Source organism: Malus domestica, chromosome 13 (assembly GCF_042453785.1).
Source record: "Malus domestica chromosome 13, GDT2T_hap1".
Lineage (NCBI taxonomy): Eukaryota > Viridiplantae > Streptophyta > Magnoliopsida > Rosales > Rosaceae > Malus > Malus domestica.
The window spans coordinates 24924467-25059108 of record NC_091673.1 but is presented as its reverse complement, the minus strand read 5'-3'; the positions used below and the strand labels follow the sequence as shown (position 1 = coordinate 25059108).

General features: G+C 37.7%; 7 protein-coding genes, 1 long non-coding RNA gene and 1 pseudogene across 31 annotated transcripts; 5 read left to right on the top strand and 4 right to left on the bottom strand.

Moving 5' to 3' along the window:
* The first annotated feature begins 18680 nt into the window (after positions 1–18680).
* On the top strand, positions 18681–19884 carry LOC139190894 (uncharacterized). Its single transcript, XM_070811384.1, has 2 exons — positions 18681–19106; positions 19366–19884. The coding sequence occupies exons 1-2, from the start codon at positions 18681–18683 to the stop codon at positions 19882–19884; spliced, it is 945 nt and encodes a 314-aa protein (XP_070667485.1).
* Positions 19885–38275: 18391 nt separating this feature from the next.
* On the top strand, positions 38276–40776 carry LOC103453776 (uncharacterized). Its single transcript, XM_008393351.4, has 2 exons — positions 38276–38696; positions 40585–40776. Exon 1 carries the CDS (start codon positions 38410–38412, stop codon positions 38677–38679), a length of 270 nt encoding a protein of 89 aa, XP_008391573.3. The 5' UTR covers positions 38276–38409; the 3' UTR covers positions 38680–38696; positions 40585–40776.
* A 6557-nt stretch (positions 40777–47333) lies between these two features.
* LOC139190321 (uncharacterized) lies at positions 47334–49092 on the bottom strand. The gene is made up of 2 exons (XM_070810350.1): positions 48689–49092; positions 47334–48151 (listed from the first exon to the last, which is right to left on the bottom strand). The coding sequence occupies exons 1-2, from the start codon at positions 48968–48970 to the stop codon at positions 47417–47419; spliced, it is 1017 nt and encodes a 338-aa protein (XP_070666451.1). The 5' UTR covers positions 48971–49092; the 3' UTR covers positions 47334–47416.
* Positions 49093–54165: 5073 nt separating this feature from the next.
* LOC139190588 (uncharacterized) lies at positions 54166–57103 on the top strand. The gene is made up of 5 exons (XR_011574908.1): positions 54166–54355; positions 54436–54543; positions 54645–54733; positions 55528–55590; positions 56281–57103. It is a non-coding gene; the product is annotated as an uncharacterized lncRNA (long non-coding RNA).
* A 10618-nt stretch (positions 57104–67721) lies between these two features.
* HD2 (pathogenesis-related homeodomain protein) lies at positions 67722–73069 on the top strand. Of its 6 annotated transcripts, none has more exons than XM_017336648.3 (12): positions 67722–68066; positions 68378–68872; positions 69329–69494; positions 69746–69869; positions 69973–70085; positions 70194–70466; positions 71080–71313; positions 71462–71551; positions 71785–71835; positions 72097–72369; positions 72500–72571; positions 72743–73069. In XM_017336648.3, the coding sequence occupies exons 2-12, from the start codon at positions 68379–68381 to the stop codon at positions 73022–73024; spliced, it is 2172 nt and encodes a 723-aa protein (XP_017192137.3). In that variant the 5' UTR covers positions 67722–68066; position 68378; the 3' UTR covers positions 73025–73069. The 6 variants fall into 6 exon arrangements, with proteins under 6 accessions (XP_017192137.3, XP_017192138.3, XP_028947861.2 ...); XM_017336649.3 differs by having other exon boundaries at positions 72484–72571; XM_029092028.2 differs by having other exon boundaries at positions 71462–71617.
* A 1063-nt stretch (positions 73070–74132) lies between these two features.
* Positions 74133–83857, bottom strand: LOC103453773 (uncharacterized). 2 transcript variants are annotated; one of them, XM_029092035.2, is made up of 8 exons: positions 83583–83857; positions 78040–78186; positions 76857–77920; positions 76348–76408; positions 76145–76251; positions 75212–75302; positions 74678–74725; positions 74133–74331 (listed from the first exon to the last, which is right to left on the bottom strand). In XM_029092035.2, the coding sequence occupies exons 3-8, from the start codon at positions 77918–77920 to the stop codon at positions 74227–74229; spliced, it is 1476 nt and encodes a 491-aa protein (XP_028947868.1). In that variant the 5' UTR covers positions 78040–78186; positions 83583–83857; the 3' UTR covers positions 74133–74226. The 2 variants fall into 2 exon arrangements, with proteins under 2 accessions (XP_028947868.1, XP_028947865.1); XM_029092032.2 differs by having other exon boundaries at positions 75212–75305; positions 83583–83812.
* Positions 83858–85849: 1992 nt separating this feature from the next.
* On the bottom strand, positions 85850–104118 carry LOC103453808 (tRNA-specific adenosine deaminase TAD2-like). Of its 18 annotated transcripts, none has more exons than XR_011574428.1 (9): positions 103932–104115; positions 101532–101597; positions 89255–89292; positions 88778–88844; positions 87658–87817; positions 87330–87426; positions 86386–86626; positions 86209–86294; positions 85850–86056 (listed from the first exon to the last, which is right to left on the bottom strand). XR_011574428.1 is itself a non-coding variant. In XM_029091258.2 (9 exons), exons 2-8 carry the CDS (start codon positions 101595–101597, stop codon positions 86251–86253), a joined length of 576 nt encoding a protein of 191 aa, XP_028947091.2. In that variant the 5' UTR covers positions 103932–104118; the 3' UTR covers positions 85850–86056; positions 86209–86250. The 18 variants fall into 18 exon arrangements, 8 of the variants coding, with proteins under 8 accessions (XP_028947091.2, XP_070666429.1, XP_028947087.2 ...); XR_011574423.1 differs by lacking the exon at positions 103932–104115 and adding an exon at positions 101941–102144; XR_011574427.1 differs by lacking the exon at positions 103932–104115 and adding an exon at positions 101893–102013.
* A 6778-nt stretch (positions 104119–110896) lies between these two features.
* Positions 110897–115923, bottom strand: LOC103424192 (nucleotide-sugar uncharacterized transporter 1-like). Its single transcript, XM_008362279.4, has 7 exons — positions 115460–115923; positions 114247–114398; positions 113938–114143; positions 113741–113834; positions 112888–113054; positions 112628–112798; positions 110897–111457 (listed from the first exon to the last, which is right to left on the bottom strand). The coding sequence occupies exons 1-7, from the start codon at positions 115530–115532 to the stop codon at positions 111184–111186; spliced, it is 1137 nt and encodes a 378-aa protein (XP_008360501.3). The 5' UTR covers positions 115533–115923; the 3' UTR covers positions 110897–111183.
* Positions 115924–118370: 2447 nt separating this feature from the next.
* Positions 118371–118874, top strand: LOC108171049 (uncharacterized; annotated as a pseudogene).
* The last annotated feature ends 15768 nt before the right edge of the window (positions 118875–134642 follow it).

Below are 134642 nucleotides of genomic sequence, written 5' to 3'. Positions count from 1 at the left end.
CTAATCACCACTCTTTTCTTATTCTTCTTTACTCACGCTGATCATGTTCTCAGAGTCCTCAACCCTCAACAACATCTCGTAAACTCTTGATAGACAGTACAATAGATAGTGGTCGCCAAAGAACGTCACTTCTTCTTATTATCCAGCCTAAAACAACATAACACTTCAACCAACTTAGCAACAATATCCAAATGGAAACGAGGCAAGTCTAAAAACTTTCTATAATACTCATTTGCCGTCATCTTCCTTGTTTCACCTTTGCAAACTCTTACTTACTACCATCATAATATACCGGAGGAATAAATCTTTTCTTTAACAATTCCTTAAATAATTCTCAATCAGCTATTTCCTCCGGTGACAACGAATAATACTCCTATTTCCACCAGGATACAAATTTATAACCCACAACCAGGTAGTCGTCTCGACCCACCTATTAGAAGGAAGATTCTTTTGACTTGCATAACCCAAAACGTCTTTTCCAAGTGAGTAAGCCAACACTCTGCTCCCTCAGGTTCATAATTTCCATAAAGTGATTCAAATTCAACTTATAACCAGTCTCAAAGGGTTTCTTAGATAATAGACTGGATTATATTAGCAATAGTTTCCCCCCCTAAGCTACTATATCCGGGAAACTAAACTCATCCCAACTACGTGGCTCGCTATGAGGCGGTAAAGTTCTGACAGAAGACACTAGGAAATTCTAAAGATGTCCAAGATTGAAACCTAGGCTCTGATACCAACTGACACACCCCGTCCCGAATGATGGTATGTTGGCCGTCACATGAGAGTGACGTAACCATTTACACAGTTCGGAAGCTTTTAAAATACAATTATTAAAATGGAAACCCCCGAGGGTGAGTCCTACTTTTGTGAATTCTGTCAGAATACCGTTGGATTCCTCGTGGCCACCAAAACTCTGCTATCAAGAACCTGGAGGGGCGAAAAACAAAATTGAGTGGGTCAGTAAAACCAAGCTTTTCAAAAACATTTCGCCAAACATAATTCTAACCCCTCACTGTAAAACCTGTATACTTTTCCCAGAAAATAGTATAATAATATAATACTTTTCATAAATCTCGAATCATCAATTTTTCTTTAAAACCCGAAAGTATGCCATGTTTTAATTTCGAAAACAAAATAAATGATGCATCAATGTAACAGGTGAAAAGTTGAATTAACCGGAGACCCTGCAGTTGGTCCTGTACGGTTAATTCCATAGCTCAACATCCAATCCAACCGGAGTCACCTCGATGACCTGTACGGCACTACACTGCAGATAAGTCGGAACTACCTGAAGTAGTCTGTACGACATGGATGGTGTAATAATACGCTCTAGTGCTTCTCTCATCAATCATCTGTGCACATAATCTAAGGTCACCCACTAGTCGGAATCACATCTAGTAATCTATACGACTAGCATGTCGGAACCCTCACTTGGTCTGTACGACATCCACCTACTTGGATCCAAGACGAGCGTGCGGTGTGGTGAATAATATAAGCACTAACACCATGATTGCAGGTTATGAGCTATCCACAATATACACATCAACAATGCACATGAATAATATAAAACTCATCTGATACTTACCTGTGCGTCCACAACACCAATTCACATATATATATGCATCATATATCAATTCATGCTTTTCATATACTTCTATGCATGGTATTTCAAATCATACTTTTCATATAAATCTATCCATGGCATTTTAAATCATACTTTCATTTAAATTCAATTTCTGGGAAAACTCGATAGTATATAGGTAAATACAAAAAATACTGCCCACTCACCTGGAGTTCACCCTACAACTCCCTAGCACAACACATCAAGGCGTCATGACGATCGCCGCCTAGAACAATAATCAAATCCAACCTCAGAAATCATATCGATAGAATATAACTTATATAAAACACATCACTACGCAGTTCGATCCGAAAGATCTGCAACTCAAATTTTAAATCCATAACTTCCAGAGGTCCACAATATATCTCTAGGACAACATCCTGAAATTTCATTACCATCCAACGGTCAGATCTCCGTCAATTTCCAAAACTAAGTGACGGTTAACATTTTATTTTATGAACTTACAACTCCAATTCCGGAAGATCCGTAAATCGGATTCCCAATCCGTAAGTTCCTATAATCCTCAAATATTACGTATTACAACGTATCAAAGTTTGGTGATGATCCAACGGTCGGATCATCAATTCACATTTTTACCTAAATACGAAAACTATAAAACGTTATTTAAACACCTAACCAACAATCCTTAATAACTTCTCATACGGTGCTCAATTTGGGTATATAAATATACCACATTGACCTACTCGACGTCACAGACGTCGACAAATTTTTAAAATAATTTTTTACTGTGGCACGTGCCCCCACGCGCCCAGGAAGGCACGGGTCCACGCGCACCTTCTTCCTCGCGAGTTCGCCGGACTGGTTTTTCCGGTGGCCGGAAAACTGGGGAATTTTCAAATGCTTCGTTCTCCTTCGTTTCTCAACCATTTTCTTCGTATAATATATCAATTTAAAGCCCTCAACATGTAGAATCACAATATACTACGTTTAAGCTTCAAAAACAACTAAATCTCACCGGAAAAATCCAAGCAAAACCGGCCAAACTTAACCCTCGTGATCCCGACGTCCAAATCCTTCCAACGAAGCACTCCGAGCTTCCTTGGGACCTCACTAAGCTCACTATGAGGTTGGATTGTCCTAAAAATCAACCAACAAAAAGTTCATGAATAGTGCCAAACTCGGACCTCGAGTTTTCAACGTGAAAATGAAGGATTCCTTACCTGAAAATGGTGTCTTTGAGTTCGTAGAGTCTTTACGAGCACAATGGTGCCCTTGGCACCTTCGATCCGTGAAGTTTCAGGGTTTTGTGGTGAGGTCCGTACAATTTGAGAGGGGGAGAGTGAGAAACTGAGAGAGTAGTGAGGGAGGAGAGAGAGAAGGCACGGGGGAAGGAGGGAGGTCTTGAGCGTGTGTGTGGTCCAACCACAACCATACATGCCAAATGTAATCCCTACCCACACAAAATACAATCCTAATTTAATCCAAACTTATAAAATTAATCCAAATAACGTCACACCCACGTACCTTAATACCCGCTAAGGGTAAATTCATCTTTTCACGTCCTCGATGAATAAAATCTCGGGACGGGCTGTGACATATAGGGTCGAGGAGTGTATCTGTAAAAAATCATCAAAATCGGAGCTAAAATAACTGTTAAATTGTGATTTTTTGTTTATAATCGTCGAAAACTTTTGTTCCATTATGTAATCTTTGAATGTTTGTTTTTTACGGTTTTTACGTATGCGATCTTGGAATGTGTACAAATAAGTTTGACAGTTGGATCGTTGAAAAAAGTTTTGTAGAATGCATATTGCGTCAAAACGATAGATTAAACAAACACTTGGAGTTAATATTATAATTTTATTAAGTATAAAATAAGTTTTTGTGGTATCCACTAGTGTAAATACTTTAAATTAAAGATCAAATTTATTCATTACATTCTTATACGGTCGAGGAGTGTATCTGTAAAAAAATCATCAAAATCGGAGTTAAAATAACCGTTAAATTGTGATTTTTCGTTTATAACCGTCGAAAACTTTTGTTCCGTTACGTAATCTCTGAATATTTATTTTTTACGATTTTTTATGTATGCAATCTCGAAATGTTTACAAATAAGTTTGATGGTTGGATCGTTAAAAAAAGTTTCGTAGAATGCATATTGCGTCAAAATAGTAGATTAAACAAACACTTAAAGTTAATATTATACTTCAATTAAGTATAAAAAAAGTTTTTGTGGTATCCACTGGTGTAAATACTTTAAATTAAAGATCAGATTTATTCATTATATTCTTATAGGGTCGAGAAGTGTATCTGTAAAAAATCATCCAAATCGGAGTTCAAATAACCGTTAAATTGTGATTTTTCGTTTATAACCGTCGAAAACTTTTGTTCCGTTACGTAATCTCTGAATGTTTGTTTTTTATGATTTTTTACGTATGCGATCTCGGAATGTGTACAAATAAGTTTGACGGTTGGATCGTTGAAAAACGTTTTGTAGAATGCATATTGCGTCAAAACAGTAGATTAAACAAACACTTAGAGTTAATATTATATTTCTATTAAGTATAAAATAAGTTTTTGTGGTATCCACTAGTGTAATACTTTAAATTAAAGATCAAATTTATTCATTACATTCTTATAGGTCGAGGAGTCTATCTGTAAAAAATCATCAAAATCGGAGATAAAATAACCGTTAAATTGTGATTTTTCGTTTATAACCGTAAAAAACTTTGGTTCCATTACGTAATCTCTGAATGTTTGTTTTTTACGATTTTTTATGTATGCAATCTCGAAATGTGTACAAATAAGTTTGATGGTTGGATCGTTGAAAAAAGTTTCGTATAATGCATATTGCGTCAAAATGGTAGATTAAACAAACACTTAGAGTTAATATTATACTTCTATTAAGTATAAAATAAGTTTTTGTGGTATCCACTAGTGTAAATACTTTAAATTAAAGATCAAACTTATTCATTACATTCTTATAGGGTCGATGAGTGTATTTGTAAAAAAATCATCAAAATCGGAGCTAAAATAACCATTAAATTGTGATTTTTCGTTTATAACCGTCGATAACTTTTGTTCCGTTACGTAATCTTTGAATGTTTGTTTTTTACGATTTTTTACGTATGCAATCTTGGAATGTGTACAAATAAGTTTGACGGTTGGATCGATGAAAAAAGTTTTTGGACCGCCAGCAATAGATAATTTTGTAGTAGTGAAACCTTAAATTTATTTAACCGTCGATTGTCATTTACGTTTTATTCTTCTTATTGAATTTCATTTTTAAAATTTTATTTTTTGAAAACATGATCATCTGGCGGATGTAAGAAGATAATATCACGTTTCGATATTTACGGTTAACTGAAATATGAGTCAATGTCATATAATTTGTAGAAACTTTATAAACATCAAGCAATATTTTCACTAACCGTAAAACTCTAAATATAATATCAATGATCCAAACCGTTCATCTACCTGCACCCTCTAATAGATCATGTTTTCAAAAAAGAAAATCTAAAAAAACAAAATTTGATGAGAACAATGAAGCATAAATGTAAACAACAATCAACGGTTAAATTTTGATATATGATTTATATGATTATAGTGGCAAATTTCAAAGTTAAGCTCTTCATGAAAGTTATAAAGCTTGTCATTATGAGTGTTTATATATTTTTTTCTATATTGTTTTACACTTCTACATTAATTAAAAAACTATTAAAGACTTTAGGTAAGCGAAAATATACTTAAAACAAAATTGCGTTTTTATGTTTTGGATGTGATAATATGGAATGTATATACTTATTTAGTATTATGTTTTTCATTTGATTATTTATTGGTTTAAAATATATTTTCCTTAACGGGTAACGGGTCGGGTCATATTACTTGTTAATATTATCGGGTCGATTTCGGGTCGGGTCATTTTACCCGTTTATTTTAACGGGTGTTACACGACACAACCCGTTAAGATATCGGGTATGACATGAAAACGACACGAACACGGAAAACACTACACGAATGCTAGGTCTAACTTATTACCCTATTTTCTTATATTAGTATCCTTTGTGGATATGACTTGGTTTTATAAATGTGTTTTCTGTTAAAATGTGATTTTATAATTGGCCATCGATCTATTTTTATTAAATGTGATTTGATTCATGGATTGGAAATATTTTTGAAAAAGTGATTCGAAGTGCATATTGAAATGTTTATGAATTGTGTTATAAATATACATTTGAAATGTTGAGAAATGCGAGGGCTAGTAGGGGACCGTTACCCTAGTGTCACGGGGTTAGGTGACACCAAGTCAGCACCATGTAGCAGTGGTACATGGATGGTCCTGCTTGGTTAATCTGCGATGCGGGACCATATTATTTATGGATCGCGCTTGGATAATCCGCGATGGGCGATCCTTATAGCCATGTATACTTAGGAGTGATCATGCTTGATTAATCCACGATAGGTGATCACTACCTAACAGTTTTGTAGGTGTGACTCTGCTTGGTTAATCCGCAATAAGGGGTCATTACCTACTTGGTTATCTTGACCCTGCTTGGTTAATTTGCGATGGGGGGTCACTAGTGGTCCTGCTTGGTTAATCCATAAGGGGGGACCATATTATTTATGTATGGGTGACTCCTTCAGAGTTTTCAGCGACATGATTATGATTTCATAAAGCATGATTCTATATTCGATGTTTATAGATTGTGATCGGTGGCTTGTTTTTATTGGATATCACATACTTGTATTATTGTCACTCACCCGAGCTTCGCAGCTTATCCGAGTGTGTGATTTGCCCAGTATGCCATCTCCTTGATGTAGGCATGATTGTACATATGATAGGTCTGGGGTGATTATGAGAAGCAACTTGGTATTTTAGTTATGTTGAGTGGTCCGAAATCCTTGCTCTTGCTCAATTCCATAAGGTTAGTCTAGAACCATAGATTCAAATGAATGAGAATTATCCCTAATAGACGTTGTGAATATAAATTAGAATTACCATGTTTATTACTCATAATCCAAGTAGGGAATTATATAGAGTTCCTTAGTTAAATTCGTGGAATGATAAGTTATCGCATTGATTGATTAACGTAAATAAATGCTACGATCATGCATTTTTTATTAATAAATTGATTAATTGACAGGATTGCGGAATGACTTTGGATATGGATGTTATTATTATGATTATTTTAGTTGATCAATGTGGCTTGAGAAGAATATTGTGCTTTGTCATTGGTTCTTTGACATATCACATGGTATGCATTGTGAGATATTGTTGAGACATAGCAATTTATGTGATGGATGTTTAAGTGTAGTAAAATGACGAACTACGAATGGCTTGATCTCTATTGAGGATACGTAGGCAGTCTAACGGGAGGTTAGACGCAACCATAAAGTGTTAAAAAAAAATTACTACACAAGTGAAGGCATGGGATGTGCTTGATACATATCTCGGAGGCGGGTATGTTAGATATATGGTTATTTGATGATGTCACATGTTGATCCTGGACGTATGTGTGAACACGGAAAATTCTTGAAACGAAAGAGACAAGAACAACGTGCACAAACAAATATTTGGTGTTGATTGGTGGGTGATTGTTGATCCAAAGGGCCGTTGGGGCTTGATCTTAGGATGAACGAAGAACGAAGAACGAAGAGAGCTTTCTTGATTCTTCGGGAACCTGGATGCTTGAGAGCTTCGGAGTTTCAGGGCTTCAGAGCTTCAAGAATTTTGCATAATGATTTTGGTCTTCCAAAATGAATGAAATGGGCTTGTATTTATAGAATTTTCCAAGGCCTAATTTTGAATATAATATCCCAGATGAAATAAGTCGTTTCTGCCAGGTGTTGACACGTGTCCTATTTGATGACTTTTCCAACTCATTTCAATTTTCGTTGAGTCACACGCTACGTGTAAAATTTATGTAATACATGAGCGTTGACACTTTGATTTATCGGTCAACATTTATTTACCGAAATTTCGATGTCTACAGTATGTCAGGATCGGGGCGTGACACTAATGCTATAAGGGAAATACATGCCCAAATAACAGAAGGAAAATCAAAACAAGGAAGTACATTCCAACCAAAAGAAGGAAGCAAATTCCAAACAAAGAAAAAATATATGATGTTTTTCCACAAAATTCAGCAAAGAAAAGAAAAGGAAACAAAAAATAAGGAAATGGCATCAAATTTCCAAAAAAACAAAGGAAAGAACCCCTCCTTGCCGTGGAAAACAAAAGGGGAAAGGAAAGAATCCCTCCTTACCGTAGAAAACAAAAGGGGAAAGGAAAAACACCCTCTTTTCCGTGGGAAAAAGAAAGGGAAAGGAAAAAAATATGCATATCATACTTAACCAAGGACAAGCATTAAATCTTTCCAAAACCTTGAAGGAAATCATTAAAGCTCTCCAAAATCTTGAAGGAAATCATCAAGGCTTTCTAAAACCTTGAGGGAAATCACCAAAGCTTTCCAACATTTTGAAGGAAATTGAAAGAGGTTCCTACCTAAGAAAGGAAAAACTTTTTTTTTCCTACAACCACAAGGAAAAAAAAATTCAAAATACACCAAATGTATTTTGTCAAAATTATGGAAAAATCAATACGCACAGTAAGTATGTGCCGATTTATTCATTTCGATAATTTCTTTCAAGGTTAAGCCTTAACAGCCCTTGAAGAAAATTTTAATTTCTTTCAAGATCAAGCCTCTACGGCCCTTGAAGAAAATTTTCATTTCATTCAAAACCAAGCCTCAATGACCCTTGAAGAAATGTTTCATCCAAGAATACGCCTCAACAGCCCTTGACGAAATTCATCATTTCAATTCAAGAAATACACCTCAACAGCCCTTGACGTAATTCATCATTTCAATTCAAGAAATACACTTCTACGACCCTTTAAAAAAGAAATTTTCATTTCATTCAAGATCAAGCCTTTACGGCTCTTAAAGAAGCAAACTAATTCAAGATCAAGTCTCGACGACCCTTGAGTTAGCACATTCATATTGCAGGACTTCAAAACACATATCTTGCATGTGACAAGCACATGTGTACAACGAGCCTTGAAGTGGGGGCATTTGTAGACATGTAAATTTCGTTGCATACAAATGATGCATCATAAAGCTCAACGTGGCATATGACTCATCACAAATGGACAAGTCATTAATGACATGTGGCACAAATTAAGCAAAGGAAGTGTAAAATACTCCCAAAATTTGGCAAAAGGGAAAAAATTCCCCTTAAAATCCATAAGGGGCCCAAAATCTCTCAAAACTAGGAAGAAAGCCAAAGCATCTTCACAAAATAAGCAATAATTGAAGATTGCTCACAATTAGGCAACAAGGCCTATAAATTTCGGCCAATATGAGGAAGGTGGTAGAAATTAAGACATAAAATATGCCTAAATTCTTCCATGGATGAATCAAGACACAAATCAAGGCCAGATCCATCCAAAAGCATGGCTTTTGAACTCTATAAATAAAAGGACCTAAGCAATGTTCTAAAATGCAGTCTGGGCGGCCGCCTAGGCGCAAGGCGTCGAGCCGCCGCCTCGATTATTTCAAAAATGTTCAGTAAATCGGCAAGGGTGCTAGGCGGGCTAGGCGCCGAGCTAAGCGGCCTCCGCGGTGGTTTTGTTAAAATATTATACTTTCACCGAAACGAGGGTGACGACATAAAATTTGAAAAGAGCAACCAAGAGAGCGTGAGAGAGACCTGTAGAAGGAATCAGCATAACAGTGCAATTGCAGAAAAAAAACGAGAACTTTGACCTAGAAGCTTCAGATTTCTTCATCGGAGAGGATTTCTTCGCTGTGCTTGAGAAATTTGACAAGACTCATGATTAGATTTTGGAAAATTATACAGAGTAAGAAGATGGGGAATCTGGCAGAGCAAATCAAAGAAGAATGGAAGGGAGAGGAAACAAGAAACCCCAAAATAAAAGCCTTGTCGATTTCCAAGGCTTCAACCACTCTCGGGGAAGATAATAATGACTCCTCTATCTCATATGGATTTCCATCATTATTAAACAAATATATTATATATTATTATCTTCTTCTTTTTTTCAAATTATGTCTTAAAATTCTTACATTACCTATATATATATTTTTTTTTAATTTTTTTTATTTTATAGTTTATGATGGAATCATATATATTTTAAGTATAAATAGATACTTATTTACATGAAATATAATAAATTTAATTAAATCTGCCTAGTCTACCTAGGCGCCCGCCTAGACCCCGCCTAGTCGCCTAGGCGCTAGGCCATAACCCGCCGCCCGACTAGCACCTAGTGCCTAGCGTCTTTTAAAACCTTGGACCCAAGACACACAAAGGGGTCGAAAATTACACATTGAGAAGAACCTCTGGACAAATCTTTGAAGACTAATATGCTACCAAAGCTCTCTTCAAAGAACACGTAACCAAAGCCGAAGCTTTCTGTCGACCAAAGCCGAAGCACTCCCTTAAAGAATCAACAAGCACTCGTTCCGATTCCTTCAAGAATTTGTTGCAAGCTTAAAACTTGTAACGACGTTCGGTTCAAGATCAAGTCACCAAAGCCCTTGAATCAACGAAATCCTGCATCAACATCACCCTTTGCTGCAGCTTTGAGGTGAAGACCATCCAAGCATCGTTTCAAGCTCAAAACTTGAAGCAATCGTTCAATCGTTCATCCAAGTTCAAGTCATCGCGACCCTTGGATCAACAACATACGCATCTACATCCAATTTGAAGATTGAATGAGGGGAAAATTGAAAACAGAGATTGTAACCCTACAAAATCTACTTCGTACACGTGTTCTTGTTTCATTCGTTATGTTTGTACCATACTTAGGGCCTCCGTATTTAGACCTCGTATAAATACTCGGGGGACTTAAATGTAATTATGTAATAAATGAAGGGGCAAATATGTAATAAGTGAGGAGCCCTTATTCTATAAAAGGACCTCTCACTCTCCTCATTAGGGGAGGCCAATTCTTAGGCCATGGGAAGAGCTTTCTCACCCTCAGAAGCTCTCACCCTCTCATCCTCAATCCTCTCAGAGAAATATAATATCAGTGTGGACGTAACCCAAACATTAGGGTGAACCACGATACATCTTGTGTTCTTTACTTTCTTGCAGATTCACAGTTGGATTTACGTTGTTCCAAGACCTCTGGTTTTGTGCATCAACATTTGGCGCCGTCTGTAGGAATCGACACGAAAAACTATGTCGGTTTTCTTTCATTTTTTCACCTCCACCGTGAATTTGCAAAACCCGTTTCAAATCTCCAAACATCACTCAACACAACTCAAGAAAACCTTAACTCATCGTTGTTTATTTTGCAATAAGCTTCTCTGCTGCTTCAATCTCTGCCGTCCATCACGACATCATCACGGTAATAAACACCAAAACCCAACTTGTGGAGCTCAAAAAACCATCCTTTACCATTTTCTAGCAAATGGGTTATTTTCTGTAACAAATGAGTGAGAAACACAATAATATTACGAAGGACATGAAGCAAGGTATTGTCTTCCAATGGGTTTCTCTACTCTCCATTTTCGCTCTCGTTTCCTTGTCTTAGACTCAGTCCTTCGACTACGGCGAAGCTATCTCTCTCTTTTCTCAGCATACAAACACAGAGGGATGGAGGGAGATCATGATCCAAACTTCCTGCAAGCTTAACTCAGCTCGTCAATAGAGATGAACCTGCTTCCATCCTTGTCGAAAAATGAAAAGGCCGACAACAGATTCTCCTCCCTCTCTAGCTTGTTTAAGTGCACGTCGCCGCCAGAAACTAGCCGTAGTCAATCGTCCCGCTGTTGTCAATGTCAGCCGCCTCCATGAGATCCTTGATCTCTGACTCCATTAACAAGTTCGGTCCTTATCGTCTGTTCCACAAAACGCAGCCGAAAGCTCGAAAGAATGACTCGAAGAGTTGAAGCCTAGTGCTATGGTGCGGGTTGTGGGAGATGATACTGGTGTAAAAGATGCACGTGGTGATGATGTGTCAGAGGCTGTTCACGTGGAAAACGAAGCGGTTCAGGCGCCGGTCTAGGAAAGTCCCTATAAGTATGACTTCGGTGTGTGGGAGAAGACTATACATGGAAAACGCCATGGCTGCTATCTTCTATGGAACTCACTTCTATGGCATTTTCGATAGCCATGGCTGCTCTCATGTGGCCTTAGAGTGAAGCGTTGCTTGCGGCATTGTTGACTGGTCAGCAGATGAACAGAGAAACGGACCGTAAGCTGAAAGCTTACTGCCTTGCATTCGATGATGAACTCGGTAAGCTTTCCCGGTAACCTTTAACAGCAACCTTCCCCAGAGCTTGGGGAGGAACTCGAAGCCCGGATGGGTAGATGTCTCACACCATCCTAGTAAGACGATAGCGAGGAGGACGAAGTGAATGACCTTTGCATCCAAGCAACACCACCGTACTATGAAGAACGGTAGGATTCGTGGCTGCAGTGATGGATGTTATTATTTGCTTTTTCCCTTTGATCTTTCGGCGTGCAGGGACTTCAGTTGTGGATTTCTCATGTGTTTTTAGCACCTGGACCTGGACCTAATTTTAGATCTTGCCAAGAAGAAGACTTTTACAGAGGTTACCTACCATCCACCTATGGAAACACCAGAAGGCTGTCAGGTACTTGATTGGAAAAGCATTAAAGGGAAGAAGATAAAAAGAATAAAAAAAAACAAAAGATACCTGGCAAAGCACCATGTAAAGGGAGAGATTTTGCATTTACGAGGCTTTGCTCTGAGATAGCACATGGGAAACAAAAACAAAAGCAACAAAGGTGCAGAGTAAAGGCAAAAGCAATCAAGTGAGCTGCGGGAAACAAAAGCAAAAGCAAGGAATAAACACCCACACTGTAAAAGCAAGGAATAAACACTCCACCATAATGATGAGATTTACTTTTATTGTTTTTGAATGATGTGATTTATTTTTCTTATATTTCGTAGATATCTGTATAACCCCACCAGAAAGTAATAAAAAAAATAAAAACGGCAAGGCCAAAATAATGGGTTCGAATGTTATGTGGAGGGCGAAGGCCCATATGCCCAAAAGAACCAGGCCCTCTATTATCACCAACCAGGTGGTCAAAAGTATATCCAGTACTCCAAAATTATACATTAGCATCACTCATGTCAATCATACATAAGCATTCATGAGCATCACTCATGTCAATCATACATAAACATTCATGACCATCACTCATGTCAACATTCATGAGCATCACTCATGTCAAACAACTTCGAAAGCTTTATTTACAGAGCTCCAGCTTCAAAAGCTTCGTTTACAAAGCTCCAGCTTCAAAAGCTTCACTTGCAAAGCTTCACCTACAAAGCTTCAGTGCAGGGTATACAAATACTGCCTCCAAACAACCGCCACTTTGGCCCATATATGGATTCAATTTGAAGTCTCCAGCCAACATACTCTATTGACCGAAGACTGGGGGGACTACACTATGTACCATATATTAGGTCTCAACTGGGCCTCATGAAAAATACTTGGGGGACTTAGCCCATTATTTGTGTACTGAGGAACGAGCCCTTATTTTATAAAAGGGACTCCCTCACTTTCATTAGAGAGCACCCATTATTCATGTACTGAGGAGCGAGCCTTTATTTTATAAAAAGGACTCCCTCACCATCATTAAAGAGCATCACCGCCAGCTAAGCAACCGCCTCGTCGTGAGCATCACTCTTAGTCCATCACTTATGTATTGAGGAGCGAGCCCTTATTCTATAAAAAAAGACTCCATCACCATCATTAGAGAGCATCGTCGCCAGCTGAGCAACTGCCTCGCCACGAGCATCAACTTTGGCCCATCACCTATGTATTGAGGAGCGAGCCCTTATTCTATAAAAGGGACTCCTTCACCTTCAACGCCACAAGCCGAGCCAACCAAGGCAACATAAGCCACAAGCCGAGCAGCCTCACAACATGTGCTACTTCTAGTTGATCATCATTTCAGATTGAGTACCACCCCATATCAAGTATCAGTTCAAGATGACATCTAGTTACTTCGGCCCACACATGGATTGAATTTCAAGTCTTCAACCAAAAAACTCTCTTAACTGAAGACTTGAGGGACTACTGTTTGTACCATACTTAGGGCCTCCGTATTTAAACCTCGTATAAATACTCAGGAGACTCAAATGTACTTATGTAATAAATGAAGGGGCAAATATGTAATAAGTGAGAAGCCCTTATTCTATCAAAGGGACTCCATCACCATCATTAGAGAGCATCGCCGCCAGCTGAGCAACCGCCTCGCCACAAGCCCTTATTTTATAAAAGGGACTCCCTCACCTTCAACGCCACAAGCCGAGCCAACCAAGGCAACATAAGCTACATGCCGAGCAGCCTCGCAACATGTGCTACTTCTAGTTGAGCATCATTTCAGATTGAGTATCGCCTCATATCGAGTATCAGTTCAAGACGACATCTAGTTACTTCGGCCGACACATGGACTGAATTTCAAGTCTCCAGCCAAAAGACTCTCTTGACTGAAGACTTAGGGGACTACTGTTTGTACCATACTTAGGGCCTCCATATTTAGACCTCGTATAAATACTCGAGGGACTCAAATGTAATTATGTAATAAATGAAGGAGCAGATATGTAATAAGTGAGGAGCCCTTATTCTATAAAAGGACCCCTCACTCTCCTCATTAAGGGAGGCCAATTCATAGGCCATGGGAAGAGCTCTCTCACCCCCTCATCATTATTAGAGAGCATCGCCACCAGCTGAGCAACCGCCTCGCCGCGAGCATCAACTCTAGCCCATCACTTATGTATTGAGGAGCGAGCCCTTATTCTATAAAAGGGACTTCCTCGCCTTCAACACCACAAGCCAAGTCAACCAAGGCAACATAAGCCACAAGTCGAGCAGCCTCGCAACATGTGCTACTTCTAGTTGAGCATCATTTTAAATTAAGTACCGCCTCATATCGAGTATCAGTTCAAGACAACATCTAGTTACTTCGGCCTACACATGGACTGAATTTCAAGTATCCACCCAAAAGACTGTTTTGACTGAAGACTTTGGGGACTACTGTTTGTACCATACTTAGGGTCTCCGTATTTAGACCTCATATAAATACTCGGGGGACTCAAATGTAATTATGTAATAAATGAAGGGGCAAATATGTATTGAGGAACGAGCCCTTATTCTATAAAAAGGACTCCCCTCAACATCATTAGAGAGCATCGCCGCCAGCTGAGCAACCGCCTCGCCTTGAGCATCAACTCTAGCCCATCACTTATGTATTGAGGAGCGAGCCCTTATTCTATAAAAGGGACTTCCTCACCTTCAACGCCACAAGCCAAGCCAACCAAGGCAACATAAGCCACAAGCCGAGCAACCTCGCAACATGTGCTACTCCTAGTTAAGCATCATTTCAGATTGAGTACTGCCTCATATCGAGTATCAGTTTAAAATGACATCTAGTTATTTCGGCCCACACATGGACTGAATTTCAAGTCTCCAGCCAAAAGACTCTCTTAACTGAAGACTTGAGGGATTACTGTTTGTACCATACTTAGTGCCTCTGTATTTAGACCTCGTATAAATACTCGGGGGACTTAAATGTAATTATGTAACAAATGAAGGGGCAAATATGTAATAAGTGAAGAGACCTTATTCTATAAAAGAACCCCTCACTCTCCTTATTCGGGGAGGCCAATTCTTAGGCCATGGGAAAAGCTCTCTCACCCTCAGAAGCTCTCACCCTCTCATCCTCAATCCTCAAAGAAATACAATATCAGTGTGGACGTAGCCCAAACATTGGGGTGAACCACGATACATCTTGTGTTCTTCACTTTCTTGCAAATTCACGGTTGGATTTACGTTGTTCCAAGACCTCAGGTTTTGTGCATCAACATTTGGCGCCGTCTGTGGGAATCGACACGAAAAACTATGTCGGTTCTCTTTCATTTTTTCACCTCCACCGTGAATCTGCAAAACCCGTTTCAAATCTCCAAACACCACTCAACACAACTCAAGAAAACCTCAACTCATCGTTGTTTATTTCGCAATGAGCTTCTCTGCTACTTCAATCTCTGCCGTCTATTTTGCAAGTTGTGCCTTATAGATCATCCTTACAAAATATTAGCCAAATCGGAAATATATAAGACTTCTAATTGAGTTCAAATAAATGAACGAATGCTTTGTTATATAAGTAATAATGAAATTTGATCTTGATAATTAAAAAGGTAAATGGTTTCGGATTGAATTGAATTTTTGTAAGGATGATCTATGAATCGAGACTAACAAAATAGACAGTTCGGACTGTTGAAATTTGATGTAGAGTGAGCCCACACTTAATCCCTATTTTTTTCAAAACATGGAGACTCCTTTGCATAAAACACCCGTATTATGTAAATTGTCTTCCTATAAATCGAGGGACTAGTCCATAAAGTTTTATTTTAAATAAAAGTAGCGGTTCTGATTAAAAAAAAAAAAATAGAAGTAGCAGATGGGTTAATTGCGAGAATAGAAAATGGCCTTCTGCTTTGGAAAGTACTGAAGTACCCATAATTGTTTAAGGCTTGGTGAGGAAAGGGTGGTGTTTCTCGTCATTTGGATTAATTTAGTACACAGTATAGAGATTTTCCTCCACTTGGAATCAGGTTCTGATAAATTGGCAAATGCCAAGTACATAGGCTGGTTTAGAGTGTGGAAAGGGAGGACAGGCTGGAAACATATGTTGAATCACAACCTACACCTAACCACTTCAAAATCTTATAAGAGTATCTTGTTGGATAAATATCAACAATCAATGATAAATTTATATATGTTAATAAATAATAAATGCGAATAAATAATTTAACAGAGTATAAATAAAATGAAATAATATTAGCAGACAAACTAAAGATCGATGCTTGCGTACCGCAATGCTCTTGAAACAGATATTTCATCCCTACTTAGTGCTTGTAGTTCTACGAACATTTGCTTCACCAAGATTCAACAATCTAAGTCAAAATTCCAACACCAGAAAATTTGACTTCTAGCGAATTTTCTTTGTGATTCTCTCAGTAAGGATGTTTGGGATTGTAGAAGAATTTTATTTTTTTGTGTACTAGATGACATGCAGATGGATGTATATATAATAGGCTTTTACCTGTTCGCAATAGGTATGAGAATGGGATGCGTTTGTTGGGAGACATCTTCTCAGAGGGGTGCTTTGCTCTCTAGCGTTCTTTCATCACTTCAAACTTCATCTGAAAAGAAGAGTATGTTGATATTAAAAATAATTAATTAAATAAATACGAAATTAATTAAAAATAATTAATTAAAAATTTTAATTATTAAAGCATGAGCCCAAGAGTCCAAGGCCCATCTTTTGATAATTAATTAGTACACTCCAAAGTCCAACCCTAAGGTTGAGTCCAATTTTATTTTCCATTGTCCATCACATCAATCACTTTTTATAAAGGATAAAGCCTTGTAATGTGAGATAACTTATAATTGCTCAATAGTGCATGTCTAATGCGCTTTGATTATATCCATTACATGTTTCTCTCTAGTAATTTATCAAATTTGTGCTTTATCATGTATAACTGGTCAAATAGGTTTTATATCTAATTTGTTTTAATTTTTTACTGATGTTATATTAATGTTCATGTGCAAGACTAAGAGAATGTTGCAAGACAATTAAAGGGTGAGGCACAAGACAATAAATTGGTGATTAACTCTATGTCGGTTACCAAAAAGAAATGAAGAAAGGAGAAGGCAAAGAAAAAGAAAAATAAATGGCCAACCATTACCATTTCAATATGACATTAAGGCTTATCAATTCAGAGGGTTATGAGTATTGGCATTAACATATTAATAATGGGTTGATGAATGACCATTATTCAAGAAGAATATGAATGGAGGTTGGCTGCGGCACCAGCTTATATAATCTCCATTTGATTGTTTTCAAAATGAGCTCTTTCATAATTTTATATTTTTTTTTCTATTTAGTTTATGGAGAACTAATCTCCTAGCTAAGGCTAGGGGGGAACCTATATTACGAGTATGTAGTTTTATTATTTCTATTCTATTTCGGAGTTTTAATGTCAATTTTACATTGTGAATTTTCAACGAAATTTCTTATTTATTCTATTTTTGGATTGATGAATGTCGGTTATGATTCATAGGTTTAATCATGTTTTTCCTATAGTTTTGTTTCACATTCATGCTTTTAGTGAATTGAATAAATTAGTAGATTGGTACAATTTCGACGGAGTAATTTTTTAATATTTTGTTGCCATAGGTACGAATTATATTTGGGATTATTTCTATAAGAAATTGAATGGGCGTTTTGTTTTGAATATCTACAACAAAAATCACTTTTCAAGAAGTTTTATATGAGGAAAACTTAATTGCTATATTTTCCGGTTGAGATTACTTGTTGTTGGTATCTCAGTTGAGTTATAAAAAGGAATTGAAATAGTGAAATTGCATAGTTGTATGCGGGTGGAACCCTGATGCTTTAGTATTTTTAATTGTTGAACTTTTTCTTCTATAAGTTACATCTCATTCGATAATGTTCTTTGTTTCAGTTTTGATAATTTTGCATTCTTTTTCAACGCGCTTTGAGGAATACGACACTCGGACTTCAAGTTTATACTGCTACGCGACACCTGCACTTGGGTTTAGCAAGCAAATTTTTGGTGCCGTTACTAAGGGTGCGATTTGGCGAGGAGCGCATAATTTTTCCCCATCCGGTACACTCTTTCCATTTATTTCTATTTTTTTGGTTGTTGTTTGCGTTTTAGTTTTATTTGTATTTTTATTTTATTTTATTCTTTCTTCTTTCTTAAATTTTCATGCGATATCTTGATCATCGAGGCAAATTTGCTAAGTGTCCAAAAACTAAAATTGAAACTTTGTTTGGAGATCTTTTTGATAATGATAGTGAGTCTATCAACATGGTTGACCGTGCAGTTATTGAAGGCGAGGGAAACCCTCCCCCCAGAACATTGAAAGACTATTTGCATCCAACTCGTGTTGCATCTCCTTCATGCATTGTTTTTCCTGCTAATATGCCAAATCATGAACTTAAATATGCCAAATTATGAACTTAAATAAAGAGTCAACTTTAGAAATTAACTAACTCTATGTCGATTAATGAAAACGGAAGATTTCCTGCAAACACTCAAGCTAATCCTAAAGTGGTTAATTTAATTGATACTAAATTTGAGCATGCTAAGTCTGTAATTACTCTTAGGAACGGTAAAATAATTGATACGACACCTTTACTTGAGGAGGTTGAGAAAACTAAAAGTAATGATAAACTTGACAAGCTCAAAGAATTTGAAAATTACAAGGAATATCATGTGCCTATACCTTTTCCGAAAGCTTTACAACCCTTAAAAAAAGCTATTTATAACTCTGATATTCTTGAGCTTTTTAAGCAAGTAAAGATAAATATTCCTTTGTTAGATGCTATTAAGCAGGTTCCTGCTTATGCTAAATTTTTGAAAGACTTGTGTGCTTATAAAAGAAAGCATAACGTGAAGAAAACTGCGTTTTTAGCTGCCCATGTGAGTGCTGTATTGCAAAATAAAATTCCACCAAAATATAAAGATCCTGGAAGTCCTACTTTGTCTTGTGTCATTGGAAATAATTTTATTGATCGTGCTTTGCTTGACTTAGCCGACCCCACTTAGTGGGAAAAGGCTTTGTTGTTGTTGTTGTTGTTGTGCTTTGCTTGACTTAGGCGCTAGTGTGAACTTACTACCTTATTCAGTGTATTTGCAGCTAGGTCTTGGTGAATTAAAGCAAACATAGGTAACATTGCAGTTGGCTGATCGTTCTATTAAAACTCCGAGAGGGGTTATTGAGGATGTGTTAGTCCAAGTAGACAAGTTTTACTATCCTATTGATTTTATTGTTTTGGATATTGCACCTGTTCTGGACTCTAAAAATCACTTTCCTGTAATTTTAGGACGTCCCTTCTTAGCTACATGTGATGCTAACATAAGTTGCAGGAGTTTGATAATGAAACTTTGTTTTGGAAATATGACATTGGAGGTTAACATTTTTAATGTTTTCAGGCAATCACATGGAGATGATGAATGTGAGGTTGTAAATTTCATTTCGACTGCAATGCATGGACAGTTTGAGAGGAGTCGAATTGAGGATGATTTAGAAATTTTTCTTTTGAATCATGATGCACAAAATGATACTAAAATAACTGAAATTGTTGATGTCTTTGATTCTTGTCAAGTACAAGAAGTGAATAGATGGAGACCTAAGTTTGAGGAGCTTCCACTGCTATCAAAAGTCAAACCATCTAGTGTGGAGGTGCCCAAATTATAGCTCAAGACGTTATCAATAGGTCTTAAGCATGCATTTTTAGGGCTAGATGACACTTTCCCTGTGGTAATATCTTCCGAACTCAACTATTTGCATGAAGGTAAGTTAATTAAGGTTTTGACTGCCCATAAATTTGCCATTGGATGGACTCTTGCTGATATAAAAGGAATTAGTCCTCTTGTATTCACACACAAAATATTTTTGGAAGATGGTGCTAAACCATCTCGGGACCCATAACGTAGGTTGAATCCTAACATGAAAGAAGTTGTCAAAACAAAGGTTTTAAAATTGTGGGCTGTGGGTATCATTTACCCAATTTACGATAGTCAGTGGGTGAGTCCTACTCAAGTTGTTCCGAAAAAGTCTGGTCTAACTGTAGTTAAAAATGATAAAAATGAATTGGTTCCTACTAGAGTCATTTCTAGTTGGTGTATGTGTATTGACTATAGAAAACTTAATCTTGTGACTCGAAAGGATCATTTTCCTTTGCCTTTTATAGACCAGACTTTAGAGCGGGTGGCTAGGCATGCATTTTATTGCTTTTTGGATTATTATTCAGGTTATTATGAAATTGAAATTGCCATTGACGATCAAGATAAAACTACATTTACATGTCTTTTTGGTACTTTTGCTTTTCGTAGAATGTCGTTTGGATTGTGTAATGCTCTCGCTACATTTCAAAGATGCATGCTTAGTATTTTTAGTGACATGGTGGAGCAATTTCTTTAAGTTTTTATGGATGATATATCTGTGTTGGTGATTCTTTTGATGATTGTTTGAATAACTTGGAAATTTTTTTAACTCATTGCCAAGAAAAGAACCTTGTTTTGAATTGGGAAAAATGTCATTTTATGGTTTCACCTGGAATTGTTCTTGGCCACACTATTTCGTTTCATGGAATTGAGGTTGATAGATCTAAAATTGAATTGATTGCTAAATTGCCTATTCCAAAGACCATCAAAGATATTAGATCCTTTTTAGGTCATGTTGGCTTTTATAGGAGATTTATCAAGAATTTTAGTTCGATATCTAGACCATTATGTAATCTCTTATTAAAAGATTCTGCTTTTGAATGGACCGATGCATGTCAAATTGCTTTTGATAAATTAATTGGCATGTTAACTTCTGCACCTATCATGCAACCACCTTATTGGATTTTGCCTTTTGAATCATGTGTGATGTGAGTGATTATGCAATTGGGGATGTGTTGGGGCAACGAAGGGATAAGAAACTGTATGTCATTTACTATGCAAGTAGAACTTTGAATGGTGCTCAAATGAATTATTCAACAACTGAAAAAAGAACTTCTTGCTGTAGTATTTGCTTTGGACAAATTTCGGGCTTATCTTGTTGGTTCTCCTATTATTGTTTATACTGACCATGTAGCCCTCAAATACCTTCTTACTAAGAAGGATGCAAAAGCTCATTTGATCAGATGGATTCTCTTACTCCAAGAATTTGACATCACAATCAAAGACAAAAAGGGGGTAGAGAATGTGGTGGCGGATCATTTGTCCAGATTGGTTTTTGATGATTATTCTGAACTAACACCCATTAATGATATTTTCCTGATGAGCAATTATTTTCTCTTTCGGAATTACCTTGGTTTGCTAACATACTTAATTTTCTTGCTACAAGTGAAATTCTGATTCATTGGAGTGTGCAGGATAGAAAGAAGTTTCTAATGGATGTACGTAATTTTGTTTGGGATGATCCATATCTATCTAAATATTGCCCTAATCAAATAATTAGGAGATGTGTGCCTGATCATGAAATCAATGCCATAATTTCTTTTTGTCACAATGAGGCATGTGGTGGTCATTTTTCTATTAAAAAGACTGCTACAAAAATTTTGCAATGAGGATTTTATTGGTCTACTCTTTTCAAAGATACTAATGCTTTCTGTTGAACTTGTGATTGTTGTCAAAAGTTGGGTGCCATAACTCGTAGAAATATGATGCCTAAGAATCCAATTTTAGTCATTGAGCCGTTTGATTGTTGGGGTATTGATTTTATGGGTCCGTTTCCTGTTTCCTTCGGAAATCTATATATTTTAGTAGGTGTTGACTATGTTTCAAAATGGGTCGAGGCCGTTCCATGTCGGAAAAATGATCACACAACTGTTTTGCGTTTTTTAAAAGAAAATATTTTTTCCTGATTTGGAACATCTTGAGCTATTATTAGTGATGGGGGTAAACATTTTTGTAATAAACCATTTGAAGCTTTGATGAAAAAATATGGTATTACTCACAAAGTGGCTACCTCTTATCACCCCCAAACAAGTGGCCAAGTTGAGCTTGCCAATCGGGAGATAAAACAAATTTTAGAAAAAACAGTTAGCCCAAATCGCAAAGATTGGTCTATCCGACTAACTGATGCATTACAGGCTTATCATACAGCTTTTAAAACCCCGCTTGGTATGTCTCCCTATAGACTAGTTTATGGGAAACCTTGTCACTTGCATGTGGAACTGGAACACAAAGCCTATTGGGCTATTAAGATGTTCAATTTTAACTTGGATGCTGTGGTTTGAATAGAAAACTTCAATTGAATGAATTGGCAGAAATTAGGAATGAGGCTTATGAAAGTTCTAAAATTTACAAGGAACGAATGAAAGTTTTCCATGATAGAAATATTTTGAGAAAAACTTTTAAGCCCTTGCAGAAAGTACTCTTGTACAATTCGAGATTGCATTTGTTTCCTGGTAAACTTCGTTCTAGATGGATAGGTCCTTATGTGGTGAAAAGAGTTTTTCCTTTTGGAGCTGTGGAGGTCGAGGATCCAACGAATGGTAATGTATTTAAAGTTAATGGTCAACGTCTTCAGCCCTTTTTGGAAAGTATTGCCTTGCAGGATGAGACCATTTGTTTGGAGGATCCTATTTATCAAGAATGATTTCTTTACTCTAGCCCATATTTTCTTTAACGAAAAGCCCACGGTACTGTTTACTTGAATGAAAAACCACATTTTTACACTAAAAAGTCAAATCTAGTACTATTCACTTTACCCTTTATTTTGTCCTTATCATTAAAACTCAAAGTTTTCAAGCCCTTTTCATTACTTTTCCTTTTATTTTTTTTGTTTCGTTTGTTTTGTTTCTTTTTCAGTTTATCAACGTGTCGTCGACAAGTTGTTGGAAGAATTTCGAAGCCTTCTTAGACCTTCAGGTGTATTCTTTCCTTAATCTTTTTCTCAATTTAAATTGCGTGTCTTTCTTGCTTATTATTCTTATGAATATTAACATTGAGGACAATGTCAGTTTTAAGTTGGGGGGAGTAGAAGTATATTTTACTTGCTTTTGACGACATGTCGAGTTGTTTTTCATTTCATTTTTATTTTATGTAATTTTCATCCCTTTTATTTAAAAAGAAAAAAGTCCAATAAAAAAAATTGCATTTCATACATGGTAATTAAGGAAATAGTGAGCATGTTTTAATAGTGATGCTTAATTCTCTTATTAGTTCTCTACCTTTTCGATTATTCTTGGAAAAGCAATGCACATAGCGATTTTGATGTGAAACTAATGCATGATTTAAAGATTAATATGTGAATCTAGTGATCTTGTGTAGCCTTGTGAGTTTTTTAGCCTATATGATTGAAACATTATACATCAATCACTTTTTATTCTTGTGCGTATGATCTTGCAATCACATGTATCCCTACAACTTGCTTTAAACCTATCGAACATATTTCAATTCATGTGATAACTTGAAAATGAATAAGGCATTTAGGATATCCACCATGGCCAAACAAGCCAGTGTCCCTGATACATTATCCCTTGGATAACCATTTGAGCCTAAATAAGCATGTTTTTTTCATGACCCATGTTCTCCTTACCCATAAAGCTTAAAAACTATATCTTACCTCAATCTAGAGAGGTTTGTAGAGCGCAAAAATCTTCAAAGGAAAGAAGTATATGTGTTTGGTATCTAAGCTAGCTCTTGTTTATACTATTTTTTTCACCAAAAAAAAAATCTTGCTGAAATGAAGTCTGAGGCCCAACACAATGCAATTTGGTCTCTAATAGTGAAAAGTGTTATTATGTTCAAGATATTGGTGGAGCCACAGAGGATTCAAGTGACTTTGCAGTCAATTATTTTCATCATGTGTTCTACTAATTTTCATAGGCTCTTTGTTTTCCCATTCCTTTTTCTTCTTTTTAACCTTAACCACAAGCCCCATTACAACCTTACTAAAGACCTTTGATTCAAGTAGTCACATGATATTGATAGCGAGTAGGTGGACAAGCAAGCATATGGCGGCATGTTTTTATGAGATCACTTGAGTGAGACACATTAACACAGAAATATTAAGTGCATAAGTGTAAATCCTATGAGAGACTCACTTGTTTTCATATTGAGATTTAAAGAAGCTTAGGATCACATTGTTATGGCTCTTTCACACACAACACTCCAAGGATATTTGAGAAATTATTGCTAATATTAGAATATTGTGGATTCGCTTGCTTTATGCTTATTAAGGTTCTCGATTATTATGTACACTTGAATAAAATGCTTTGAGGGTTATGTAGGGGAAACTGATTTTTTCCATGTGACTTTTTGTTTTTGGTTTGGTGATAGAGCATGTTTTCAGTAGCTTGAATTGCTAGAGACTAGCAATAAGCTAGTTGGGGGGTGTGATAATTGCTCAAAAGTGCATGTCTAATGCGCTTTGATTATACCCGCTACATGTTTTTCTCTAGTAATTTATCAAATTTGTGCTTTATCATGTATAACTAGTCAAACAGGTTTTATATCTAATTTGTTTTAATTTTGTTACTGATGTTATATTAATGTTCACGTGCAAGACTAAGAGAATGTTGCAAGGCAATTAAAGGGTGAGGCACAAGACAATAAATTGGTGATTAACTCTACGTCGGTTACCGAAAAGAAATGAAGAAATGAGAAGGCAAAGAAAAAGAAAAAGAAACGGCCAGCCATTACCATTTCAATATGGCATTAAGGTTTATCAATGACCATTATTCAGAGGGTTATGAGGATTGGCATTAACATATTAATAATGGGTTGATGAATGACCATTATTCAAGAAGAATATGAATGGAGGTTGGCTGCGGCACCAGCTTATATAATCTCCATTTAATTGTTTTCAAAAGGGGCTCTTTCATAATTTTAGATTTTTCTTTTTCTATTTAGTTTATGGAGAACTAATCTCCCTAGCTAAGGCTAGGGGGGGAACCTATATTACGAGTATGTAGCTTTATTATTTCGATTCTATTTCGGAGTTTTAATGTCAATTTTACATTATGGATTTTCAACGGAATTTCTTATTTATTCTATTTTCGGATTGATGAATGTTGGTTATGATTCATAGGTTTAATCATGTTTTTCCTATAGTTTTGTTTCACATTCCTGCTTTTAGTGAATTGAATAAATTAGTCGATTGGTACGATTTCGACAGAGTAATTTTTTAATATTTTGTTGCCGTAGGTACAAATTATATTTGGGATTATTTCTATAAGAAATTGAATGGGCATTTTGTTTTGAATATCTACAACGAAAATCACTTTTCAAGAAGTTTTATATGAGGAAAACTTAATTGTTATATTTTCCGGTTGAGATTACTTGTTGTTGGTATCTCAGTTGAGTTATAAAAAGGAATCAAAATAGTGAAATTGCATAGTTGTATGCAGGTGGAACCCTGATGATGCTTTAGTATTTTTAATTGTTGAACTTTTTCTTCTATAAGTTACATCTCATTCGATATTGTTCTTGGTTTCAGTTTTGATAATTCTGCATTCTTTTTCAACGCTCTTTGAGGAATACGACACTCGGACTTCGAGTTTATACTGCTATGCGACACCTGCACTTGGGTTTAGCAAGCAATAACCTTTTGGTAGTGACCAATGTGGGACAATGAAATTTCTACTCAAAATTTACAACATATCTTCAATAGAAGATCATAATATAAGATAATAATTTGTTTAAAATGAGTTCATTGTCACTTGACACTTCAGTCTAATTCTACACTGTCATGGCACCTCACATGACCTTATACATACGTAGAATGAGTTCACCGTCATATGGAACCTCACATACCCAAAATATGCTACACTTACCATTTTTTTATATCACATTTGTACCACCTCTCTAATAGAGATAGGGTTCACCAACACATGTGGTCTCATTTTTATTAGAGAGATGATACAAATAGGGTATGAAAAATGTGGTAAGTATAGCATTTTTTCTATGTATAAGGTCATGTGGAGAAAAAAAAATGATATTGCATTATTGAATCAGAATGTCACGACGACAATAAATTTATTTTATGTAAGTCATTCTCTTAAAATGGGATCTCAAAAGGAATCTTAGAGTTCCTAAAAAAAGATTTACCGGGATAGAAGTGTTTATTGTTTATATATAACTGTGTCATTAAAAGCTATGCACTTAAAAAAATATGTAATGGAGAGAATGTAATTTAAAGTTATATTTCTCATACTCATATTCTATATAATTATGACAAAGATTGCAAATCTGACATTGACAATCTGCAAGATCAGAACATATACCTCTCGTTCGGAAGAATGATTGGTTATTCGCTAAACACAATCAAATGATGGTTATTATATGAAAGTTTTACTTGGGTGTCAATTAATAAAATATATTGTTGTAATAATGCAATGAGTCCTCAAACTTGAGACATCACAATTATTTTATAGATACGTTTTTTATCATTTGATTATGCATCATGACCCTAGAGTTTGTTCTGTGCACTATTAGTGTCATTGATATATTCATAGATGAAAGTGAATGTACAATAAAGAATTTCTACCTTTAGTAATATAGGAAAATACTCTAAAATATGATTCGAGAATCTCAGCTCATAGTATAAAATAGGATGATAATTTTTACACACTTCTTATTATCTTCCACACACATTTTTCAAAATTTTAATATTTGTCTGCTCTTATTCAAGGCCCACCTCTAAGATAAAACAAAAAGGATAAAAGAGAAAACAAATATAAAAAAAAATTCATGATGTCTTACCAAGCGCCACTCATGGCTTGCGGAAAGCGCTAAGGAAGGAAGAATTGCATGAAGGTTTTAGTTTATAATCAATTAGTAAGAGTTCTAATTCTTCACTACCTTTCTAACTATCACCTTGGATCGCACATTGATAAGCTTAAGTTTTGGGAAAGCAAAAAAAGATTAAGTTAAATTAATTTAAAATAATTAAAGCCTAAACTCAAGTTAAATTAATTTAAAATAATTAAAGCCTAAACTCAATTAAGATTGATTAAGTTTGTTAAGTAATTACATAGTTCTTCATTTGTAAGTGAGAGGTCTTAGGTTCAATTGTCGCCAAAAGCGAATTTAAATCACATTATTGCTAGCCCATTGTGAGGATAAGTCACCCCATTCTCCTTAGTGTAGATAATATCGTTTGTTAAAAAAAAAAAAAGTAATTACAGGGTTAATTACACATACACCCCCCTGAGGTTTTTCTGTATTCACAAAACCTACTCGCACATCACAACATCCTTTGACATTTTAAAATCATTTCACAAAACCCTCATTTTACGGTTCTGTTGGTTTTATGCTGACATCAATATAAAATAATCTTAAAATGGCAAAATTAATTTTTTTGTAGCCAAACACCCCCACTTCACCAATCTCTTACATTGAATAAACTAGTCTGTTTCACTCTGTACTCTTTTCTTTGATCTGACTCTGGAGTTAATCACCCAATATTGAATTTGAATGGTGAGCAAGCTTCAAGCATTAAAGTAATATAAAACCAAAATAAAACTTGGCATGTCTGATTTAAAAACAATCCAACATTTTCATAACATATTGCAACAATTCAAAATAAAACTTAACATGACAGATATAGGAAAATGTAAAACGAAACATAATATTTCCCATATTATACCCAAAATCCAAACCAAAAGCCAAAACCCAGCTATAGCAACTTGTTGAAAATGATTAATTGCCAACAACTTGGTTTGTTGCAATGGCTTGACTTTTAATCTCTTGACATGGTTCTAGAGACCAACATTCCTTCAATTTGGAACCAACCTTCATTTTGGATTGTGAAACCGAACTTTAATCTGGAGAATCACCAGGAGCCACTTCACAAGGATATTCTTGATGGGGTTGCTAATTCTTTTTTTAATCTGGAGCAAAAATTGATAAAAGTTTACTTTTCAAAACAAACAAGCATAAAGGGAAAAATACGCTTGTGTTTTCAGGTCTTCGTTCCCCAATATGTGTTTTCACACTGCAGACTATGTTCCCACAAGTGAGTTGTTTTTTGCAGTGAAAAAAATATCATTAGGGTTTTTTTTATATGATAGCAATCGTCTAACCAAAACTTGTAGCCAAACACTATTTTGACGCATTAAGATTTTTTTTGTATTTTCACTTCTTCTGGTAGGATTGTTAGGGTTTTTTTAAGTCATGGAGGGAGGTTTGTGAAATGATTTTAATACATCAGGATGTTTGTGATATATTGAAAGCCTGAAGGGGTTTTATGAAACCACAAAAATCTCAGGGGGTGTATGTGCAATTAATCCATTAATTACACAAGAATAAGATGCTAGAATGGGCCTTAAATTGTTTGTGACTAGGGATAGGTTTGATTTCAGTCGGTTTAGTTTTTCTCCAACACTGAAAATCAAACCGAAATTTCAGTTCAGTTTTCTTCAGTTATTTTTTTGTTTGAGTTCGGTTTTTTTTTTTTTTTTATCTTTTTTATTTGTAAATCAAGTTCATCAAAAATTTTGCTGCAAACGTAGAATTTTGAGCATCATTACAATTGGTCAAATCCCAATACCACATAAGGCCATCTCTAACCGAAGGCTGGCCAGAGGGCTCGTTTTAGCCCTCTGGTCCTCCAAGATATTAATATTTTAATGAACAGTACATTACCATATTGCTTCCATCTCCAACCGAGGGTCAAAAGGCCATAGGGCTTGTTTTAGCTCTGTCACAAAAAACCGTCTCCAACCGAGAGCCAAAAGGCCAAAGGGCCAAACATAATTTATTATTTAAATTTAAAAACTATAACAACTTAAATTTAAAAACTACAACAACTTAAATTTAAAAACTACAACATCTTTGGGCCAAAAGAAGCATGAAGTAGGCGTCTAAATTTTATGTTGTTAAATGTTTTTAAAAAATGTTGTTTAAGTTTCATGTTGCTAAATGTTTTTTATATGTTGTATAATTTTTATGTTGGTTAATGTTGCTTCATATACTTAATTTAATTTAATGTTGTATAATTGCTTAGGAAGTTATAGGAAAAAAATAGAATTTAAAAAAAATATGAAACAAATTTTCTAAAGTAGAAGTTATAGGAAAAAAAAATAGAATTTAAAAATAGAAGTTATAGGAAGTTACAGAAAAAAAAAATTTGTAAAAAATAAAAATAAAATAAAAAATAAAAAAATTCAAAAATAACGGCTAGCTGACATCAACTAGCCGTTGTATGTGAAATTTTGGCCTACCATTCCTGTCCAATATAACCAATAGGAATAAGTACAATGTTGTCGAATATAACCAACATGAATGGTGAAAAATCTGGCCCGACCAGGGGCTGGCTAGCTGTCTCATTTGGGCCAGCCGGTTGGCCCTTTTTTGTCCAGTGGGGCCCACGAGCCCTTTGGCCTAGCCCTCGATTGGAGACAATTTTCAAGCTATTTTCGACCCTCTGAACCCTTTGGTTGGAGATGGTCTATCATATCTAAAAAGAACTTACCATTTTGTAGAAATGATGGCCCACAAAACCAATTATTTTTAAAACAATTGGGGAAAATGAAAATTTGAAATTCACACAGAAGCGGAGTAGATATGGTGGATGTGGAGAGAGTTGCAGAGGTGAATAGACGAGAAATTGGGTTTGGAAAAAGGGTTGAGATGATGGAGGAAAGGGATGTGCCAAGAGCTAAGAGATTGGGACAGAGAAGGAGATAGAGTCAAGGAGGAGGAAAATCTAGGATACTCATAAATAGTTTACTTATTCAATAATGGCAACACAAAATCTGTTGTCAAGATTGCTTGAAGTAAACACTCTTTCTTAACACATTGAAGAAACATAAATCAATTCACAAATCTTGCGAAGAAGATGAAAAGTTTTAGAAGAAAAGCTATGAATCTCAAAGAATTTTTATTCCTCTCTGCAATTCTGTTTTCACCATTACAAAATACATGGAGAGAAAAACCCTTTTAACCCCTTCTAATACAATGACTTAGAGAGGAAGCTACCAATCACATGTGCACAGCACATGACATTTGCAATTCTATCTAATACCATATGCACATCACATGTCATTTACAGTCATATCCAATACCCCCCCCCCCTCAATCTTAAGATTGAAACAATGCCTCAGGAAATCAGGTCCATGCGAGCCCTTTATGAGTACATCTACGATTTGATCTTTAGTACACGAATACTAAACTGACAAATATCTTTTTTGCACCCTTTCACGAACAAAATGAAAGTCAGTTTCTAAGTGTTTGATCCTAGAATGCTGGACAGAATTCATGCTAAGAGCAATCGCAGATTGATTGTCACAATAAAGGATTGGAGGTGAATACATAAACACATGTAAATCTTTAAGAAGTAACCTGATCCAAGCAATATATGCGGTTGTATGAGCCAATGCACGATATTCAGCCTCTGTTGAACTCCTAGAAACTGAAGACTGCTTATTTAATTGCCAAGAGATTGGATTGTCCCTCCCCAAAAAAAAAAACCACATAACCAGTGATAAAACGCCTAGTGTTTAAATCAGCAACCCAATCAGAATCACTATAAGCATTCAAATGTAAAGATCCACCAAAAATGTATGTCAATCCATAGTAAACTGTACCTTGCAAATATCGCAGGATTCTTTTAACCATGGCAAGATGGACATCAGTTGGAGCACTCATGCTTTGGCACATTATATTAACTGCAAAAGTGATATTTGGATGAGCAAAAGTGAGATACTATAAACCTCTTGCCAAGCTTCGATACAGTATTTGATTAGACAACAAGGAACCATCACTGGTTAGAACCTAGTTATGGGGTTTACAAGGTGTTGAACAGCTTTTACAATCATCCATACCAACCTTATGAATATGATCTTTAGCATATTTCCCTTGGTTGATAAACAAATATCCATTAGACTTGTAAGTAATCTGAACACCAGAAAAATAAGCTAACTTTCCCATATCCTTCAAATCAAATGCCTCACTAAGATTAGTAATCACAGATTGCACCAACTCAGAATTTGATCCTGTGATTATGATGTCATCAACATATAGAAGTAAAATGATAACATGACTACCATTTGTCTTCACAAATAAACTGGAATCCAATAGAGAAGCTTGAAAACCAATAGCTTGGAGATAACCAGGAGCTTGTCTTAGACCATACAATGATTTCACAAGTTTACAAACATGTGTAGAGAACTTAGAATCAACAAACCCCTGAGGTTGTTTCATATAGACCTCTTCTTGTAATTCCCCATGTAAAAAATATTTTAACATCTAATTGTCTAAGATCCCATTTGTATGTGACAACTAATGCTAAAATTAATCTCATTGTAGTGTGTCGGACCATAGGACTAAAAATCTTGGTATAATCAAGGCCTTGTTCTTGGTTAACCCCTATGCTACCAACCAGGCCTTAAATATAGAAATAGAGCCATCACTATTTCTCTTAAGTTTGTACTCCCATTTACTCCCTATAACATTCTTATCTCCATAATTAGGGACTAGAATCCAAGTACCTTGAGATTGAAGAGCATCAAACTCCTCTTGCATTGCCAACTGTCATTAGGGAATTTGTGAAGCATCTTTAATATCAGCAATGAACGTAAAACCCCCCTTAAAAATGAGCATCATCTTCAAGATTTAATGAGTGAACTTTAGGAAATAAAGCAGTGAGAGCAGAATAATCCTTTCGAGTAATAGTGCCTATTCTCAGTCGAGTTTGAATGCCTTGTGAAGAAACTAAACTTATAACTGAGCTTAGTTGGAGGACATGCAACAGGGAATTGGGGTCGGAAAGAGTAGCATTTGTTTTGGAGTCAAAATCATGACTAGCAGGTGAAGATGTACTTGTACTAGGAATAGATGCAGACTGGTGTTGATTAGCTAAAGAACTTGAAGACAAACTGTGAGAAGCATTAGTATTAGTAAACACCTCATAGCTTTCTGTAGAATTTGGTAAGTGCACCACCACAGGTTTAATAAGAATAGAAGAAGATGATGGAACTAAATTGGGAGAACTAACCATATCCACATAAGGAAAAGAACTCTCATCATGCAAAACATGTCGAGAAATGAGAATCTTTCCTGTTAACAAATTGTAGCACAGAGAACCTTTATATCCATGTGAATACCCCAAAAAAATACATTGGACAGATCGAGATTGCAATTTGTTAACATTATAAGGTCGAAGATAAGGATATATGGCTGAACCAAAGACCTTTAAAGTAGACAGTACAAGTTTCTTGCCATACAATTGTTCTAATGGATAAGTCATTTGCAAAACTCTACAAGGCATTCTATTAATAAAAAATGCAGCATAAGCAACTGCATAATACCAAAACTTGTGTGGCAATTTAGCTACTAACAGAAAAGTAATAGGTATTTCAAGCAAATGGTAATGCTCTCTCTCAGCCATGCCATTTTGCTAAGGAGTGTACAAACAAGAAACATAATGCAATATTACATTCTTCTCCAAATAGTCCTTAAATGAAGCATTCAAAAACTCCCCACCACCATCAGATTGAAACACCTTGATCTTAGCATTAAATTGGTTTTCAACATATGCACAAAATTTAACAAAAGCATCGAAAACATCTGATTTATTGATTAGAGGAAAAATCCATACAAACCTAGTGGCTTCATCTAGAAAAGAAACATAGTATCGATAACTTCTAATAGAAAGAACCAGAGAAGGTCCCCAAACATCACTATGTATCTTATAAAATGGGATATCTATCCTATTAATCCTTTTTGAAAAAGGTAATATACTCATCTTTCCACAGATACAATGTGAACAAACTTGAACATGAATCTGGACTACAAACTATATCAGAATCTTAAAGCATAGCAACAAGTATCTCATTTGATGGATGACCCAAACGTTAATGCCACAAAGACTTTGTCATAGTATGTCCCAAAAAAGTAGAAGAAATAGCACATGAACTGAACAATGTAGGAAACACATGTACGGGAATTCTGAATAACTCTTCTTTGCTACACTTTCCGTGGTGGAGGATTGCCCTTGTTGCCTTGTCCTACACAAAGAATTGAACATCATCACAAATGAACCAGCTATGATTATCCTTGCAAAGCTGTTTAACTGATAAAAGATTGACAGTAAGCATTGGCACATGTAAAATATTTTTAAGATGTAAAACGTGAGACTGAGTATGCAAAGTAGTATTGCCAATGTGTTTGACTTCCAAACCTTCACCATTACCAACAATTATCTTCTCATTTCCTTCATATGGAGTAGCCTGAGTGAGAACATTAACATCAGGGTTTATGTGATGACGTGCACCTGTGTCAATGATCCATAAGTCACCATTTACAACTTTAGTAGAACTTTGTGCATTCATAGTGGACAAATTAAAAGGATGAACTTGAGGTGCACTCAGAGGGAATTGAGTAAATGACACTGGAGATTGAAATTGAGGTACAGAGGAATACACAGGTACTTCATTCTGAGGAGTAAACCCTGGATATGCAGAATTAGCAGTCAAAGAAGGAGGTGGTTGATTTCCTTGATAAGCATAGTTTGCTCTATGTCTGCAATTGAGTGAAATATGGCCTCTTTTTCCACAAATCTGACACTTCTAAACAACATGACCATTTCCAGTATCATTTCTATAGAGACAGGTAACAACAATATGACCATTTTGAGAACAAATCTGACACTGGAATCTGCTCATATCTATTACAAGTATTATTAAACCAAGATTGCCAAAGACTACCAGACCTTGAATTATTGAACCGAGGTTTGTAGCCACCATTACCCCTTGGTCGAAAATTGTTAGTATGATAAAATCTCCCTCCATTATTACCATTAGCACTAGATGAAAAAGCATTAGTACCATTAGACTGATAACTAGGATAACCACCATTATTATGTGAAGAACTAGTGCCATTAGAACCATAACCAAAATTAGATGATCCTTGAGAAGAGGAACCAGAGTTGCTCGAAAATGGAGAGGATCCACTAGTGTCAGAAGTACGAGTGGAAGAATTTGTATTGGCATACATAACAGCCATGCTTTGGACCAAAGATTATACCCTGTACTCAATAGTCTTCTCAGCACCAATCAACTGTGCTCGAAACTCTTTCAAGGTAATTGGGGTATCTCTAGCTAAAATGACAGTAGGAATCATATCATATTCAGGAGGTAGACCATTGAGAGTAGCAATGAAAAGATCATTATCAGATACCTTTTCCCTTGCATCCTGCAATTGATCCTTAATTCCTTTCAACCGTAACAAATACTTATCAATAGTATTCCCTGGTTTTTGTAAAGTGTAAAGCTCAGCCTTCAAGTGATTTACAATTGCACTAGAAACAGATAGATAACAATCTTGCAAAGCTATCCAGGCTTCTCTTGAAGTTTTGCATCCAACAACATGTTCTATAACACCATCACTCAAAGTTGCAATTAAAAGACTCAACAATGCCATATCAGTTTTAATCCATGCCTTATAGGCATCACTAATCTCGGTTGTAACACCCATCTCAGGAGTAAGAACAAATTTGGGAGGACATACCGATTCATTAGTGAAATGACCAAACAAGTCATATCTACGTAAATCAAACATAAACTAGAAATTCCACTTTATGAAATTCTCATCAGTGAGCTTAATAGTAAGCATACCCAACAAGCTTTCAATCTTCACCGAATTTGACATGATTATAAGCAACAACAATCTTGAATACCCAGCAAGAGAAACAAATGCACGATATTGACAATCTTATGTCGACAAGAAAAACCCAGATGACAAATTTCAAGAAACCCCAATTTCAATCGATATATTCTTCAGAAATTATCAAGAAAGAAAGAAACTCAAATATGGCATCGACCTTAGAAAATCAAGAACTTCAAGAATTAACTAATTCATCAACATAATCGGCATTGGCCTTCAGATTCACAACACAGTTACGAGAAAACATTTAACACATTTGGCATCGGCCTTGAGGCAATTCATCAACAAATTCTTCACATAATATTCTTGTATGGCATCAGCCTTCGAAATTCCCCAAAAAAATTCCAACTTCAGCAACTAATTAGATATTTAGAATAGAGATATCATCTTAGTAGCAATCGGACCAACAGAAAAAAAAAAAAAAAAAAAAAACTAGGAGCACCGCGTGAGCGAGACTGGCTATTGATACCATCTTAACACATTGAAGAAATAGAAATCAATTCACAAATCTTGCAAAGAAGATGAAAAGTTTTAGAAGAAAAGCTATTAATCTCAAAGAATTTATATTCCTCTCTCTGCAATTCTATTTTCACCATTACAAAATACATGGAGAGAAAAGCCCTTTTAACCCCTTCTAGTACAATGACTTAGAGAGGAAGCTACCAATCACATGTGCACAACACATGACATTTAGAGCAACTCCACCGTGCTCTTTAGCCCGATGGACTGGCCAATCCACCAACCCAATAGCCAGAGCTGCAAGCTCCAGCCTATGCGGGCGTGTGGATGAAAGGGGGCCCGAGCAAGAGGCCCGACTCCAATCGGTGGCCCGAGAGCCTGAGGGCCAAGTGATGCAAGGCTGACGTCAGGGTGACGTCAGCTCATCCCCATCCGCTTTCTGCTTCTTCTTCCTCCTCACCTTCGATTTGCAGACGTCCCAGACCTCCACCTTACCATCCTCAACTTTCAAACTCATTTCTCACAAACCCTAAAACAATCAAATCCAGATACCATCAAACACTCAAACCCACCACCTTCCCACCCCAGCAAAACCATCCAGAACCGCCTCTATCCGTCGTTGACACAACCCATACGAAAAACCCACCAAAATCCCTGAAATTTCCGAACTTTACAAAAACCCAACTGAATTTAGAGGAAAAAAGGACGACCCAGCTAAGAAAACAGCTAGATCACGTGGAAAGCAGATCAAATTCGACAAACCCTTTTGCTATTTTATTTGTTGGGATTGTTGCCTTTCTGTTTTTTTTTTCTTTTTCTGAAAATTTAGACTAACAGGTTTTTCTTGTTGACTTGATGGATTAATGTTAAAGCTTGAAACTTTCACACTTCCCATTTGAATTAATGTAAAAATTGGTAAAAGATCGATTGTTTCCGCATTTTTCTGCTAATTGTTGCCAGTTCTTGCTGAATTAACGTGTTAAGATTGAAAGTTTGAAGTTTTTTGGATCTTTGGATCGAAAGCTTGAAGCTTTTTGCATGTTCAGATGAAAAGCTTGAAGCTTTTTGCATGTTTAGAGGGAAAGTTTGAAAGATCAAAGCTTTTTGCTGACATATGTTGAATATCTCTGGTTGCTAATTTCAGTCCGTAAACAAAATTAAAGGACTTTCATAATTTGGTTGCTCCATTTTTTGTGCAGGTTCAAAATCCGTGGTTAATTTTGAAAATGTAAGCGAAGGGGACTCCTTGGATAGGCCATTCTTCCAACCCAAACAAGAAAATGAGGATGAGGATTATTACGGTAGTTACCTTCATCAACGATTAAAAATCTTATCCGAAATTACAAAAAAAATTATTTTTATTATTTTATTAAAAAATACTAATATTTTATTGCCTATTGTCATGGCTATTTAGTGTAAGGATGGAAATGCAAAAGGTAGTTATTATTCATTAAGGACGGTTATTGTTCACTGGGTGGATTCAATAGTGAATAGCCCTAGGGGGCCTTTGCAACGCTGAAGTTGCTCTTACAATCCTATCTAATACCATGTGCACAACACATGTCATTTACAGTCATATCCAATACTCTCAACCTGGAGGGAAGGGGTTCCGTGCAACTGAAACTGAAACCGAAACTGAACCAACCAATTTCGGTTCGATTTTTTGGCTTCGGTTTAGTTTTTGGTTCCATTTTTTTGGTTTTTGATTTTTTAAAACCCACTTATTCGCAACTTGAAATGAAAAGCCCAAATAGACCAATGACAAGGCAAAGAGACACTCCCAGCAATTTTTGAGGAGAACCAGGAAAAGAGTTGGGCAACTTTCGGGTTTTAAAAGACCCGGTTGTGATATATGTTACGATTTTAACACCAATCGTTGAAATTGATCTAACACTAAAAAAAAAAAAAAAAAAAAAAAAAAGTGCAAATAATGTGTGGACAATGGACATACATGTTCACTGGAGAAGTTCTCTTGTTTGTTTAAGTTTCTTTTTTAATTTTTTTAATACAACTATATTAGTTTTTGAGGCAAATTATATACAAGTCCATTTTATAAATCCGTCCTGAATAAAGTTCAATGCATACATAATTGATAATTGAAGTCGAATAACTAGGCACACAACCATGTCAATTATTTTTGTGTCTCCAAAACTTATCACTTGAGCGTATGAGCCCCAAGACATCTTTTGTGCTTTGTAAAGTTCCATACTCCCTATTCAGGGTGGTTATTTTATTGAAATTTTGTTGATTGTTATGTGCTTGACACACAAGTTGTTGCTTTCAATTATGAGTGTGTTCAAGTGTGTTGGGTTCTAACAAGTAACACTACTAACACAGGCAGACCGAGGGAAGAAGGTGGTGCGAACACCCGAGTCGGTGTTAACACTGAAACCCACCTTACTAATGAACCACAACAAATTGTGGTCAAATGTTATTGCAGACTAAATTTGGAAAAAATCGATGAAGGATGGAGTGAAGTCAGAGAGAAAGAAGCAGAAAACAACACAAATTAATGATGGATGAAGGATGTGAAGATGGAGGAAGAACATGGTATAGAAAACATGTAATAGTTAATCTAAGGATATAGAGTGGGTTCAATGACATGTAAGTTGGAAAGATCAAGTAAATCGAAAAACGAGAATAGTGGGAAAACAATAGCACGAAGAAAGGAAGGGGAAAACAAAAAAAAGGAAGCAGCTGCTACAGACCCTGATCAAAGTTAAGGTTGACGGTTGAATGAAAATTTGAAAAGAAAAAAAAAGGGACAACCTCACACAAACAATGAGAATCTCTCTTTCTCAATGGGAGAGAAGGACTCTCACCGACTGGGGAAAGAAAGTAAGGTTTTGACACAATATCTATTAAGGCTTTTGCTCACACACACATTTTTTCACATGTGAACGGTTGATGTTTAACGAATTTCAATTAGTTAAATTTGAATCGTTTACTCATGGGAAAAAAGCCCAGTGTTTTGGGCCCAAACCCAAATAAATGGTACGTTATCATACAAAACTCTTTCCTTTCTGAGTCTCCATCACGGGCTACCTCTCTCCTCCCCCCCCCCCCCTCCTCTAAATCCCATCATTTCTTCTCTCGAGTCTTCCTCGATTTCTAGGGTTAGGGTTTTCCAATTCTCTCTCTGTCGAGTGCATCACCACAAATGGCGATGAGGAGATTCTACAACGAGATCAAGGGGTTGAAGGTGAAGGAATTGCCCGACCACATTAAGCCGATGCTGTCCGTCGATTACGCCAAGAAGGCTGTGCAGAGAGGCTTGGACAACTACCACGCCAAGTACATCCAGACCAGCTCCGTCGATCCTCTCCTCCATGTCTGCTTCGGAGGCATGATCTTCTCCTACCTCGTCGCTCTTCCCGAGGAGCGCCGCCACCTCGAGCACGCCAAGCACGCCAAGGAGCATGGCCATTGACCTCGATCATACAAATGGTATATTCCTAATATTTTTTTAATTTTTATTCAATTTTTGGATTGTTTTTCTTCTTAATTGTATGGGTAAAGGATTCGTTTGTTAAAAAATCGATAAATGTGGTTTTTTTTTTTTTTTCAATTGGGTCATTATAAATTTTCTGATTACAGATGCAGTTTATGTTCCTTATTTATTTGTGGTTCAAAATGGGTTAACCGGGTGATATTTATTTTATTTTGGGTTGTTGTGTGAGACCATTTCAATGTAGATATTTTCGGTCAGTGGATGCTTCAATTTTGTATCCTTTCCTAAGTATTTGTTGATTTGATGTTGGGTTCTACTTGCTTGTCTAATCTAAAGGTGTTGAAGATGGTGTAGTAATTTTGTAGATTTGATTAGATGGGAACCTGAAGAGGGTGTAGTAATCTAAATATTGTGTGAGGGATTTGATTTGAAAAGTGTAGAAATCTAACTATTTTAAACAATGTTTCACCTTTGTTTGCTTGAAGATGGGATCTTGATTTTCTGTAGACCGTTTGTTTTGTGTGTATTTTGCTGCATTTATTTGCATTGGTAAAAAGGAACAATCGTTGCGGAGAAATACTTTTCCGCCTGTATGTTATAGGCTATGTTTGGGTCAGGGATTTCCAAGTCCCAAGGAATTGAAGTTGAGTTATTAAGAAATTGATCACAAAATGTTAGATAGGAGGGATTATAAAAGCCCTCCAGGACCATTACAAAAGCATGTGAGAGGATTTGCAAATCCCTACTTGGAAGGTGTCATTGGCAAATCCCTTGAACCAACCTCCCCCCCACCTCCCCCCTCCCCCTTCTTCTCTCTCTTCCTCTCCTTTTGTGATCCATTCCATACTAACTTGGTCTCAATACCTTGGAACTTGGCAGTCCTCACTCAAACATAGCCTATACTCCTTATATTCAACCTAGTGTCTTATTTTCCTGCATTAGAGCCTGATTTAGTTTTGAACTGATTGGTTTAATTTGGGTCAGAGCTGTTAAGCTATTCCACATATCCCTATAAGACTTCAATGTATTCCTTACCGATTGATCTTCTGTTCACTTTGCATATAGTTCTAGGCTGGATTGAGTTTCAACCCCTTTTTAATGTATTTCTGTTCAAATTGGTCATAAACCTTTTTCTGAATGTAAAATTTTGGTATATTGAAAGAGGGCCAGAATTACAGGGCCCAAATGTCATCATTTGGTATGCAATAACGTTGGTTTAGTTAGTACATTGAATTGGCAACATTTTTATTCTTCAACAACACTTTTGCAATTTCTTTTAAGTTAATGCTATTATGTCTTTGCGAGCTTATCTTTTTTTTATTTTTATTTTTGAACTCTTAAAAGTTGTCAAATATGAATATGGGTACTTCTCTAATGTAGACAATCCGCTATTTAGGAAAAGAGTGGATAATAGTTTTGCCCCCCGGCACCTTCCCTTCACACTCTGTCCAATGATTTGAGCTAATCAGAAATATCATAGCCATTTGATAATTATCATGCTTTCAGTGTTTGTTAAAATCATTTGTTTTGTCTTTTCATAATTAGATGGTTAACTAACCTTTCCCTAAGGTCCACTGAGTTATAAGCATTTTCCCTCCATCTATGAATGCACTAGTTGTGTTGGCAAGAAACATGGTTTCACAAAAATGATTGAAGACCATAAGCTAATAGGATGGAATTAACCTACCTTTGTTGATAACCATATTTTTTACTAGGCTAGAAAATTTCTCTTTGCTTTCTCTGATTGAAAGCTATCTACCATATGGCTTTCCATGAGTGCCAATATCTCATTGTTTGTTGTGCTACTGAATATTCTTCGCCTCTTGGTGTTTCCTTGCGCTTTGGTTATTAGGAAATAACATTTTGACTTTTTAATTTCTGCAGGTTAGTGAGGGCTTTGGGTGTTTCTCCGTCAACACATGGTATCATTGTGATACAATAAAATTCTCTTGGCCATGGGTATCTTACCTATTACTTTTGAAATTTGACCATTAAACGAGTTATCAGAAATAAACAACGTTTGTCATTTATGCGGACGGTTACTGATTTTGTTATCCGAATGACTGTCTTGCTGCCTCTCACATTCTTATTTGATGTTTTGATTGTCCTACTTTAGTGTTGGTATTCAGAGGCCTGCATAGCTAAGTGAATGCTAGTTTGGTTAGGTTTCTGAAATGGCGTTTTCTTGTTGCCTCTTTTGCTACAAACACTTTTGTTCTGAACGTAGTTGGCATGAATCTTTCATTTTTATGCTATCCTTGATAGGAAACTACTAAACCGTTGCATTTTTTTTTTAGCGAATTTTATGATAGTTGATGGGTGTTATTGCACGACACTTGCAAGCATACCAATGTTATCAAGAGTATGAAGGTAATGTTGGGTTTTTGGCTCAAAATTAGGATGATGCAATAAATTAGGTTTGTGTTACGTATTTGGTTTTTGTGTCGTATGGGTTTGGTTTTGGTGTCCTATGGGTTTGGTTTTGACTTCTTAGTTAGTTTCCTTGGTGGAGAGATTTTGTTAATTACCTATTTGATTAGGATTTGGATTTATTTCCTATTAGGATTCTTATTGTAACCTAAGTAGGGATGGGCAAATACCCATTAGTTATGGGTAACCGCGGTTACCCGCTCATTTAAATTAAACGGTTAAGGTTATGGGTAACTGTTTAAATAAATAAACGGTTATGGGTATAATTGTTTACCCGCGAAATTTAAATTGACAGTTATGGGTATTAACCGTAGTTATAAACGGGTAATTGTTTATCCATTTATTTTATATATGTAAAACTAACACAAATCATATTCTCGATCCAATAATACTTAGCACCCAATAAATTAGCAAGGAATTCATTGGTCTTTCTCTCAATAACACTGTTATAGGAATGATGATTCTTATCATTAAGGAATTCGCCAAATTAACTTAAATTCTTTGCGGGTAACCGTGAAATTGATAAAAATGCTTTGATAGAAATGTCTTTTAAACAATTTTTGTAATCCAATAATACTTGGCAAATATTATATTTACCTTCATTGGTAACAATTCAAAATATCGTTTATAAATTATTATTTCAAATATTGGAATGGTATAAGAACTTAAAAAATTAAAATACGAAAATATATGATTAATGTACCTATAACGAAGTTTAATTGTAATAAAAAAAATTACGACAAATTTATAAAATTTTCAAGTTGTTAAAAAAAACATGTAGACGGGTGAAAAATGGGAAATGGTAAAAAATAAATAAATAAACGAGTTAAAAAGGATAAATGGGTAAACGGGTATTAAACGGTTACAGTTAAATGAGTATGCGGTTATAAGTATGGTTAATCGTTTATGAACAATTATGGGTATGGGTATAACCGTTTAGGCAATTACCCAATGGGTAAACGGTTATGCAGGTATGAGCATAAACGGTTATGGGTAAATAACTGCAGTTACCCGCCCGCTATAACCATTGCCCATCCCTAAACCTAAGTCCTATGCACTATAAATAGGACCTTAGGGTTATTGTATTTAGTGTGGCTCATTTGTGTGGCAATTTGTGAGTTTGTAAGTTAGAGAGCAATTTGGGAGAATCTTCTCCGTTTGTTTGAGTTCTCTACTCGTTTTGTTTAGGGTTTGTAATTTGTGAGATTTGGGTTGTGAGAGTTTAAACACTCTTTTGTAATCTCCGTTTGTTTAGTGAAATTCCTTGTTGTGCTTCGCCTGTGGAGTAGGTTTTACGCCAAACCAAGTAATCTCTTGTGTTAGTTTGAAATTGTTTGTTTTAGCTTTCACCTACGACGTTGATATTTAGTACTTTGTTATAATTCGCTTTCATTTGCGCATAAAAGTACAACAAGTGGTATCAGAGCCTAGGTTTCGGCTTGGGCTTTGCTTGGCAGTCACTATGAAGTCTTCTGTGTCATCGATGAAAGTTGATATTGAAAAGTTCAACGGCAATGACTTTGGTATTTGGCAATTGAAGATGTGTGATTTGTTAGTTCAACAAGGGCTTTGTCGAATTCGTGGACTGATGAAGAAAAAGAAGACGTTATGGAGCGGGCACTTGGAGCAATCATGCTGACTTTATCGAATGAAGTCTTCCGTGAAGTTGGTAGAATCAAATCTGCACCAGAGTTGTGGATAAAATTGGAGAGCTTGCATATGACCAAATCCCTTGTTAAACAGTTGTATTTGAAGAAACGTTTGCATACTCTTCGTATGGATGAAGGTACGTCAATTCATAAGCATGTTGATGAATTCAATAAACTTATGATGGATTTGAAAAGTGTGGACAACCAAATTAGTGATGGGGATTATGCGATAACTTTGTTGTGTTCTTTATCTCCTTTGTACGAACACTTTGTCGATACCATGCTATTTGGTAGAGAAAGTCTTAGTTTGGAAGATGTTAAAGCCGCTTTGAATTCTAAAGAGCTAAAGAATAAAGTGTCTGACACACAAGATGGAGCTTTGGTAGTTCAAGGAATGAATAAGGAAAGGAGCAAACTTGGAAAGAACATTTGTAGCTATTGTTATAAGGAAGGTCATTGGAAAGTAGATTGCCTTAAACTCAAGGGCAAAAAGAAGTTGTTTGATAAGTCTTTTGCTAGTGTTGATGCAAACATTGCAGAAGATCGTTATTCTGAACTCCTCTAAAGGTTATGTGAAGAGGTGGAGCTTGGTACTCAAGCTCTTTGGGTGGAGTGCAATTCGCACTTTTTGTTCATATGTTCAAGCTTTTGCTTGGATTTTGTTTCGTATTTGTTAGTTTTCATAATGGAATTTGTTGGAGAAGGCATTTGAGGAAATTTCAAGTTTGAAGAATTTTGGATTTTTTCAGTTTCGAAAGAATTTGGTGCATGTTTGCGTTTGTATTTTGGTATCCCAAATTTGGAAGTTTGCTAATTTCTCGTTGAGGTGGAGATTGTTGGGTTTTTGGCTCAAAATTAGGATGATGCAATAGATTGGGTTTGTGTTACCTATTTGATTTTGGTGTCCTATTTGGGTTTGGTTTTGACTTCTTAGTTAGTTTCCTTGATGGAGAGATTTTGTTAATTACCTATTTGATAAGGATTTGGATTTATTTCCTATTAGGATTCTTATTGTAACCTAAGTCCTATGCACTATAAATAGGACTTTAGGGTTAGTGTATTTAGTGTGGTTCATTCGTGTGGCAATTTGGTGAGAGTCAATTTGTGAGTTTGTGAGTTAGAGAGCAATTTGGGAAAATCTTCTCCATTTGTTTGAGTTCTCTACTCGTTTGGTTTAGGGTTTGTAATTTGTGGGATTTGGGTTGTGAGAGTTTAAACACTCTTTTGTAATCTCAGTTTGTTTAGTAAAATTCCTTGTCGTGTTTCGCCCGTGGAGTAGGCTTTATGCCAAACCAAGTAAATCTCTTGTGTTAGTTTGAGATTGTTTGTTTTAGCTTTCACCTACGACGTTGATATTTGGTACTTTGTTATAATTCGCTTCCGTTTGCGCATAAAAGTACAACAGGTAATAGTAGCACAAAATTGAAAGAGGGAAAGATGGATTGTTCTGGTGCACAAAATTGTTTCGGAATTAAGAGGGAAGCAAATTTCACGCTCTTTATTCTCCCGCACTCTTCCAACTTGTTTTAGTCCGTTGATTCTCCTTTGAATAACTTGATCATGGCTAGGAAAAAGCTAGTGCACGACGATAAAATTCAAGTGTGAAGTCACTCCATTCTCGTTAATGAAGTTGCTGCTGGGACACTCTCAATGCATTTATTCTCGGCTTATTATTTGCATATTTTTCAACAGAAATCCCACTCTCAAAACCTCCACTGGTTGTCTTGCGTCTCACTTTGCCCATTTGTTAACTCCGCTATCAACTGTTAGTTTGGTTCTGTGCCAGGTGGAAATGGGTAGGCGGAGAAATTTTTTTATGTACTCGGAACAAGTGTCGTAATCGAAGTGAAGAGAGCTATTCTTTAGTATCATTCTATTTGTATAGTTGTATTATGATGTGTTGTGTACCTTATGTTTTGGGTATATTGAAAATTTTCTCAGATAGGCAGTGCACGTGTTTCTCTCTTTTTGACTATTATTTTAGTTTTTTTAATAGAAAACAAATCTTGTGGTGGTTTTTTTATTTTTTCAACGTTAGCGAAATAACTGTTGCAAGTTCAGGGAGAAGTAAGAATTTTATTTTTTTATTTTTTTATTTTTTATTTTTTTGTCAAAGATCAAAAGCACAAGTGACATGCGGGGTCTTTATTTGATAGTTGATGTATTGTGAGCCCTACCATTAGAGCAACTCCAGTGTAGGAGCCCTCCCCCCAGGCAATTCACTATTTAATCCACCTAGTGAACAGTAACTGCCCTTAATAAATAGTGCATTCCCCTGGCAATTGCCTTTTGCATCTCCACCCCTGCACTGAATAGCCCTGGCAATTGGCAATAAAATATTAGTATTTTTTTATTTATAAAATAATACATAATAATTTTATTTGTAATTTCGGATAAGATTTTTAATCGTTCTCGTTGCGCCACGTGTCATTATCCGCAAAGAAAATTATTGGTGATGGATTTCCGATAAGATTTTTAATCGTTGTGTCAAGGCACGTGTCATTATCTGAAAAGACAATTATTGGTGATGGATTTCTGATAAGATTTTTAACCAATCATGTCGTGCCACGTGTCACAATCCGATTACAATCTTTGAGGATAGATTTCCACCAGATTTTTAACGAATGACGGCATGCCACGTGACATTATCTACAACCTAATCCCTTCTGAATCCTCCATATAATCCCCCATCCATCCTCATAAATCTCACACCAATTTTCTCAAGATCTCTATCATTATTCATAGTTTCTGCTTCCTTCTTCGCCAAAATCCCTATCATTATTCATAGTTTTTGCTTCCTTCTTCACCAAAATCCCTATCATTATTCATAGTTTCTGCTTCCTTCTTACAATGTCTTCTTCTTCTTCTTCAAAGATGATGTGGGAAATCGAGCAAGAAGAGGAAGAATTGTTTAACCAATCACAAGGAATGTTCAATGTTGGGGATTGGGGCCAAAATGAGATGGAAGAGGATGACGAGCGTAGACGGCGAGATGACGAATCAAGAATGGCAGGAGCCTCACAATCCCGTCGAGTCGTCCAAGCTGTGGCTCATATCTGCAGGCCCAACCGTGCTGTAAACATTGATAGAAACAGGCAACGACGAGGTCAGGAGCTCTTGGACGATTATTTTGTCCGTAACAGTGCATTCCCTGATACATACTTCCGACGTCGTTTTAGAATGGAACGACATTTGTTCAACAAAATCATGGGCGCTGTTTGCAACCATGATTCTTACTTTGTGCAAAAGCCGGATGCTTTTGGTGCTATGGGTCTCCTGCCTCAGCAAAAAATTACTGCTGCCTTGCGGATGCTTGCATATGGAGCAGCTGCAGACCAAGTGGACGAGATAACGAGGATGGGACAATCAATCATTCTTGAGTCCCTCATGAGGTTTTGTTCGGCAATCGAATCTATCTACACCGCAGAGTACCTCCGGATACCTACTCATATGGACTTGCAAAGGCTTCTGAAGAAAGGCGAGATGCGAGGTTTTCCAGGGATGATTGGAAGCATTGATTGTATGCATTGGACTTGGAAAAACTGTCCAAGTGCATGGCAAGACGCTTATGGGGACAGAAAAGGATCAAAAAGTATCATTTTGGAGGCGGTGGCATCTTTTGATACATGGATTTGGCACGCCTTTTTCGGGGTTCCGGGAGCTCAAAATGACCTCAACGTCCTTGCCCAATCCCCAGTGTTCAACGATGTCCTGCAAGGAAACGCACCAAAAGTCACGTATGAGGTCAATGGACGTATGTACGACGGGCCATACTACCTAGCTGATGGCATTTACCCAAGGTGGTCAACATTTGTCAAAACAGTGCCACGTCCGCGCAGTGCAAAGGAAAAACACTTTGCAAGATGTCAAGAAGGGTGCAGGAAGGATGTGGAGCGTTGTTTCGGTATCCTCCAAGCTCGCTGGGCGATCATCAGAGGTGCTGCCAGATTGTTTGATGTAGAGTCGCTTCGATCCATCATGATGACGTGCATCATTCTTCACAACATGATTGTGGAAGATGAGTACGATTATGAAGCCGTTGATGAATATGAGCCAGACACGATGAACAATTCAAGAACACGTATATATTGTGCTCATGACGCCACCGATGAGCCCGTGCAACATGAGCCATTAGAAAGGGATGGACGTTACAATGAAAGGATCATCCAACGATATACTGCACTTCAAAGGTCAAATATGCACAATGCCCGCCAACTTGACTTGATAGAGCACCAGTGGGAATTGAGGGGTGCTGACGATACTTAAGTTCATTAGTGTTTGTTTTTATTTGGTGTGTTTATTTTATTTTATGTGGTGTGTTTTTTTAGTTCATTTAGTGAGTTGAAATGTAATTTTATTTTATTTGGTGTTTGTTTTTATTTGGTGTATTTATTTTATTTTATGTGGTGTGTTTTTTTAGTTCATTTAGTGAGTTGAAATGTAATTTTATTTTATTTGGTGTTTGTTTTTATTTGGTGTGTTTTTTTGGTGTGTTGATGTTATTTTATTTGGTGTGTTTAAATGTGTTTTGAATAAAGTACTAAGTTCAATAAATTGGAAACAACATAAAGTACTCTATTCAATGAATAAGAAATTACAACCCGAATAAGAAATTACAACCCGAATTGATTGGAAAATTATGGGTTTGTGAATGGATGATAACCATCACCTAACCAATTTGTGGTGCTAGGATGATCTTCTCTTGTCATGCTAGGATAATCTTCTCTTGTGGTGCTAGGACCATCTCCTCTTGCTCTCGCTTCTCTTGCACGCATCCTTCGCACCACATCCGCTTTCTCTGACTTCCAAAAATATTTAGAGTCTGGAGACTTCCCTTCTAAAGGCTCCTTCATAATGTCACGATCTCGTTCAGCCATTCTTTCTTCTCTTCTATGTTCCCTTTCTTGCCAAAGTAGTTCTCTTTCTCTCTCATCAGCTTCAAATTTTCTCTCAAAAGCTGCAGCTTTTGCATCCTCTCTAGCCTTATCAGCCTCAAATTTAGCCATTTCCCGGGCCAAATTCAATTCACCTTGGCGGGCAAGATCTTCCATATACTTTGCATAATCATTCTTGGAAGCATTACCTTTTCTCTTTGAAGCCTTCTTACCTTGAGGCCTAATTGGATAATGGGTCGACCCCGACGCTTGTTCAACGGGGGGCGTTTCAGGCACTTCTTCATCATCTTCATCATGATCATGCGAGGCATGCTCAGGTGTAGAGTGTAGAGGGGTGCTGTTCATGAAAACTTCTGGACCGACATGCACAACTCTAAATTTAGGACAATCTTTGACAATATTCCAACATTCAAACCGGGTGAATGTTTTGTTTTTGCTTTTGGTTTTGGCACCATACCAAGCTTGTGCTTGAAGTTCCTACACAAACAAATAATTATAATGAGAATAGGTAACAAATAAATAATTATAATGAAAGTATGTAACAAATAAATAATACAAACAAATAATTATAAATGAAAGTAGCTAACAAATAATTATAATGAAAGTAGGTAACAAATAAATAATACAAACAAATAAATATAATGAAAGTAGCTAACAAATAATTATAATGAAAGTAGGTAACAAATAAATAATACAAACAAATAATTATAATGAAAGTAGCTAACAAATAATTATAATGAAAGTAGGTAACAAATAATACAAACAAATAAATATAATGAAAGTAGCTAACAAATAATTATAATGAAAGTAGGTAACAAATAAATAATACAAACAAATAATTATAATGAAAGTAGCTAACAAATAATTATAATGAAAGTAGGTAACAAATAATACAAACAAATAAATATAATGAAAGTAGCTAACAAATAATTATAATGAAAGAAGATAACAAATAAATAATACAAACAAATAAATATAATGAAAGTAGCTAACAAATAAATAATATATTGTTACCTGATCCGTTAAATTTTCCCCACTTCGAAGATTACCACTAGCTTGTGCCAAGGCGTCTCTCCACGTACTAAACGATTGACTAAGTAATTTCCAACGACTGGACATCGATTCTTTAGTTCTTTGCCCACCCATTTTCTCAAGATAATTGGTATGAATAAGACTCCACATTTCTCGCAACTGCATCTCATTACCCGTAATCGAATCATGAGTAACTTGAACCCAACTAGTACACAACGCAACATCTTCAAGAAGCGTCCAATTCGTACCTGGTTGAGTAGTCATTTTGTTGGAAAAAAATTGGATTGAAACTTTGAAAGAAAGATAGGAATGTGGTTGAAAGTAGTTGAGAAAATATGAAATTGTGGTGTAGGGTAGAAGATAATGAGAAGGTATTTATAGGTGAAGTGAAATCAAAATTTTTTATAATTTTTCATAATTTTTTTTCGGATTTTTAAGAATTTTTTTACATTTTTTTTAAATTTTTATTCACCTAATTAATCTTTGCCGTTGGATTTAAAAAAATTTAAATTCCAACACTCCAGATTGTGCCACGTGTCACAACGGTAACATTTTAGATTTTTAAACAGTTTTTTCTTTTTTTTTATATAATTTACAAAGCCTAATAACGTGAACCGTTGATCTTAGATCAAACGGATGAAATTAAATGAGATTTTTAAATGTTTTTTACCGTTGGAAATCCAACGGTCCATAAAATATGACCGTTTCAATCGAACAGACATGGGGAAGCCACGTGGCTTCCCCAACGGTTACTTTTCAAAACTGAAATCGCGGGCCCCAGCCCTGTTTTTTTGTCGGACGACTCGCGCCCACGCGCGCGTGCAACGCACGCGCCTGACGCAGCCCTCGGGCTCTCGGGCTGGCAATCCTCGACGGGCCTGCTCCTCGGGCCTCGCCTGTTGCTCGGGCTTCCATACGCTGGAGCTCATCCCCCCATCAATTTGCTACTGTTTGATCCACAGCCCCCGAGCAACCTCCCCCGCTGGAGGTGCTCTTAGGGATGGTAATGGGTCGGATTGGGTTCGGATGCGCCATCCCCATACCTGAACCCATTTGTTTTTCCCGTACCCGAAACCGTAAAAAAATCCAAACGGGTATTCCTCGTAACCAAACTCGTTGGGTAACGAATTACCCATCAGGTAACGGTTTCCCCCATTTGTTTTCCCATGATGTTCTAATTCCTCCCTCACCTTTTCTTTCTGAATCTCCGACAACAATGCAACACCATGAAAATTTTGCAACTACAATTCAACTTTAATGTGAGGAATCAAATAGAAAACCAAGTAAAAAACTTTCAAAAATAAAAAAGTGAAGCAATAGAGGCAACGAGTAAAAACCCCAAATCAGTTCAGTTGGGGTGATGGTGCTAGAGGGACGAGGAGAGAGAGCGAGAGGTTGCAGAGATGGTGTGGGGTCTGGAGGGTGTGGTTTGAGGGCTCGCCAAAGACGGTGGGGTGGTGTGGGTGGTGGTGCGGTGTGTGCGTAGCTTGGGAGAGGTGAGGACTGAGGAGAGTGTAATGAGGAGAGGGAGAGAGAGAGTTATAGAGAAGTGAGGTGAGGGAGAGAGCACAGGAAGAAGAGAAAGATGAGGGATGACTGGATGAGGGAGAGAAGATGGTGGTGTGGTCCTTGTTTTGCATGTGTAGTGTGTGGTGCTCGGGGAAGGGAGAGGCACAGAGCACAAAAATGGGAGGAACATGGAGAGAGAGAGTGAGGTGTGTTCTTTTATAAAAACATATATATAATAAATATTTATATTTTTTATTAAAGAATAAAAACGGGACGGGTTCGGATCAGATACCCCTATAACCATAACCGAACCTGAAACTGAACAATTTACTCAATAGTTACCCGAACCCTTAAAAAACCCAAAATTTTCTACTCAAAACCGAATTGTTCGGGTCGGTTAACTGCGGGTATCGGGTTTGACGGATTAAATTGCCATCCTTACCTACCATTGATGTATGTAGGGTTTATTAGCTTTATATATATCAGCTAATATGAGAGAACAACTAATCATAGTATATCTCAAGCTCAAGGTAGCAGAACTTTCATTGATTGGAAAAAAATTATCCAGGTAATAGAGCACTCCAATGTAAGTTTAGAATTGAAGCTTTAACGAAAAGAGTTTTACAAAACTTTTGTTCGATTTGAAAATATAAGTCAGAAAAGAAAAGAGCATTGCACTTATTCTTATACAAGCCCTTTATCCAAAGGGATCCTCCATTTTGGGTAAAAATAAGGATTTGTTGTAGGGCTCACTCCACGTCGAATTTCAACAATCTGAACTGTCTGTTTTGTAAGCCTCAATTTGTAGATCATCATTACAAAAATTCAATTTAATCCGAAACCATTTATCTATTTAATTATCATGATGAAATTTTATTGTTTCTTATAGAGCAAAGTGTTCGTCAATTTTTTTGAACTCAATTAGATGTCTCAAATATTTTTGATTGGCTAATATATTGCAAGGATGATCTATGAGGTCCAACTTGAAAAAATAGACGGTTCGTATCGTTGAAGTTCGATGTGGTGTAGACCCCATAACTAGTCACCATTTTTTCCAAAAAATGGGGAACCCTTCCTTTAAAGGTCCCAATGAATTCCAAAACATAATGAATGAAATATCAATCACCATTGTTTACATTGATGATATTCTCATTTATTCAAAGTCAATTGATGAACATTGGAAACATTTAAATATGTTATCCAAAATAATTAAGTTAAACGGATTAGTCGTTTCATCTACAAAAAATAAAATTGTTTCAAACCAACATAAGATTCTTAGGATATAACATCCCTCAGTCAACAATCGAACCTATAGACAGAGTCATCCAGTTTGCAGATAAATTCCTAGATGAAATCACTAATGAAACCCAACTCCAAAGATTTCTAGGTTCATTAAATTATGTTGTAGAATTCTACCCAAAATTGAGAGAACTATGCAAACCATTATTTGACAGGCTCAAGACTAACCCCCATCTTCGTCTCCTTACCCTTTCATGGGCAACTTCAGTTTTTCTCGGCACACAGAGTTAGCACCTCTGCCCACTTATGCTCAACCACCACAAATGGATGTTGATTTAGATGCGAAGAAAGGATACTGGACATATATGGGTGGTAAAAACGTCGATGAGGTTGTCAATTGTTCTTCCCTGTAGGTCATTTAAAAGTGGCCAAGTTTTGGACTCATGGAATGCACACCATGCCATATCTTGTCGAACTAGTTTGAATACAACATAGTGCACTTGGGTCGTTTAAATCTATCCTATGTATTTTTGTTATGTGATGTTCTATGGTTTCGGTCGTTAAAATCTATGTTTTGTATTCCCGCTAAATACCTTTTCAAAAGAACAATACAACGATATTAATATTTAAACATGACATCATTGTCAAAAAATAAATAAATAAAGAAGCTATTTTTTGTTATTCAGGTGACTTGAACCGGTCGTCCACCTTTCATCAATTAAAAAAAAAATTAAAATTAAATTAAAAAAATACCCGGTTGTTCATTTAAGTAAATTGAAACTGCCAAGAAAATACATCATTGAAAAAATGGAAACCCAGGTCGCTTTAGAGCAACTCTACCGTTGCTAAGACCCCCCAAAACTATTCATTATTTAATCCATCTAGTGAACAGTAATTGCATTTTTCATCTCGACCCCTACACTGAATAGCACTGGTAATAGGCAATAAAATAATAGTATTTTTTATTTATAAAATAATACAAAATAATTTTATTTGTAATTTCGGATAAAAATTTTAATCATTCTCGTTGCGCCACGTGTCATTATCCGAAAAGACAATTATTGGTGATGGATTTGGATAAGTTTTTTATCCAATATCGTCGTGTCACGTGTCGTTACCTTTTCAGAATCGTTGATGATAGATTTCCGATAAGATTTTTAACCAATCACGTCGCACCACGTGTCACAATCTATTTACAATCTTTGAAGATAGATTTCGATCAGATTTTTAACAAATGACAACATGCCACGTGGCATTATCTACAACCTAATCCTTTCTGAATCCTCCATATAATCCATCATCCATCCTCAGAAATCTCACACCAATTTTCTCAAGAGCTCTATTATTATTCATAGTTTCTACTTCCTTCTTCACCAAAATCAAAATTTGTATCATTATTCATAGTTTCTGCTTCCTTCTTACAATGTCTTCTTCTTCAAGGATGATGTGGGAAATCGATCAACAAGAGAAATAATTGTTTAACCAATCAGAATGAATGTTCAATCTCCAGGTGGCCCAAAATGAGATGGAAGAGGATGAGGAGCGTAGAATGAGAGATGACGAAACAAGAATGGCCAGAGCCTCACATTCCCGTCGAGTCATCCAAGCTATGGCTCAGATCTACAGGCCCAGCCATTTCGCAAACCTTGATAGAAGCAGGCAACAATGAGGTAAGGATCTCTTGGACGATTATTTTGTTCGTAACAGTGCATTCCCTAATACTTACTTTAGACGTCGTTTTAAAATAGAACGAAATTTGTTCGACAAAATCATGATTGTTGTTTACAACCATGATTCTTACTTTGTGCAAAAGAATGATGTTTTTGGTGTTATGGGTCTCCTTCCTAAGTAAAAAATTATTGTTGTCTTACGGATGCTTGCATATGGAGTATCTGCAGACCAAGTGGATGAGATAGCGAGGATGGGGAAATCAACCATTCTTGAGTCCCTGATGAGATTTTGTGGAGCAATCGAATCTATCTACACCGCAGAGTACCTCTGGATACCTACTAAGATGGACTTACAAAGGCTTCTGAAGAAGGGTGAGATGCGAGATTTTCCTGGGATGATTGGAAGCATTGATTGTATGCACTGGACCTGGAAAAATTGTCTAAATGCATGGCAAGGCGCTTATGGGGACAGAAAATGAGCAAAAAGTATCATTTTGGAGGCGGTGACATCTTTTGATACATGGATTTGGCACGCCTTTTTCAGGGTTCTAGGAGCTCAAAATAACCTCAATGTCCTTGCCCAATCCCTAGTGTTCAACGATGTCCTGCAAGGAAAGGCATCAAAAGTCACATACTGGGTCAACGGACATAAGTAAAAAGGCATCAAAAGTCACATACTAGGTCAACAGACATAAGTACGACCAACCATACTACCTAGCAGACGACATTTATCCAAGGTGGTCATTATTTGTCAAAACAGTGCCACGTTCGCGAAGTGCAAAGGAAAAACACTTTGCAAGCTGTCAAGAGGGGTGCAGGAAAGATATGGAGCGTTGTTTTGGTATCCTCCAAGCTCGCTAGGCAATTGTCAGGGATGCTTCTAGAATGTTTGATTTTGTTACACCCCACCCCCAATTAAAAATTGTTTTTTTATGTTAATTGATGAGCCATGTGGGGCCCACCCTATGAGCTTTGTCCCCTGGCCTCTCTCCTATCTTTCTCCCTTTTTCCCATGTAAACTCTCTCTCTCTTTCTTTTCTCTCTAACCTTTTTCTTACCTCTCTCTATTCCTCTCCGATGCACCCCCCCCACACACACACACTTATCCTCACACCCAACTGGCCACGACGCACCACCCATCACCATCACTCAGACATCCATTCTCTCCCTCACATCTCCGATCTATCTTTGGCACTATGCACAGTCACTGTGCAAGTGGTTTCCAACGAAGGTAAGTTGAACCACTCTTCCATCCTTCTCCCTGGTAGTCTAGAAGGTTTAGTGGTTGCTAAAAAGTGGTTTTTGGTGAAGGTTTAAACGTGAAAACTGCTCGGGGAGCATTCTCCATATTTTCCGACAAGCACCGTCCCCTTCGAGGCCATTTCCGGCCAAACCACTGCGATTTTTCTGGTGTGTAAGGTATCAATCTCTTCGTCTCGCTGAGTACTACAACTTTCCTTTTTGTTTCACCCAATTTCGTTGAGTATTGAAGAAGTTATACTTATTTAAAGTTTACCCAGAAATTCCGGCGAGTTTACAGTTTTCCCTCGGACAGCCCTCTTTTGAGACGTTTTTCGGCCAACCCTAGATGAGTTAGACGTCGTGTAAGGTACCTTTCTCTTCGTCACTTTGAGAACTAAGATTTTCGTTTTTGAATCACTTTATTTCGTTGCGTTTTGACAAAATTATAGATGTTTAAAGTTAGCTCTGTTTTCAGACGAAAAACCTTAAATTTCGGCCTTCTTTTTCTTGAGGTCCAGCGACCCACCAAACCCAGGCCCTTCGGGCCGTTCCTGCCAAGCCTAAAACCCTGGGCAGCCCAACCCAACCCTTTTATTTCTAATTATTTTGTTAATTTAAAGGCCTTTGGGCCGGATCACTAAGCCCAAGCCCATTTCTCTTTAGTTTTGTTTTGGTTTTATTTCTATTCAATTCTAAAGGACCTTGGGCCATGTCGGTTGGGGCCCTAAGCCCAAATCTGAAACCCTTAAAACCCTAAGCCCTTTTTCCCCTAAACCCAACCCAAATCCTTTTATTTTTATTTATATTATTTGTTTGAAACTAAACTCAAACTCTTAAAGCCCAACCATTTTTAAAAGCTTAACCCAAACCCCTTAGCCTAAACCCATTAACCCATTATTCTAGAACCTAACCATAACCCAAGTCCTAAACCCTAAACCCTAACCGAACCAAACCGTTTATGTGGAATATTCCGTTAAGGAATATTCCATTAGAAAATTTTCCGTCAGGGAATATTCTTTAGAATATTCTATGGACGTTTACAAAATTTATCTGGGACCCTTCTTAGGGTAATTCGACGTCCAGAATCCATTTATGAACTCTGTTTTCCCAAATTCAATCATTTGAGTAGAGTTTTATTAATTGGACCCTTTATGTGCTTAGGGGCAATTATTGTGGCGTTTCCGTCTTTGTTAGTTTGCATGGCTCTTCCGCGGCGAAGTATCTGTAAGTGGATCCCTTCTAAAATGCATGTTTTGAATATAGAAATGCATACATGAAAAGCATGATTTAATGATTATGTTTCATGAAACGCTTTGAGATAACATGCTTACTGAGGCTAGTTTGAATATTACTATTTTTCCTATAACCCGTGTTCTTATAGAATATCCGATGGATGACGATCTGATATTTAGAACATGTTTCGAACACCTCTTTATAGTATAGATGATGGATGACTATATACTATGAAGTTATTTTTCAATATATATATGTTCAATGGTTTCGTACTTACCTAGTAGTCATTTCCGCTACGGGACGTAGGGATAGATTATGGTCTGTCCCGGGCGACGGTTTGGTGTTGGCATAGGGCTTGGAGTGTGTTTCCTCTGGCTATTTAGCACAGGGACGGGGAGCCGACATGGGGCCTGAAGTGTATTTTCCTCTGACTGTTTACTTAGAGACGAGGAGCCGGCATAGGGCCTGGGGGTTATCGGACAATTCACTAGTGATTATTATATATACAAGTTATGATTTGAGACATTGCACGACATGCTAGGTTTCGGAAAACCTATGTTTATCATTATATATGTGTTTTCATAAAACCTTGGGGTTAGTATATTGATAACTGTTTTAGTATCTATATAGATATATATATATCAACTTGGTCCACTCATGTTTGTTTTGCGCCCCCTTCAGGACTTAGAATCGAGGCATACAATCCTAGCGTCCAGGCACTTTCGCATCGTCATCTTCGAGTCCTCTCGGTGTAGGACCCACTTCCTTGTTCATTCAATTTTTATATAAATTCTTTTAGAATTCTAGTTAGTTGTATGCTCTGAACACGTTCTTTAAATGCACATTCCTTATTCTTTTATATTTATAAGTCTTATATATCCCTTGTTTTCAGCATTTGCACTCAATAAATGGCTTTCGTCACCCTCGGGTGTCGGCTAGCACGTGCCTATCCTGGTATTCGGGGAATATCGGGATCGGGGCGTGTTAGATTTAGAGTCGCTGAGATCCATCATGATGACGTGTATCATTCTTCACAACATGATTGTGGAAGATGAGTACGATTATGATGTCATTGATGAATATGAGCTAGACAGGATGAACAATTCCAGAACACAAATATATTGTGCTCATGACACCACCGAAGAACCCGTGCAACACAAGCCATTAGAAAGGGATGGACGTTACAATGAAAGAGTCATTCAACGATATACTGCACTTCAAATGTCATATATGCACAATGCCCGACAAATTGACTTGATAGAGTACCAGTGGGAATTTGAACAAGCTCAAGATACTTAAGTTCATTTAGTGTGTTTGTTTTTATTTGGTGTGTTTATTTACTTTCATTTGGTGTGCTTTTTTTTAGTTCATTTAGTGAGTTTATTTAATTATTATTTGATATGTTTATATAATTTTATTTGTCGTATTTGTGTCATTTGAATAAAGATTGTCTTAGTATAAATAAATTACCAAATTAAATAAATTTACTCTTACTTTAAATAAAGTACTAAATTCCATAAATTGGAACCAGCATAAAGTACTCTATTCAATAAATAATAAATTACAACCCAAAGTGATTGGAAAATTATGGGCTCGTGAATGGTTCATCATCACCTAACCAATTTGTGGTACTAGGATGATCTTCTCTTGTCGTGCTAGGACCATCTCCACTTGCTCTCACTTCTCTTGCATGCCTCCTTCGTACCACGTCCACTTTCTCCGACTTCCAAAAATATTTAGAATTTGAAGACTTCCCTTCTAAAGGCGTGTTCATAATGTCACGATCTCATTGAGTTATTCTTCTTCTCTAACATGTTCCCTTTCTTGCCTAAGTAGCTCTCTTTCTCTCTCATTAGCTTGAAATTCTCTCTCAACATATGCAGCTTTTGCCTCATCTCTAGCCTTATCAGCCTCAAATTTAGTCATTTCTTGCACCAAAGTCAATTCACCTTGGCGAGCAAGTTCTTCCATATACTTTGCATAATCATTCTTGGAAGCACTCCCTTTTCTCTTTGAAGCCTTCTTACCTTGAGGCCTAATTGGATAACGGGTCGACCCCGACGCTTGTTCAGGGGGGCGTTTCGGGCACTTCTTCTGCGTCATCTTCATGAACATGCGAGAAATGATCAGGCGTAGAGTGTAGAGGGGTGTTGATCATGAAAACTTCAGGACCAACAGGCACAACTCTGAATTTAGGACAATCTTTGACAATATTCCAACATTCCCATCGGGTGAATGATTGCTTTTGGTTTTGGATTTGGCATTATACCAAGATTGTGCTTGAAGTGTCTACATAATGAGGGAGAAGAAATAATTATAATCAAAGTAGCTAATATAAATTTGGGTATAGTACAAACAAATAAATAATATATTGTTACATGATCCACTAAATTTTCTCCACTTTGAAGATTACTACTAGCTTGTGCCAAGGCATCTCTTCACATACTAAACGATTGGCTAAGTATTTTCCAAAGACTGGACATCGATTCTTTGGTTCTTTTCCCACCAATTTTCTCAAGATAATTGGTATGAATAAGACTCTACATTTCTCGCAACTACATCTCATTACCCGTAATCAGATCATGAGTAACTTCAATCCAGCTAGTACACAACGCAACATCTTCAATAAGCGTCAAATTAGTACCTACATCATTAGTCATTTTGTTGGAAAAAATTGGATTGAAACTTTGAGAGAAAGATAGGAATGTGGTTGAAAGTAGTTGAGAAAATATGAAATTGTGGTGTACGGTAGAAGATAATGAAAGGTATTTGTAGAAAAGTAAAATCTTTTTTTTATTATTTTTCAAAAAAAAAAATTCGGATTTTTATTAATTTTTTACATTTTTTAAATTTTTATTCACATAATTAATCTCTGTCGTTGGATTAAAAAAAATTTGAATTCCAACACTCCAGATTGTGCCATGTGGCACAACGATAAGATTTTCAGAATTTTAAACTGTTTTTTTAATCTATAAAGGCGAATAACGTAGACCGTTGATCTCAGATCCAACGGCTGCAATTAAATAAGGTTTTAAAATTATTATTAATGTTGGAAATCCAACGGTATAGAAAAAATTACCGTTGAGATCCAATGGACGCGGAGGCGTCACATGGCCTCCCTAACGATAACATTTTCAGATATGCGTGCATTCTTGTCGGGCGATGCGCACCAACTCGTGCTTGAGCCGCATGCGCCTGACGCATTTCAAATACAAAACATGGCTGACGTCGCTTGACGTCAACCTTGCCATTGGGCTCTCGGGTCGTTTAGAATGCTGATAAATTCACCCCACTGTCTTATTTCTCCACCCATCTTTTAATAAAAAATTTTAAGTCAATTTTCACCTCCTGTAAAATGACATATAAGGACAAAGCAAAAAACTAGTTGCTTCCAGTGATTTGCAAGCACACCCTAAATTCACACCCAAATTAACAATTCATGGACTCACAAAAAAGCTACATTCTTGTTCGGATTTTATCATTCTACGTTGCTTTTGGGTGTCTCAATCACTCCCTCAAATTTTTCAAAAATGTTGAAGACAAAGGTAGTACTGTGGGGAACCATATGATCAGAGGCCACACTCGGAGCAAAACTTCACAGAAGTCGGTTGAATTGTATAAATGGCTGGTGGGTTTGGAGGCGGAGGCTAATGGGTTTTCCTATTCGTATGTTTTAGTGCTCGGGGTTGGTGATAGAAAGGGAATAGGTGCACATGAGGGTTTGGTAAGTGGGTTTGGAGGTGGTGTCAAGTACGCACGCCGGGTGTAGATGAAGTCACAATCGTACCGAAATAGGGGACTTGAATTTGGGAAGGTGTATTCACTAGTACATTGAAGAGCGATTCTAGATGAAGTTCCATCCGTTGTTGGTGACTCTGTACAATGTATTCATACAAATTTATGACAAGTTGTTAATTAGAGGTTATTTTAGGAATAATAGTGAGTGTGGAAATAACGTTTTAACTTTTTAACTTTTTATGGTGGGTGAAATTATAGTGTGGGTGAAGAAATAGAACAATGGGGTGGGTCTAGTAGCACTCTACATGTATTCAAAACATAATTAAAAAGTACATTCAATTAGGTGTTGGTTCAGTTTCATTCGATTCAGTTTTTTGCTAAAACCGAAACTGAATTGAAATTTCGATTCAATTCAATTTTCTCTCTTTTTTTTTTCAGTTCGGTTTTTTTTTTTTATCAATGTCACACACCTAAAAAATTGATCTTAACATTCCTCTCGAGTCTTGATACTAATAAAAGAAAATCAACTTGTTTCTTATCCCCTCAATAATGGGGAATACCATAACAAGCATAAGAATCCTAGAGAAGATGATCGCTACCATTGATGATACCGTCAGGGTGAAAGGGCAATCTGTTGGTGGTGTTGTCATATGCATTGTTAGGAATTGCCCACCGATTATGTCTCTGTCTTTGTCTCTCTCCATGTTTCTATTTGCAAGCATGTCTTCAATTGTTTATATTAAGGGCAGACTCTTCAATTGTAGTTTTTATCAATGTCATGCACCTAAAAAATTACCGTTGAGATCCAATGGACGCGGAGGCGCCACATGGCCTCCCTAACGGTAACATTTTCAGATATGCGTCGCGGACCCCATTTCTGCATTCTTGTCGAGCGATGTGCGCCAACGCGTGCTTGAACAACACGCACCTGATGCATTTCAGATACATAACGTGGCTAACGTCGCTTGATGTCAGCCTCGCCATCGGGCTCTCGGGTCATCACCTCTCGCCAGGCCCCTCCCTCGAGGCCTCTCCCTCGGTCCCCCTCGGGTTCAATCGCCCGGATGGGCTAAACGTGGTTGCTCGGGCTACTGCCCATTGTTTTGGGGCCTGTCGCTAGGGCTACTCCACATGGTGGAGTTGCTCTTAGTTCATGGACAACCCTGCCAATGTTATCAAATGTTAATTTACCAATAGAGTTGAAAATAAAATCAAAAGGTGAGGCTCTAATAAGGGTGGGCGCGAATCATTTTGTCCGAAAATATAATCGAACCAACGAGTATGCAGTGGTTCGGTTTGGTTTTGATGATTTACGTTTAAAATGCTGATAAATTCACCCCGCTGTCTTATTTCTCCACCCATCTTTTAATAAAAATTTTAAAGTCAATTTTAACCTCCTATAAAATGACATATAAGGACAAAGCAAAAAACTAGTTGCTTCCAGTGATTTGCAAGCACACCCTAAATTCACACCCAATTTAACAATTCATGGACTCACAAAAAAAGATACATTCTTGTTCGAATTTTATCATTCTACGTTGCTTTTGGGTGTCTCAATCACTCCCTCAAATTTTTCAAAAATGTTGAAGACACAGGTAATATTGTGGGGAACCATATGATCAGAGGCCACGCTTGGTGCGAAACTTCGTAGAAGTCGGTTGAATTGTATAAATGGCTGGTGGGTTTGGAGGCGGAGACTGATGGGTTTTCCTATTCGTATGTTTTAGTGCTCGAGGTTGGTGATAGAAGGGGAACAGGTGCACATGAGGGTTCTGGTAAGTGGGTTTGGGGGTGGTGTTGAGTATGCACGCCGAGTGTAAATGAAGTCCCAGCCGTGCCTAAATAGGGTACTTGAATTTGGGAAGGTGGATTCACTAGTACATTGAAGAACGATTGTAGATGAAGTCTCAGCCGTTGTTGGTGACTCTGTACAATGCATTCATACAAATTTATGACAAGTTGTTAATTAGAGGTTATTTTAGGAATAATAGTGAGTGTGGAAATAATGTTTTAACTTTTTAACTTTTTATGGTGGGTGAAATTATAATGTGGGTGAAGAAATAGGACAACGGGATGGGTTCAAATTTCTCTCTTTTTTTCGATTCGATTTTTTTCTTTTTTTTTTTTTTTGGTTTTGTTCGGTTTGGTTTCGATTTTTTTTTTATCAATGTCACACACCTAAAAAACTGATCTTAACATTCCTCTCGAGTCCTGATACTAATAAAAGCAAATCAACTTGTTTCTTATCTCCTCAGTAATAGGGAATACCAGAACAAGCATAGGAATCCTAGAGAAGATGATCGCTACCATTAATGATATCGTCAGGGTGAAAGGGCAATCTATTGGTGGTGTTGTCACATGCATTGTTAGGAATTGCCCATCGATTCTCTCTCTCTCTCTCTCTCTCTCTCTCTCTCTCTCTCTCTCTCTCTCTCTCTCTCTCTCTCTCTCTCTCTCTCTCCATGTTTCTATTTGCAAGCATGTCTTCAATTGTTTATATTAAGGGCAAACTCTTTACCTTAACCATTGCAAAGTTATATTGCTCTTTCATTAATTTGTTTAATCTTCATCAAGTCATATATGAAAAGTTATATTGCTCTTTCAATAATTTTTTTAATCTTCATCAAGTCAAATATGGAGGATGGACTATCACTAAAATGGCATCATTTTAAGTGTAAAGGGATTTGGTTCGGTTCGGTTTGGTTTGGTTTGGTTTTCAAACCTCTAAAACTGAAACCAAACTAATAAAGTTCGGTTGGGTTTGGTTTTCCTTTTTTCGGTTCAGTTTTTTCGATTTTCTGTTTTTCTGTGTTTGGTCTGGTGTTTCCAGTTTTCTGTTTTTTGAACCCACCCCTACGTTCAATATTTCAAAAGTTTTAGTCTTTCAAACATCCACAGATCTCAAGCATTTCAATTCAATTGAAAGATTAAGCTTTTCGGAACACAAAAAGTTTATCAAGTCAAAAGAATTGAGTTTCAATTAAATAAAATATCATGCTAAAAAACGATTTATTAATTAGAACATCACATAAATATCATGTAAACCTCCTAATTCTTAGTCATTACAACTTATAATATGTTTATAGTAAGGTCGCTAAATAACTGACAATAAGCTTAGAGGTGCAAATTAAAGTAATTAATAATTTAAAGATACATGATTCGTTCGGTTTGCTTTTTGTCAGTTTCAAAAGTATCAAAACTGAAGCAAACCAAAAGTAAATAGGTTTGATTCGGTTTTTAAAATGTTTGACATTTTTTCTTGGTCAAAATCAAACTAAACCGACTTTTCGTAGCCCACTCCTAGGAACTAACATGTAGTATAGCATCGTCTCAAACCCAAGTACAAGTCAACGTGTCTTTCTAGCGTACCCAAACTATACTGTACTTGTTGCATTAGTGTACCCAAACTATATTGTAATTGTATACAACAAACTCAAGTGATTAAATTTATTTTGTACATTCGTTAAGTACGGTACTTTTTATTTAATCTCTCTCAAGGTATAAAATATCGATGATATCGAAAATATCGGTAGTCCAAAAATACGGAAATTTTGATAGAAATATCGGGATATTATCGATATCGATAAAAATTGAATAAAAACCACGGAAATTGTAAGAAAAACTTGGAAATTTTTATTGAAACTTTGCAGGATGTTTATTTAGTCAATTATCTATTAGTTTATCACAAAAAAATGGAAGGAAATGCATTGCATGATAGATATAACTGATTTAAGTTGATTATATAGCGAACTGGCAAACATTGTGAGTGTAGAAAATATGTAGTAATTAATGAAAGAAGTTTAAACACACCATAATCATTTATATATAATGAAATAATACAATATTTTACACTTTATACATTGCATGGTAAGATACATGAGTGACTTAGCAAGGTCTAAAATATCGACGATATCAGAAATATCGGTAGTCCAAAAAAATATCGGTAGTCCAAAAACACGGAAATTTCGATGGAAATATCGGGATATTATGGATATTTTAAACTATGATCTCTCCTTCCCAGATATCTCTTGGATAAAAACGAAGAGCAAATAAATATTAGGAAAACTAACCAAAAAGGTTTAAAGTTTTAACCAAAAACCATGTTACAAGTTTATTTAATGGTTAGTACAAAATTTTAATTTTAATTTAAATCAGCCCAATAAGAATGGCCCAAGCAAAAACATTCCACTTTTGCCCCTGACGGCAAGCTTTATCTCTCCCTCCCTATTTCGATCTCTCCGTCTAATATTTGCAAGCTTGATTTCGTCCTCGAGGTCCTGCCATGGCGTCTTCTGAACCTCTTCGATGCTCAGCTTCTGCAAGCCTAGCCTCGACATGCTCTCTTCCAGGAACTCTCTCCGGCATCTTCTGTACACGTGCGAGCACTCCTTTCTGAACCCCGCCGCCACCATCCGCTTAGGAATCTCATGGAGGTTGTTGATGGTTCCAGAAGGAAGCGCATCGATCACGATGTCGTAGTCACCGATCGGCTGAGCAGTAGGGATCTGGTGTTCCTCACCGTCCCCGATTACCTCATCCTCATCTTCTTCTTCATCATCTCTCGAGTCAAACGACAACACGCCATTCGACTCACCACGAAACACGCGATTGAGTTTTCGTGACTCGCTGCCGCGTTCGACCAAGGATCTGAACTCGTCCTCGAGCCGGAACATGGCCTGCTGCATAAGATAAAAGTTGTTTTCTAGGAATGATGACTTATGGTTTTTAGTTTGGTATTAGCATTTGTTGTTTGGACACAGGTACTGTTTTTGTGTGTTAGGTAGTGTATAATAACTTCAAGAAGGATAAAAATGGCTATTGGAAGTGGTTCATTGGGAACTTGGCATCAGGCGGTGCTGCTAGTGCTTCATCTCTTCTTTTTGTATATTCTCGGGACTATGCAAGAACACGTTTGGCAAGTGATGCCAAGGTTGCCAAGAAGGGTGGTTGAAAGGCAGTTTAATGGTTTAGTTGTGTTGGAATTTTCGTGTATTGTGGACTTTACTTTGGAATGTACGATTCTCTAAAACCTGTGGTTTTAACTGGTGGCCTGCATGATAGCTTCTTTGCTAGCTTCTTATTTTCTTGTTGGGATGGGGAGTTACGATTGGTGCTAGATTAGCTTCTTACCCCATTGACACAGTGCGCCACAGATGATGATGACCTAAGGAGCAGCAGTTAAATATAGTAGCCCTCTGGATGCATTTAAGCAAATTATAAAAAACGAGGGTGCTAAGTCGTTGTTTAAATGGAACACTAGTACTATCACTGTTTCGTAAACTAAGCACTGAATATTTCTTAAACGGAACACTAGTACTATTACTGTTTCGTAAACTAAACACTGACTATTTCTTAAACGGAACACTGACTATTTAGCTTGCTGTTTTCCGTATGTAATAAATAAAGCAAATGGAGCATTGAATGGAAACAAAAAAAGTGCATAAGTTAAACTATAGTATCTACCCAACTTAATAATAATGTAGTGTTGCATACTATCTCCTCTATTATTTTTAGAAAATAAAAGTCAGAAGATTTGAACACATTTTATGAATTAACAATTGCACTATGAGCAGATGGAACAAAACTGAAATCCCAGTAAATAAAATGCTGGTATTGATTCTTTGATTACACTAAACCAACATTCAAATTGCAAATAAAACTATACATTTCATTGCATATGTGTTGTTCTAAATACTATTCATAAAACGTTTTTTCGAACAAAACACTCATAAATTGTTACACTGCAACATAACATCTCAAACGTATGTACATAAATAATACGGAAGTTTAACAAAAAGCACCTGGTGCTTTTCGTTAAACTTCCCTATTATTTAAGTAAATAATACCTAATCATTTAGCTGAGGGTGCATTATGAGTGACAAATATGTTAATTCCTGAAGCATCTTCCATGCTCTTTATACGTGTAAGCAAAAATTGCTCCTTTGATTGAAGTGGCGAACTACATTGCTTACAGGCAAACTAAAGACACCCTTTCGTTGTACTTTAGAATTTATTGTTTGTATCACGAACCTAAATCGTTATAGAAATAGTATGTGTTTAGTTTATGAAATAGTGGTAGTACCATTGTTTAGTTTAAGAAATAGTCAATGTTCAGTTTAATAAATAGTTAGTGTTCAATTTAAGAAATAGTGGTAGTACCGATGTTCAGTTCAAAAAATAGTCAGTGTTAAGTTTAAGAAATAGTTAGTGTTCCGTTTAAGAAATAGTGGCAGTTTCATGTTCAGTTTAAGAAATAGTCGGTGTTTAATTCAAGAAATTGTCGGTGTTCAGTTTAAGAAATAATGACAGTACCGTCTTCAGTTTAAGAAATAATTGGTGTTTAGTTTAAGAAATAGTGATAGTACCGGTGTTCATTTAAGAAATAGTCAGTGTTCTGTTTAAGAAATAGCATGTGTTTATTTAAGAAATATTTAGTGTTCAGTTTAAGAAATAGTTAATATTCCATTTAAGAAATAGTGATAGTACCAATGTTCATTTAAGAAATAGTCAGTATTTATTAAGAAATAGTTTGTGTTTATTTAAGAAATAGTCAGTGTTCAATTTATGAAATAGTCAACGTTTAGTTTAATAAATAGTCAGCTTTCAGTTTAAGAAAGAATGATAGTACTCATATTCAATTCGAGAAATAGGTAGTGTTTAGTTTAATAAATAATGCTATTACCAATGTTCATTTGAATACATATTCAGTATTCAATTGTATAAATAATTCACATTTGTAAGTTTACAACTCCTCCCTTTAAAAACCTGCCAACTTTCTATGCATGCCCAATCTCTCTCCCGCTCAACCCTAAAGAAACCCAAAAGTTGGATTTTTATACTCTCTACATGTTTGCTTAAAGAGAAGTTGAAGGGAGACAAAAAACAAAAAAACAAAAAAACAGCAATTTTGGATCTACAAAAGCCATGTTCATCAAGTCATTGGCCTTCTTTTGATCTTCTTGGGCATCTCCGACTTACGCGGCAATGTCCCATCTGCATATCCTCGAAGTTCCTGCTTGGTCAATGATTCATTGGAATCTTTACAAAGAGCAATGAACATGTCTACACAAAGCACGGGGTTGCAATCAGCAATAGAATTACAGTAGTCTTAAAGTTTTCAATTATAATCACCACATTTATTTTGAGATAGAGAGTACAGATTACATACTGAGCCTAGGACTTTAACAATGGCAAATTCTTGTATTGGGAATATATATCTAGAACACAATAATGAATCCGAAACTCAAGAATGTGAAGCGAAATCAAGACAAGGTAATGGCAATCAAGCCAAAGCCAAGACCAGATAATCATCTCAATCTAGAATGGAATCCTCATACTACACTTTAACAGCAGCATAAATAAGCCACATGTAGAAGAAAATCCATTTAAACAACAGAAAAAGAGGAATGGCAATGGAATGAAAGTTTAGATGTGAAAACTACCCACCACATATGAGCTGGGTGGATGTCAAAAGAGAACCAGTTTTCAGCTTGCTCATTGTCAGTGACTTCTTCCTCACTTTTCCTAATATCGAATAAAGTTCAGGACATATAGTCAGCAGAAGATCAGAGTTCACTGGGTGTTTCAATTACTTTGTAGAAAATATACCTAATGAAGATGATGCAATTAAACACAAAAAAAAAAAATAAATACAAAAAATCAATCACCCCTCTCCTCTCATTGAAAATCTGGTCGTCTCCTCCGCGAACCCCAATTCCACCACAGCCACTGCACATTGGCATCTGAAAGAGACACACTCACCAAAGTGGTCTGCCTTTCTTTCAAGTGGAAGCAGGAAACGTCGGTGAGAACGGAGTGAACAAATAGCTTGACTGCGAGAGATCCACAACATCCTCCAGAGGGTCCCAATTTCTTCTTCCGCTGCTTTCCTGAGGGAGAAGTGAGCAAGAAGCGGAAGGCCTCCTCTTCCTCCACAGCTTTTGTCGCCGTTGCTTCTCCAGCGGTGAACATTAATGGCGTTGGAGGGATGATGAATTTTAGTAACTGCAACTTTGGCTAACGGGCCTGGGTTAGGCTCCGTTAGGGGCAATTTTGGAATATTAATTGTTATGCGGTTTGGGCTTTTTGTTGAGCCCGTGTGTTTTAGTTTTCGTAAAAGTTTTGTGTCCTTATGATTAAAATTTAAATTATTTTTATTAAATAATAGTTTATAGTGGTTTTTCATTAAAAAAAAGTTAGCCCAAGCCCTTTTGATTAAAGCTCCCATAATATATTACTACACTTCACTGATTAGTTACAAGTTGTGTAGAGGAATTCATCAATTAGTTGTGAGTAAATTTTAAAGAAATTAAAATTTAAAAAAAAAATCAGAAAAATATTCTATGATGGAATCATATTGGTCGTTCGTATGTTATATGCATATCAACAGCAAAAAGATAATCCAACGTCGAGCATTCGAGAACTGAACCATTATATTTAGGACTTTTTTGGTAATAGTCCTTTTAGAGAGAGAGAGGGACCTTCGGGTGGCGCTTCGGGAAGAACAAAACCGGCCGGCGACTGCGAGTACTAACCGAAAAGCACAATTGAAAAGCCCCAAAGAACCGAAAAAAGTTTCAAAATTTGAAATTGTTGGAGCAATTAATCCAAAACCCATCAATGCCTCGACAATTCCAAAGCTCTTGCTCTTATATATGAATGTATATGTGTGTGTATGTTGCAGCAGCTTCAAAGGCCAACAGTTGATAGAGATCTCCATTCTTTTTCAGGTGAGGTTTGCTGCTCTGTTCCAATCTTTGAATTTTGTGATCTGAGTTTTTTTGTTTTTTCCAAATAAAATCTTCCGATTGGGAGGCAGAAGGTCACATGCTTGCTTCTGAGTCTGCATTGACATATCACCTGATTAATTCATTGATATTCCACTTTGTAGGAAAGATGATTGCATGTAACTCAGTCTTGTTTCATTGATTACTTTGCTATGTTGAAATTGTTCTTTTTGGTTCAGTAGTTAAGTAATTATCTACTTCGTAAAGAGGAGCTGTTTTGTCAATGCTAACCTGATTTCTGTTTTGATTTTCAGTATGGATACATTGGTTAAAAATATGCGTGTTCCTGGAAAGAAATCATCCTTTAAGGAGTACGGGAAACCCGGTTATTCCGGCTCTCTGGCAAACCTAACTTCGTCGCCAAAAGTTAAAAAACCAAAATCAAAGTCGTCCAAGACCATTATTGCTTCAGCCTTGTCAAAGAAGAGAGGTGCCAACTCTTCAAGCAAGGCGTCAAGGAATTATGATGCTAATAATAAATTGCTGGGTAGAAAAGGATTTCGTAAAGAGCATGATACAGATTCTTCCAAAAATCCGTCTGCTGTGAAACTTCAACACAACAAGTTATCAGACAACGGCTCTGACGAGAAAGGAGAAAAAAGGAGGAGAAAGAAGAAACCGAAAAAGGATAAGGAGGAGTTGGATGAAACTTCTCGCTTGCAGAGGAGGACAAGGTACCTTTTGATTAAAATAAAACTGGAGCACAACCTTATTGACGCTTATGCCGGTGAAGGTTGGAAGGGTCAGAGGTATGTACGATCATTTAATACATATCTTCATTTCCTGATTTCTCCTTTATATGTCTCATAAGTTCTATCAATGATTTAGTATTTAAGCTAGACATAGGAAAAGAGTCATGAAATTTCCAAGTCTTGGTTTGAAAAGAATAATATTTTATGTTAAAACAGAATTTTAATAAAGAGGTGACTGGATAGTTTTAGAAGCTAATGTTTTGATTATTCGATGAATGTACATTTTCAATCATTTTAATAGCAGGAGCACAATCTTGTAAATTTTATGTACTCAAAGTCTCAAATTAACTGAAAACATTGCAGTGTCATGTATGAATTAAATTGCAATCATTTTTATTATACGCAAGTGATGATGATCAGTTAAGCATGTAGAATGTGCGGTGTTTTCTTGGGCTCCTTTCTATAGTACATAGTTATGCGGTTTAATTCGTTTAATTATTACTTTTATCACAGTCGAGAAAAGATTAGGCCTGAAATGGAACTACAGAGAGCCAATAAGCAGATTTTAAATTGCAAGCTTGGAATCCGTGATGCAATTCATCAACTGGATTCTCTGAGCTCAGTAGGAAGCATTGCAGATTCTTTTATTTCTCCAGATGGATCTGTTTCTCATGAACATGTAAGTACATGGCATTACTATCCTTTTTGTATGTGCCGACAAGGGATGTTTGGATCCCCTAATTGTGGTCTCTGCTAAGGTCTGGCCTTTCCGATTGCTCCCAAGCGTAGGCTACTGATAGTTTTGGAGCAAGAATGATTTTATTGTTTTTCGTTAGAACTGATTCTCCTTGGAAATAATACCTCATATGAGGTGATACCTCCTTATCTTGGCTTCATGCTTATTCACGTTCTGGTTTTTCTTTCTATTAGATATTCTGTGCAAAGTGCAAGTTGAACGAAGCTTTCCCTGATAATGATATTATACTATGTGATGGGACATGCAATTGTGCATTCCACCAAAAATGTCTTGATCCTCCCTTGGATACTGAAAATAGTAAGTTTCTCACCTCTTCTGAATTTGCTTTGGACCTTTTGGCGGCATACTAATTATGTTTTCTTAGCAAAAGCTACTTCTAAGTTCAATTGTTAATCTACAGTTCCTCGAGGAGAGCAAGGTTGGTTTTGCAAATTTTGTGAGTGTAAAATGGAAATACTAGAATTAGTAAATGCTCATCTGGGGACCTGCTTTCCCATGAACAGTGGTTGGCAGGTTAGTCATTGCCTAAATCATTGAGAAATGTCAAAATTCCACCCCCAATTACTTTTGGTTTTGCTGCTTTAATAATTCCTATAACTAATGGCTCTCTACGGAATATAGGATGTCTTCAAGGAAGAAGCCACTTTCCCCCATGGCAAGAATTCCTTATTAAATCCAGATGAAGAATGGCCTTCGGATGATTCTGAAGATGATGATTATAATCCAGAGAGGAACGAGAACAGCTGCAGCATCAGCAGGGGAGGCAGCGATGACATTGCATCAGAAGAGGAATTGTCAACTGATGTCAGTGTAGGTTCTGATGTATCTACTGACGGGGAAATTGTTTCCAGCCGCAGACAGAAAAGAAGTGTTGATTATAAGAAGTTATATGATGTGAGTATGGAAGCCCAAATTTTTTAAGTTCTTTTTTTCCACTTGTTCTTGATAAATAAAATTGAGATAGAACTCTAGACTGGTAACAGAATTGTAAATTTTTTTTTTTTAAAACAAGGCTCAACCATAAGCCAACAAGGCTCCCCTCTTAGCAAGGGTCGGGCAAAACGTCTATCGTACGCAGCCTTACCCTTGCTTTGCAAAGAGGTTGTTTCCATGACTCAACCTTTCGAGAATTGTAATTTTTAAATTTCTAATTATAGTATGACCTTTAATTCCTTGTACCTTATCTTTACATTCAGCTGGACTCCACTTTTGAGTCTGACATAGGAGAGTTATAAATTTCGAGATAATGAATTACTTAGAAATTGCTTGCTGGTGTTCTTTATATATTTGATTGTGGATGGTTTGGCAATAAAACATGCCTATTAGGATATAGTCAACTTTTGAAATGCTCGTATCATATTTTAATCAATATATATTAAACCCTTTGAGGTTTAATTAAAGTTTATATTGTGTGGATAATAATGGGGCACTGTATCTGTTGTATAACAATCGTTCTTTGAGGTGACGGTCCAATATTCACTGTGTTGCATAATTGTTTTCTCCTAAGGAAATGTTTGGAAAAGATGGTCCTTTGCTTGAACAAATTAGTGATGATGAAGACTGGGGTCCCGGTAAAAGAAAGCGGAGAGGGAATGAATCTGATGCAGCCAGCACTCTTATGACTCTCTATGAAAGTGAAAGAAATCCAGATGTTGACCGTTCAGAAAAGAAATCCAGCCAACACTCTTCAGATACGCAAGTTAGAAGGTCATGTTTCCGAATTCCTCGAAATGCAGTAGAGGTATTAGAACCTGTCCCTTTCCCCTCTCTCTCTCTCTCTCTCTCTCTTCACTTGCACCCATAATGATTCTGGCGTAGCTATTTTAAAATCTGATGGTAGTATATGTAATTTCCTAGACTAAAATTTCTGCTGTAATTTCTTATTCCAGAAGCTCCGCCAAGTGTTTTCTGAGAATGAACTTCCTTCTAGAGCTGTCAAGGATAATCTTTCAAAAGAATTGGGCCTTAATCCTGAGAAGGTAATGGCGATGGATGAACTACAGATTGTTTGTGCCTTCTTGAACAGTCAACTAATTCGTTGCTCAGTATGAGTTTTATTGCTTGCCAAATTGTTTTTCATCCAGTCAAATACATTGTCTTTCTGGATTCTGCTTTATTGAAAATTTGGAATTATGGTGTGAATCTGAAGGAATGTCAAATTGTGTAGGTATGGTTTTGTAGCTTCTGATAATTTTAACGTTGCAATTTCCAGGTTAGTAAATGGTTCAAGAACGCACGTTACTTAGCTCTGAAAACCAGAAAGGTGAGCTAGTTGTCCATGTTATTTCTCATACGCCCATCTTCTTCGATTCTACTATTGTTGTTTTTTTTGTTTTTTTTTTTCATTTATCTGTTTTAGCCTCTTTGTTATCGCTACTAAATCAAAGGTTTGTATGGAGTTGGAAATCTTTTAAACGAAGATTATATTGGTGAATGAGCCATGGAGAGTTAGGATCTTAAATCTCAACTCCTGAGGATTTTTTGTCTCTCAATAAACTATGTTAATGGATCTTTTGCACAACAGGGAGCGAGTGGTAAAGACCTTGACACTTTTACTCCTGGAATCTCCAAGGCACCGGGATATGAAAATGTGACTGGAAAAGCTGCTGATCTCATGGCATCAGATTCAGATGATGATACCTTAGCTGAAACTGTCGTCCATTCGCCAAAGAATGCTAAGGCCTTCCGGAGAAAGCATCCAAAATCACTAAGCAGCCCTTTGAAGAAGAGTCAACAGAAGGGTCCTTCGTGTGGGTCACGTGCAAAGAGCAGCGAGGTCTTTGTCCGTCAGAATAAGGTTTGTGAGTTTCTGGAAACCAACTGCACTTCACCTGACTTTGCGATCTCAGAATCCCCATATCATACCTTTTTACATACGTGCAAGCAAACTTCTCATACAATTATCTCCCAGAACTATTTTTTTGTAGGAAGAAGAATTCTGGTATATCAGAGAATTCTTCAGGAACCCTCGCCTTTGCCTTCCTCAACTAGTTCACTTGGTTAAATCTTCTCTTAGACTTGTGTTTGTCTCTACTTATTTTTCGTAAAATATAAAGTGGCAGATTAGGGACTTTTTTGGTTTTTAGATACTATATTTACTGCCAATTATCTGTGTTGAAAATATAAAGTGAAAACAAAGATTACTCATGTGTTGGTTTGCTTTCATATAGGATGGAAAGGAGTTGAGTGATGATGTGAGCTTGAAGAAGCTTAGGAATACACGAACAAAGGAGAAGAGAGCCAACCTTATCGCTGGAGGAGGTGAAGATGGATGTCGAGTTCCAGAGCTCGAAATGGAGAGACTATGTAAAGCCAAAGGTAGGCTAGAATACATGAGACAGAAATTATTGAAATTTCAAATCGTGAAGGCAAAGCAGAAATCAAATATATCTCGATTGCATGAACAGTCTGTGATTTATGTTCCAATAGCAGAACTAAAGGAAAATGTTTGATGATTTGACAATTTTCTGAATGAAATATATCATTTTTTTGTATCAGTCATTAGAGAAAATTTTCAATGTGCCGAGAATAATTGGTTAATTTTTTATTTTTTTTTTCAAGTTTTCAACCAATTATATTATGACATTGGACCTAGCGGCTTCGTTTGTTCTAAAGTTAGGTTGAAGAAGAAATGTAGTGTTGTTTTAACTTGAATGCAGGAGATGAATTATTCGTTAAATGGAAGGATTAGAAGGGAAGCATTTCATTCATGACTAATCCCTTAAAATGAAAAATAATTCTCACTTGAATGTACCTTGAATTTAGAGAATTATCTATTCTAATCCAGTCTTAGAGACCCAACGAGGCTGGTGATAAATGAAAATGGGATGATGTTAAACAACATGACATCATATACAAATGGGAGTTAGGCTAGTTGAGCAAGGTTACATACATGACCATCCTTTATTTCTTTCTATAAATTAGATCGTAACAGATACTTTTCAGGTGGTAGCTACATTTTACACTTCCAGCTTGTGGTGATTTTCAAATAAGACCACGAAGTCCTACTTTTCTCAAATTGCACACTAAAGTTTTAGAATTGTATCAATTTATATATTTTATCTCTTTAAACAGTCTCTCCATAAATGGGGGTAAGGCTAGCTGACATTCACCTCTCCCAGACCTTGCGTAAAGCGAGAGCCTTGTGCACTGGGTACGACCTTTATCTCTTTAAACATCTAATTCTCTATTAAAATACAGGTTAGCCCATATAAAGGTCCCAAGCTCAACGTGTCATCAATTTAATGGGATGATCAAACATTCAATAGGACCAAGGCATATTGATAGACCCAATTTCAATTCCTTGCAACCTCAAAAAAAGAAGCATTTTAATTTATATCTTGATGCAGCAAAAAGACTTGTCACATTGTGTAGTCCAGCATATTCCAGTTAACCCCATTGAAAGATGAAACAGTAGACACTGGTGACTTAACAAGGAGGTTAAGCTTAACAACAACAAAAGAAGAGAAAAAGGGAGGGAGAGAGAGAGAGAGAGAGAGAGAGTGGCACAGAAGCCAGTGGCTCGTGCACTTTGCCTACAAAAACCATAATCCAGTTAACTGTGGTCAAAATTTCTAACTCGATTTGATATCTATGATGTACAACGACTCAACGAGCCAGGTTCTATACACGCTTGTCACAAGTTTTCATCATATCATAGAGTTTGTACACTTTTTGTACCTACTATGGGGGTTTTCAGATCACCAGCACTCTTGGTTCCATCCAAAGTATGCCGTTTAGCACATAACCGGGGCCTCAGCTACACATCATAAGAAATTAATAAGAACCCATAGAAAAACCAGTACGATAATATTATGCTCCTACGAGGAGCAATTAGGCATATATAAGAATTCAGAAAAGGATTTTCAAGCAAAAGCACATGAATTTGAAACCATGCAACATCGTATAAATTTGAATACTAATCTTTAGCGTCTCATTTCAACTCTCTTACTAAATCTACCCATGCCTACCCTGACTAAAATAAATAAGATTGAATTCAAACAGTAGTCTTGGTTCTGGATAGTCAGCACTCATCATTTTATACAACTTGAATGAACACAGCATATCCAAAAACTTATTTATTGGAGCAAGTGCCTGTAACATACCGTCTCAATATACTTCAGTTGCTTTAGAACTTGATCCGTTTCCAGTTCCTGGGCCAAACACAAAAGAAGAGGGATGACGTTAGATTTAAAGATGGCCACCACACAGACCAGCTTATACTGAAGGTGAAGAAAGCATAGAACAAAGATAAAATCAAAGTGAAGGAAGCAAAATACATTGACATAATACAATAGTGAGGTGGTCTACCCCAATGACTACATCTCAGTCATGTCATATCAAAATCCGAGTGAATGAAATCCCAATAACCCTCAGTAGGTTCGATATGGATAGTTGAGGAGCACAATTGTTGAGATGCAATCCCAACCATTTATATCTAATCTAGCAGTTTAAAATGTGATCCATTCTTTTGGGTCACAGAAAAAATGTGATCACGTTTAAGGATCCTATAAGAGAATTTGAGCGGATGAATACCTACTAGTGTTACTCCTCTAATTCTGAGAGTTTTATACGAAAGATCTAAAAATTCAAAACTAGTCTATAAATAGAGATGTAAATAGTGTCAGTGATATGTCCACCTGAGGCACGTTACAATCAGCATGGCTTGGATCCCAAAGGATAGAGCAGAAGCACTCCCAGTCATCAGTTTGGACTTCAAAAAGAGGAGCCCTGCTATACGAGAATCTTCCATATTTGTTAAAATGTCAAGCATAATCAACAACAAAAGTAGAAGATCAACTAAGAGAACAAAAGCGATATAACACAACTTATCAATAGTATTAAGTGACATATCAAGATACCAAAAAACTCATTGTGAACTATTTTGTGCACTTTATATTTCGAGATAATTTCCATAAAAAATAATCCAGCCGTTAGATTTGTGGTATAATTTCAAGTGGGAAGGACAAGGTTCCGGGTGGGAAGAAGGCTAAAGTTTTTTAGATTGCAGTGTCTTAGCTGCGATTTGGGTTATAAGGATGGAGAGAAACATGAGTTCAGCCAACCTTCAATCACTCTCCATCCAAATAAAGGGGTAGGTCGAGAAATTGTTGCTAAATTTTTTAAATGCCTCGGGTCTTTGAGGTTGCAGTGTGTTACTCTCATCAAATAAATAAGTCCCATTGTTGATTTTTTGGCATCCAAATTGGTTTTCCAGTTCCAGTGTCAAATCTTAATCTTCAATCACTAAGACCAAGGAATGAGAGAGATGGAAAACGAATAAAAACACCCATCGAGAGTAAGGAAAGGAAAGAAGGGAAGCTTTGATGCTTTCTTCCAGTATCTAAAGTACCATCAGTCTTAGATTGGGGTTATCTCTCAAATATTTTACAACGATCAGGTTGACAAGTCAAAAACAACATGCATACATTCGTATCGGTGTTTCATGTTCTCCGTTAAAGTAATGTCACTCAAATATATTACCATACATATCAGAAAACTCCCAACTAAATAATCAGATCACAACCTTCACAGGTTCCAGCTAAGTGTTAACACAACCATAAATAAATTACCTGCGCCACTTTCCACAAATAGTTCTGTTTAAGCGATCTACAACTTCTCGACATTGAAGCCAATTACCTATAGAGCTATGTCTAGAAGGTTTATTGCAGTTCAGCCCCTACAACAGAAAGATGTGCCATTACTCCATAAAATTTCCAAATCTCTCATGCCAAATGAAAAGCTGATTACAAATAAAGACACGTCAAGTACTTACATTGAATCTAGCATATTCTGACGAGTCTATTTCCAATGGTTCACCAATGCCATTGATATCACTATATCAAATCAAAATAACAAAAGCTGTACATTGTAAGTAACATGCAAAATGAAAGAAAATAATGATTCGAAACAGAGTTAGGAAAGGCAGATGATGACAATTTTCTTTCCTAGAACACATGAGAAAAAAAGATCCCACACAGGTAACTATGCAGGGCAGCAAGCCAATGGTTTAGGAATACAAGCAGCAGAAACAAGAAGATCTGTCCTACCTGGCATGCTAAGTCCTCTGAAAACAAGGATTCAAAGCACAAAACCAAATGAAACTACTTACCCTCCTAGATAAACCACGTAGTGGCTACCTTCTTAGTACATATCATTTGAAACATGACCACTCGAAAGGAAGAGAGACAAGTAAAGCAGGCAGTTTTCACAAGGATAATCCAACTAGTGAAGGCAGTCTATAAACTTCAACTGCATCAAAAGTAAATAACGGAATAAACATACCCATTTGTTGGGCCAGACCAGTTAGGAACTTCCGCTTGAAACCCTTTGCCAACCCGAACACTAGTTCTATACAGTTCAATGTCTCTCAACATTAACATTATGGGATTCATTTGGCCCTTGGGTGATGCTTCCCTACTCATGACACTCGTGATATTTGGCGATTTTTGGGTCACTTGCTCCTGTAAAATCTTATGTTTCTTTTTCAAACAAGAATGACAGAACCATTCATCAATAGGAGGTTTCTTCATACGGGGGTGGCAGCACGACATGTGAAATGCCTCTTCACAATGATCACAAATTAGCATTTTCAAAGTGGTTCCAGAACGACTACAAATTGTGCATGACCGGCGATGGATGTCACTGCCAATGGTGCCAGTGTCTTCAGCAGAACCACTGTTCATGGTAGCCTGGGAATCCCCAAGCAGTCCATGGCTTCTAAGAATAGAGATGCATAGATCCTTTTCAGACAGGTCTCCCACAACCTCCATAACTACTGCACTAGAAGAGGAGCACTCACCTGTTTCATGTACTAAAGTCTTCATGGAAGTTGAAGCATGCTCCATATTTGACTTTGATGATGAACAACTATCATTTACGCTGCTTACCTCTAAAAGTTTTTGCACGTTATTTTTAGGTGCTTCATCAGAAACTAATTCCTCACCAGCAGAACATCCATTACAAGATTCTGAATTTAAAACATGAGAGACTCTCTTGCATAAACGAGGAGCTACAAAATGAGCTCGAGTGGCTTCAGTTTCATGCTCTAATTGAGAAGCAAGTCGTTCCTTACCAGCAACTGCAGAAGCTTCAGAATTTAGAAAAGAAAAATAATCACCACTTATAGTGTTTTCTCGACCTCCTGGAAACCCGGTGACAGGGTTTCCTCGTAACTTCCTCCTTTTATAAACGAGATTAGGTGCAGAACTTTCAGACATGGTGACTGCTGAAAGCTGGGAAGAGCTACTTTTAAAAATCAAGGAGCGGGAATCATCAAAATTCTTGTTTTCCTCAGAGATTGGTTGAGCTCTTCTGCAACTGCAATGATCATCGCATTTTGTACACATCTGCCAAGTTTCAGCACCAGGCACCGAATCACATAAGTCATCGTGTAACCCACGATTAGATACACAAAATATAGCAGCTTCAATTGAACTAGGAAGGAAACTCAGACTCAGCATTTCACCTGAAACCACTTCACTAATATCTGGTCTGTTGCTTCAAAGTACCACAGTAACACGCTGAATCACTCTATAATATGTTTGAAGTATGAGTTTCATATGACAGAAGAGGCATCCCCCAAAGTTTTCCTCATTCTACAGCATCAAACTCTCTGTTTCCAACAAGCAAAACAAGTTTTAAAAATGGGGATCATATTGTACAATTTCATGCACTTCTTCAGTTGGGAAAAAAAAATGAAAAAAAAAAGAAAAAGAAAGTCAGACTCTTCATCGTCCAAGCAAAAACAGGTAACAAAAACTTGCTTGAGACACACACACACCATGACGAAACCCTACATGGTACCTCCACAAACACATCACCAACAATAGCTACATCACCCAAGGAATTCTAACAAGGAAGGGGGCAACCAAACAAAGAAAAAGTAATTTACAGATTCCACTGTTTGCTTACAATATCTACAGTCAAACCTACTTAAGAAGCTGCCTTAGGTGGGCCAGTATTATAAAATTTCACTACAAGGAAAGCAAAAGGACTAAACCCTAATTGATTTCTTTGTAGTAAGCAATATCCTCAAACACCCGTTTTTGGATAAACACCACTTTCATCCCACATCGCCCAGAGAAGTTTCAACAAAATAAAATAAATACAACCACCTCATAAATAAGTAAACAAAATTTTTTAAAGGTTCCAAAATAACAAATGAAGAGAATAATCCTTTTAATATCTTTAACTCCGGGACAGAGTACGAAGCACGACATGCTCAGTTTCTAATAGAAAAGGATGCCAACCCGTTTAGATTTCTTGATGGTCGCATTACTTGTTTATAAAAAACACAGGAAAAGATTAAATTATAAAAAATTAATAAAAAAAAAAAAAAAGGGTTAGAGAAAACTGTTAGAGAACAATATGAGAAAAAGATAGAAACTGCTAGGGTTACACCAATAGGGATTCTAGGAATCACACAAACCTACAGAGAAGCAAAGTTCCATCAATTTTATTCAATCACTAAATCTGTCTAAAGGGAATCATAAGGGTGTAATTAATCAAAGAACAAACCTAATAAAACAGGAAATAACCAAATCCTAGAGAAAAAAGAAATTAAAGACTAAGGACCTGCTGGAATCATACACCAGCGGAATTTATATAAAGCCATAGACATGAAACACTAAACACCCTTGACCCATATGCCTCGCGTCCCTCAGAGTGCTATGACTCTTCTAATGCAATGTGGACCACAAACACAAGAAAAAACGCATTGACACTGCTTACAGAATCTCTCTCCTGATATATCCCAACATCAATACGAGACCCAAAGAAATAACATATGCAATTTCATAGCATTGTCGACCAATAACTAGCATCTTCCCTTTTTGATGAACTAATCATCACAATCCTCTAGTGAACAAATCCAAAAAAGTCCTAATGAAGGTCCTCAATTCCACCATCTTCACCATGATTGAAGTATTTAAAGAAATCCACAATAAATATAGGGATTGAAGAAATGCCACCTCCATCACACACATACAAACATTTTTTACAGCTTTTAAATCAAACAAATTATGGTCAGCACTCTTCAATGGGCACACCGCACATCTTGATAACATGCACTCCTACCAAGTGTTATCTGAAATACAAAATTCTTTTATGTGCTATATAACTATCTTTGTGATACAACCACCGAAATCCTCATCAGAATTTTTTCCCCAAAAATATCTCCACAAGCTCTTCAAGTCCACATCGTAAAACCAATTAAGCTTCCAGGATGTGAAGCCCCCATTCGCAAGAGGCAATCAGTTTCTTCAACCCATCAAATTGCTCCAAATTTCAAAACTCCTATAAGAACAAGTGATGCACTGCAATAATTTCAGTTAATAACCTAAATGAGCCTTGTGCACGCCCAAAAGACCTAAAACATACATATTTAAGCAATAGTCACTTAAGCATCAGATACCACCCTGCCAATATGAAAATTGTCACTTTGGCATGCATCAAATTTGTTGAAATATGACATCTGGTATATTCTTAATGACTATTTTTATATCGATCAATAACCAGTATCAGCACAAGCTTAGCACCATGTAAAATCATCAACAAATCATGACACCTGAGATTGCTAAGTTTCTGGTTGAGACTAAAATCAAGATGCAACAATGGAGCTGGCAGAGAATAACCAAAAACAATCAAGTCATGGCATGAGACACCAACTCACAAAACATAACTAAGAGAAAAGCCATTGGGCTTTTTCCATCAAACATATCGTCAACGTCTTGGAGAAATCAACGCACTCTATTGTCCGAAACAAATTTAACTTGGACCCCAAAGCAGATTTTCCTAGAACTTCTACATGGAGTCAATACCTCATCATCTCCCGCACTCAGTGCAACATTTTCCTTGTAATTTTTTTGAGATGCATATCAAAACTAAAACAGAAACATCTTAACTAAAACTACACATTTACTGATTGAGAAATGCCATATGTATAAAAAATTTGTAGCATGTTTGTTATACACATCAGCATGGCAGCCTGCCACAAACACCAAATTCAAGGGAGGTGGGTTATTGGGTAATGCAATACGTAAGTAAAATTTCAACTGGCATGCCCATAAAAAAGAAATTAGTAAAATTTCGTGGAGCACCACACACTTTCCTCAGTTATTCCCTGCATACCCATTGATGCTTATGTTTTCTTATTGCAATACTTGGAAACCTAATTAAAATGAAAATTAAGTCCTTATACTTAAGAAATGCTACTTTCGAGGAAACTATTTTCACAATACCAATAAACAAAATGTTCTTCCAGATATAGCATCTATTAATTAGTACCCGGCCGTTTAGATCAAATTTTCAATCATCAAAAATCCTCTAATGAATAATGTCCCCTACCCAAAAGAGCAGCAGCAGCAACAACAACAGCAACAACAAAGCCTTATCCCACTAAGTGGGGTCAACTATATGAATCCTAGAACGCCACTGCGCTCGGTTTTGTGCCATGTCTTCCGTTAGATCCAAGTAGTCCAAGTTTTTTCTTAGAGTCCCTTTCCAAGTCTTCCTAGGTCTTCCGCTACCCCTTTGGCCCTGAGCCTCTGCCTCGTAATCACATCTTCTAACTGGAGCGTCTATAGATCTTCGTTTCACATTTCCAAACCACCTTAACCGATTTTCCCTCATCTTATCTTCAATTTCGGCTACTCCTAATTTACCTCAAATATCCTCGTTCCTAATCTTGTCCTTTCTCGTGTGCCCATACATCCAACGAAGCATAGATGCATTCTCATTTCTGCTACACTCATTTTGTGTACATGTTGATGCTTCACTGCCCAACATTTCGTGTCATAAAGCATTGCTTGCCTTGTTGTCCTATAAATTTTTCCCTTGAGCTTTAGTGGCATACGATGGTCGCACAATACACCTGATGCACTCTTCCACTTCATCCATCCAGCTTGTATTCTTTGATTGAGGGTCTCCATCCAATTCTCCGTTCTTTTGCAAGACAGATAAAGCGTTCGCTCTTTGGTACTTCATGATCTCCAATCCTCACCCCTAAGTTATTTGAACCTCTGTTCCCACTGAACTTGCACTCCATATACTTAATCTTTAACCTACTTAGGCGAAGATCTTTAGATTCCAACACTTACCGTCAAAGGTTAAACTTCGCATTTACTCCTCTTGAGTTTCATCTATCAATACTATATTGTCAACGAAAAGCATACACCAAAGGTTAAGCTTCCTTATGATAATGAATCCCCAAAAGAGCGCTAACAAAAATCTTAGACCCAAGCTCTTCTCCATATTAAAACTCCACCTCACCCAACTGTCCCCAAGACCACAAGTCCACAAACCTTCACTCCAATTAAAGTCTTAGAAGAAATCCTCCACCAAAACCAGTTCCTAGTGATTCAAGTTTATAAAAGTTAAAACATAGGGTTCAAGAGGCACACCTCCATAATAGACAAAATCATGTGTTACCTTCCAAATCAAACATTGGGCATTTCCACACCACACATCATGCACAAAATATACATGCTTACAATCTGCTACCAAGTGGTATACCAATCTTTGTGCTCCAACCACCGAACTCCTCATCAGAATTCTATTCCCAATCAAATCTCCACAAGAGCTACATGGCTGCAGACAAAGGAATTGAACTTCCAGTTTTCAATGCCCCTGTTCTGCCTCAAGGCAATACCTCAAACTCCTAGAAAAGGAGAAGCGATGCAGAGCAATAACTTCCCAATAACTTACATTATGCAAGCACAAGGCACTCGGTGAACAAATATAATTGCTTTGTAGCATGACATATCCAAGAAGATACATCACTTTGCTGAAACTCACACCAGTTATATTTATCAGCGTTATCCCAGTTCATTCTTTTTTCCAGTCAAATCATAGTTCATCTAGAATCAACATAATTTGTACGCCTAATTTTGCAGGACTTAAAAGCATTAATAAACTCAACCATCCAAATGTAACTGGACAAGAATACTAAAATGTCATGAGGTTGTGGGCATAAGCCACCAAATCATAAAGCATAACTATCAGCGAAACTTTTGGTTCTTTTTGTCTGCTTAACATATTCTCTAATGCCCTGAAGAAATCTATGCATTCTATTTAAGGTGCGAAATTAAGAAACATATCAATTAGATGATTGCATTTTATTTATTCAGAAATGTTATACGGACTAAAGTATTATCTATTTTTCAAATTAGCACGGAGGCATGCTACAAAGACCAAATTCAAGGTGGGTAGGGTAGTGTGTAACGCCACGCATAAATTAAAAGTTTAACACGTCCCCTATGCATGTCATAGAAAACCACACACTTTCCACATTTGTTTCCTGCACATCTTTCTTTTATCGCAATACTAAGTATTTAATAACATGGAAAGAACAGATTCTTTGCATTTACGGTTATTACTTAAAAGGAAACTATTCATTTGATACCAATATGGAACCTAGATGGACATACAGTTAAACTTCTACGACATTTTTCAAGTTTCATTAACTACAATAAAATAATCACCGAAAAAATTTGCTGAATTCTCTACTTTTGCAGTCTTTCTTCATACATTACGATGGATGGGAAATAAATACAGAAACCAAATAAGATCAATCACTCAAAACTGTTCCACAAAGACCAACTAAAATCTGGTTCCAACAAAAAGGTGGTGACATTCAACCCCAATTCCAGGCACAGAGTCTAAAACAACCCGAATTTTGATTTCGTTTTTTCTTATATCAAAACTAAACCAAATCAGTGTAAAGTAAATCTAACAAACGCCGCGGCGGGGGGGGAAGGCATGGATATGGACCCAATTTGGTAAACCCCAACTGGGAAAAGCAACCTAGATCCGTACCCAATTGGGGTTTATACAAATTTCAACAATAAATGGCATCAATGTTAGTACATAATCGCATAAAATTATAGGGGAAAACTATGATATGCAGAAAAGAGTAAAGCATTTAAAACTAAACTAAGAAAACCAAAAACAAGAACATATATATATATATATATGTATAATTGTATATATAAGAAATTGGGACACCATTACCATAGATGTGCAAAGGATCAAAGGCCCAACACATGCAAGAGGAAGAACTTGGCGCTTTCAACTACAGACAAGAATGCTGCAGAGGTGCCATTGTCTGTTGTTTGTCTGCAGGCAAGGACGAGGAACAGGGGTTTACGGAAAACAAACGAAGAGCCCAAGACAGAGTGGGAGATGGGTTTTATGCCTTTTTTAACACTTTATTTCTTTGGGTTTTCCTTTCACAAGTTTCAAGATCAAAAGGTCCGTTAACCAATTTAATCCAATGTATATAGATTGATTATTTTTGTTGTTGCTCAACAAGTATATTGAATAACAAACACGCACCGTTTTTCTCCTCTTCTTGTTCATTAGAGTCGATTTCATAAACAAAAACTGATATGTTTATTTTGCGCCTCTACATATTTTGTTCAAGATTAAAAACCAAAAACGACGTAAATATACATTTGCACATGTTCGATAGCCCAATAAATCATCCAATGACTAGAAAATTACTTTAGGACTTTAGAACCGTAGGGCACGTGTCTCAAATTGTAACTTTCTTACTTTCTCGTCCCTATATCTTAAGGTACTCCTTGGACTCACCCTAATAGCGCTAATCTTCTATTAGGTCATCTGTTTGACCCGCAAATGTTCTCCCTTGCCCTTGTAGTTGTAACTTGAAATTGGATTTCCAAGAATAACCACCCATGTTTTGGTATGCCAATTGCTTTTCGGACGTGCTTCAACAATCTCGCACTTGCACAAAAGGTAACTAACACTCATGACATACACTTATGAATCTCATTCCAGCTATATGCATTAGGCAATCGTTACAAATTGGGTTCCACTACACTTATGCATGTGTCAATACCATATGAACTATGTACTTAAGAATTTCTCCATGAAATGCATAACTTCTATTGCTTAAGCTATCAGCCCATTAAGACCTAGTTTGGGAGTGAGGTGCTTAAAAAAAAAAACACCCATGAATAAAAGCTGTGAGGGTTTTAGGTGTTTGGTAAACTGAAAAAAAAAAGGGCTTATTTTGGAAGCTACTGTGAGAATAAGCTGAAATCAAAGGAAAAAGCTGAATCTACTATTTGCAGCTTTGGAAAACTGGCTTTTTTTTCAAAGCACACGGAGCTACAATGCTTCTTTAATGAAAAGACCCACTATTAGACTGCTTTTTTTTTTTTTTCCAAAAGCACTTTTACAAAAAAGTTTACCAAACACTCTGCTGATTTATTTCACAGCCGCTTATTCTCACAGCAGCTTTTTTTCAAAGCACAGCAATACCAAACCAGTCCTAAGTCTACGATTAAAGGAGTTCGATACTCTCATTAGTTTAGGACTTCAAATTTAACTATGAATTATGGACTCTCCAAACAGCCTTTATTGGAACATCGACCTCATTTGATGTTTAGGATTGGCATGGCTTAGACAGGTCACCAAATTCCAAAGAATATTGAATGAAAATATGGCTGCTAACTTGCATATTTTATCCAGGTAAAGGTAAAAGATAGAGAAATCATGAAGAAAACTTGTCCCTCTTAATCCCCAAAAATATTGGTAGGATTGAGTGGGACATGTATGTTTTGTGACTTCCCCATCTTCTACCTCCATTTCGACAGAATATGCAAGTTAACATCAGTGTATTAAAAGCGTGAGGCGTGGACGAGGCGTCCGAGGGGAAGCCCGGGCTAGGCGTGAGGCGAAGTCTCACGGGACCTAAATTTTTTAATATATACACTGAGCGTACACATATAGTATATTAAAAATAAGATTATTAATCAATAATCACCCTGAACACACACATATATTATAAATATATATATATACACACATATATATATACATATATTATATTATATATGCATAAAATAGAGGATGAAAAACACAATGAGCACACATATAACAATGCATGCAAACAACACACACATCCATTATATAAAAAATAAAAAATCAGAAAAAAGGCATAGAGACAAAAGTGCAAAGAAGAGGTATGAGACAGTTAAAATCCTACCCAAAATTTGGGTTCGGGAGTAAAGAAAGAAAAGAAAAAAAAAAAAAAAAAAAAAAAAAAAAAAAAAAAACTCACTGAGGTGCGCCTAGGCGGCTCTGGCGAAGCCTTTCGCCCACTCCAGCAAAACTGAGGCATTAGCCATGGCGCCCAGCCTCAAGGGCGCCCTAGGCGCGCCTCGAGGCGAGTTTTTTAAAACATTGGTTAACATACATATCTTGTGTTCGACATTCATTAAATCTAGTGAACCGTCAAGCCAAACCTATCCTAAACATCAAACGAGCTTCTTATAAATTCAACCAACTTTGGATTACATAATTGTAGTGATAGTAGAAAATATCGAAGAGATCCATATTTCGTGTAGTTTTCCCAAAGTTTTCATCCGTTTCCCTTTCCGAAGTCCGCAAAATCCAATTTTGGGCTGTTGCAAACCTTAGGAAGGTCTTGCCTTGGTCTTGCACTTGATTTTTGACCTCTGAAATCAAATTAACGATTGTTACATTAAACAGTGAAAAAAAGAGGACAAAAAAGGGTACAAACAGAACGTTAACATAACAGAAACTGCAAAGCGAGCAAGAAAACAATCAAATTAAAAGAGAAAATGAACTCGAAAAGACTCAATGGTACCATTTGATAAATGAGGTGAGAAAGTACTGAATCTCTACGTACTCATTGCGTTGCTTGTTGAGCAAGAGGCCGATGAGGCTTTGGAGCTGAAAGAAACCAAACAATACAGTAAATTAAAGACGTGAAGAAAAATCTCAAATACTTTAACCAAATGATGAAATATTCCAAGTAACGAACATGAACAAGGGCAGTGAATCTGACAAAAATTTGTGCTACATATTGAAATCCTCCAATGAGCAGGAGTTGACAAACTATAAAATGCAAAAGTAACGATTAGATTATAGAAAAATATAAATTAAACATGAACTAGATACCATTAGGGTTTCCCTGCTCATAAAAACTGCGAAAAAGTGAGACTGCTTCTGTTGCCATTATCCCTCCAGTGCATTTGAATCCTTTCCCCTTTGGAGCTCCACCACTATACAACAAACAGAAAGTGAGACTGAGAGACAATAATGTTGGCTAGAAAATCGGAGAATTCCAGAGAGTCTTCAGCATTAGCTACAGCTAAGGAATCACCAAAAAACACTTCCAGCTTACCTCTTACAGCCAAGTCAATAAATAGGCAACATGGTTTCTGTATGGTAGGATTGTTTGTACTGTCTAACTAGTTTTCTTTTTGGCTGAATGTATTGATTAACTTATTAAGAACCCACTAAACCTGTGGGAAACAATCAACGTTAAGACCAATTTTAAGGCTTGAGCCCTCGCATAACATCCAAAAATCAAGGATTCAAGATATACATATGCCTGAACTCTTCTCATCAGCACATTCCTCCGATAAGAATCGGCACAATCTCAATGACAAAAAGATTTCATCAGATGTCCTCAACACCCCATCTTTAGTGAGAGATTTCATGTTTTGTGATATTAAATTGTTGATGGCAATTATGTGCATATATCTATGAATTTTGTGGTGCGTGTCTGTCAGTCACAGCGGGTTACTATATATAGATACTTATGTGGTTCCCTGCATTATGTTATTCAGAAACTCTCCCGGAATGGTACACCAAAACAAGCAAACAATTTGTTAAAGATAACCCAGAGAAAAAGCAATGATTAGGGAAGACACTACAGAAACTCAATCAAATCTTGATTGTGATGTGGGTTCAGAAATGAACCTCGTTTGTGGCTCAGAGCTACTTGAGTTCAATGACAATATTGATCCACACCCACCAAATTTGTCATTGGCACAACCATAAAATACTTCCCTTATTCCTAAACATGGGAGGAAGAGTCACCTATACATTAATCCAAGTGACAAAAGGAAGATAAAGAAGTGTCAACATTTACTTGCAGATTATAAGAAAGGGAAGTGTTATTGGCACTCCACAAATATCATTCTACACTCCTCACAAGTCTATTTTTCTTTCTAAATATAGAAGGTTTGGAGTGTAGAATGAGAATTTTGGAGTGCTAATAACAATTCCCATAAGAAAAAGGGCATACCAATAAATGATAAAGCCGCTGCACACATTATGCATGGCTCACATGTAACATAGAGTCTACATTTTGAAAACTTTTCGGCAACTTGTGACTTTGAAAGCCTCTGTTCTCTCCACTGCTCAAGAAGAGTATCAATGGCTTCCATCTCTGCATGCCTTGTAGCCTGCATTTTTATGGCAAGCACGTTAGATTAGAAACTCATAAGTTCCAAGTTCAAAAGGCTTACATAGGAAACAGAGTTCTCGTGAACATTAAAGAAAGCAAGCAAGTGCCAAACAGATATATTATGAATTATTATAACGCTATAATTGTAAGAAAGACTCCAAAGAATGCAATATACAGTCAGTATATTTTGAAACATTTGATCCAAGAATTTCATCTATTATTTTGAAACATTTGATCCAAGAATTTAACCATAGAATTGTACTTTTGAGTCAAAGTAGAAGGCAGGAAAAATATAAGAACAGTAAAGTACCAAGATCGAACTGAACACCCACCCACCCTCATTGAAATCGGTAAGGCATTAAAGATGCAAGCTATGTACACAAACAATGAACATATATACACAAACAATGAACAATCCTCAAGATATTCGAGTTAATGCATTAACTGGGTCCCACTATTTCCTTGTGGTTCCAAGGAAAACTGTTTTTAAGGGTACATTTGGGTGAGGAACTTTTAAATTCAACGGATTTAGACATAGTGATGAAGAAATGAATCACAAAAAGTTTAATGGGAGGATTACAAAGCACCACATGAGCATTACAAAAGGAAAAGGCATGCGAGAGGGATTTGCAAATGACTACTTTAAAGGAGTCATTTTACAAATTCCTCTTATGTGCCTTTGTTATGCACATGTGGTGCATTTTCTAGTTCCTCCTATCTAACTTTTTGTGATTCTTTTCTTCTTTATTTTGCCTATATTCCTTGGAATTTTGAAGTCCCTCCCCCAAACAAAACTTAAGAGAATAAGAAATTGAGATGTTAAAATTATTTTTATGGGTAAACCAGAGACATGACAAGGTATTGGGATTTTCGCCAAATGAAAAGAAGGCTCAGAAACAAATATCCAGATAAACAGGAACAATTATTTCTTCAACATCAGAACCAATGGTAAACTTACATTTCGTGTCTCATTAGTTTGATTTCTTCCCGAGGCTATGACCTTCCCATCTTCAACAATCACACAGCTATTCAATCAAATTTATAGATTAGAAAAGTGCATTAATACAAAGTAGACCCTTGATTTTTAACACAAGAAGCAATTGAGCTCATGTCACATCAAACTTCAAGAAGGTGATCAGAAGAATAAAAAGATAAGATGGGTATATGATACTGTAAATTTTTTAATTCGGCTTGGGAAGCTTAATAAAGTGAAAAGTTGTGTTACCCCTACAGTCTTGCCCTAAATGAGCAACAGGGCTACTTTCAAAATTCAGAAGAGAATAATTTTCAAGCTATGCATATATAACAAGGTATATTAACCTATTTCCAGCAGTTATGTGATCAAATGGCCAAAACGGGTGAGTATAAAGCTCAGGAGTATAAAGACTCGTAAAAGTGTGGCAAACACAGTTTATGCAATTAACAGAAAACTTACCCAACAGGAACTTCAAGGCTGTCCAAAGCTTCATTTGCCTGCAAACCGAAAGCAGGACCAAATATGGAAGTTATATACCGGAAAGCATAGCAAATTTAATCGCCCAAAAATAACTATTAAAAAAATAACAAAGTGGCATGCACAGCATTGAATTCACATGAGGCATAAAGTTTCCATCATCTGATAGCCTGAAACACAAATTTCTGTTAGATGATTGGAACCAGAACAGCCCTAGAATGCCACTGTGCTCGGTTTTGCCTATAATATTCCATTCGCTCCGAATACTCCATGTCTTTCTTAAAGTCTCTGTCCAACTCCCTAGGTCTTTCTCTACCCTCTTTCCTCTATCTCATAATCGCATTTTCTAACCGGAGCATCTGTAGGTCTTCGTTTCAAATGTCCCTAGTCTAATTGTACATTCTTTCATAATCCTTGTAGGACAAGAATCTATGCACCTTTAGCTTTCCTAATACAAGCCTAAACAAAATAAGACTTTAACAAAAGACAAACCAAATCCTAACAATCTCCACCTTGGTGAGTCAAACCAAGTCATGACAGTTGCAACCCAAAGTATCTTCAAACCTTCTTGAAGCAGCTCCATAAAACTTACAGTATCTTTACCTTGGCAAACTTCTTCTCGCCTCATTGCACCTCAAGTGAGGAGGGCAAACTTCTTCTTGCCTCATTGCACCTCAAGTGAGGAGGTTGAACGTTAATCAATCAACGAGATTGATCAATTTCAAGCAATGCTAGGTAATCTGCATGACTGTCATCCTTGTGAACCTTTTCAACCCAAATCTCCTTGGACTCCACCCAATCCCGGATTTTGTGATACCTTAGTCCAATGTGCTTTGATCTTCCATGGAAAAGCTATTCTTTGTCAAGTGAATGACACATTGACTGTCACATTTCAGCTTCACATAATCCTAAGTGATTCACATTTGGCTTACCAAGCCACTACACCAAATTGCTTCGTTTTGGCCAGAGCAATGTACTTTGCTTTTGTGGTCGACAAAGTTGTAACTAGTTGTAGTAGTGCCCTCTAACTGATTGGTCGCATGTAATGACATAATCAGAAGTTGACCTTCTCTTGTCAAAGTCCCCTGCATAGTCAACATCAACATTTTCCAACACCTATGCATAGTCAACATCAACATATCCTAACACCCCTGCATTTTCTTTTTACTTCTCAAACATAATCCCTTGTCGCCAGGAACCTTTCAAGTAACATAATCCACTTGACTGCATCCCAAGTTGCTTTCCTAGATTTGTCATGTACTTGGAAGCGACGTTGATTGATTGAGCTATGCTGGGCCGTCAGCCGTGTGCATACGATTGCATACAATAGGCGGGCTTTAGGGCTAGGGCACCTTCTCCATCACTTGTTTCTCTTTCTTGAACTTAGGACTAGGACAAAAATATGTGCACCTTTAGCTTTCTTAATACAATCCTAAATAAAATAGGACTTTAACAAAAGATGAACCAAATCCTAACACGATCTCCGTAAGAGATAAATTGCCTCCATAGTTGAGCACCCTGGCATGTACCCAAATTGGTTGTCTAAGGCCCATGTATGTTGCCTCATTCTATACTTAATAACTCTCTTCCAAAGCTATATTATATGACTCATTAACTTAATACTCCTATAATTCATGCAATTTTGTATGTCACCTATTTTCGTAGATAGGTAACAAAGCTTTTTCGCCACTCATTTAGCATCTTCGTTTTCAAATCTTATTGAAAAGGTTTGTGAACCATGCTATACCCGTGTCTCCCCAGACCTTCCACACTTTGATCAGTCGAGACCTACTGCTTTTCTATGTTTCATCTTTTTTAAAGCTACAACCACTTACTCGTTCCTAATTCGGCGGCATGAGTAATTTCTACACTCTTCCGAGTTACTCAACTCGCCTAAAGAAGTATTCCTTTTGTGTCCTTCATTGAGAAGAATCTCTCCATCTGTCTTTAACCGCTCTCTCCGTAGCTAAAATATTTCCTTTTTCATCCTTGATGCATCTTAGTTCAAGTCTCTTTGTCCTCCTTTTCCTTGCTTTCGTCAATTTATAGATATTCAACTCTCCTTCGTTGGTACCCAAACACTTGTCCATATTGTCAAAAGCCATTAGTTTCGCTTCTCTCATGGCTTTCTTTGCCTTCTTCACTACTATATACCTCTCACAGTTTTCATCAGTTCTATCCTTGTATAAGGTTTTACAACAATCCTTCTTAACCTTAACTTTTTCTTGTACTTCATCTTTCCACCACCAAGATTCCTTTTAATGTGGAGCAAAACCTTGGACTCTCCTAATACCTCGAATACAGCTAGCCATGGAATCTCACATTGACTAGCATTCCCCTCTGTATCCTGAACACCTTGGGCAAGTACTTTCTCTTTGAAAGTGACTTGTTTTTCTCCTTTTAGATTCCACCATCTAGTTGTTGGACACTTCAAGATCTTGTTCTTTCTTCTATCTCACAATCCCCCTTCCTCATTAAAAAGAAATCTATTTGTGTTTTTGATGACCTGTTCTTATAGGTGATCACGTGCTCCTCTTTTTTTAAAGAAGTATTGGCTAGAAATAGATCGTTTGTCATTGCAAAAAATGACTTCCCCACCTCATTACTCTCCCCAAAACCATGGCCACCATGGAAACCCTTGTAGTTGATTGTCTCATTGTCCTCATGTCCATTTAAATCTCCTCCTATGAGTATCTTCTCTGTCTGGGAGATTCCTTAGACCAATTTTCCAAGATCTTCCCAAATTCTTCATACTCCTATCCAACCCAACTTGAAGTGCATGTGTTGTAAATATTGCATTTAAAATGCAAAAAACAGAACAAACTCAGAAGTTGAAAATAAAACAACAACAACAACAACAACAAAGCCTTTTCCCACTAAGTGGGGTCGGCTATATGAATCCTAGAACGCCATTGCGCTCGGTTTTGTGTCATGTCCTCCGTTAGATCCAAGTAATCAAGTCTTTTCTTAGGGTCTCTTCCAAAGTTTTCCTAGGTCTTCCTCTACCCCTTCGGCCCTGAACTTCTGTCCCGTAGTCACATTTTCGAACCGGAACGTCAGTAGGCCTTCTTTGCACATGTCCAAACCACCGGAACCGATTTTCTCTCATATTTCCTTCAATTTTGGCTACTCCTACTTTACCTTGGATATCCTCATTCCCAATCTTATCCTTTCTCGTGTGCCCATACATCCCACGAAGCATCCTCATCTCCGCTACACCCATTTTGTGTACGTGTTGATGCTTCACCGCCCAACATTCTGTGCCATACAACATCGTTGGCCTTATTGCCGTCCTATAAAATTTTCCCTTGAGCTTCAGTGGCCTACGACGATCACACAACACGCCGGATACACTCTTACACTTCATCCATCCAGCTTGTATTCTATGGTTGAGATCTCCATCTAATTCTCCGTTCTCTTGCAAGATAGATCCTAGGTAACGAAAACGGTCACTTTTTGTGATCTTCGCTAGATTGCTCCGGTCATTAGTGTGGATAAGTATATAAATGGATAGAGATAGGAAAGCAAACACAAGATGTACGTGATTCACCCAGATTGGCTACGTCCACGGAATAGAGGAGTTCTCATTAATTGTGAAGGGTTTACACAAGTACATAGGTTCAAGCTCTCCTTTAGGGAGTACAAGTGAATGATTTAGTACAAATGACATTAGGAAATATTGTGGGAGAATGATCTCGTAACCACGAAACTTCTAAGTCCCGGAGTGTGGTATCGGCTTGACTTTCCTTATCTGTCTCATAGGTAGATGTGGAATCTTCTCTGGAAGTACTCTTCCTCCATCCAGGGGTGGTATCTGTAACTGGTGGAGATGCACAAGGTAATGTATCAATGTCACTTGAAGCTTACTTGTAGTTTCAGGCTTGGTCAAGCGCGACACAAACCATGTAGTAGGAGTCCCCCAAGTCGCCGAGCTAGGGGATCTGCTGAAAGAGGTAACAGACAAGGTAAGCAATCAGAGCTCCGGCTGATTGTTCACATTCTCCCTATCTTGCAGGCAGCATGAAGGATAAAGAGAAGAAAAATGAGAAGAGATGATATGGGATACTTTTGCTTTTGAAGAAGTAACTTTCCACAGGCTTATTCTTGAACTGGGCTGGAGGGTTTTCTGGTTTCCTCCAAAGTATAAGGCCGACTGAAGAATTTGAGGGTCAAAACAAGTCCATCAAATCTAGAGTACGTTCGACCCTGCTGATATGGGATACTTTTGCTTTTGACAGAGTAGTGGATGTATCGGCACGTGTGCTGTTACGATTGTCTCCACATGTTTCCTTGTATCCTTCTCACTTGCCCTATCCTCAGGCAGATGCGGTATCTTCCTTGGAAGCATAAGATGTTGAAGATGAGTACTCGAGAGCAATGCCAGGGTAAGGGGTTCCAGGCAGTCAGTTCCTGGCTGGAAGCTTGATTCCAAGTGCTGACTGATTGCTCTCTTTCTCCTTGTCTTGCAGGTAAGAACAAGGCCAAAGGAAAAGACAGGGAAAAAGCATGATATGGGATACTCTTGCTTTTAACCCTGATGATATGAGATATTCTTGCTCTAGTATAGCTTGTTTACAGAGGTATTATCGGGGGGAAAGAAAGCTGAATATTTCAAAAGGCTTCGTTGGGAGTGCCCTCTCAAATAAGAGGAAGGGTTGAGCATTTTTGCAGGTCTGCCTGTCCGTTGGGGATGGAGGTCGACATATATAGGAGTCCCTAACATCAAGTAATAATGATATTCCTTTACCCTGCTTGGTCATAGCACGGTAGTGGGAGCTGCCAGCTTCACAAGTTTTAACTCTGTCAGAGCACTTTGAAAAAGTGGTCTGTGGTATCTGGAAAGCTGATGTTGCGTGTGAAGATTACAGACAAGCTTTATCCAAGGAGATCCGGCTCTTGAAGTTGGGAAAGTGGTGCCTCTTCGGTTTTCGAACAAGCAATCCTGTCGGGGATCTGGCTCTCGAGATTCGGAGAACGATGCCTCTTCGATTTTTGAGAAAGCAATCATGCTGGGGGTCTGGCTCTCGAGATTCGGAGAGCGGTGTCTTCGATTTTTGAGAAAGTAATCATGTTGGGAGTTGGGAGTGTTTTCTCGAATATGAGTAAAGGTTGGGCATGTTTGCTAGTCTACCTTGCCACGAAGCACAAAGGTTGACACACAGGGACTTTCCAATTATCCAGCAGTGGTACTGTTCCTTTACCCTCTCTTCGATTTTTGAGAAAGTAATCATGTTAGGAGTCTGGCTCTCGAGATTCGGAGGGCGGTGCCTCTTCGATTTTGGAGCAAGCAATCTTGTTGGGGGTGTTTTCTCGAATGTGAGTAAAGATTGGGCATGTTTGCTAGTCTACCTTGCCACGAAGCACAGAGGATGACACACAGGGACTTTCAAATTATCCAGTAGTGGTACTGTTCCTTTACCCTCTCTTCGATTTTTGAGAAAGTAATCATGTTGGGAGTCTGGCTCTCGAGATTCGGAGGGCGATGCCTCTTCGATTTTGGGGCAAGCAATCTTGTTGGGAGTGTTTTCTCGAATGTGAGTAAAGGTTGGGCATGTTTGCTAGTCTACCTTGCCATGAAGCACAGAGGTTGACACACCGGGACTTTCCAATTATCCAGCAGTGGTACTGTTCCTTTACCCTTGTGGGTAATAATATGGTAGCTAGGCCGTCAAAATTTATGTGTCTAAACTTTGTTAGTGTTGTTTCTTTGCTATTCTTTTACCCTTCTTGGTCATAGCGATGTAGTGAGAGTTGCAAGCTTCACGTGTCTCGACTTTGTCAGAGAACTTTGGCAAAGTTATATGTGGTACCCATGAGCTACTGTTGCGTGTGGGAAGTGGGTGATTGAACAGTACGATTCATGTGCTTTCTACTTCGCCAGAAATCTTCGACAGAATGCCCATAATTTCCGCAAAGCTGAGTGTGCGTGTGACAGGTGCTGACAAGGCTGGAAAAGTAGTCTCAACTTTGTCAGAGAACTTTGGCAAAGTTATATGTGGTACCCATGAGCTACTGTTGCGTGTGGGAAGTGGGTGATTGAACAGTACGATTCATGTGCTTTCTACTTCGCCAGAAATCTTCGACAGAATGCCCATAATTTCCACAAAGCTAAGTGTGCATGTGACAGGTGCTGACAAGGCTAGAAAAGTAGGTGCCTCTTCGATTTCTGAGATCGACCCTCGTGGTCTCTGAGCAGCCCAGCTTTTGAGAAAGCAAACCTCTTCGATTTCTGAGATCGGCCCTCGTGGTCTCTGAGCAGCCCAGCTTTTGAGAAAGCAAACCTCTTCGATTTCTGAGATCGGCCCTCGTGGTCTCTGAGCAGCCCAGCTTTTGAGAAAGCAAACCTCTTCGATTTCTGAGATCGGCCTTCGTGGTCTTTGAGCAGCCCAGCTTTTGAGAAAGCAAACGCCTCTTCGATTTCTGAGATCGACCCTCGTGGTCTCTGAGCAGCCCAGCTTTTGAGAAAGCAAACGCCTCTTCGATTTCTGAAGCTTCGTCGAGTGCAGATTTTTATAGAGGCTGACATTAAGTTCCACAGCACACTTGAATATCCACCAGTAGAAGCTCCATTCTTGCACTTCTAAGATCTTGATTTGTCCGACCTCTTCTCTCTTCTACACCTTTGAAAATGTCTGGCCCCTCCGACCGTCGTTTTGACTTGAACCTTGTTGAAGAGGCAGCCCCGCCTTCTCCAGACAACATATGGCGCCCATCCTTCGTCTCCCCTACTGGTCCTCTTACCGTTGGGGATTCCGTGATGAAGAATGATATGACCGCTGCGGTAGTGGCCAGGAACCTTCTCACTCCCAAAGATAACAGACTACTTTCCAAACGGTCTGATGAGTTGGCTGTTAAGGATTCTCTGGCTCTTAGTGTTCAGTGTGCAGGTTCTGTGTCTAATATGGCCCAACGCCTATTTGCTCGAACCCGCCAAGTTGAATCATTGGCGGCTGAAGTGATGAGTCTCAAACAGGAGATTAGAGGGCTCAAGCATGAGAATAAACAGTTGCACCGGCTCGCACATGACTATGCTACAAACATGAAGAGGAAGCTTGACCAGATGAAGGAATCTAATGGTCAGGTTTTACTTGATCATCAGAGATTTGTGGGTTTGTTCCAAAGGCATTTATTGCCTTCGTCTTCTGGGGCTGTACCGCGTAATGAAGCTCCAAATGATCAACCTCTGATGCCTCCTCCTTCTAGGGTTCTGTCCAGTACTGAGGCTCCGAATGATCCCCCTCCGGTGCCTTCTCTTTCTGGGGCTCTACCGACTGCCGAGACTTCTCCTAAGCAACCTTTGTGAAGGCTCCCTCTTGTTTGTTTATTTTGACTCAAGTATATGTACATATTTGTAATTTATCGGGGATATCAATAAATAAGCTTTCCTTCATGTCAACGTATTGTGTTAAATCACCAAAGCCTTCTTCGCTAAGTTCTTTGAATTTTCTTTTATTGAAGCTTGTCTGTTGGAGCTTTGTGAGTGGAGCATGTAGGTTGAGGTAGTGTTCCCTTAATTTCCCGAGCGAGGACAACTTCTCGGTTGGAGACTTGGAAAATCCAAGTCACTGAGTGGGATCGGCTATATGAATCTTAGAACGCCATTGTGTTCTGTCCTGTGTCATGTCCTCCGTTAGATCCAAGTACTCTAAGTCTTTTCTTAGGGTCTCTCTCAAAGTTTTCCTGGGTCTTCCTCTACCCCTTCGGCCCTGAACTTCTGTCCCATAGTCGCATCTTCTAATCGGAGCGTCAGTAGGCCTTCTTTGCACATGTCCAAACCACCGTAACCGATTTTCTCTCATCTTTCCTTCAATTTCGGCTACTCCTACTTTACCCCGGATATCCTCATTCCTAATCTTATCCTTTCTCGTGTGCCCACACATCCAACGAAGCATCCTCATCTCCGCTACACCCATTTTGTGTACGTGTTGATGCTTCACCGCCCAACATTCTGTGCCATACAGCATCGCCGGCCTTATTGCCGTCCTATAAAATTTTCCCTTGAGCTTCAGTGGCATACGGCGGTCACACAACACGCCGGATGCACTCTTCCACTTCATCCATCCAGCTTGTATTCTATGGTTGAGATCTCCATCTAATTCTCCGTTCTTTTGCAAGATAGATCCTAGGTAATGAAAACGGTCGCTCTTTGGTATTTCTTGATCTCCGATCCTCACCCCTAACTCGTTTTGGCCTCCATTTGCACTGAACTTGCACTCCATATATTCTGTCTTTGATCGGCTTAGGCGAAGACCTTTAGATTCCAACACTTCTCTCCAAAGGTTAAGCTTTGCATTTACCCCTTCTTGAGTTTCATCTATCAACACTATATCGTCTGCGAAAAGCATACACCAAGGAATATCATCTTGAATATGTCCTGTTAACTCATCCATTACCAACGCAAAAAGGTAAGGACTTAAGGATGAGCCTTGATGTAATCCTACAGTTATGGGAAAGCTTTCGGTTTGTCCTTCATGAGTTCTTACGGCAGTCTTTGCTCCTTCATACATATCCTGTATAGCTTGGATATATGCTACTCGTACTCCTTTCTTCTCTAAAATCCTCCAAAGAATGTCTCTTGGGACCCTATCATACGCTTTTTCCAAATCTATAAAGACCATGTGTAAATCCTTTTTCCCATCTCTATATCTTTCCATCAATCTTCGTAAGAGATAAATTGCCTCCATGGTTGAGCGCCCTGGCATGAACCCGAATTGGTTGTCCGAAACCCGTGTCTCTTGCCTCAATCTATGCTCAATGACTCTCTCCCAGAGCTTCATTGTATGACTCATTAGCTTAATACCCCTATAGTTCATGCAATTTTGTACATCGCCCTTATTCTTGTAGATAGGCACCAAAGTGCTCGTTCGCCACTCATTTGGCATCTTCTTCGTTTTCAAAATCCTATTGAAAAAGTCAGTGAGCCATGTTATACCCGTCTCTCCCAAAACTTTCCACACTTCGATTGGTATATCGTCTGGGCCTACTGCTTTTCTATGCTTCATCTTCTTCAAAGCTACAACCACTTCTTCCTTCCGGATTCTACGATAAAAAGAGTAGTTTCTACACTCTTCTGAGTTACTCAACTCCCCTAAAGAAGCACTCCTTTCATGTCCTTCATTGAAAAGATTATAAAAATAACCTTTCCATCTGTCTTTAACCGCGTTCTCTGTAGCAAGAACCTTTCCATCCTCATCCTTGATGCACCTCACTTGGTTTAGGTCCCTTGTCTTCTTTTCCCTTGCTCTAGCTAGTTTATAGATATCCAACTCTCCTTCTTTGGTATCTAGTCGTTTATACATATCGTCATAAGCCGCTAACTTAGCTTCTCTCACAGCTTTCTTCGCCTCTTGCTTCGCTTTTCTATACCTTTCACCATTTTCATCGGTCCTATCCTTGTATAAGGCTTTACAACATTCCTTCTTAGCCTTCACCTTTGTTTGTACCTCCTCATTCCACCACCACGATTCCTTTTGGTGTGGGGCAAAGCCCTTGGACTCTCCTAATACCTCTTTTGCTACTTTTCGGATACAACTAGCCATGGAATCCCACATTTGGTTAGCTTCCCCCTCTCTATCCCACACACACTGGGTGGTTATTTTCTCTTTGAAAATGGCTTGTTTTTCTTCTTTTAGATTCCACCATCTAGTCCTTGGGCACTTCCAAGTCTTGTTCTTTTTTCTCACTCTTTTGATATGTACATCCATCACCAACAAGCGATGTTGATTAGCCACGCTCTCTCCTGGTATAACTTTGCAATCCTTACAAGTTATACGATCCCTTTTCCTCATTAGAAGAAAATCTATTTGTGTTTTTGACGACCCACTCTTGTAGGTGATCACATGTTCTTCCCGCTTCTTAAAGAAGGTGTTGGCTAAGAAGAGATCATATGCCATTGCAAAATCCAAGATAGCTTCCCCATCCTCGTTTCTCTCCCCAAAACCATGGCCACCATGAAAACCTCCATAGTTGCATGTCTCCCTGCCCACGTGTCCATTTAAATCTCCTCCTATAAATAACTTCTCCGTCTGAGCAATTCCTTGCACCAAGTCTCCAAGGTCTTCCCAAAATTTCTCCTTCGAACTCGTATCCAACCCTACTTGAGGTGCGTACGCACTAATCACATTGATAAGTTCTTGTCCTATTACAATCTTGATTGCCATGATTCTATCTCCTACCCTCTTGACATCTACAACATCTTGTGTCAAGGTCTTGTCCACAATGATGCCAACACCGTTTCTCGTTCTATTTGTGCCCGAATACCATAGTTTAAACCCTGAGTTTTCTAGATCCTTTGCCTTACGCCCAACCCACTTAGTTTCTTGTAGGCACATAATATTTATCTTTCTCCTCACCATAACTTCTACTACTTCCATAGATTTTCCCGTCAAGGTTCCTATATTCCACGTTCCTAAACGCATTTTGCTCTCTTGAACTCTACCCTTCTGTCCTAGCTTCTTCACCCTTCCCCGTCTAATAGGATCAAAGTACTTCTTTTGTGTGTCCCGTGTAAAGTTGATAGGAGCATATGCTCCCAAACAACTTTGAGTGGAGTCGTTCGAAAAGAAGTTTCTATAGCCCCCTTGCTCATTTAACACTGCATCCGGGTGCCGATGGAGATACAGCGACCCTTGCTCACTTATCACTGTGCTCGGGCCACACAGCGCGCCACTTACGGGTGACGCACTAGCTTTAGCGCGATTTCGTTCTGGATTCATTTTCATAAGGATTCGACGTGATCATGGAGTGCCGGCTGTCGACTACCTGACGCCCTCCCCCTCCTCCTTTATCCAGGCTTGAAAATAAAACAACCAAGATAAATAACACCAAGAATTAACGTGGTTCGACTATATGTGCCTACATCCACGGGGCAACAGCAACAACAATATATCAATATATCAATGAGTAAGACGAATAATCTTATCAAGCCTATAGGATAAAGACTTAATGAAAAAACTAAATGAACAAGAACAAGAAATACACTTTTTATCTCTTTTCTTTTTTTTTCGCACACTTTTTCCTTACAATATTCTCTAACTCTTTACTCATTGAGTAGTATACAATTTATTGTTTTGCTCCAATTCAAAACTAGTGCAATAGCCCATTTATATAGACATAATAAAAGTCTTCTTCAATAAGGATTATAATCCTAATTGGAATTTAGTTATGAATCATTCTCCAATTGAGAAACCAACTCCAATTGGGAAAACAACATCAATTGGGTAAACAATTTAAATTAAATTAACAACTTCTTTTGGGAAAACAGCTTCAATTTGGTAAACGATGTAATCTTCTACAACTATAAATCCTAATAGACCCGAGACAACTCATCATGGGTTGGAAAAATCAAATAGCATGCGCACTAATCACATTGATGAGTTCTTGTCCTATCACAATCTTGATTGCTATAATTCTATCCCAGACCCTCTTAACATCTCCAACATCTCTTGTTAGAGTCTTATACCGTTTCTGGATTTGTTTGTGCCTGAATACTAAAACTTAAAACTCGAGTCTTCAAGTTCTTTTGCCTTAAGACCAACCCACTTAGTTCCTAGAGGCACATAATACTTATCTTTCTCCTAACCATAACTTCCACTATTTCCATAGATTTGCTCATTAAGGTTCCTATATTCCACGTTCCTAAACGCATTTTGCTCTCTTGAACCCTACCCTCATGTCCTAGATTCTTTGACTCACTCGTCCAGTAAGTTCAAAATACTTCTTTTACCTGTCTGGGGCAAAATTGATGGAAACAGATGTTTCCAAACAACTTTGAGTGGAATCATTCAAAAAGAAAGTTTCTATAACATTCTTACTCATTTGACACTGCATTCGGGCACCGATAGAGATTCTGCAACCCTTGCTCACTTATCATTGTGCTCAGGCCACACAACTCATCACGTCCGAGTGACGACCTAACTTCAGCAATTTCATTTAGGATCTGTTCTCATTGGGATTCGACGTGAAAACGAAGTACCGGCTGTCGACTACTTGACACCCTCCCCCTCCTCATTTATCCGGGATTGAGACCGGCAGCATAAGATAAACAAAACATCAGAGAATAAAAAAGGAAATACAGAGTTTGAAGTGATGCTGTCTCAGAAATGTAGAAACACAAGTTCCTTGAAAATTGAAACCAAATCGCATCCCACAGTTTATAAACCTCCCCTAGTTTAAGATGTTAATAGTAGCTATTGTAATTTACCGATTACTATCCAACAACTTAAGGTTACAGCCAGCTAATGTGAAGCCGCAGCATTACCTGTTCTATAGCAAGACGCATAAATTTAAGGGTGTCGTCAGGGTACTCTTCTCCAAGAGATGCCATCTGTTGAAAGCAATTAAAAGATTACAGAAATACTGTAATTACAAAAATCGAACACAAAAATGTTAAGTCTGTCGATTTTTTTCCCCATAACGGGGTTGGGTGCATGCTCAAACACGCCAACACCCAGAAAAATCCCCAATTACGCTAGCCCTAATTTCAACAAACAAACAAAAATTGAATCCCAAATTATGGCAATCGTAATTTCAACAAGCAATCACAAATTCAAGGGGAAATCGTAAGACATTAAATAAAAAATAAAATAAAATTGAGAGAGCAATTTAGGAAAGAAGAGTACCAGGTGCAAAAACTAATAACAGACGGAAATATTGGCTTAATTACATACCCCCGGTATCGCGCCAAGTAATCTGAGGGCAACAGGCTGCGGCGTTTCCTTCTTTCCTATTAAAACGGATCTGTCTCTCCGCATCCGTCCGGGTCATTTAATCTGGGACGTTCCCTCAGATCACAAACTTGATTTTTTATTTTATTCTTTACTTGTTTTACGGGGACAGATCTTTCCATGGTGATTTAGTCCATTAAAATTAAATCAGCGTAGTGGAATTTTCAATTGAAAAAGGCTTATTATATTAGCATATGATTGAATAAACCTCACGTACTTAATACACTTTATATTTACTTTTTCAATTAAAAATTATCTTAATACACCTCACTTTCTTCCCCAAAATACCCTCACAGCCCACGTTCTTAATATACATCTTACATTTTCTACACACACCCCACATTTTTTATACATCCCATATTTCTCAAATCTTATAACACTCATTTTTAATTTTGCCGAATGATTTCAAACTATATGAACTTTAGTTTGCCCAATGATTTCAAATTGAATGATTTAAAAAAAATGTTTAGACTCATTTGAACATTTTTCAATAACAATAATAATGATTTCAAAGCTTTCGAAACACCGATTTCATGTTCCATTCGTCAAAAATAATTTTTCTCAATCAACATGTTTATAGTTTCATTGCGTAGGGTTTTATTCAACAATAGAGAATGAGAGGGATTTTGATAGTTGAAATAAAGCAAAGAAAAAACAAGGGCCTACCTCAAATTAAAGCAAAGAAAAAAGTAGTCCTCTTACTGCAATTGGAAGCCTTTTTCACTAAAAAAATTTTATAAAAGAAATTATCAAGAAAATGGAATTGACATTTTAAACATAACCAAAAAGTCACATAAGCCAAAAGAAATATCACAATTGCAATTATAAACTGATCATGAATAGACTAGTTCCTCAACTTTGGAAAGCCCACATCTAACCAACAAGAAGAATAGCACTCACGATCACTAAACCTTGCAAGTCGTAAAACTAGTGTAAAGACAGCACAAGGAAAAAATTGCACAACCCTCTCATAGTTAAGATATTGAAAGACCTGAATGGACAGGTAAGGGGCAAACTAATTACCTATCTACGTCTTTCTCATTTAATTAATTATGCTTATTTGTAATTCTGCTTTGATTTCTATTTGAAGTTAAATACGGAATTTTATTTTCAAGGGTAAATATCAGTTTATTATCCTCAAGTTTTGTGATTTTCAATATTTTGTACATGAAGGTTTTTTCGTTCAAAGTCATACCTAAAATGTTATTTTTGGGACAGTCTCATGTATCTGTTAGCCTAACTGTTACATATCCCTTTTAATTGATGACGCGGTGCCAACGTGGACAATAACTGAGCGTGATGTGTCAATAAAATCCCAAGTGGATATTAAAAAAATAAATAAATAAAACAGTCTTCTTCCTCACACCCCCGGCCCTCCCTCCCTTCTCTCCGAGAGCACACACCCAACCTCTGCACCTTTGACGACTCTCCTTCGTCCCTTCTCCCCCTCCCTTTGACTCGGCCATCGATTCCCTCAACTCGCCCGAGTTCCCCTTCTCCGACTCTCCTTCATCCCTTCTTCCCCTCTCTTGGTAAAGGCACACAACATCAAACCCTAATAAGTTCGGGAGCTATTACCTGAGCTATTTTGGCGAGCTTTCGAGAAAATCGACTACAGCCTCCTCTATTCGGGCTTCCAACGGCCGCTCAGAATAGCAAGAAACAGGCAGAAGAGAACCAAGGAGAAAGACAAGATGGAAACAGAAAGAGGAACATATCCCTAATGAAATTCAACTGGCCAAATGGAGTTTCTGAATTCAGAAAAACAAACAGAATGTGAAATTCAAATAACAAATCAAAGCTCTGATAACAAAACTCAGTAACCAAATTAAAACACACAGAGAAAGTTCAACAAAATATAGCAATTGAACTAGGGATTTCCACTGAGATTAATTTAAAAGAAAAATTCAAATTCGAAACAGTGAATTACTCACCTGAGAGTCGGAAAAAATCGCTCACGGAGAGAAAGCCCCAAATGAAAACCCTAACCCTATAAAATTAAGAATTGGAAAGAGACTTGTTGGAAGAATCAGAGTAAAGAACTGGAAACCCTAACCCTTAGCACGATTGTTGTTGTGGGCGACGCTATAAGCTCTTAGAAGAAGAGAAGGAGAAGGGGAATGTTAAGCCCATTTACTGGAGCCCACTACTTCCCTCCTTGCAACCGGCCCATATCAGTCCCTTTATCCTCATGACTAAGTAACTAGGGTTCTCCCTTACCAGGAGTATAAATATGTAATAGAGAGGAAGAACACTTTAGGAATGAAATGAATTAAACTGCCTCTTTTCCTCAAAACTCTCTGTTTCCTTCTCGCTCTTTCTATTTCATGCACTATTTCCTGTTCAAGTTACCATTTTTAGCTAATCTGAGCCGATTGGGTGTACCAATTGGTATCAAAGCCCGTCGACCGATGGGCAAAAACACGCAAGCCGCTAGCTCTGATCCCGATGTTGTGGCCGCGGCGGTGGACGTTCGTCACGAACACCTCCGTAACCAAGTTGAGGATGTCTGCGACACCATCACCCTTTTGGAATCCCAACAAGCTTATTTCCAGAAATCTCTTGACCTCCTCAACAACTCCAACACTGCCTTCCAAACCACCATGACCTCCCAGTTCACTTCATTCCAGACATTACTTCTAGATGAGCTCCACCACCTCAAATCAGCCGTCCCACCTACACCCACCCCATCCTCCACTGTCCCACCCACCCCCACCGCTACACCCACCCCTATCCGTGCCTCTCCACCCAATCTCCAACCCTCATTCCGCTCCCTCTTTCCTCCACCAACCACATCCTACACGGGTTTGGGTCTATCTCCCCCACCCACTTTACAACCCATCCCCACTTACACCCCCTCCAACCGGCCCACTACAACCCATACCACCATCACACCCAGGCCTATTAACCAACCTCAAACCCACCAAACCTCCTCCTCACACTTTTCACCTCACCCTTACACACTCGGGCCTTCCTTCTCCCACTCCTTCCATCTCGTAACCACCTCTCATTCTCCTACTCACACCCACCCGCCATCTTATACGGCCCAACCCCCTGCCCCTACCTTCAAACCCATTAAATTGGACCTCCCTCGTTTCAATGGAGAAGACCCCTACGGTTGGTTGGCCATGGCCGAAAGATATCTCGACTATTACGAGGTTCCCCCCACCAATGGGTCCTTGTAGCAGCCTGTAACTTTGGTGCAGATGCCTCCATTTAGATGCAGGGTTCAGGCCGCGAAAATTGGGGCCTCTTTGTGGATCTGTTGCTCCAACGTTTTGGTGGGGGCGATCGCGCAAACATTGAGTCCCGGCTTACTCACATTCAACAAAAGACTACTGTGGATGATTATCTAGCTGAGTTCACCAGGCTTTCTTGCAGGGTAACAGATTGGACGGAAAACCAATTAAAACATGTATTTGTGGGTGGCCTAAAGGAGGACATCCGTCATGATGTCCTTGCTCTCGAACCCGAATCCCTCTATCAAGCCCAGAAACTAGCCAAAATTTTTGAAACTAAACTGCAAGCTCAACGTTCAACCAATCCCTATTTTCCCCGGTCTTACATAACACATCACCCCACTCCCAATTCCTCTTTGCCCAACCCAACACCACCACTACATACAAAACCAACCTCCCAGCCCCATACCACCACTAAACTCTTAACACCAGCTGAAGTGCAGGACAAAAGACGAAAAAACGAATGTTTTGGTTGTCATGAACAATATTCTCCCACCCACAAATGCAAAACACCACTGCTCATTTTGCTTGAACCTACTCTGCCCGAGGAAGATCCTCCAGAATTCCACGATTGCAACGACAACACCCCTCCAGTCGAGGACAATACTTGTCATATGCTGGAACTGTTCTCTCTTCCGGGTATTAATATTGGACGACCTATGCGACTGACAGGCTATATTTCATCAAAGCCTATCACCGTGTTGATCGACTCTGGAGCCGCATGCAACCTCTTGCATCCCCACATTGCTGAACAGTTAGGCCTCCATGTGGAGTCCATTACTCCTGTGAAGTTCACAACCGCATCCTAGGATTAATACTCGTCCAAACGTGTTACTGATGTGACTATCACAATACAAGATTATACTTTGCACGGACCCTTCCTCTTACTGGATGTCCCTGGATGTGACCTCATATTGGGTGCCGAATCGTTGGAATCCCTCGGCTTTATTGGTTGGCACTTCAAGCAGAAAACAATGATATTCTCTGTGGACGACAAAACTTACACACTCCAAGGCCTGACACCCTCAGCATCCTTATTTCTTACATGTCACATGGTGGATCAATTACTACACAATCCTTACTCTCTCCTTGCTTCCATTGCTTCCACCGATACTACCCTTACCTCACCTACTGATACTCATCCCGCCCTTCTCTCCCTCATCCACCAATACCAGCACTTATTCACTACCCCATCAGGTTTTCCACTTGAACGCTCCATCGACCACAAAATACCCCTTCTGCCTCATACCAACCCCATCAACGTTCGCCCCTACCGCTATCCCCACTACCAAAAAACTGAGATTGAAAAACAAGTGCGGGAATTCTTAACTTCAGGTGTCATCCGACCCAGCTCCAGCCCATTTTCCTTCCCGATCCTTCTTGTTAAGAAGAAAGACGACACTTGGCGATTGTGTATTGATTATCGCACCTTGAATGCTGCAACTATAAAGGATCGCTTCCCTATACCAATAGTGGATGAACTTCTTGATGAACTGTCGGGCGCCACCATATTTTCAAAATTGGACCTCCGGTCAGGTTACCACCAAATTCGAATGAGTATTGAAGACATTGCCAAGACTGCTTTTCGCACCCACGACAGCCACTACGAATTCACGGTAATGCCTTTTGGCTTATCCAATGCACCTGCAACCTTCCAATCCTTAATGAATTCGATTTTCCGTCCGTACTTACGGAAATTTGTTTTGGTCTTTTTTGATGATATATTAGTCTATAGTCCTTCCCTTGCTACTCACTTCTCCCATTTGGAGACAATTTTCGAACTTTTGTCTAAGCACAGCTTGAAGGTGAAACTGAGCAAGTGCTCATTTAGCCAAGATCAAATTGCTTATTTGGGGCATACCATCTCTGGCAAGGGAGTTGCTGTGGATCCCTCTAAAATAAAGGCTATCAAGGAATGGCCCCGACCAACATCTCTCAAAGGCCTGCGTGGTTTCCTCGGTTTAATCGGTTACTACAGAAAATTTGTCAAGCATTACGGCCTATTTGCCAAACCACTAACCAACATGTTGAAACAAGGCAGCTTCTCGTGGTCAACTGACTCCCTTAAGGCCTTCAAAGCTTTAAAGCATGTGCTATCCACAACACCGGTGCTCGCCCTCCTAGATTTTACAAAGCCATTCGTCGTTGAAACTGATGCATCAGGTAATGGAATTAGAGCTATTTTAAGCCAAGAGGGGCGCCCCATTGCTTACTTAAGCAAATCACTTTCCAGTCGTACACTTCAGCTCTCCACTTATGACAAGGAGATGTTAGCAATCGTCTTTGCTGTGCAACACTGGCGCCATTATCTTTTGGGACAACATTTTCGCATTATCACAGACCATCAACCCCTCAAACATTTTCTGGAGCAGCGCATAACAACCCCTCAACAACAAAAATGGTTAGTGAAATTACTGGGGTATAACTACTCGGTTGAGTACAGACCCGGTCCTCAAAATAGTGCACCATATGCTCTATCGAGACAACAGGACCTACTACCGTTAATGGGGCTTGTCCACACCTATTTTTGATTGCATACCGCAATTACAACAGTCCTATCCACAGGATCCGCAAGTGCAAGAAATCTGGCCTCTTTTATCCCGCGCACCCACCACCACAATCAAAGGTTTTTCCCTTCTTAATGATGTGCTGCACTACAAACAATGAATCTTTGTCCCACTCACATCCCACTGGCGCCCTAAACTTTTGGAAGAATTCCATGCCTCTCTTCAAGGGGGCCACTCCGGATTCCTTTGAACTTACAAAAGGCTCTCTAGAAATTTTTAATGGCCTGGTATACGGAAGGACATCAAAACCTTTGTGGCTGAATGCACAGAATGTCAGCGCCAAAACATCGAACATATACACCCCCCCCGGGTTGCTGCAGCCCCTGCCCATTCCCACTGGTATCTGGCAAGATATATCTCTCGATTTCATCGAAGGCCTGCCCATCTCCAACGGGTACACAGTCATCCTTATGCAGCCTCTGTCGCAGACACTTTCATCAAAGAAATCTTCCGCCTACACGGTATGCCTAAGTCGATTGTGTCTGATCGCGATCCCATTTTCATCAGCAATTTTTGGCAAGAGTTTTTTAAACTCCAAGGCAGCAAACTGTGCCCAAGTTCAGCTTACCACCCTCAGACGGATGGTCAAACAGAGGTTCTCAACTGCACATTGGAACATTATCTTCGCTGCTTTTCCACTGACAAACCCTCAAACTGGTCTTCTCATATTCCCTGGGCAGAATGGTGGTATAACACCACTTTCCAATCGGCCATAAAAATGTCTCCATACCAGGCTGTCTACGGTATTGAACCACCATTTATCCGCATGTATATGCCTGGCTCCACTGCGGTTCACTCCGTTGATGCTGCCCTCCAAGACAGAGATATGTTACTACGTCTGCTGCGCACAAACTTGCAGATGGCACAAAACAGAATGCGGCAGGTCTATGATCAAAAGCGAACCGAGCGGGAATTTAGCGTTGGCGATTGGGTTTATCTCAAGCTCCAACCATATCGCCAACAATCAATAGCTACAAGATCAGCTAACAAATTGGCACCCAAGTTCTATGGACCTTTCCAAGTTACTCACCGTATCGGGTCCGTTGCTTATCGCCTTCTCCTACCTTCAGATTCCAAGATCCATCCGGTCTTTCACATGTCTCTCCTCAAGCAGAAGATTGGGGATGCTGCTACGCCACTTCCACAATTGCCTCCTATCGACTCCACAGGATTCCTCCACTGACAGCCAGAAAAAGTCATTGACAGAGGCATCTTCAAGAAGAAAAACAAACCTGTGACCAAATGGCTCATATAGTGGGCTGGCCTACCCGCCGAAGACGCTACCTGGGAGGTGGCCGACAACATCTTGGCCCGTTACCCCGACTTCCAGGCCTGTTTTCAAGGGCGGGGGAGTTGTTAAACCCATTTACTGGAGCCCACTACTTCCCTCCTTGCAACCGGCCCATATCAGTCCCTTTATCCTCATGACTATGTAACTAGGGTTCTCCTTTACCAGGAGTATAAATATGTAATAGAGAGGAAGAACACTTTAGGAATGAAATGAATTAAACTGCCTCTTTTCCTCAGAACTCTCTGTTTCCTTCTCGCTCTTTCTATTTCCTGCACTATTTCCTGTTCAAGTTACCATTTTTAGCTAATCTGAGCCGATTGGGTGTACCAGGGAAATCGACCGAGTTGAGGGAGTCGATGACCGAGTCAAAGGGAGGGGGGGTCGGGGGTGTGAAGAAGAAGACAACTTTTTTTTTTTTTTTTTGTAATTTTGTAATTTTTAATTTTTTTAATTTTTAATATCCAGTTAGGATCCTTATTGACATGTGGCGCCCAATCATTGTTCACGTGAATGCCACATCATCAGTTAACGGGAAACTTAACAGCAAGACTAACGGATGTATGAGACTGTCCCAAAATTAACACTTTAGGTATGTTGGGACGAAAAAAACGTCATGTACCAAATGTTGAAAATCACAAAACAGGGTAGTAAACTGAGATTTACCCTATTTTCAAAGAACAAACTTACTAAGCACAGAATTACAAGGCATAAAACATAAAAATATATATTTGTGAATAATAGTTGCGCTTGCCCTTGCCCATCCTCTTCTCTAACAGGTGGACTTGCACAAAGCCAATTACTATTTAGAGTGAATAGAAGGGCAATATCACTGCTCTTTCCCCCTAAAACCGGTGGAGATGCTCTAAGAAGCAAGCCAAAAAAGATGCAATTGTCAACATAGTCTTGAAGCCTTGTGTGGTGTATATAGATAATTGGATTAAAATGAATAATCATTATTTTCAATACACATTGCATGAAGATAAGAAAAAATTGTTATCCAACTTGAAGGTAGAAGATAAATTATTTTTTTTTAAAGAAACAAAAATGTTATTCTTACCACATATTTGTATCATCACATGTGACATCTCTTTAATAGAGTTAGGACCCATATGTATTGGTAGGTCTTACCTCTATTAGAGAGATGACACAAATGATGGTACAAATATGTGGTAAGTGTAGTATTAATTTTTTAAAAAATCTTATCAATTCTGATCCTCAAATGGTAGAATTAGAAGACACAAGTTTCATTTATGTCTAATCCCCCCAACATGAAACTCATCTATTTTGAGAATTATTCATTCCAATCTAAGTCTTAAAGACTAGACCGCATATTAGTTACCACTTAACAAAGACCACCAATGAACAATCTTAGAAACTAATAAAATTATTTTAGGAAAAACAAAGAAACTAAAGTATAAAAGAAAATTAAGATGCATGCATATTTGGGGTTATAACAAGATGATAGAATAATTGAATATTTGGGAAATTTATAAATAAGAATTTAGGGTTATAACAAGAGAGCCATAATCTAATTTCAAGAGTGAGAAAGAAAAGCTTCAGTCACCATTGAGTAATATTGTCTAGTAGTATTTATGATCTTCACTTATAAATCACAAGTCTTAGAAATGATAAAAGGAAAAAAACACTGTTATATTAAACCCCTGCCCCGAGGAAATAACCGTCATGCGCAAATTATTCTGCTGACTAAAACAAACTCACAAAAACTTAAGTAGCTACGACATCAAGTGCGACATTTCGAGCAAACAAGAAATAAATGAAACACGCGAATAAGCAGTAACCAGTACAAAGAATAACCTTGGATTCGTTAATATATATACGGTGAAATTTGCAGCCAAGACCATGCTGAAGAACCCAACAGAATCTACAAAAGGTGACCTTGCCATACAGACTAACACCAGATCAGCAGACTAACACCAAACTCTAATACATGGTATGCATGGATAGACCTTTGCCTTTAAAATCAGAATCGGAAAATTTTAAGCTAAAAACCAAAACAAATAAATGAAACAATGCCCAGCAGCTCAAGTTAGTGATGAATTAGATCTTCTCACGTATCTACGCTGATAAGTTAGACAGATTCCAAACCATAATTTCCATCGTGGGTGTTGCCGTTTTCTTTACTCAGTTTAGATTTTGGTAAAGAGGCGGCTTGCCGAGGGGAAGTTTTGCTTGATTGCAGCTCCAAATTAAGGTAAGTGTAAATGGACATTCCGGCAATGGCTGTGAAAGCCCCAGAAATACTTGTCTTGCCTGGATTGGAACTAAAGAGGTAGTAGTTTCCTAGAAGAATGACGCATGTTTTAAATTGACCAAGGACGACATGTGTGACAGCAGATGTAGCCCTGCCAAACAAGTAAAAAAATCATGTCAAAACCAACAGAACCAAGCAAAATAAGATTTTCATGCTAAAACTCACCAAGTAAAACCAAAATTATGATGAACAAACATATAGCAGTCCCATGATACATTACAACTACTTCGAACAGTTACAAACACCCAGTGCCACAAGACAATGTTTAATATAGTTATGATTAGAATTGAAGTTTTCAGTCATTTGACATAACAGTCGCATGCCAAAGTGCGTTATGATACTTGTCCATGCCCATTGCCGCATGAAACCTAGCCTAGTGTGTTTGTGTCAATCTTGTTCCGGCGGTAACATCCTCTTAAGTATTTACAAATTATGTTGGTATGTGTTTAATCCCCACACCTATTCTCGGTAGTTTCTTACAGTGGATAAATACAGCCTCCAATTGTTGCCCATTTTCAGCTACAGTTTGCACTCTTTAAAAATTCGGTTAATTATTGCTAGGTTCACAAGTGCAATGTTGCTGATATATTTTAATAGAATACCAAAAGAGGATTAGAAATTTAGAAAAAATAAATAAACAACTGAACAGCGACTTGTGGCTGCTGTGGTTGGGGAGGTGGGAGTTTGGAGTGGGTTGTTATCAATTTTTTTCTTTTATTATTTATAATTCTATATTTTATTAATTTTGAATTAGATTTAAGAAAAGTATACAAAAATTGAATGGAGTGCCTTCAAATTCGACGGCAAGCGGTGAATTGGCCAATTTTGAAAAGTTAAGTCCTTAATTTACATAAAAATAGTTGAGGAGGTCAATTTCAACTAACATTATAGTTCAGTGGTCAAACGGCACTTTAACCCTGATTTAAAATTTGAACCGCTTTTGAGTTGTAGTATTGGAAGTAATTTTCTATAATCATATCAAAATATGTTAGGTTCTATGAAAATGATACCAGGGTTGACAGGATATTCTTACCGGGAAAATGGTACCGGCAATTTGTACTTATGTTCATCAATTTGAGAGGTGACCGATTCTCGTTTTTAGTATCTTTGTATATACAAGTCATTTCTGATAGCCTACTCAGTTTTCTAATGTCAAATGTAAACCGACAACATCAGAGGTCAAAACTCTTGTATCCTAAACAACGGAACCAAACAGGCCATGACATAGGATAATCAAAATGTAAAAACAGCTATCACATACCCAAGCGCTAGAGCACCTGACCACTGAAGCAAGAAGCCAAGTATAGCGGACATGAGAATTGCCAAGGTGTTGTTGAAGTTCCAATTGAACGAGAGGGCACCAGGTGGATCTAACCAGGGTATTAGTGCGACAAGGAAAAATAGAGTGATTGGTGTTGTCTTCCACATTAACCTGCTCAACGATTCGCATTTTAGTTACAATTCAATATCAAGGAGCTTCCAGAAGAAACTTAAGGGTTTTGAAAGGAGCTCATCACTTACGCTAAGGCTGTCCAATTTTCCTGCTGTTGCAAGCTAGACCAAAGAATTTTGTTGACTGCACTTGGTATTATCCATGCTAATGCTATACAAGCACCAAAGAGATGAAATTGAAGATCAGTGACTGTAGCCACGGCAACACCAATAGATACTACCGTAAGTGCTAGAACCTGAAATTTTCATAGCAAGGAGTTAGAACAAAAAGGAGATGATGTTATAGATGACTTAGGTCAGAAATTTTGTATAAGAACAATGAATTAAAAATGAAAAAAGAAAAGAATTAATCAAATTCCATGTGCATGGAACCTATACAAGACAAGCACCCTACATATTACTGTATCAAGGCCGAAAGAATTAAGTAATGCATGCAAGATTTCCTTGATATCTCAAGAGATCTGAAATTCTGAGGTAAAACTTTTGATAAACGCAGAAATGACGCCAAGAAACAATACACTCATGGTGGACACATCAACTCCAAACCTTTCTACTGATATAGTAAATTACTTCCATCAGTGGCTAATTCCCGGGTTTACAATCTAATAAAGTTTCCAAATAGCATTTCTTTCATAATCGGTCGGACAAGTTTGATGTGAGGTCTACATCCTCCTCATTTCAGAGTCTTAAGAGAAGAAAAAAAAATATTGGGGATAGTGAAGACATTATCCCAATTTTCAAAAACATGTAACCAGATATGAATAACCTTTACAGTGACAAGTGGAACCGGTCATGAATTGTATGGAAACATTCTGTTCTACAGTCTGCTAAATCAATAACTCGGCCCGAATAGCAGGAATATAAAACTGTGTTTTATTTGCATATTGACATGGCACTTATAGGCAAAAAAGAAAGGAGCTACCTTCGAGAAAGAAACTCTCTTGTTGTACAACAAAAATTCTGCGAGAACAATTGATGGCGTAACCGCAATCTTAGACATCTGATAGAACCCCACACTGAAGAAATAGATATTAAACTCAATGTTGAAAACATATATATAATTATGAAACAGATTCTGATGACCTTTGTAAAGGTAAGAATACTGATGAAACATCTCACCTATTATACTTCAAGCTAACATTAGCAAGGCCAGTAGAGAAAGCCATAACAAAGCCAAGAGTAAATAATGTAGATAAGCGGGTTGTTTTTGAGGGACATGCAGGGAGGATAGATAAAGCATTTAGAATGGCCATCAACAACCAGCTTACTACATAGTGGATAAAGGTGAGAAATATAGGAAACTGGAACCCAACAACTTTGAGCACCTGAAGAAACACAAGCACGTAAGTTACCAGCCGGAAAGCTGCTGTGTTAATATCCAGTCAGGCAAAATGTGGATAGATTAGAATATAGAGTTCAAATACAAACCAATTTGTTCACAAAAATTATGCCAACAGCAATTACAAAATTGAAGGTAAGAGCAGTGGCAGGGCCACATCGCTGTTGTTGTTGACGCTTTGCACCATCGGCTGAGCGGAATTCATTAAAAAGGGTAGATCTTAAGTCTTCTAGAGCTCTTCCTGAGTTGATGTACAGAAAGATTGAGAAGAAAATAAACGATGTCATTAAGCACACATTACAAATGTATAACTAATTCACATTTCCTAAAGAATCTAAGTCCAGTTATAATACGATATGGTTGTCCTAGTGACAGAACTTAACAAACTGTAAAACCTACTTACGAAAAATAACAAATGTGCATCCATAAATTTTACTCATCATAAAAATAATGAATATGGTAGTCATTTATAATAAGGAAAACTAATGAAAAGGGCTAGAAAACTTTGAGTTTTAACGATAAGGACAAAATAAAGGGTAAAGTGAATAATAACAGAATTGACTTTTTGATGTAAAAATGTGGTTTTTTATTAAAGTGAACATTACCATGAGCTTTTCGTTAAAGTTACCATTAAGACTGGAACAAGGATAATATAATTTTCTTTAAAAAAATTAAAATGGATGAAATATGCTTACTGAAAATTTCACTCAGGAAATCCAAATCAAAACAAAATCATGAAATATGCTTACTGAAAATTTCACTCAGGAAATCCAAATCAAAACAAAATCAGTAAGCATAAAATATATAAAGAAATTTATTGACTCGTTTCAAACCAAACTGCAATATAAGTATAAACTGCATCAACAAATAAGAGATATTTGGGTCTAATTATTTCTTCCTAAGAAAAACAGTGGTGAAGATTTTCAATAAATAGCTCATGCAAATCAATCTATGTAATCAATAAGTAAACAGATATTAGAATCTGCAAACAAAAATGGCAAAACTCACATGCAACTTGTTGAATCCTTAAAACTGGATTCAATAAATTATGACTCACAAAAATGAGAAAACCAGATCAACCAAACAAAGTGACCCTTCACTCATAGCTGTGCCTAATCAAGTAAAGTTGTGAAATCAAGCATATTGGATGACAAATACAATCACTTTAATGGGCAAAAATGTGAGGTAAAACCCCCAAAAGGGTCCACATTTCAAAAACAATAAAATCAAATAATTTGTTTTAAACTAGCTGCTAGCAGTGAGATTGGATTGGAATTTGGAATTAGAAGTGGCAAAAGTTACCTCTTTCACCAGCATCACTGTCCTTGCGCTTGAGAATCTTCCTAACGCCTTTCCTCACAAAGAAGTTTAACATTTTTATGGATACGAAGCATTAACCTTTCGATTTCTTTCACTCCCTCTCTCTCAGCAACAATGGTAACGGCTCTGTTTATGGGTTTGTAGAGAGAGAGAGAGAGACAGAGAGGGCCAGGGCCAGCAGCACAGCAGGAGTACGAAGTTTGAGTTTGGAAGAGAAAAGACAAGGGAATTAGGTAAAATGGCGAAAAGGGGCATCCATTTGTGAGACAGAAGAGAGACACGTGGGTGAAGTGGAGAGCGGTGATGGCGGAAATTTGAGTTTGTCTGATCGAGGTCGAGGTCGAGAGAGAGAGAGAGAGAGAGCCAAAAGAGATTGAGGAAATTACGCGTAGATCCTATCCCACCACTCCAGACCAGGGTACCGACAGTTTAGCGGTGTTTATTATGTTTTTTCTTTTGTCAGGAAGGAAAATATTTTGGTCAATTGTCAGGAAGGAAATTTGTCAATCAACGAATGTCACTTTATCTCAACAAAATTAAAAAAAAAGAACTTTAACGAAATACATTCGGTACTGTTCACTTTAATAAAAAAAATTATATTTTTACACTAAAAAGTTAATCCTGATACTATTCATTTTACCTTTTATTTTGTCCTTATCATTAAAACTCAAAGTTTTCAAGCCATTTTCATTAGTTTTCATTTTTAAAAAACTAGGGTAAGTTATAAAAAAAGGGACCAAGATCCTCTCCTGAGCTAAGGATGAGGATCCTCCTGATAAAAAAATGTGGGCCGTTGGATGAAAATCCAAAAGTTACAAACAGGAGGATCCCTTTAAAGCTATAATAATTGTAGCCGTTGGATGAATCTAACGGTTCACACTCCTTGATTAGGAGGATCCTCATCCTTAGCTCAGGAGAGGATCTTGGTCCACCAAAGTACCCCAACTAGTGATCTAACTACAATGTCATATCTTATCTTTAAAACATTGTAATGCCATACCTTACTATATAAATTTATTGCAATATCAGAACTCTATCTGTTTGTTTGTTCATTTCTCTGCTAAATACTAATGTGGAGTTCCATGGTGTACCGCCACGTAATTTTCTAGCAAAAAATTGTCCTTTTCATTTATGAGGAGGACCTTCAGATTAGTTGGTGGGTTTGTGAGAGTTTGTTGAACATCTTTCTCCAATTAAGCAGCTTCTTTGTTTCTCTTCTTCCTCGATTTTCCAAGTTACCTTGTATACAATGGAGTCAAGATTGGTGAGTTTTCAGTTTCCTCCCACAAGGACATGTCTTTCATTGCATTATCAAATGAGAATAAAACTCCGAGTATCGTACCCTTGAATAGTAAGCACCCACATAAACCTTAGGTTTTTCCCTCTTGAAATTGATGACAGCTATTGCATGGATGTAAGGTGTTCTTGTTAAGCCATATTTTCTACAAGAGCAAGCCTTCTCAACCAAGTCAACCACATATTGATCCTCCACTCTAGTATCCACTTGAAATTTGGTCCCTTATAACCATTGTGTAATGTACTTGCCCCTTAAGAGTTTGGCTTCCTCCAACTTCTTCTTAATCTTGGGACAGAGATCTCCTACTTGCTCATCATTATATCTCGCCTAATTTGAATTCTTTTCATCAACGTAATGTGAATCATTTGTAGCATTATCACAATGGGCTTTTACCTTGGCACCAGTATGATTGCATTGAAGGATTCACAAAGATTATTTAGAAAACATGTCACACTTTGGATGGGGTTCTCACACAAAATCGACTATTTTGGTTTACAATATCCACATCATCAGCCGACAGCTCTAAGAACCAACACCAAGAAGCCTTATTCTCTATTTCCACCACTGCATTAAACAATAACCTATGTCTCATCATTTGGATTAACCCCACAACACACAGCAATTGCCTTCCATGTAAAACCTTTAAATGGCACCCCTCTAAACTTCTCAAAGGTCTACACCTATTCTTAAAACCTTTTTTGCATACCCCAAGCAAACATTTATTTTTTGGAACCTTAGCCCATCCAACTTCAACTTCACAGTGCTTCCAGGGTTAGGTTAGTCCTCCTTAGTTCCTCAGTAAAATCCCATAGTTTTGAGTATTGGTTTACATGTTTGCTTTCAATAATCTTCAACGCCTTATCCAGTGCCTTATAAGCTTTCATCCTTGTCCACCCATGATTCCACTCGGATTCCACAATGGCTAAAAAGGAATCCACATGCTATGTGGAATTAAGCTTTATCCGATCCAAGTACAATCTGTCAACAAATGAGACCTTAAATTCTCATTCACCCAAGTCCTTCTACAAGTGTGGTGATCAAGTATTGTCTTTATGTATGTTGTTTCATCCATGCATCTTTCCAGCAGCACACATCCAAGGATAGTCTTGAATTGCACACTATCTCTGAAAATAAGACCTAGTGTAAGTTGTGGATTCTTTATGTCTGTTTTCTCATTAAACTCTTGATAATGCTTTTTTTTTTGCCTCATTCCTCATAGTCAAAGTGTAGACTCTCTAGATCATCATAATTATAATTTGGGTTCATGAACACTAGTTAGTCCATGAAAGAGATTCACTTCCCCATCTCCATCTTCTTCAACCTCTTCTTGCATTTGACGAGACTTGAACCTAAGACTTCTCGCTTACAAGTGAAAAAGAATCCCACTATACCATTGTACTAAGTGGCTACTACAATTAATTCAAAAGAAAAAAAACCCTCACTAATGTTGGTCTTTGCATACTATTAAAAACCAAAAATGCCCATCCCCAACTCACACTCACGAGTCACAATAGCCATTTCCCCACCCTGATTCTCGACTCTCCATACCGAACCATCCTTCCAAAACCCCAAACCCAAAAATCTGACTTGTACAAAATGCCTCCAAAATTCGAGACCCAGCCTCCATCCACCGCCACCACCACGCCCTCCAACCCATCCACCACCTTCATTGACCCAATTATCCTCATCCTTTGGATTCTCCCCTACAGCTTCCTCCAAGTGCCCTGACTCCGCCTCTAGCTCCCAACCATAACCCTCCCCTCACCCATGATCGTCTATGCCTTTGTCCTCCTCCCTTACTTCATGGTTGTCTTGGCATCATCTACGACATCATCATCAAGCCCCCAGGCATCGGATCAACTGAGGACCACCATTTTCCCCGACCGGGTCAACGGACAGTACATAAATCGAATGTCTATATTCCGGGTTCATGTTCATTCTGGGTGGGATCGGCATTGTGCACATGGACTTGCCCGGGATCGAAATCGTGTAAAAAGTGTGATAGTGTCGTATGCTACTGCTGGGATTTCCTCTGTCGTTCTCGCCTATGTTATGAGTATGCTGCTTATTCGTATCAAGATCCCAGGTTATCTTTATTAACTAGTTAATTAGCAGCTAAATTTCAGTTTCACATTCCATATGGTTTATTTAAACTATGATCATACTTTGATATATCTATATGGTTCATGATTTGCTTGTTTCCGATTTGCTTTCGTTTCTTGCTTGTTTGTTAATTGAAGAAGCATGCTTTATGTTTATGTGCTTTCATAACAATAATGTTTGCCTTGCAACTTAAAGAATGGTAATTTTAATGCAATTGAAGAAACGCTAAAACTTAGGCAAGTAAGGGGCGGGAGGGGTCAGTTAACCCTCCTAATTTTAGCAAACCTCCATGGAAGATCTAAGTGCTGCCCATTTGAAGCTTAGAGTTAACCTTGAGATATGCCCTCCAATTGCTCGATTTAATGCCTTAATGAACATTGGACAGGGCAGGGCATTGTGTGCAGCGTGGGTGAAGGTTGCAGCGCTCAGCTCCTTTGCTTTTGATACAAAGTCTCTTTTGCTGCTGATGCGCAACTTTGCAAGCATCTAACCCAGGTCATTTTATAAGATTTCTTAATAATAAAACTTGGCCACTTAAAAATTAAAAAAGAACTTAAGCCTTTAGTCTAGACATATATGAACCCAACTCTTTATAATCCTAATTTCTATCAAATCCTAACCCAAATTCTAGATCTTTAAAATTCCAATTTTCCTTGTATTAATAATGAAGCTATGATACAACATTTCAAAATATGGAATCGCATCATGAACAATTGTCGTTTGTAATGAACAATTGTAGTTTGTAAAGTTATTTATTTCATGAATTATGAATGATGGAGTTATGATTTAATTTTTAAGTCTATTTATTTGTCTAAGAAATGTTTGCCAGTTTTACATGTGACCTCCAAACAATTTTTCTAGATCCACCATTGACCGAAGTACCCCTCATTGTCTAGATTAATCGCTCTTGATCATATCATATCTATACTTCACTATCATATCCATGTTAACACTTGATGCAGAGTATGTGTTTCCTAGTTTACATGATGCTTATAGGATTGTTAAGGAAATGAATTAGCAAAATAAGGTGTGTAAGAAGAAAGTGTATACGCCTCATGCTTATTTGAGGGAGGCCAAATCCTTGAGTGCTAGGGTTCCTTGCATCTTTTATAGGAAACAACAATTAGTGGTAAATGAAAACGGAGGAAGGGTTCTCTAACACTCTTAGCCTTGTTGTACCTGAATCATAAATGCTTATATGATCAGATTTCAATGAATAAAAATATATGAATACTTTATGTCATTAAATAACTTGTCAAGATTTAGGTTTCCAACTATGTAACAATTTTAATGAAGATTTTTTTTTTGTTTTGTTTACTATTGTTCCAGATAGTATTATAACCTTTTGTTTTTCTTTTAACTTGGTGGAGTCTATTCCATATCATATATGTACCTTGTATCCATATCCATGTTTCCTAGTGTCTAAGCAAGCTGCTATTGTTGCTTATTTAAAAGTTCAGACATTCTCCATAGCTATTACATTTGATTTCCATTGTCCTCAAAACTTATACCTCTATGGCCTACAGTGTCACCTTGCTCAGTGATGAATTGTACCTATTTCATGAATAGTATTTAAATTTCTTGAAATCAAAGAAATATATATGGCACGGTTCATTGCCAGTGCAGGGTGATTGCTTTCTCAATTCCTGATGAGAGAAATGTGCAGCCATTGCACGCCTCTCATGTCTATCCTTAGATCAAGCTAAGAGCTATGGTTTGAAGAAACTTTACTTGTTTTCACATTTTTAATGGTTTTTTTTACTTTCTTTTTTATTTTTTATTTTTTACAAATGATAGAATAATCTACACTAAATTCATGTAAACTACAGAGAAGGGGAATCGTTCAAGGAACCGCAAGTGCACGGGCGAATGTTCTTAACCAACTGAGCTACAAGCCACTAGTAAGTAAAATTTAACACACAAAAAGTACAAGAAGAAGAATCATAACCTATATGAACTCTCCTCGACTACCCCAACTTTCATCTAGCAGATAGACAATCAACTAGAAATTTCCATGTTGAGATTTCAAAAGAGAATCTATGACAACCCGTCCCTACTTTTATGATTTTAATAATTTTAAAAAAGTGAATTGATGAAAATGCCCTTTGAAGAGAGATTGTTGACTTTCGTAGACCGTTATTTTATGATGTGTACAAGTTACTATTTTACTGTATTCTCGAAGTACTCGATGATACGAACGTGTAAGCGCAAGCGAATTCGGAGTTGCAGTGGAAATTTTATGAAACTAGAAATGTAAAGGGCATTTTAGTAATTTTACGTTTTCAAAAAATATTTTTTGTTTAGTCTTTTATGGCTTTGTTTTGTGAGCTAGTGGGGCCCACACCAGTCCTCCCCTCATTACCGTGTCTCCCTTCTTTCTGGAGCACCATCCCTCTCTCATTTTAACCTCACTTTATTCTTTCTCATCTAACTCACTCTCTCTGTAAACCGAAAGGCCGCCCGTCATCACCTTACCACCTGCCACTCCGGTGACCCCCAAGCCACGAAACCACCATTACTCCACCAGACCACTTATATATGTCCCTCTCTATCTCTCGTCCTACATCTCTCATCTCCGTCTTTCTCTTGGTAAATCACCACCGAGACACCGGACCAATATTTTTCGATGTCGTCTCCAATTAGCTCCACCAAGCTACCACCTGGGTACTTTCTCTTTTTCTTCCTCTTGTTAATTCCCTCACATTATATCTCTCGACACTCTGTTTAGGAGTCGAGCTCTATTTGAATCCGAGAGATTCCGACGACGACATGACGAATCCGACCAAGGTAAGGGTCGGGACCACCAGATTTGTCTTCTCTGTCTCATTTTGATGATTTATGAGTCATTATACATGTGTTTTGGGTGGCGTTTTGGTGCATATCAAGTTGGAGGGAATCTCCCCAGTTTCTCGGTGAAGTACCCGAGCATGTTGTAGGTTTCTCCAGCCATTTTCTGGCCACGGCAGTACCTAGTGATGGTAGATTTCCTTCCTTCTCTTCTTAGGCTTTAATTTGGTTGGTAAAATGTGAAAAATAGTTGAGAAACCAAGCAAATTGGACCTCATTTTGTCCTCCGTCGAGATTTCTAGAAACTGACGGTTGCAGAGGTGCAACCCGTGACTGAAACCTGGTCGACCTAACCCGAAAAGAATAAAAAAAATGGCCTTAGGCCCAAAACCCAGTCTAAAATCTTTGGCCTAAATCTTTAGCCCAACTGGCCCAATCCTTTGGGCCATTATTCCACCCAACCAGTTCTGAAATGGGCTCAGAATATTTTGTGTTGACCTTTACAAAATTTTCTCGGAAATCTTTCTAGGGTAATTTCGACATCCTGATTCCATTTTTGACATCCATTTAGTGAAAAAAGTTTTAACGTAGTTAACCACCAGAGCGTCTTGGTTGACTTTTAGGGTTGATCGTTGACTTTTTATAAATTTTGCATGGGACCCTTCTTAGCGTATTTTGACACTCTAGTTTCGAATCTGCTGTTCGTTTCTCCAAATTCAAGCTTTTTAATTGAGTTTTACTAATGAGTCCTAATATTATGCTTATGTGCGATTATTATCGGAGACTCCAACTATCCTAGCTCGAATAGCTGCGGCCTCGCAAGCATCTGTGAGTGGGTCTTTGCTTTTAAATATTATATATTTATTTAGTTTCCATTTATACATTTGAAAAAAGAATTTCCTACGTTCGCCTAGATTAGACTAAAGTTTATAAGAATTAGCAAAATAACGGAAATTACGAAATTATCCTAAATCTTACGGGATGCATAGGTATGTGTACTTTTGTGGGGCTTTAATTTCGACCATGATTAATATTTTACTTACTACTATTATATCGATGGGAATTATTGTGGCACGACTTTATTTATGTTATCTGTTCATCGTTTGCTGCACAGGTGTTAATACTCGCCCATGCCAGGGCTAGTCTTTCACGTGTATGTGCACATTGCACTGTACGCTTACTTTGGATCCATTGTAGGTGCTAGTTCTGTCCTAGATTGCTATAGGCAATTAGGACTCATATGTGCTGCACATAGTGCCAGTCTTCACATGATTGTAGTACCAGAGTGTATATTATTGTTACACCCAGTCATTTTCATGTAAGAATATCTCTGCATGAACTCTTGTGTCAACATGTGTCGATAAGCACTCAATATGATATGTTTGCTGATGCGAGATTATGTGATTACGGACATCATGTGCTTACTTACGAAATATTACGCCGTATTGAATTCTTGTGATATTGTAGGCTACGGTAAGTATTTTCTTACTATACGTAGGAGGTATATTTTGGAAACTATACTTGTTTTACGATGAGGGGTTATTATGTTTTCGAAAAGGTTTTTACAAAACTTTATTTTTAGGCCTACTCACCTTTGTTTTTCGCCCTTTCAGGTTTAGTAGCCGTGCCTTCGTGTTGACGAGGATTCTTGGCAAATCTCGGTATAGGTGGCTATCTTTGATGGTATAATTCTTATCCTACCTTATTGTACTTTACTTATGCTCTAACAGCACGCATGAAATTGGTTCATTCTCGCTCACAAGAGCACTCTTATATTTAGGCACTTTTAGGTTTAAATTTATTCACATTTTCCACATCACTACACTTTATGACTTTGTCACATTCCTGGTGTCGGCCAGCACAACTCGATTTGGAGTCTAGGTGGACAATCCGGGTCGGGTGTGTTAGTTTGGTATCAGAGCATCATTTTAGGCAGTATTGCGTTCATCACACGTGTGATGTAAGCATTCTCGATTGTCGAATGTTGCCACCTCGTTGAGCACGAAAAATGTGTTAACTTTTCCTAAGTTTTGGGGGGTTTAGGCAACTTATCGACATTTTAGAAGATTATTTTGGCGAACACCTTTAGACTTTAAACGGAGAACATCCATGCAAGGAAAACCCTGAATTGAGACAAGTTGATGGCCCCGAAGTTGGGATTTACCAATAAATTCCATTACCTTTATCTCGTTATCATCACCAACCCTTTCGAGTTAGGAAACCAAGAATAGTTTTGATTCCTTGGCAGTATCCGTTAGTGTACCATCTATTAAAATCCCTAGGAAGTTTTACTTATCGTAAAAAATTTTAAAATGTTTCGAGTGGCAATGTGGTGCTATAGTGGTAGCACTCGGTGGAAGAACATTTGAGGGGACAATCACTTTTGGTCCCTGATAGCACTAATCTTCTTAAACATGCTAGTTATCATTCTGGATCTTCAAGAGGAAGATCAATTTCCGTTTAAGTCCATTCTAAGGTAGGTTATTAGCAAATCCTTTTTCCCGGCCTTAGGACATTCCAACCAACACTATTCCCATATTTCCTTTCGATGTTGTACTCGTAATTTCGATGAGTATATGCATGGGAGTACAAGTTATTATACCTACAGTTTGTAGAAATCTCTGTGTAGCAAGTATTCTCCCTAAAATTAATGAAACCACCTCTCATGACCAATTCCTTACCAATAACTATCCACTCGAGCGAGCTCTAATTTGTGATCAATCTATTGTGGCACTACTAATTGACAATATTGTCTGATATCCAGAAGCCATCAACCAGTATTCAGGTGGTATGATTAGTATCTAGAAGTGATACCTGTACGCCAGAATGCTGGTTCACTGTTTAAGGGTAACGAACAATATCAAAAATATCAAAAGTATCATAAATACGTTAATTAGCAACACGACTGATAGACTGATTAACAGTGACTACTTAAGCCAAAGAAACTAAATCATGGAAATTTAGGAGCAAGCTTTATATTAGGACAATAAACTCATAGTTGTTTTTACCTTATCACCTGTCTAGGTAAACAAAACCTCTTCAACTAGCCACCTTTTCAATCACTTCCATAGGTAGATAGTAGAATCGAAGTACGAGTTAATTTCTCACTGTTAGAGTGAATTGATTATCGAGAAAGTTGTGAAGACCTATTAGCACGTGTCGTAGAGAAGCAAGTAGAATGGTACGTTTCGAGGATGTATATTTCTAGCGTCATTTCTAAAAAATCTTACCTGGGATATCACCCAATTGTGAAATAAAGTACCCCATCGATCCATTTTCTCGTACCATATCAGTTTTCCTTGCATTTTCGAATGACTCCTACATCATTGAGGAAACTTATTTGTGAAAGCTTACTGATTAGGAATTTGCCCAACCAAACACTTTGTCTTAGGGAACCTCAAACCTAGTCAGGAAGACAAAAGTCTAAACTTGAGGATTGTACCTAGATTTTAGCAACTTAATCGGGTGACGATTAAAATCGTTAATAGCTTTACCTTGAATTGATGGTCTACCCAACCAACTTTTGTAACCTAAGTTTTCTTCCATAGCCTAACGAATTCATAGTGGTCTTATCGACGACTTTCTCATCTACCTCGGCAGTGACATCAAATTCTCTAAACACCAATAGTCAATTTTATACCAAATTCTTCAAATGTTAAACTTGTTTAGAGTAGGTACATTTCTTGGGAGACGTGTTCTCAGTGGACGATATTCTTTACTTTTTCCCAAAAAGGCTGTAGCGGAAGAAAGTTGGAATTCTCACAAAGTGTTGTGAAATGCGAGATATTCTTGGTCTTGTCGATTTTATCGACAATTTGTTTGCGATTTTTCGGCTATAGTGTTTTGCTTCACATATCAACCGAGGAAAGTTAGTTTAGTTGTGATGTTGATTATGACTAAAGTTTCTGACAACCAAACCATTGTCTCACTGCGCCTTTGTTTTACACCTTTAGATGACATTGATCATATCAAAATCCATGATGACGTGTTCTTTGGATGTTTTGGTTATGTAGAGGCAGCATGGCAAAGTATCATTTATATTTCCCAACATGCAGAACCGTTCGAAATGAACCATCTTACTCATGACTTAAAGTCAATAGTCACCATCTTCAATTGAAAACCGGATGACACTTCGTTGTGGAGAAACGTGTCCAAAATCTTTATCAACCTTATACCTCTTAAGTACATATTCATTTGAAAAGAATTAGATTTCTGACAATGGCGATAGAAGAGCCAAATCAACATCTAAGATTACACCATCGTGTATTACCCCGGTTGTGCAAACGTAATTACTGTTACAGCAATAAAAGACATATCTACCCTTGAACATCTTTAGCTTGTCCTATCCCATTCTATTTGGGATTCACAAGTATCAATTTGATGTTACTTACAAATGATCAAGAATCGTTCGAGTGGTTATAATCATTTCTTATATCCGAATGGAAATGGGGAAATATCACCGTGAGCTCCTGATATGATGTATTTTGTACATGTGGAGATTATGATGATGTTTCGATGGCTGTTTAGGTAAATCGCTCAGACATCTAAATTTTAGTTATGACCGTCAGTTCTTCAATCACCTAACAAGTACCCTACTGAATGAATCTTTATTGTTAGTGATTGAATATTCCAGAAGCTACCGTTGTAGTGAGATGTCATGCATTAATTCCAACTATCTTGTACTCTAGATTTGATGGACTTGTTTTGACTATCAAATTCTTGAGTGTTCATTTAGCCTTGGAAGCGTAGTTTTTTGCTAAATCCGAAGAAAAATTCACAATGAATCTGCTTGTTAAGGCATGTGTGAATCATAATGTTCGGTTATTTGGTTAGCCTATCACTCTTGTATCTTATCATGATGCGCGTTCTACTTCCAAGTATTAGGAAGTCTTCTGGAAAGCCATGGGGACTAAGTTGTTATTCAATACCACATTTCACCCTCAGACCAACAACCAGTCTGATTGAACTATCCGGACCTTGGAGAACATGTTGCTTATTTCGTAGTTCTAGCATGGTTATGATAAACATTTATCTTTGTTAGAGTTGCATGTAACGGCAGTTACACTTTTGGTTTTGCTTATGGCACCATTTGAGATGTGGTATAGAAATTCTATGCATAGTACATGATTGATAGAAGAGTATTGTGAATAGGTATTTGAATGATTGAGATTACGATGTAGCTAGATGATGTGCTATTGACATTGCCACCCAAGAGGGTAGTACATGAGCACGATTGAATGATTTAGGTGTATTTCCCAATGAGGGGCAAGATGGTAATATTGCACCCTCGGGGATTTATTACTTACTTATCGAGACAACAATAAGTTATCGGTATTATGGGCTGCAAACCGTAATATCAATAGCTTTTTTGTTGGGTGTGTTAAGCAAGTGGGCAAGTAGGCTTTTCTACATTAGTATTTTTATTTATTTATGTATTGATTTATTGTTTGGGCTTGACCAAAAGATACTACACACATTCTCGAAGTATGTGACGATATGAATGAGTAGGTGAAAAATTGTTTTCTATTTTCAGTTTCAATTTCAGTATAAACATTTTAACCTTACGTTATTATATATTTATTTTTGACGTGATGTTATTATACATATATAACTATTTTATACTTTATGTTTTTATAAGAGCAGTATATTATAGTATTATACTGAAAGAGAATGAAAGTTTGAGTTTGGAGGCATGAAAGGGGAATCATTGCAATCCGCTCACAGGCGCACTCTTATATTTAAGCACTTTTAGGTATAAATTTATTCACATTTTCCACATCACTAAACTTTATGGTTTCGTCACCTTCCTAGTGTCGTTAGCACAGCTCGATTTGGAGTCTAGGTGGACATTCCGGGTCGGGGTGTATCAGTTTGGTATCATAGCATAAGTTTGGGCAGTATTGCGTTCATCACACGTGTGATGTAAACATTCTGGGATCTTGAAGCTAATTGTCGAATCTTACCACCTCGTTGAGCACGAAAAATGTGTTAACTTTTCCTAAGTTTTAGGCAGTTTAGGCAACTTATCGACATTTTAGAAGATTATTTTGGTGAACGCCTTTAGACTTTAAATAGAGAACATCCATGCCAAGGAAAACCCCGAATTGAGACAAGTTGATGGCCCCGAAGCTGAGATTTACCAATAAATTCCACTACCTTTATCTTGTTATCATCACCAACCCGTTCGAGTTAGGAAACCAAGAATAGTTTTGATTCCTTGGCAGTATCCGTTAGTTTACCATCTATTAAAATCCCTACAAAGTTTTACTTATTGTCGAAATTTTTGAAATGTTTCAAGTGGCAATGTGGTGCTATAGCGGTAGCACTTGGTGGAAGAACATATGGGGGGACATTCCCTTTTCCCAGCCTTAGGACATTCCAACCAACACTTTTCCCAGATTTCCTTTCGATGTTGTACTCGTGATTTTGATGAGTATAGGCATGGGAGTACGAGTTATTCTACGCACAGTTAGTAGAAATCCCTGGGTAGCAAGTATTCTCCTTAAAATTAATGAAACAACCTCTCAGGACCAATTCCTTACCAATCGTCCGAAACCATCCACCCGAGCGGGCTCTAATATGTGATCAGTCTATTGTAGCGCTACTAATTGACGATATTGTTCGATATCCAGAAGATGTCGACCAATATTCAGGTGGTATGATTTCTGATATCAGACACATGTTAGTATCTGGGAGTGATACCTTTACGCTAGAACACCGATTCACAGTTTTAGGGTAACGAACAATATCAAAAATATCAAAAGTATCATAACTGCATTAATTAGCGACGCCATTGATAGATTAATTAACAGCAAATACTTGAGCCGAATAAACTAAATCATGGAAATTTAAGAGTGAGCTTTGTATTAGGACCATAAACTCATAACTGTTTTTACCTTATTACATATCTAGGTAAACAAAACCTCTTCGACTAGCCACTTTTTCAATTACTTCGACATGTAGACAGTAGAATCGAAGTACAAGTTAATCTCTCACTGTTAGACCGAATTGATTATCGAGAATGTTATGAAGACCTATTAGCACTTGTCGTAGAGAAGGAAGTAGAATGGTATGTTTCGAGGACGTATATTTCTAGCGTGAGTTCTCAAAATTCAACTCGTCCCTAATTTTACAATTTTAGTAATTTTAAAGGAGTGGATTGACGAAAATGCCCCTAGTGATGAGATTGTTGACTTTCATTGATTGTCATTTCGTGACACATACAAGCTATTATTTTACTATATTCTCAAAGTTCTCGATGGTACAAACACGTAGGGACAAGTGGAATCTTATTTGGAACTACTATGGAGATTTTACGAACTTACAAACCTAAAGGGCAATTTGGTAATTTTATGTCTTGAGAGATATTTTTATGTTTCGTCCTTTTATGGCGTTGGGTTGTGTGTGATGTGAAAAATAAGTTAACACACAAAATTAAACCCTTTTTTTATCAAATGTAGTAAAGTATGTAAGTAGGGATCGTTCTAGGCCGGGGATTAGGAGGGATTGCTAAACACTTGAAAACTGACTTAAAAACATAAAAACAAAATTTAAAACACTAAACTAGACTCAAAGAATGCAAAACTATACTTTAAAATACTTAAACAAACATAAAACTCAAAACAGCAACCTAATGACTCAAAACTGCCTAAAAACCACTTTCTGGGCAGTTTTGAGAACCTAACAAGAACTTGGACGAAGTTGGATGAAAACTTGAATCAAAACACTTAGAAACACAAATCAAAACACTTTCTAACTAATCTAAGACTTCAAAATAAAGGGGGATTTGTTTTGGACGAAAATTGAAAACAAAACAGAAACTTTAAAACAAAACAAATTGTAAAACGTTTTTAGATGAAAAGGATGGATAAAAGGCTAGTTAGGAGGTTCTTCTCCACACATGACACACTTGCAAACAAAATGATTTTCAGTTGTTCTTTCAATAAATTATGAAACTCAACACCCCAAGTTAATTAGATACGCTTAAATTAACCTTCAAGTTCTCCTTAAGTTAATGAATTGGATGGGAAAGCGCATACAACAATTCAAAGCATTCCTCGAAGGTTCCTTACGTGATGAGCACAATAAAGATACAATCAAGAATCATGGAGCACAATGAGAACTATAAGTGTTGACGAGGCATTCGTTACTATGATGAGCATGAAACTAGTGCCAAGAATTCATTCAACGCGATCGTTTTCAAGCGACCTTCACTACTTGTGATTATAAGATTGTAACTATTAGGTGAAACTCCCTCATAATCTAGCATTATATTCATGCATGAAAACTAAGCGTGCACTCTCAATCAACATACACAAATAAGTTATCAATCAAGTAGATGAACGAATTGAATCCGCAACTTATGAAATAACAACTGAATGTAATCAAATCATATTGCAAGCATGTACATGGTTTCGAATCACCCCCCAACTAAGGGGGTTTAGTTCCTCATTCTTGCAATACAAAGATACATAAAATTAGACATTAAAATCAAAGGAAAGAAAACACCTAAAATGCTCCAACTTGGTAGCAAGTGCATCCAAGATTCCTCCTTTCCCTTGCTTGCGGCATGAAGCTTGTGGACAGATTTTTGGGTGGATTTATGGTGTAGAATGGATGGGGAATTTTGTGGAAGGGTTTAGGGTGAGAGTGGAAGAGTGTTTGATGGTTGGGGAGTGGTAGAGAACTAGGCAAAGAGGGTGGAAGAAGGTGGAGTGGCTGTTATGTTTTCTAGGCACTAGAATGGTGTTTTTGGGGTGTTTTGCTTCCTAGGGTGTGTATGGACGAATTTCTGTGATAAAATGATGAATATGGGGAATTATTCTTTGGCCAAGGGGTGTAAACATGTATTTATAGGCCCCAAAAACCTTAGAAAATCAGGTTAGGTTAAGGATGAAATGCATGGTAATTTGTGTGTGTGGTGTGCAATGGTCCAAGGGTGAAAATGAAGTGATGATGCAAAGTGTGAAGGGTAAAATGGAGTGGTCTTGAAGCTAGGGAGCATGAATGATTGTGTACATTGCATAGAGATGGAAATGGAGGTGAAAATGTGTCAATAAATGGGTCAAAGGTGCAGCAACATGTGGTACACAAGGCATGGGATTCCAAATGTGAATGATGGAGCATCAATTGGTGCATGTAATGGATGTAAATGTTGTCTAAAATCTAATAAGTGAAGGGAACAAGAGGTATCAAGCAATTGAGTGTAATAATTAAATGAATTGAAGCATGAAATTAGAAATTATGTAGGGGACAAGAGTGATCAAGCATGGCATGGAATCCAAAGGGAATTCTATGTGGTTTGCATGGCAAGGAATGCAAGTTGGGGTGACAGATTTTTGGGCTATTTTCTTCATCTTTTGGACCATAATTCTTCATATTCTTGGCCTCTTTAGTTCTCAAATTCGTCCATCCACTTGGCCCATGCATTTGCTATCCATTCCAAGCCCGAAACATGCTCCAAAGGCCTCCAAAATGCATCTTCTTGCATACTTTGTACTTAGAGTCTGAAAACACACGAAAATGACTTTAAACATTAAAATAACTAAGGAAACACGACATAAATGCACAAGAACAAGCCAACTAAGTCGCATAAATATGCTCCTATCAAATTCCCCCACACTTAGCTTTTGCTAGTCCTCGAGCAAAACAAAGAGATAAAACGAAACAAAACAAATAAAACACAACCTAAACCTTCCAACATTTGCCTCAGGGATTTCCAATGCACATGACATGTTAAAAATCATTATCCCCACAGATTTGAGTCATCTTTACACTTAAGCACATACTTAATCATAGTCACCACTTACTAGTTCACAATTAATCAATTAAAACAATGTTTTTGATGTAGTAACATGCCTTAGAGAAATCACTCAATTCCTTACAAGATATGAACTCAATTTTCACTCAGATTTTCTAACTACACACCCTATACTAGTTATATGTGAGAAGATTGATGTAGATATGAAAACGAACGCTCACATATATGTATCACAAAGAAAGCAATTTCTGGAGTTAATAAGCATGTTTAGATATGATCTCATGAATGGAATGCTACTACTTAGATGCGAGAACCAGTGACACCATATGCTCATACCAAATTCAAACTCCACATATTGAAACGCATGACACTCAAGATGAAGTTAAGGGTTGTAACGGGGCTTGGGGTGATGGCTAACAAATGAAGGATAAGGATAACAATCGTTCTTAAAGCAATAGCAAGTAAAGTAATGAAATTGAAACTTAGAATTCACTTAGATTGCAGAAATCAGCTTTTAGACACGAAGGGAAAATTCAGGCAATAATTAGGGCCGAATTCTATGTTTTGGACTCTTTCTTCAACAAGCAGCACTTTAAAACTTTTTTTTTTTTTTTTTTTTTTTCTCAACTCTTCTTTTCTTTTCAACAAGCATAATAACTCACACTTCCCCCACACTTGTTTTCTGCCATACATTAATCAAAAGAAATTCAATTTGAATCATGTTTTACTATGCTTCAAGAACAAGGGTATGGATGATCCTAAACTAGGCTAGGTAAGGATAATGTGGTTTAACAAAGAATGTAGGCTATCAAGGCTCAATGGGGTTAACTTAAACATATAACGATATGGGATACATGGCAGTTTGGCTTTGGTGGTGGTAACTACACAACTTCATCTTGAATATGTTTTATGCAAATCAATAGCATGCTTTGAATGAAATAGGCATGAGTTCTAGCATTTGGAACTAAATGATGAAACGCCTTCTAAGTAATAGCCAAGCAAAGAATAATGAGATCATGCAATGACTTTAGAAAACAAGAATGCACAGATTTTAACTCTCCAAATAAACGTTTAAGCTCAAGTCTCACAAGGTTGTAGCGTTAGTTTGAGTTCTTTCCTTCAAGCATGTTACAAAAACTAATTTTTTTCTTTTATGATTACATGTGATTTCATAAGTTATAACCACAACCACGCATAAATAAAGAGTAAATCAAACTTTCATCCATGTTTATAACTCTCTTTAACAGTCATGCAATTACAAACCGAATCCTCATCATTGTGTTGGAAGGTACCCTAAGACACAAATAAGCGCACAAAAACAACTCTTTTTTTGGATTTTCAAAAACAATTTTTCAAATTTTTATGAATTTTCGGATTTTTTATGTCAAAACACATTGAAACACTCCAAAACAGCTTAAAAAATACTTAAAACAACAAGGAACAACACTAGAAGTAATAGGTGATAAATTTCTACGAATTTCATGCAAAACAATGGTTACCCCCCCACACTTAAATCAAACATTGTCCTCAATGTTTCAAGCATATACTCACACCAAAAACAAGCAAATAATAAACGACAAATAAACATGACAAATATGGCAAAGTAAAAACCAGACAGAGTAGAGTTTAAGAACGCAAATCTGGTTTTGGAGATAGTTGATCTTGTTGACTTTCCACAGCTTTACTCTTGAACGAGGTGATGTTGCAGTTCCTTATTTGTTCTCCAAGCAGATGTGGCAGCTTCTCTAGTTCTTCAGCTCGGACTCCTTGTGCTGGGTTGATTGTACGAGCTGCATTCTTCTCTGCTTGTTTCTTCTGTACGTTGTCTCCACATGCTGCTGGTATCATTTTCGCTTGCCTTATCTGTTCTTCAGGTAGATGTGGCAGCTTCTTTGGAAGTACATCAGCAGTGGAAGACGAGTACTCGAGAGCAATTTCTCCATGTCCTGCAGGTTAGAACAAAGACAAGGAAAAGGACATGGAGAATGCATGATATGAGATACTCTTGCTTTCAACCATTATGATATGAAATACTTTTGCTCTGGATGGGTTGTTTGCAGGGGTATCCCAGGGAATGAGAAATACAGAGTGACTTGAGAGGGTGTGTTGGAAATACATTCTCGGAGATGAAGAAGTGCTGAGAGGGTGTGCCTTTGCTGTGGAAGGCGAAGGTAGATACTTATAGGACTTTTCTTCACAACCGGAACTATTCCCTCACTCATTGTCGGCAGCCGGTGGATGGATGAATAGTACAAATTACGCGCTTTCTGACAAAGCTGCCCGTAATTTCCGCAAAGCTACCAGTTGCATGTGACGAGTGACGACACGTCTGGACAATTTGATCTTTTGAAATTCGGTGTTCGGCTCGCGGTTTCTGAGCAAGCCCAGCCTTTAAGAAATGAAACGCCTCTTTTGAGAAAAGAATCCGACTTTTAAGAAAGGAGCCCCGACTCTTCGATTTGCGAGAGGACGCTTCTCTGAGGAGCGCCTCTTTGATTTCTTCTTTTTATAGAGGCGTTAATTTTGTTCCACAACACACTTGAGCTCCCTCCTGTAAACACTCCCTTCTTGCACTTGTTTAATCTTGATCAGTCATCCTCTCTTCTTTCTTCACCACCTCTGAAAATGTCTGGCCCTTCCGATCGTCGTTTTGACTTGAACCTTGGTGAAGAGGCAGCTCCGCCTTCACCAGACAACATATGGCGCCCATCCTTCATATCCCCTACCGGTCCCCTTACCGTGGGGGATTCGGTGATGAAAAATGATATGACAGCTGCGGTGGTGGCCCGGAACCTTGTCACCCCCAGAGATAACAGACTGCTCGCTAGACGGTCTGATGAATTGGCGGTTAAGGAGTCTCTGGCTCTTAGCGTGCAGTGTGCGGGTTCTGTGTCCAACATGGCCCAACGCCTATTTGCTCGAACCCGTCACGTTGAATCGTTGGTGGCTGAAATACAGAGTCTCAAAGAGGAGATTAGAGGACTCAAGCATGAAAATAAACAATTGCATAAGCTTGCACACAGTTATGCCACAAACATGAAGAGGAAAATTGACCAGCTGCAGGAAACTGATGGTCAGATTTTACTTGATCACCGGAGGTTTGTGGGTTTGTTCCAACAGCATCTGCCTTCGTCTTCTGGGGCAGCACCGCGCAGTGAAGCTCCAACTGATCAACCTCTGATACCTCCTCCTTCCGTGGCCCCACCGACTACTGAGAC

Excerpts from the sequence above, each read along its gene's own strand:
- LOC139190894 (XM_070811384.1), top strand. The coding sequence starts at position 18,681 with ATGTCGATTAATGAAAACGGAAGATTTCCTGCAAACACTCAAGCTAAT. Across the intron at positions 19,107-19,365 it reads CTGCGTTTTTAGCTGCCCAT|TTGGCTGATCGTTCTATTAA; the intron begins GTGAGTGCTGTA and ends GTAACATTGCAG.
- LOC103453776 (XM_008393351.4), top strand. The coding sequence starts at position 38,410 with ATGGCGATGAGGAGATTCTACAACGAGATCAAGGGGTTGAAGGTGAAG.
- LOC139190321 (XM_070810350.1), bottom strand. The coding sequence starts at position 48,970 with ATGACTACTCAACCAGGTACGAATTGGACGCTTCTTGAAGATGTTGCG. Across the intron at positions 48,152-48,688 it reads GGGAAAATTTAACGGATCAG|GAACTTCAAGCACAAGCTTG; the intron begins GTAACAATATAT and ends TTGTTTGTGTAG.
- HD2 (XM_029092028.2), top strand. The coding sequence starts at position 68,379 with ATGGATACATTGGTTAAAAATATGCGTGTTCCTGGAAAGAAATCATCC. Across the intron at positions 69,870-69,972 it reads TCCCTTGGATACTGAAAATA|TTCCTCGAGGAGAGCAAGGT; the intron begins GTAAGTTTCTCA and ends GTTAATCTACAG. Across the intron at positions 72,370-72,499 it reads TCTTTGTCCGTCAGAATAAG|GAAGAAGAATTCTGGTATAT; the intron begins GTTTGTGAGTTT and ends ATTTTTTTGTAG.
- LOC103453773 (XM_029092032.2), bottom strand. The coding sequence starts at position 77,920 with ATGTGTACAAAATGCGATGATCATTGCAGTTGCAGAAGAGCTCAACCA. Across the intron at positions 74,726-75,211 it reads CTGATTGTAACGTGCCTCAG|GAACTGGAAACGGATCAAGT; the intron begins GTGGACATATCA and ends TGTTTGGCCCAG. Across the intron at positions 74,332-74,677 it reads AACTGAAGTATATTGAGACG|CTGAGGCCCCGGTTATGTGC; the intron begins GTATGTTACAGG and ends TATGATGTGTAG.
- LOC103453808 (XM_029091254.2), bottom strand. The coding sequence starts at position 102,024 with ATGCGGAGAGACAGATCCGTTTTAATAGGAAAGAAGGAAACGCCGCAG. Across the intron at positions 89,293-101,531 it reads TGCGTCTTGCTATAGAACAG|GCAAATGAAGCTTTGGACAG; the intron begins GTAATGCTGCGG and ends TTCGGTTTGCAG. Across the intron at positions 86,295-86,522 it reads TGAGCAGGGAAACCCTAATG|CTCCAAAGCCTCATCGGCCT; the intron begins GTATCTAGTTCA and ends GGTTTCTTTCAG.
- LOC103424192 (XM_008362279.4), bottom strand. The coding sequence starts at position 115,532 with ATGTTAAACTTCTTTGTGAGGAAAGGCGTTAGGAAGATTCTCAAGCGC. Across the intron at positions 114,399-115,459 it reads CAGTGATGCTGGTGAAAGAG|GAAGAGCTCTAGAAGACTTA; the intron begins GTAACTTTTGCC and ends ACATCAACTCAG. Across the intron at positions 112,799-112,887 it reads GAAAATTGGACAGCCTTAGC|GTTAATGTGGAAGACAACAC; the intron begins GTAAGTGATGAG and ends ATCGTTGAGCAG.